Source organism: Scleropages formosus, chromosome 4 (genome assembly GCF_900964775.1).
Source record: "Scleropages formosus chromosome 4, fSclFor1.1, whole genome shotgun sequence".
NCBI classification, from domain to species: Eukaryota; Metazoa; Chordata; class Actinopteri; order Osteoglossiformes; family Osteoglossidae; genus Scleropages; species Scleropages formosus.
Genome location: NC_041809.1, coordinates 38,136,222 through 38,276,945, shown reverse-complemented (window position 1 = coordinate 38,276,945; position 140,724 = coordinate 38,136,222). Strand labels below are relative to the sequence as shown.

The 140,724-nt window shown below is 49.6% G+C and overlaps 7 protein-coding genes across 18 annotated transcripts in view; 5 read left to right on the top strand and 2 right to left on the bottom strand.

Moving 5' to 3' along the window:
• Positions 1 to 256, top strand: part of LOC108934420 (myotubularin-like) — a 13,154-nt gene extending 12,898 nt beyond the window's left edge. For all 5 annotated transcript variants that reach the window (XM_018752216.2, XM_018752218.2, XM_018752217.2 and 2 more), the window contains one exon: positions 1 to 256. This exon is cut by the window's left edge. The gene's annotated coding sequence lies outside the window, so the exon portion shown is untranslated.
• A 215-nt stretch (positions 257 to 471) lies between these two features.
• mtmr1b (myotubularin related protein 1b) lies at positions 472 to 13,307 on the top strand. Of its 7 annotated transcripts, none has more exons than XM_029250978.1 (17): positions 472 to 967; positions 1,726 to 1,864; positions 4,504 to 4,527; positions 5,542 to 5,607; positions 7,068 to 7,143; positions 7,455 to 7,549; positions 7,807 to 7,911; positions 8,050 to 8,148; positions 8,262 to 8,345; positions 9,219 to 9,368; positions 9,468 to 9,656; positions 9,841 to 10,026; positions 10,202 to 10,408; positions 10,753 to 10,845; positions 10,939 to 11,052; positions 11,417 to 11,593; positions 11,957 to 13,307. In XM_029250978.1, exons 1-17 carry the CDS (start codon positions 819 to 821, stop codon positions 12,122 to 12,124), a joined length of 2,121 nt encoding a protein of 706 aa, XP_029106811.1. In that variant the 5' UTR covers positions 472 to 818; the 3' UTR covers positions 12,125 to 13,307. The 7 variants fall into 7 exon arrangements, with proteins under 7 accessions (XP_029106811.1, XP_029106812.1, XP_018607584.2 ...); XM_029250979.1 differs by lacking the exon at positions 5,542 to 5,607 and adding an exon at positions 3,181 to 3,204; XM_018752068.2 differs by lacking the exon at positions 4,504 to 4,527.
• Positions 13,308 to 16,074: 2,767 nt separating this feature from the next.
• LOC108934091 (CD99 antigen-like protein 2) lies at positions 16,075 to 24,572 on the bottom strand. Its single transcript, XM_018751599.2, has 10 exons — positions 24,157 to 24,572; positions 22,726 to 22,782; positions 22,292 to 22,351; positions 21,711 to 21,803; positions 20,061 to 20,135; positions 19,243 to 19,314; positions 18,875 to 18,919; positions 17,606 to 17,725; positions 17,299 to 17,364; positions 16,075 to 17,014 (listed from the first exon to the last, which is right to left on the bottom strand). Exons 1-10 carry the CDS (start codon positions 24,215 to 24,217, stop codon positions 16,962 to 16,964), a joined length of 702 nt encoding a protein of 233 aa, XP_018607115.2. The 5' UTR covers positions 24,218 to 24,572; the 3' UTR covers positions 16,075 to 16,961.
• A 4,264-nt stretch (positions 24,573 to 28,836) lies between these two features.
• On the top strand, positions 28,837 to 34,233 carry hmgb3b (high mobility group box 3b). The gene is made up of 5 exons (XM_018751959.2): positions 28,837 to 28,922; positions 30,872 to 31,070; positions 32,026 to 32,165; positions 32,506 to 32,680; positions 32,949 to 34,233. The coding sequence occupies exons 2-5, from the start codon at positions 30,921 to 30,923 to the stop codon at positions 33,096 to 33,098; spliced, it is 615 nt and encodes a 204-aa protein (XP_018607475.1). The 5' UTR covers positions 28,837 to 28,922; positions 30,872 to 30,920; the 3' UTR covers positions 33,099 to 34,233.
• Positions 34,234 to 64,829: 30,596 nt separating this feature from the next.
• trpc5b (transient receptor potential cation channel, subfamily C, member 5b) lies at positions 64,830 to 105,541 on the top strand. Its single transcript, XM_018751957.2, has 11 exons — positions 64,830 to 65,396; positions 80,235 to 80,634; positions 82,667 to 83,188; positions 95,272 to 95,608; positions 96,008 to 96,147; positions 97,197 to 97,519; positions 99,515 to 99,710; positions 100,267 to 100,476; positions 101,456 to 101,497; positions 102,567 to 102,656; positions 103,103 to 105,541. The coding sequence occupies exons 2-11, from the start codon at positions 80,248 to 80,250 to the stop codon at positions 103,943 to 103,945; spliced, it is 3,090 nt and encodes a 1,029-aa protein (XP_018607473.1). The 5' UTR covers positions 64,830 to 65,396; positions 80,235 to 80,247; the 3' UTR covers positions 103,946 to 105,541.
• A 1,769-nt stretch (positions 105,542 to 107,310) lies between these two features.
• Positions 107,311 to 121,242, bottom strand: alg13 (ALG13 UDP-N-acetylglucosaminyltransferase subunit). 2 transcript variants are annotated; one of them, XM_029250793.1, is made up of 24 exons: positions 120,971 to 121,242; positions 120,452 to 120,535; positions 120,306 to 120,356; positions 120,143 to 120,189; positions 119,790 to 119,862; positions 118,889 to 118,970; positions 118,455 to 118,617; positions 117,195 to 117,261; positions 117,002 to 117,110; positions 115,933 to 115,997; positions 115,651 to 115,751; positions 115,400 to 115,515; positions 114,359 to 114,593; positions 112,835 to 112,924; positions 112,371 to 112,527; positions 111,395 to 111,530; positions 111,169 to 111,204; positions 110,896 to 110,951; positions 110,589 to 110,660; positions 110,278 to 110,461; positions 109,881 to 110,000; positions 109,709 to 109,749; positions 108,012 to 108,195; positions 107,311 to 107,794 (listed from the first exon to the last, which is right to left on the bottom strand). In XM_029250793.1, the coding sequence occupies exons 1-24, from the start codon at positions 121,088 to 121,090 to the stop codon at positions 107,523 to 107,525; spliced, it is 2,661 nt and encodes an 886-aa protein (XP_029106626.1). In that variant the 5' UTR covers positions 121,091 to 121,242; the 3' UTR covers positions 107,311 to 107,522. The 2 variants fall into 2 exon arrangements, with proteins under 2 accessions (XP_029106626.1, XP_029106627.1); XM_029250794.1 differs by lacking the exons at positions 119,790 to 119,862; positions 120,143 to 120,189; positions 120,306 to 120,356; positions 120,452 to 120,535; positions 120,971 to 121,242 and having other exon boundaries at positions 118,455 to 118,589; positions 118,889 to 118,947.
• A 2,300-nt stretch (positions 121,243 to 123,542) lies between these two features.
• Positions 123,543 to 127,924, top strand: LOC108934131 (protein canopy homolog 3-like). Its single transcript, XM_018751663.2, has 6 exons — positions 123,543 to 123,726; positions 124,383 to 124,509; positions 124,611 to 124,707; positions 124,895 to 125,017; positions 125,489 to 125,606; positions 126,639 to 127,924. Exons 1-6 carry the CDS (start codon positions 123,621 to 123,623, stop codon positions 126,887 to 126,889), a joined length of 822 nt encoding a protein of 273 aa, XP_018607179.1. The 5' UTR covers positions 123,543 to 123,620; the 3' UTR covers positions 126,890 to 127,924.
• Positions 127,925 to 140,724: the final 12,800 nt, after the last annotated feature.

Sequence of the window (140,724 nt, the reverse complement as noted above, 5' to 3'; positions counted from 1 at the left end):
TTATTAATTTATTAATTTTTTAAGAAAAAAAAACTGGTTGATAGGCAGCTTGAAGCATGTGTATGGATTTTCTTAGAGAGAAACGGGCAATGAGAGAAGGCGATTGATTCCGGCGACTTGCACTACTTTCTCTACCCCGAAACCACGTTTTCTCATTGAATACCCGAAGGAGACTTTTGTTAAAAGCAAAAAAGGTGTTTTGTTTTTGTTTTGTAATAAGGGAATAAAATCTTGCTAGATTAATGCAGACCTGTCACTCAGTTTGGTTTGTCACTTTTGCGCTATGCCGACTTCTTCGACTGCCAGCGAAAGCGTCGACCCAATAATAAACGCACCGACAGGGACACGAATCTGAAGGATCGCTGTGCGTCGGACGCGGCGGGACCCGCTTCTCACGGAAGGCTCCAGAAAACGGGGCGAGGGGGAGCTGACGACTCCTGCCGCTCTGCGCCCTTTAAAAGCTCGCGGCCGCACTTCGCTCTTCGTCCGCCGTGTGTCGCCGGTGAGTCCCACCGGAAGTGAGTGGCTCGCAGCGGCCGGGTTCGAGCGGAGCGGGACTGCGACGGACCGGGGGCGCAGAGCGGAGGCTGCAGAGCGGAGGCTGAGAGCGGGCCTGGGGCCGCGGACACCGTCCACCCTCCCCCGTCCCTCCGCCCCCCAGCCTGGGGACACACGCGAGGCGAAGACAAAACGAAACGGGACGATTTATTTTATCAGTGGAGGAGGAAGGCAGGCAGGCAGGCAGGCAGGAAGGAAGCGGCAAGCGCGCGCGACGCCGACAGTGACACACAGTCCCGGCAGCGGACGACTACATCATCATGGAGAAACATCCGAGTGCGGCCGCCTACGGCTACGGGCCGGAGAGCAGCGGCGCCGCGCCGAACCGAAAGCCCAGTCGCGGCGGCGGCGGTGGCGCCGCAGCCGGAGGGACCGGATCCCGGCAGCCGAGCGTCGAGACTCTGGACAGGTGAGGTGACTCTTCCGGTCCGGGGCGGAGTGAGAAGCAGAAAGGGCGGCCAGTGAGGGCGGCCAGTGAGGGCGGCCGCCGCCCGGCAGAGGAAGAACGACTCGGTGACGCCGGCGTAACGCAGTACGAAGCAGGCTGATGATTTAGTGCTGCAGTCAGTGTAACAGTAGCAGTAACAACATAACGATAATAAATATCGAATGTATTGACACTGAGTGTAGCAGCAGTAAATGAGCAATGAGCGTATTAATATTTAGCGGTGTAACTACGTAACTAAGAGCAGCAGCAGCAGCAGCATAGTTAGTGACAACACTGTTACTGTGACTCTGGTGTTCCGGTGTAACAGAGTAACGAGCAGTAACAGCATCAGCAATGAATGAATCATCATCATGTAACAAGAAGAGTGGAACAGTAACGATCGAACAGTTGTGTCAACCACATCATAACTTAAAGTAATATTATAACATAAGAGAGCAGCGATCTTACTGAGTGACTGAGTGAGTGAGCGTTCAGTATCGGCATGCCGCATGATCATTCATTTTGTAGCAGCAGTTTGGTCATAAGAAGAGACGTATAACTGCCAGCGGATTTGTGTTTCATGAACAGTACTGAAATATGGAGCGTAACCAGCTTTTGAGCGGGTTTACCGTTTGGAGGGACGTGTCGAATCATTATCATGACGGGCCGGCGGCGGAAGAAGAGCACTTGGGCCGTTTTGTTGACCCGCCGTGCCGCTCTCTCTTTCTTTGCCCCTCAAGCCCCACAGGGTCACACGTGGAGTGGTGTAAGCAGCTCATCGCCGCCACCATCTCCAGCCAGATCTCCGGATCCGTCCCGCCGCCGGCGACGCCGCCGCCGGACCCCGGACCCATGATCTGCATCTCTCGCGACTACAAGGTAGGGCTGCGTGCGTGTCAGTCGGGGTCTGAGCGCGGCTGAGCGCGGCTGAGCGCGGCGTTGCGCATCCATCTGTTCGTTTTTTTTTTTTTTTTTTTTTTTTTTTCCCATCCATCTGTTCGTTTTTTTTTTTTTTTTTTTTTTTTTTCCCCAAAAAAAAACTAAAAGCACCCGAGTCTCTGTGGATCTCGTTCCGTTGCCTCACGTGTCTTTTTTTTTTTTTTTTTTTTGAATTCCAGATGCGTTTGCCCCATTTCAGCAGTACTGTACACAGTGTGAGTATTTATTTACGCCGGGGACCGCGGAACGCTGCGCGCACCTAGGCTAGGTTCGGGTCGCACGCTGTGCGGACAGGTCGCGGTCGTGGTCGTGGTCGTGGTCGTGGCCGTGGCCGTGGCCGTGGTGAGATGCTGCCGTTCGTGCCGCCGCTTCTTGTCACGAGTCACGCTGACAGCAGGACGAAGGATGTTTGTTTATGCAGATGAGATCTCGGCGGGAGATCGGTTATATAACACGGTAACAACAGAGTAGAACGTGTTGCGAGCTCTTGATCTCCAAAAGGAAACAAACGTTTTCCGTTCTCTCTCGTTTTAATAGCATTTTCTTCACTGATCGCTTTTTTAAACTTTATTCCTGCCTGCGCTTCCACTGTCAACTCGCAGTAAAATTGACCCAGAAAGATGAGTGCGAGACCCTCGGTGTTCATTCGACTCCCTTGTTGGAGTTTTCATCTCTTGTGTCTGAAGTTCGTTAGTAAGCTTATGAATTTTGCACATTTATGAAATTAACGAGTGTTGAAAATCACTTTGCGGACGGAAGGTATTTTTATTTTCCTTCATTTTACATTAGTAAAATTATGAAATGAGCCTTAGCTTAGACTTAGGTTAGTGAGCCTTTTTTTTTTTTTTTAAATTGCAGCCTTAGGTAAGATTTTTACAGGATATAATGCACGACTAAATCAAGGGATGTCTGTGTAAATTGTATGTATTGAGTGTGACTTAGTAACGACATCACAAAGAGACCCAAATGGTCCCAACTGGTGAGGAGCCAGGGTCCCCCAATCGATGCTAAATCGTTATTTCTAAATCATTTCATGAACCGAAGGGTGCTTGAAAAAAAACAAACTGGGATATATTGTATCAGTTATTTGTAAATATATTTCACTACAAACTGTTAGAATTATGATTCCCTGGGATGCTGTATCTTTACATTGTATATACTGTACGCTGTACATGTTACGCTGTACACTCTAGAGTCTTCCAGTTGATGTGGAACAGGTGCCGTGCAGTAATATTTGTGCTGTTTCTCGCTGGCAGGTGGGAAGGAGGTCAGATCTGAGGGTAAGGAGCAGTGGCTCTCGGCGGCTCTCTGCACTCGCGTTGTCCGTCTCCGGTGGCGATCGCGCGCTCGCTGCCGCTTGACGCCGTGCGGCGCCGCGTTTGGGCGCTAAAGCGCGAGGGCCGCGGCAGGAAGTCGGCCAAACGCGAGCCGCGCGTGCCGTTCGCTTCCCGTGTGCTCCGTCTCGCTGTCGGCCCCCCCTGTAGCTGAGCTGCGTTCAGCGCTTTCGCTTTTCCTCTCGCCTCCGTCGTCGTCGTCTTCTTTTCTACATCTCCTCGTTCTAGTGCGCATTTTTAAATATGGTGCTTCTGGATATTGTCGTTTCGCTTGACGATTCCATTTTTACATTTTAGTTCCGACTTTTCCCCTTTGTCCGCATGGAGCGGGTGGAGCTTTTCGCGAAGATGTGATATAGCTACAGTGATTGATCTCTGTTGCTGGAGCTTATTTGTGATCATTGAATGATTCTTACATACGGTGTCAGTACAGAGTGAACCTGAGCACATTGTTATATTTCGAAAAGTTAGTGTCTCCTGGAAAGGGTTCTGTCGTGGCAAAGCAGGCAGTAGTAGGCGCCTCAGTGTGCGAACCTCACTTTGTGAGCATCTTTGGAGGAAGTAATCGGATAAGGAATAAGTAATAATTATGAGGAATTATAATTTAGTGGCGTTCTCGCTTTGGAGAAAAGTGTCTGCGAAATGAATACACGTGATTGTAAATGTCACTCGTACTGCATGACATCCACGGTGGAAAGGCGGGCAGCGTTATTCGGTTTTCCAAGTCCATCTGTGAGCGTTGAACAAGTGTTCTGCGAGACGCTTTCCTTCGCACGGCCACTTGCTCACGTGCTGCCCTGATATGCACAGTAGCTGCTGCCGTTGAGCCTTTAGGAAAAGACCGGAATGTCAGGGCTCAGCTGTCCGCTCTTTCGCACCTGGATACAGCTGAAGCTCAGCAACGACCCCTCGGTGTGTCAATCCGGCGCTGCAGCTCGTGTAGCAGGACGTGGCCTCGCGGCCTGAAGGTTGCTGGTTCGAGCCCCAGCCTTCGCTGCTCCAGTAGTACCCTTGAGTGGCGCTCTTTGAAATGTATGAACACTATGTAGCTGTAAGGGTGAGGAGTTTAAAAAAGAGCAGCAGCAGCAATAATAATAATAATGTAATAATAGTAATAATAATAATAATAATATAACTGTGCTAAAGGCAAGCGCTGTTGCTGCTTCGCTTTGCACCACATGTGTGTGAGCTCAGGGACCTGTGTGTCAGTGCTCTGCTCACCTCGTTTGTGTTTGTCACCTGCAGGTTTTCAAGAGGCCGGACCTGGGGGTAAGAGCGAGCAGGTGGAGCTCTGTGTTGTCCGTGTTGTCTGTGCCGCCCTGCGTCCAGCAGTGCCTCTTTGTGGATGTCTGGTGACCCGGCACTTTGGCGCTGCCGTCCCCGTGTACGATTCCCAGCTTCTCAAGTGACGAGTACAGGCAGTTCTTTACCCATTGCTGCCGTTTTTGTTTTTTTTTTTTTTTTTTCCCCCCCCTTTTCGGGGGGTGTCAGAATGTGTAATAAACATTGTTTTCGTCATTAGTGTTCTTCGGCTCACCTTGACCATGATGTGATACTATGTGCAGGGTTACACAGTCTTACTGGCTACATGGATCAACGCACGCACGCACGCACGCACGTGCACGCAGTGAGAGAATCTGTGTCTTGTCAGCCTGGCTGTGGTCACTGTGCTCTATGTTGCTGAGGCTACAAGGAGGCGCCGCTCTCTTGATGTCGATAAACTGACTGTTTTCAGTGTCACCGATGCTCCGTTATCGAGGTTTGTTTATCACTGAGTTTTTCTGCGGCGTGTGTGTGGGTTGCCTAGATTTGTAAGGAAGGTGCTGCGTAATGCACCCCTGCGGTGTTCGGGCAACGAGTTGACCCAGCGGGAGGGTCTTTCAGCACAGCCTCCAGTGTGATGTGAGCTGATCGCTGGGAAAAACGCAAGTGTCTCTTACCGTTTCTCTTACTGTCCCGCTCAAGTTTGTTCACTGTGGGCCGGTCGTCACCGAAGTCCTGTAACCCTGTACACGCGCCCTTTTTGGGAGGTTCCTACCCCCGGCTGCCCCGTCGTGGATTTCGCTTGCTGCTGGTGTCTTTCTTTTAGTGCTGGATCTGAAACTCGCCTGTGTCTCCGGCGCACAGCGACCTGCTGCATGAGCTTCGCGGCTCGGCTCGCCTCGGGTCGGGTCGGCTCCTTGCTTCATGCGCGCTCGCCAACTCGGGCTGATTTTCTCTCTTTCCCCCTGTGCGTCCTCCTCTCTCTCCCTCCCTCTTTGCTTCTTGCGCTGCGTGGCCCAGGACTCTGGCGACGACGCTAATGGCTATCGCTCGGACAGCGACGCTGAACGTGCTCCTCTCACCCTGGCAAGTCTCTCTCCTCCGTGTGTGTGTGTGTGTGTGTGTGTGTGTGTGTGTGCGCGCGCCAGCCCCCCTGTGCTGTCTTCTCCAGAGCATGACACACTCACGGCTCTGCCATGTCCTTCGTAGGGGACATGTGAGTGCGGTGGAGGGACCTAACGTGTGTGACACTTGGATGTGATTTTAAGGTGTAAGAGACTTACAGCTCCTATTAAATTCAGTTGTTAACAATACTTTTGTATTTAACTATGAATATAATATTTTGCACGTGTTGTTTTGTCCTTAGTTATTTTCTCACCCTGTTGGTATGTTTTGAATTCTTTTCGCTGATCCTCATCTGTGGGATCCAGCTTGGCCTCCCGGTTAGACTTGTGCTGCCAGGACCCTATGGTGACGTCAGATTGGGGCAGGTGTGGCTCTCCGCTAATGTCTCAGAGGCCCAGCTGAGGTCCACTCCCCACACACACACACACATCCTGTCCCCCATGGCAGCCAGTCTGGGACAGACCACAGTCGTTGCCTTGTTTTCTTCTGTCTCGCCTTGTCTTTTCATTCTATTTGCGACTCTTTTCAACCTTTGAAACAAACAAGTGAAATAGAAATGTGTGAAGAGACATTTGAATACAGCCTTTGGAAATTATAGTCTTCAAAATATTTCCGATGAATGATGGTCTTGAGGTCTCCAAGGAAGGCAAGCGTCCTCGTAAAAGGGTGCAAGCGTGTCATTTAGTGTGTGTGTGTGTGTGTGTGTGTGTGTCTGTGTCTGTCATTTTTGCCTCTACACTTGTGCCTATGGTGGACGTCGCCTATGCTTCTCCTGCCCGTCACACCAGTGCGCTGTTCTGCTCCTCACGTTGTCCCCTCTTGACCCCTCTGTCTCAGTGAATACGGTCCACCCTTGTGTGGCAGTTCCCCTTCGCCCGAGCTGTTCTGCGTTCGGTCCCGGACACGTCGGCCTTTCGTTCGCAGCGCACGCACCCTGGATAAGAGGAAAGGGTGACACCGTGCGCTGCCGTACAAACTCTGTTTTCCGTTTATTTGCTGCCGGTTCAGTTCCGACACGTGCAGTTTGCCTTCAGACTGAGGCACAAAGAGCCGAAACGTCGAGAAGCTCCGGTATCAGTTCCTGAGACGAATGTTATGAGAAAACAGCAGTCATCGCTGGACTGGTGTGTGAATTGGACAGGTTATTCATTTGAAAGTGTGTAAAAATGTGCCCTTTGAGAGGTGCAGCTCAGGGACCTTGGAGGAGCTTTTTTACTTTACCGAGTGAAGCTCTGAACTTGAATGAAACTCGTCCAGTTTTGCCTTCTTTCACACACGCGCACACACGCACACACACACGCACACACGCTGCAAGTCGTGCGTCTGATCCGTGTACACGACACTGCTCCCGCTAGTGGCACCGGCACCCCGGCGGGACGCCCCACTGGGAGGTGGCCGCTGACCTGGCGCTCTGTTGACAGGCGCTCAGAGATGGGAACAAACAGGCCCAAATGGAGGAGGCGCCGCGGGTCCCTGGAGAGACCATCAAAACCATCGGTGAGGGTTCCTTCGCTTGCTGCTCGTTTAGTCCGTCCTCCACCTTCCGAGTCCCACGGCTGTTTTCTGCCGGTTGGTGGAAGTTAGCGCACTTTCTTCTACGTTTCCATCGTTGCTCTTTCTCGCTCGCTGGGCTTCCGTTTCGAAGGTACATGTGAGTAAAGTCCAAAGTTTCCCGTGCCCTGAATTTGGCAAGTACTGCTCGAAGCCTGGGAGAGAAAGATGAGGGCTTTGGGTGTGAGTGAAGGTGTTTTCTACTTCTGTATTGTATTCCAGTGACGGTTCTTCTTCTTTACGTGCTCTTTGCTCAGCAAAAGACGTCATGTACATCTGCCCGTTCACGGGGGCTGTGAGCGGTACTCTGACTGTCACCGACTACAAACTGTACTTCAAGAGCCTGGAGCGGGTAGGTCTCTCCGCCACGTTTCTCTGCCCTTCTTCCTAGATGGGGAATCTTGGTGTCGGAGCCCCGTTCTCCACTCTTGCCTCATCTTTCATCAGGCAACTTACTTGAATCGATACAGTAAAATAGCCATTTATAAGAAACTTGGGTAACAGTTGCTTTGCGTAAAGCTTTAGCTGCTCTCGTGACCCAGCATGACTGTGCGTTTTTGTGAGGACGAGGACTGCTTAAATTTAACTATAATTTGACGGCCTGCCTAGGACCCGCCCTTTGTCTTAGATGTGAATCTGGGGGTGATCAGCCGCCTGGAGACCATCAGCCTGCAGATCGGCGAGAACAACCGGGGCATCGAGATTGTGTGCAAGGTGAGTGGAGTTCAGCACGGTAACCCTCTGAGGTAGGTGTGTGTGTGTGTGTGTGTGTGTGTGTGTGTGTGTGTGTGTGTGTGTGTGTGTGACCATCCTTCCTTCCCTCCCTCCCATCTTCTCTCGTTCCCCTTCCAGGACATGAGGAACCCCAGATTCGCCTACAAGGAGGAGCAGAGCAAGCTGGAGATCTTTGAGACCTTGACCAAGTACGCCTTCCCCCTCTCCAATGACCTGGTGGGTCCCGTCATCTGCACTGTGGAATCACTGACGGGCAGAGCAGTGTGGTGTTGTACAGTGGAAGTTTCTAGGGTTTTCTTGCATTTATTTGTCCCGTCGTTCCATTCCAGCCCCTATTTGCATTCCTGTACAAGGAGACCTTTCCGGAAGATGGCTGGAAGGTGTACGACCCTGTTGCAGAGTACAAGAGACAGGTAAATAGCTGCACGTGGAGGAGCTGGCTGAAGGGATAACCAAACCCGGCCGTGACTCTGCAGTACCGTCTTGATATGCGGTGTGGCAGCCGGTGAGTTTGGTGAAGGAGTCAGGGTGGTGTCACCTGGCGAAGGAAGCGGTTGTGTCACTTTCACTAGTCTGGGGAAGAAATGTTGTGCTCACTGGGCTACAGCCCATATACTCACTGGTTACACTGCTCACTTACATTTATGTGACATTGACATTCATTCATTGAGCTGACACTTTTCTTCAGAGTGACTTAGTTATTTACCTGTAATTCATACAGCTGGGCAACTTTACTGCAGCAATGTGGGGTAAGTACCTTGTTCAAGGGTAATAAGCTGGAAGTGGGATTCGAACCTGCGACTTTTGGGTCCAAAGGGTAGCACTTCTAACCAGTATGTTGCCAGCTATTCTCCCAGATGGCTTCACACACGAATACTTTAACTGCCACCACCTCCTGTTCTCTGGTTATCGTAGATTAATTTTCCATCGCTCCGTGGCTGTTTCCCAGCAGGCTTTGTCACCGGGGAACGATCAGGGGTCTCGCATTTCGAAAGGAGAGGAAAACAAGAAAGAAAATACCTTCGTATGTTTTTTGTGGAGAACGGGAGTCGTTTAATTTCAGGTGTCATACATGACAGATGAAGGAATTAAAAGTTTTTGCTTTGAACTTTTGTTTCTGCTGACAAACTTGACTTTATTTTTTGCTGTGCTTTAAAATGTCAGTTCACAGCAAAGGGGTCTTTCTTCAGCGGCTCTGGAATCGGTGGGAAAAAGCATTGCTATAAATTGCCTCTGCACCTTTGTGTGTGTGACTGTGTTGCCCCCCCCACGTTTGTCTTTTTCAGGGTCTGCCCAACGAGAGCTGGACCATCAGCAAGATCAACAGCAGCTACGAGGTTTGCGACACCTACCCTGCGCTGCTGGTCGTGCCCACGAGCATCAAGGACGAGGAGCTGAGGAAAGTGGCCTCCTTTCGGGCCAAGCACCGCATCCCTGTGAGTGGGACTCTTGTGTCTAGGAGATCATTGGTGCTGCGTCTACTGCTGCAGGAATACATGAATGGGCAGGAGATGCCCCCCCACTCTCTTTTGAAGGTGCTATCGTGGATCCACCCTGAAAGCCAGGCCACCATTGTGCGCTGCAGCCAGCCCCTGGTGGGTCCAACAGACCGCCGCTGCAAGGAGGATGAACGCTACCTGCAGACTATCCTGGATGCCAACGCCCAGTCCCACAAGCTCACCATCTTTGATGCGCGCCAAAACAGCGTGGCCGACACGAACAAGGTGGAGAGAGCTGGGCGCTGTTTAAGTAGCAAATTTAGCAGTACGTGCGGCTGCTCTTTGGTCAGGCTCTGCTTGCCACTTGGTCTAGTTATGCTGTACGGTTTAGTTGAGGCCAGAGCCGGGGGTGACGCAGCCCTCAAGGAATGTGGCCTCAAACGATTTTGTTCCCTTTTCTTCCTCTCAGGCTAAAGACGGGGGCTACGAGAGCGAGAGCTTCTATCCCAATGTGGAGCTCAACTTCCTGGACATCCCCAACATCCATGTGATGCGCGAGTCCCTGCGCAAGCTCAAGGAGGTGGTGTACCCCTCCATCGATGAAGCACGCTGGCTGTCGGCTGTCGACTCCACACACTGGCTGGAGTACATTCGGGTAAGGGGGATGGAGTGGAGATGTGCCAGCGCTGCACCGTTAAGGCTCCACGGCTTTTTTTTTTTTTTTCTCTTCAGGGTGCCCTGAAACCCTGCTGTACGGTGCGATGGCGTGAACATCGCACAGTATCCATCTCGCCGGTCCATTTGTTCTCCTCCTCGCACTTTCTGCACAGCTGCTGCTGGCTGGGGCGGTGCGCGTGGCAGACAAGCTCGAATCTGGGAAGACCTCTGTGGTGGTGCACTGCAGTGACGGGTGGGACCGCACGGCCCAGCTCACCTCCCTTGCCATGCTGATGTTGGACAGCTACTACCGCACGCTCAGGGGCTTCCAGGTGCTGCTGGAGAAGGAGTGGATCAGCTTCGGGCATCGTTTTGCTGCGGTGAGCGAGGAGGTGGAGTGAGGGATGAGGGGGAGAGAGCGCTAGAGGTTCTGCTATTGATCGTGCCGTTTGCACTTCGGGAATCGCAGGTGTGCACCTGTAGCTCCTCGTCTTGTTCGCTCCGAGTTCTATGTCGCTCTGCAGAATTGCAGGAATGAGGCTGAGAGAGAAAGTCTGGGACAAGGAAGTGGAGGAAAGAAGGGGGCGTTAAGTGGGTAGAGGAATGGTATGCAGCTCTTTCTTTCCTTCTGGGGAGAACATGAACTTCAGTTACTTTAGAGCACCAGCCCCATCTGCATGTGCTGAGAAACAACGGATGATGTGTGTGTGCTGTGTGCTCGCAGCGTGTGGGCCACGGGGATGAGAACCACGCCAACTCGGAACGTTCGCCCCTCTTCGTGCAGTTCGTGGACTGTGTGTGGCAGATGATGAGACAGGTAAGATCCTGAGACGCCTTGCTCTCAGGGGGTGTAACACGACTACCGCTGCTCAGGGAACTGAGTTTCTTTCTTTTTTTCCTGTTCTTACAGTTTCCTTCTGCTTTTGAGTTCAATGAGCTCTTCCTCATCACCATTCTGGATCATCTCTACAGCTGCCTCTTCGGGACCTTTCTGTACAACAGTGAGCAGGAGAGAGTGAACAAGGCACGAGTCCTGCCTAAAAGCAGGAGCAGAATCTGACTTTTCCGTCCCAGGACATGGAAAGGCCACTGTGGCCTGAGTGAAAGTATTTTATTTGATGAGAGATTTTTATACAGTACTTGTCAAGTTGGTACAGCGCTGGACAGAAGTGCACATACAGTTTGCACATTAAAAGAAATCTTGATTAAAAGAGCGGCGGTAGTTTGCTCATTTAATAATATAGACCATCCCTTCCGACAGCCGAGGAAAGGAAAACAAAACATTCCCAGACCAAGCAGCTGTGATACGTTATAAGGGAGCTGCAATTTGAATGATGAAGCAATCAAATTTAATTTGGCCGTTTTCTTTGTTTTTTCTGGTCTTTTAGGAGGTTCACGGCAAGACTGTGTCCCTTTGGTCGTATATGAACAGCCAGGTGGAGGACTTCACCAACCCCTTCTACGTGAACTATGAGAACCATGTCATTTATCCCGTGGCCAGCCTGAGGCACCTGGAGCTCTGGGTCAGCTACTATGTGCGCTGGAACCCCCGAATGAGGCCACAGGTAGGACATGGAAGGGCTGGGGGGGGGGGCTGCCAGGTGGGAGTCTATTGTACACTGATCTTCGCTAAAAGTTTACCTTAATTGCTGGTTGGGCGGTGACGTCATGTGGGGGAATGCTCCGTGGTTCTAGTCTCCTGCTGGGCTCCACTGTGCCCCCCCCCCCCCCCCAGGTTCTCTAGAACTCTTTGTGTGATTGTGGCCAGAACTGAAACTGAAGGTTCAGGGAAGCCGCTGCGTTCGCATCCCGGCACGTACAGCAGTCACTTGGAGCAGGATGAGACCCCTGCTGCACATCTGCAAACTTAGGGGAGACGCTGCCTGCGCCGGTATGTCGGAGTCACTCTGTCCGTACCCTTGTCTCAGATGCCGGTGCACCAGCACCTAAAGGAGCTGCTGGTACTGAGGACAGAGCTGCAGAAGAAGGTGGAAGAGCTGCAGCGAGACGTGGCCTCCTCTCGCTCCATCTCCTCGTCCTCTGAACACGGCCCTTCGCCTTCGCACACCAGCACGCCGCTCTACACCACTGTTTGAGTGCGCACGCGCACACACACACATGCTCGCAGTTCCTCATCTCCACCCTGCGTTGCTCTTTTTTAATAGTGCTGTGACAGCTCTTTGTAGTGTTTTAGCCTTTTTATCAAAGTGTCACTGACACGATGAGTTTTCATGGCTTTAGTGATTGATGCCTTTTTGGAGAAAACCACTTGACCACATCCTGAATCTTACCAAACATGGACAGATGGAACACCTTTGTACATACTTTACCCCCATTGCTTATGTGCAGAAGAATATCAATCATGATTTTGCAGAAAAGACTCATTTTAAACTAAAAGTATTACCTGCCTCTCCCTGGCAGCTCTTATATATTTATTTGACAGGTTTATGCAGCACATAGTAATGGTCTTTCTACAATGTTAAAATGAGAAGTAGTTCAGAAAAGTGACATTTGTTCAGTCTTTTATCACCCAAACGCCCTGGTTGTAGTTACCATTCATACACGTCGCAGTCGCTCTCACCACCTTTTCAATTCAATTTATTTTTATAGAGCGCTCTTCTCACGCAGTGACACAGCGCTTTAGCACAGGCATAAAGCAAGAAAAACAGATACAGAGACAACAGTCGACTAATGGCTACCATCATGAAGAACTTATTATAGAGCGATAAGTGTGCCTACTGGCCACCGGGGAAAGGAACAAAAACTCCCAACTGAAGGTTGAGGGAGAAAAAAAACCTCTGGGGGGCCACGGGCCAGTGGTTGCCCACCCCTCCTGGGCATTCTAGAAAGTAACAATTGTAAGCCAGTTTGTAACAAGTAATAATGTTATATGTTATATAATGTAATACTATATAATTTTCCTTTTCCGTTTCACTGTGTGTCACCTGCCTCTGCTCTGTGCTACTTGTCATTTTACACCTGGACAGAATATTTCTTTGGTTTCTTTGTGTTTTGTTTACATGTCCAGTGTTTAGCTGTGTGGTTTTGTACTCTTCTGCCGGGGGGGGAGTCTTAGGCCACGTTGTATGTGTTCGATATGTCAACGAATGGCAGCATCGTCATTTAAGAGGACAAGCCAGGTGATCATGTGTGCGTTTGCTCTCAAACGCCGTCACTCAGTCCTTCTAGTGTATCCATCTCGCCTAGTTGACTTTGCACATCACAATACATGCCTGGATGCTCCCCTACTGCCCACAATGGAGTGAAATGGACAGGTAACATTTTTATACTGCGATCTAGAGGTGAACATTTAGGGCCCCTAAGCTAACACTTCAGTGTCCATTTGTCAAGCTATATTTCTGAAGTATCAGAATCATATTGAAAATTAAACAGAGGAATTCAAAGTCTTCTATATGTATATTGCTAAAGTTTGTAATTTGTGATAATATGGCTGCGGGGAAGCATTGTGTTGATGGATTTTACACTCGGACATGGAAATCTGTCCATTTTAGTCGTTCACACTCTTTCTTAAATTAACTGGACCTTTTAAGTTGGTGTAAATGTCAGGTTTATTTTATATTGAGGTCAACAGTTTTTGAATTTTTTTTTTTTTTTTTTTGTCTGAGCTTGTTTGTTAGCCACCTCAACCCATCACATGTGCCATTTGTTTTGTGTTTTTAAAAACTTCAAACATTCCATAAATAAAAGCAGGAACATTTGATTTCACTGTTAGTTTTACATTCAGCTTCTTTCTTCTATTTTTGCCTTTGACACAGGCAGTAATGAGTGAAGACTCACCCTTTCATGCAATTTGGTATGAAACTGCAGTAGAAAAGGTACAGGATAGGCTCCAGCCCCCTGCGACCCTCACCAGCAGTTAAAAGTGATGGAGTGATTTACCATGTTTGGGTCCATGTGTAGGTGGGTCACATGAGTGATAATGTGACTGTGTTCCTGCTGAACCTTCTGTTCAGGGGGGTCGTAGCCTTGAAAATTTTCTCCTCTGTTGCCAATCCATCAGCCCACTGAGCCACTTAATGCAGCCATTAGCTTCCTCTTCTCTAATACACTACCACTAAAAATCTTAAGTGACTATAAAAAGCTACTTGCTACAAACAGGAAGATAATACATAAATAATGAAAATCAGCCTCAGATTAGTTTTTTTAATACAATCAATTTGAGATGTAACATCACCCTTCATAATTCCTTCAGAAATACAGGTCTGTGCCCAACTTTAGCAACAGCATGAGAAAAGCATCGCGCTACTTTTTCCTTCCATTTCAATGATGCTTTGGCATCTGAGGAGCAGCATGTCGCTGCTGTAAACATCAGAACTGTTTTAAGGCGTTTGCCGAGCTGCACAGCTCAGGCGGAAGACGAAGATGCATTTACCGCAGTTAATGTTCACACACAAGTGGATAGAAGCTCAAGTATTTGCCCTGATAAGTAAATTACTATTTAGCAACACGATGCGTAACACTGAAAGTGTTGAATGTCTTTCAAAAAATCTTTTCCCCCATTAGATGAACTGAAGCCCCGTAATATAATCCTTTCATTTACATTTTTTCACCAAAGCAGCACAAGTCAGAATATAAAGGAATATACTTTCCCTACTAGGGGTTGCACAGACTCGTCAACTAGTCGACTTTACCGCTCTGCTATGACGCTTTAAGCTTGACGTCGACTAGTTGCCGATCACTTGATCGTGACGCTAACAATCCGGACGCCTCCGAGAAGCAAACCAGCAGCGCTTCGGGTGTGTGGAAATACTCCACTAAAGATGGAGCCTGTGCTGCTGGCGCTTGCAAAATATGCAAATCCATCCTGAAGTACAACAAAAGTACAGCAACGTATTGCAATGTACACTCATGTGAAAAGGCATCCGCTAACACTACGGAGGAACGATCCAAATCGGCCCCTGTACGTTGCGTGCGTGCGTTCGTTCGTTCGTTTTGGGATTCGAAATTGAAAAACAAAACACACACACACACACACACACACACACACATTTCCCGAACCGCTTGTCCCATACGGGGTCGCGGGGAACCGGAGCCTACCCGGTAACACAGGGCGTAAGGCCGGAGGGGGAGGGGACACACCCAGGACGGGATGCCAGTCCGTCGCAAAAACATTTTTTTGTTTTAAAAATAACGTGAATTAACTAGCAGAAAAATTAGAAGGGCTTTTTATTGATTCTGAGCGAACACACCCTAGGAAAGCATGGACTTGTCTATTAATTTTCTCTTTTCGTTTAGTCATACAAAGTGTAGAAATCAAAATCTCACAATACCAAATATGATCAATGTCTTAAAGTGCCCAGTATTTCCAATCTAACGGCACGGTGGCACAGCGCCTGGGTGGTGCGAGAGGATGTGGGTTCGATCCGTTACGCTCCATACCGTATCGATCCATACGTTGTGTGGAGTTCGCGTGTTCTCCCCGTGTCTGTGGGGGTTTCCACTGGGTGCTCTGGTTTCCTCCCACAGTCAAGACATGCTGTTCAGGTGTGTAAGTGACAGAGTGTGTTCCACTGTGTGGATGAGTGACCCAGTGTAAGTAGTGTATCTAGCAGTGTAAGTCACCGCGGTGAATAAGGGGTGTGGGCTCATAACACTAGAGTTCAGTGAAAGTCGCTTTGGAGAAAAGTGTCTGATAAATTAATGTAAAAGTGAGCTTCACTGGCAGTCTTTTCTTTGGGAAAAAAAAATGTCCACTCTGGAGCCATCTGGACAAATGATAAATATGGCAGAAACTAGAGCAACATATTCAGAGATCGCAGACAATCTAGAACAACATGGTGCTGCGCGGGTTCTTCTACAATGAGTGTCTGAGGATTTTGTCCGCAGCACAACGGTGTAAGGAGAGGAAACTCTTGCTGCTTTTGAAAAGCATCCAGTGATCCATGTTAACTTATGATAAATAACTCAGAGCGAAGGCAGCAGGTTCGATGAAGCCACTGATGGATTATATGCAGGTTGATCAAGATACCACAAAACGAAATAACTCAAAGTCAAAAAACTAAAATATTTAAAATACACCTCATTTAAACAGTTAATATTTTAAAACAAAAAATGAAAAACGCCTTTTTTTTTTTTTTTAAACCTGGCTACGATGTCCCATCTTATGTTTCATATATACATATAGAGCCCATGTATGAGCTGTCTGTCAGCACAGATGCTCGGTTTGAGAATACAGATTGTCGGTTGTTGCAAAGCATTTCCTTCCGCGTTCATTCATGACGTCACCAGCGATTAGTCGACGTCGACTCGAAAGAAATCTCAAGTCGTGCAACCCCTATTCCCTACTGGCCATTTATGTTCCACGGACGTGTGTCACTCCAACAGTGACGTCGCTCAAGGTGAAAGAAGAACAAGCCATGGAACAAAAGTGACTGCGAGCAAGTGAATCTTTGACAGTTATGTGCCACTTTGTGAAAAAGAACTTCTCGAGGGAGCGCACGCGAGCAGAGAAAGTAAAGCGGTGCAGTCCGATAAATAAAAAGCATGCGGATTCCGACACGTCAGCAACTTCTGCTTTTAGAAAGTACTTAAAATACCACAAGAGGAAAGGAAACCGTTGAGCTCATGTATGAGCAGCTGCTGCGGAGAATCACGCGGCCTCAATACACCACGGTAAGAACGGAGTCAACGGGAAGCCCGCGTCCAGGGTCCGAGACGCCGATCCGGTTTCCCCGTCGCACGTCCGACCCGTATCGAATCCCAGTTCTCCTTCTCTCGTGGGGAAGCAGTCTAGCGCGAGCTCGACTCCCAAAAAAGAAATGTTTGGAAAAACCGGCAACACACAAGTGTGGTGTTGAGGTTGTGGCTCAAAAACAAATCCTTGGCGATTCTTTCAACAAATTACCTGCGAAGCTGCCACATACGTTTGGCTTGGGGGTGGGGGGTGGGATCAGGGATACTTCGTGCATCGCGTTATGGTTGGCTGGGGGGCTCCGCGCTGGGGGGCTGCAGCAGCGTCTGCTGAACTGAAGGAAGAAATGCGAGAGCTGTAAAGCGCTCAAGAATGATCCGGAATGCCTGCCCCCCCCCTTTCCAGATGCTTCCAATAAAGCCCGCTGTTCGGTACCATTTCCGACCACAATCCCGACCTGCGACAGCCACTAACTACGCGAAACCACACAAACAAACACTGACACACGGAACCCGTTTGCTTTCAACAGCTGAGCTGCGAGATGCATTTAGTCCCACCTTAGAAAGTAGCGAACCAACAAGGGGGTGGGATCGGGTGTTGGAATCGCGGCGCCGTTACCTGGGGGCTCCTGGGAGACCACGGACTCGGGACTCTCAGCCTTCACGTACTCCGCATTCAGGCTCTCTGCAGTCGGGACACAGCAAGGACACCATCAAGTGAAGCAAGGGGTGGCGGGACTGACAGACGGCGACGTGTGTGTGTGTGTGTGTGTGTGTGTGTGTGTGTGTGTCAGTCAGTCAGTCACACATCACTTGCTCTTTCTCGCCGGCTTCCACATCTCCAGCCATGACTCAATACTGCAGACAGCAAACATTCAGGAGGGGGACTGCGAGACATGCTGGTGGAAGGCGGAAGAAGGCCTTACGCTGAACACTAAAGCAGAACTTCTTCTTCTGGTAGGAAACGTAGCTGCCGACGGCGCCCATCAGAGCCATGAGCACAGCGCTGGCGATGCCCGCTACGGTGCCCGTTTCGGCCGTCGTGTCTGTCGGGAGACGGAGAGAGCGCGGGGGGTCAGACGCAGGCGGCGTGACGCGTCGCCTTCCATGCTCGCCAGCAGCCGCTCGGACGACACGCGTCCTCCTCCTCTCTGCCCCGAAGGTCCATCGCCGAGAAGGATGTTCCAAACGTTACTTTGGCGACGCTTCTCGACACCATCAAGTTTGCCTCCGAATGCGACGTGATGCAGGTGGCTCAGCGGGTAGCGCCGCTGCTTTCCTCTCCTGGGCCGTGGCTACAGATCCGGGTTCGAACCCGGCGGAGCCTCTATGGAGTTTGCGCGTTTTCCTCACGCAGCGCAAACGACGTGTGTTTCAGGTGAACTGGTCGCTTTGCGTTGCTTGTGAGAGAGAGAGCGAGCGAGCTACACTGTATGTTGTGCGGACGAGTAGACAGCTGTACACACCTAAGTGTAGCGTCCCTTGTGCTGTAAGGCACCTCTGACAAAGGTACCAAGATTCAAGAGTTCATTGTCATGTGTACAGTAAACAGTTTGTTACACCCTACAATGAGATTCTTACTCTGTGAATCCTCTCAGCAGCCTGCGACATAAATTCTAAGGACATAAGGAAAGAAAAACACAAGGAGAACAGAGGGCATAAACCACAAATTTACAAAAATTACTATTAGTGCAAAAATCCAAGAAACGAGGTTATATACGTATATAAAGTGTGCAGCGCGCAACGTAAACGTGAAAGTCGTACATGTGCAAAGTCCTGCAGAGGTAGATTGGGGGGGTGCATTTGCATACTCAAGGTATGCGGAGGTAGTCTGCGGTCTCTGAGGTTGTTGGCGTTGTGGATGTGTGTATGTGTGTAGGAAGGATGGGGTAGTTGACGCCTCTCAGGCTCAGGCTGCGTCTGCCGTGATGGGTGGAGAGGCAGCGGATGGGTGTCGTTCACAAGCCTCATGGCCTGTGGGTAAGAACTGTTTTTCAGCCTTGAGGTTCTGGCTTTAACACTCCTGTAAGCGTCTGCCTGATGGTAAGGGCGTGAAAAGGCTGTGCTGGGGGTGACTGTTGTCACAAATATGAATGAAGGGCAGTTAACTGCAGGCCCCTGGGACGTGCGCCCAACCACTAGTGACACGAGAACGACACCCCGGGGGCTGCACGGCATCGTTGTTTACCACATACCGTAGCTCCTATCGTCAGTTGAGTCCATCACAGAGCCTCGCCCACCTAGAGAGGAAACAAGGTCCACAATATATTGAGAAGAATGGCCAGAGGGGACATACCAGCCGATGGGCCCACCACTCACTAAGAGCATCGGCGTCCTTTCGACACGGAAAAAGAGCGCTAGTTTACGCTCTTTGAAAGATCACGTGGAAGTTAATCGGTAATTCACTCCTGTATGTAGAAGAGAAGCTGGGAAAGAACAGGAGAGAACGGGACGGAGGGGGTTCTGGGATATCTCACACGGACACAAGATGTAGCGCGGGGCCGTGCCGACATAACCACGCCAGTCAGAACGTTGTCTGGACGAGGCTCTGGAAGGACCTCACCTTTCCCTTTGTCAGGGCTGTAGTCACCAGTGTCAACGATGTCAAACAGGTCACTGTCACTGATCTGGCCACCTGGGAAACACAAGAAGCAGGAGGCGGCTCAGTGTGCGCCTGCCGTTTGTCCTCCGGTGCTACAGGGGGCGCCAGAGGGCAAACGTGATCATGCACGAACAGAGCGATCTGACCATCTAAAGGTCATTCGGTGAAACGCGAAACTAAGGAGTACAGCTCTTCGGACTCCTCCTCAAAGCGGTCATCGAATCCCGGTCCGAGCCTCCGAAGAGGACACGTCGGTGGGAAACGGTGGTGAAACTCCAGAAACGGTGTCGGCGAAATGCACGGAGACCACAGACGGCGTCCAGCCAAGCAGAGAAAGTGAGGAGGCTGGCAGATGGCACCTCCGTGATCTCCTTGTTCGTGGGGGGAGCAGGAACTGGGCCCGTCGAACAGCAAGCGCACCGTTTCTTCTCTCGGCGGGCGTCTGCAGAAGGATGCCGAAACACCGCCGCGCACCCGCTACCGAAAGCACGTCTCAAACGTGCCCCGTCCGGCAGCAGGGGGCACCACGGCTGCCGCATCGTCACGCGAACGGGGCGGCGCAAAGACTCGAACCCGAAGGAGGCGACCGGGAAAGTGCCTCCGAAGGACGACAATGGCGCGCCCGCACCTTAACCCGAGAGGAAATCCAAGACTCGCGGCGCCGTCTTCCAAATGTCACCGGAGAGCGAGACCCTGCACACGATGCGTTTCTGATTCGTAAAGCACTCGGCACCCAGCAGCTCAGGGATGCTGCTCAGAAAGCGGTACGTGGTGCTCACCTCCTTTCTTATTTCTCTCTTTTCTTATGTCGTTGTCTGGGTCCAAGGCATCGGAAAGGTCAAGGTCGTCAGCAGCTGCAAAGAGGTTGAGGAAAAAGGTCAGACCCCCATCTGTGACGCACACTGCCAGGTGCCCTGGACAAAGGTGCGAGCTCCATAAAGACATTATAAATAATAATTCGGTGTATTTTCACAGAGTGCTCAACAAAGGCAAAAGGGCAGAAGAACAGAATGTGTAAAACAGACATTTAACAACACCGTACATATTTTGTCAAACAGCCGTACTTTGGTTTCCAATCTTGTATCTTGTCATCGGCGGCTCACTGTCAATCTGTGTTCGACGAGCGCCCTGCTGTAACAATTTACAAAAATAACAAGTTTCCCGTTACGGGCAGCGCGAACGCGCTCGCTAATCCCCCAGAAGGCGCCTCGATCCCTCTTTTCTCAAGCAGCCGGACGCACGGCATTTCGCCAGGCTGCACGGAGAAGCAGCGGCGCGAAAGGAACGGTCTCTCGTCTGCTTGGCCGTGTCCCCATGAAGGTAACGCTCGTACCCGTTCCCTCGGGACAGAGCTTGTCCTCGTCCGGCGACTTGTGACTCGGGGTCTGTTCGTAACTCAATTTGTTTGTAACTCTACAGTTACACTTACTGCTCTGTCTGAATCCACGAAAAGCACATAATGCAGATGCCCCCCACATTATTTATGGATGAGGTTCTGTAAAAAAAAATCCCTGTAACACTTCTGCTCTTCCATTTCAAACAAGCGTTAGCGGAATGGAATGCAGGGCCCTGGTGGACGGAAGCCTATCCTGGAAACACGGGCCACAGAGCAGAGTACGATTTGGAGGAGATGCCAGATAATGAGAGTAACCTGTGATTTTACCGTTTTTCAATAAACTTTGCAAATCCATCTCCGGAACGTGCTGCCCAGTCCCGACTGCTGAGCAGCTTCTGGACACTTCCACAATTTATCATTTTCTTATTTCCGCACAATCAATAACAGCTTAATAATGAAGACGTCCCGAGACTTATGTGCACGTTTGTTTATTCGTGGGCTCGGTTCGCTAAAAATCTTACACGCAGCTATGATGAAGAAAAATACTTTGTAAGACTTTTCATTTTAAGAATGTGAAGCTACACTAAAAGTGCTTCGATGAAAATAAAAACTCCTTTGCTCGCTAAACGCCAAAGTACCGCTGACTGCTGACCGATTGGTCCCATAAGCACGCGCATCGTCGCTCCTCTACGTATCGATCGCACGCGGAAGAGCTCCGGACACGAGCCGCGAAGGCAGCGCCGCGCTCGTGTCCCGTTCCGTTGCGTTCTGTCCTCGACTGAAATTTTCAAATCACAAATGCTGCAGATTTGCAAACGCAAGAATGGGCCACAAGGGCAGCCAGCGCCGCGCCGCTCCGTCTCGTCGCGCGGTAACGGCATTTCCAGCCGTCATACGTTTCTAAATACGGGAAAATAAAACAAAATACATATAAACTACGTGCTTTGCTGGCAGAGAACAAGCAAACGCGCGGCACAGAAAGGCACAGGCAGAGACGCCGAACGCGGGTCCGCACGCAACGTCGCCGAGCTCCCGGAAGCGCACGCAGCCAAGTGGCCGAGAGCTCACGACCTCCGAGACGCGACCGCTCTACCTGGAGCGGGCTTTTCTGGCTTCGGCTTCTCCTTCGGCTTCGGCTTCCCTGGCACTTTCGTAGTGGCGTCAAAGAAGTCCGACAGGTCAAAGTCTGCAAGAGAAATTCACAGCGAGACAAACTTACTGCCCAGACCTTCAGTATTACGTGGTTCTATTCAAGACTGATACCAGGAGTTCTGTTTGCGTTGCTGGGTGAAATAACAAGCGAACGCACATATTTCACCGTAAAAGACGGAAACGTTACTGCCTTCTGAGCTCTGAAGCGGTGCTCAACGCGTTGGCTGCGGCTTAATGGACACAAAGCACGATCTCGACACGAGACGGACGACACGTCGCAGCACCGCAACATTTCGTTCGCTTGTACAGCGAGGGATAAAACAAAGGTTTCACGTAACAAAGAGGAATGGCATTTATATCGCCCCGGAAGGGGAACACGTTACATGCAGACATTAAACGATATCTAAGGGATTCGACGAAATCGGTACACGAGGCAGCATCGGCTCCGAGCGCCAAGGCCCTACGGACAGATTCTCTCGACGAAGCAGCACAAGAAAAAGGGGAACAAAATTCACGACTCACCTGCTCCTCCTTTCCCTCCGCCTGCTGGTGCAGGTTGGGGTTTCGCTTTGGGAGCAGCAGCTGCGGAGGAGAAACAAAGGTAACAAGTCATGACAACACACATTATATGCAGTATGGATGAGTTGAAATAAACTTGACAAATTTTCGATTCGCATTTCGCAGCAGCACGTGACACCCATCGTACGGGACAATAAATGAGTCCTCTACTTATTCTTAGGAGAGATCTCTTTTAAAGCTCACGCTTCTATTGGGAACAAAGCCAGCGCGACTGCTGGGCAAACGTTTAGAGGCGCGTTTCAGACGAGCGGGTGCGCGGCACGGCCGGAGGACGCCCCGTGCCGCTGATGCCCCTGCCGAGCCGCCGGCCGACTCCCTTCTCCGTCCCCCTGACGGCCTGCAAAGGTGCGCAAAGCGGAAGTGAAAATCTTACATACTCGGTTTGGGCGACGTTTCATCCAGGGCATCCAAAAGGCTTAAATCCTGAGCGAGAGCTGCGGAGCACAAAAACAAGGAGCGTTAATCATCACGGTTAGGACGAGAGTAACACGTTAAATCCTGGGCGTCAGGAGCCGTGCGGCACGAAAGCAACAGAAAGCGTGCGACTCCCTTCAACCCGAAATGACCTTTACGCAGCAAATCGGAGGGAATTGGGAGGAGGCCCAGTGACTGAGTCACTCGTGCTGGAGGTGAAAGAGGCGCAAATCAATGACACATAATATCAGAATTGTCTCGATGCACAGAAACGTCTTTTCTACGTCTATTCCTCTCTGTTGGACCGTAAAGAAAGAAATGGATGAGTCACATGAACTGGGAAAACTGTGTGTGAGAGAGAGAGAGAGAGAGAGAGAGAGAGCAAAGAGCCTGTCAGTCACACCACGCCTCACTGCGGTAAAGCAGGACAAGTGAACTCAGAGAAAGGAGTAAAGAGATGATGTGGGGTGACAACACCCCCCCCCCCCCCCAGGTTTACTCCTTTACTGCAGCATCATCAGGTAAACAGTGAAAAGGTCTCTCCGTCACCACGTACATGAATATTTATATTTACTAGACACTTTTCTCCGCATGAGACCATATCATATATGTAGAGTACAGTCCATGTGTCACATACCACGGTACACAGCAGTGTGTAGTACCAGAGCAGAGGCTTTTCAGTCACTAAACTTGTAAACACAAACAATGACACGTGTGTCGGACGGGGTGAAGGAGGACACGGGGACAGGGGTCAGTGGTCATTGGTCATTGAGAACGACGTTTATTGGAACAACAGCGGCACTCGGGAACTACCCCCCCAACAGGGTCACCCCCCCCCGGTCCCTCCAGCGGTTGAACACTCACATTTTCCCCATAATCCAACTATTTACAATAAACACATTTTCCGCTCAAACTCGCGGTCGTTACAATACTGTAGTATTACCATATTATTACCACGTAAGGGGAAAGTGAGGGCGGACCGGTCGCACGCAGAGGATTTTACCACGGTAAACGAGCCCAGCGGCGCGTCTCGGTCACCGTGTTATTCGCATAAATACTAAAAAAACGTTTTTATAAACTACAAAACTGTAGTTCGCCGCACCGAGTTACTTTGTAACATTCTGAAAGTAAGAAGTAAACATGTGAAACTTGAGCACGTGACGCTACTACACTGACTGAGTCTCGCGCTCCTTCGGACGAACAAAAGCCGGAATATATCGTCGGACAAAAAAAAAGCGACATTTCAATACTGTTTAAGTGCACGAACCACGATGGGGGTCCACACTACTACCAGCTTTTACCACCTTTTACCACCTTCTACCACATTCACCACGTTTTTTTTTACCCGCCGAGGGTCGCTCGGCCTGCCCGGGACACACGCGACGCGGACTTACCCTGCAGCAGAGTCAGCGCCGCGAACGCGACCAGCAAACACCACGTGCGGCGCGTGGCCATGATGATGGTGATGGTGGTGGTGGGTCACTTCGGGCTCCGAACCTCAACGTGATACCGGCGATGCGGTCGCTTTGACCCACTGACTTTCGCGGCTCCGATCCGCTTCTGGAGCTCCGGCGACGGGCAGGGAACTGGGGGATCATGGGCGGATCCCGACCGGCTGGGGGCGGCTGCGGGGGGCGGGGGGGTGTCAGACGAGCGAGAGATCACTAATCGACTTTCCCAGTGTGAATTCATACCGCGATGATCGATAAAGAGGACAGACGGAGTCTTCGGAGGAGCTGCAGTGCCTGCAGTTCAGGCGAAGAGCCGCAAAATTCTCTCCTGTCCGAACCGATCCGATCCGATCCGAACAGTTCCCGCCACGAGAAGAGCGCAGATCTGCCGTCACTTTCCAGAGGATACATGATGATCATGTCCATGTGTTCATGATTTATCAGACACGAGTTTTGTCCGAAGCGACCAGCGTCTCGTAGAAAATACAATGTATTCATTATTACGTGAGCAGGAAGAGACACTTGGATGGATCATAGAGACGCGCGTGACTCTTAAGTGCACTTTGTTTCTTCCTTTCCACCATCTGAAGCAACGTTCTGTTCATCACACGAGCAGCTGCACGAAACTCAGGCGGACGAACCCTGATCACCTTCCTACTAAAAACAGTTTTTTTATTTTAAAGATACACAAACATTTACATACTGTAACGACCCGCGTTACTGTTCTGAGCGGGAAATGTGTTTATTGTAATTCAATAATTGGTTAGACTTTGGTGACGCACGGGGAATATAAGGGGGTGTTTGTGTCTTTTGCGTCTGCGGGGGGCGAGCAGCGAGCCTGGCGGCGCTAAGCAGGCTGGGAAGGCTGGCTAGGCGCGCGGGTCCTGCAGGAAACGGGGTCCTCGGACCGAGACATTATTCCCCTGTGCGCAGGTGCTCTACTAAAGCGTTCGAGATGAACGCTCAGCTGCCTCTCTGCGTCCTTCTTCGACCCATCCAAACCCACGCGCTGCGCGACACGCTACAGTACAGCAGTAGCGGCTTATGTGGGCATGATCATAAAGTCACGGTGCATGAACATTTTCACCATACATCATGTTGGTGAGCGAGCTGGAGCGACGAGTTTTCAGACCCCACGTAGGCAGAGTTTCAGCAGTTCTGAGTGGCGGGGGGGACGGGGTCGTTCCGCCACAGTGGAGCCGGGACTGAGAACCTCTGCACTTTACCTTTCGTGACACAACACAGTGTTACACAGATGTTGCACAGACGTTACGCTGATGTTACGCATCACTTTACAGGGGGGACAACAGCAGCACGGAGGACAAATCGTTACACGTTATCACACAGAGGACATGTAGCGGAGGGGTTCTGGCCCTGGGGACTGGAGCTGGTTCTTTGAGCCCCAGGAGAGACCTTCCTGCAGTAGCTACCCTTGAGGGATGTACATTTACACTATTCATTTACCCTTAGTGGGGATGGCTGGTAGCCTAGGGGTTAACGCTGCTGCCTTGGGAACCAAAGATCACTGGCTTGAATCCTACCTCCAGCTGTAGCTCCCTTGAGCAAGGTACTTACCATGAAATTACCCAGCTGTATAGATGGGTAAACAACTGTTACCGCTGTATGTTGCTTTGGAGAAAAGTGTCAGTTAAAGGCGATGATGCTGAGTTCTGCCTCTGAAGAATAATATTAGAAACTTGTGTGTGTTGCCACTTGACTTTCCATGTTCATTAATCACTTGAACCCACCAGGCACAGGTGAGCGCTGGGTGTGTTTGAGTCCCCTGGCTGACAATGGTCAATGCCCTGTGTTTGTGGCTTTATGTAAATTCCGCTTTTGTCACTCCAGTGCAAGAACCTTGCGTTGGAGAAAACTAATAGTCCGGTCCAGAGCGGTTTGGGTTAGGGGTCAGAGGGAGAATTAAGGAAAACAAATAAAGATTTTGAAATGGTCATTTTTGCTTGAAATGATGGCTAGAAAGCCCTGTTGTTCCTTGTTGGCTTCTTCCAATCTGGGGTAACTTCTGCATTAATATTAATACTGTGTGCATATTTTTGTTTCTATAACATGTGTGCAGGATTGTTAAGGCAAGTTTTTAAGGTGTTCATGACTTATTTGTTCTTTTTTTTTAACAATTATATGCCTCAATAATGGCACATCAGGGCACTAATCTGAGTGATGATATCCCTATGATGTTTGTTGCTTCACATCGAATCATAGGCCGTAATGAATTTAGGGCCAACAAATAACACACACACACACACACACACACACACACACACACACACACACAGTTTCAGAACCGCTTGTCCCATACAGGGTCACGGGGAACCAGAGCCTACCCGGTAACACAGGGCGTAAGGCCGGAGGGGGAGGGGACACACCCAGGACGGGACGCCAGTCCGTCGCAAGGCGACCCAAGCGGGACTTGAACCCCGGACCCACCAGAGAGCAGGACCCTGGTCCAACCCACTGCGCCACCGCACCCCCTGTCCAAGGAATAACACACACACACACATTTTCAGAACCGCTCGTCCCGTACGGGGTCACGGGGAACCGGAGCCTACCCGGCAACACAGGGCGGAAGGCCTGAGGGGGAAGGGGACACACCCAGGACGGGACGCCAGTCCGTCGCAAGGTACCCCAAGCGGGACTCGAACCCCAGACCCACCGGACAGCAGGACTGCGGTCCAACCCACTGCGCCACCGCACCCCCTCAAGGAATAACAGTAAGTAATATTTCTGTTGTACATTTCGGGATGAATTTGAGTCTCTGGCCTTTTGACTCGGCGCCAGTAGCTACAATGTCTCCTAAGTGGAGCCATCGGTTACAGTGCTTGAGACAGAATTGCTCCAATAAAATACTGTATGTACCTCATTGTATTATAAGCATGTTAAGCAGTGAAGGAATGATTGTATGTCTCTCACTTTCGAAGTTACTGGCAGCAGAAGCTGCTGTTGAGTTGAGGGCAGAAAACACAGCCTCCAACTGCTTTCTAACATTTCAGCTGAATAGATGAGTGCAACGTCTATCTATTCTATGTTGCTGATGCTGCCTCGTTAGAATTATAGAAAATTACGGAATAACCTGCTTGTCCTTGACTTTTTTGTTATAAGATACAGATCAAAGGCAAACGAAAGAACAGTTTACGTAGAGTTTACAAAATTAGAATCAGAATGAGCTTTATGGCCAACTATGTTCACACATACAAGGAATTTGTCTTGGTGACAGAAACTTCCACAGCACAGACAGAATGACAGTGACAAGACACAGATGAGAAGATAGAATATGTGAATAAAGGATAAAAAAATATAAAGTACACAATATACAAAAAATAGTCACTAGACATTATATGTATGTTCTATACAAATGCAAGGGAATGTGAGTAAGACATATGATGTGATAAATAGATATAAATATAAACAGCGTTATGTATTGCACTGGTTTACTCTCTAGGGGGGATTTAGCTGTTCATGAGGTAGATGGCCTGAGGAAAGAAACTTTTCTTGTGCCTGCCTCTCCTGGTGCTCAGTGCTCTGTAGCGCCGGCCAGATGGCAAAGGTTCGAAGAGGAAGTGGCCTGGATGTGAGGGGTCTAGAATGATTTTGCTAGCCCTTTTACCGACTCTGGAGGAGTATAGTTTTTGGAGAGCTGGGGGGATGTGCCGATGATTCTTCCAGCGGTCCGAACTATCCGCTGTAACCTTCTGATGTCTGATTTCGTAGCTGAGCCGAACCAGACAGTTATAGAAGTGCAGAGGACAGACTCGATGACTGCAGAGTAGAATTGCATCAGTAGCTCCTGTGGCAGGTTGAACTTCCTCAGCTGGCGAAGGAAGTACAACCTCTGCTGGGCCTTCTTCACAATGGAGTCTATGTGGAACTCCCACTTTAGGTCCTGTGAGATGGTGGTGCCCAGGAACCTGAATGACTCCACTGTTGCCACAGTGCTGTTCATGATGGTGAGTGGGGTAATGCTGAGGTGTTTCTCCTGAAGTCTACGATGATCTCCACTTTTTTGAGCGTGTTCAGCTCCAGGTTGTTGTGACTGCACCAGACAGCCAGCTCTTGGACCTCCTGTCTGTAAGCAGACTCGTCACCATTCCGGATGAGGCCGATGAGTGTGGTGTCGTCTGCGAACTTCAGGAGTTTGACAGAGGGGTCTTTTGCGGTGCAGTCGTTGGTGTACAGGGAGAAGAGCAGTGGGGAGAGCACGCATCCCTGGGGGGCGCCAGCAGTACTGATTGTTTACAATTAGTGTCAACTGGCACTCTGCAATAACATCGTGTATAATCGACAGTTAGCCTTTATCTACGTCCGAAAATCTGGCAACATAGGTAAGAAAACGTGTTTAACTCATAGCAAAAGCAGTATTACACAAAGTCTGTGCGCTGCAAGAACTCCACGATCCCTTAAAACTCCCGCGCATATGCAGCACTTTTGTTTACGTTCCTCCAAAACTTTCTTCAGGCTTTTCCGTATTTTACGACAGGAATGACGTTAAGGTCAGTTAATCCAATCAAAAGCGTCAAATCGCGGGCGTTTGCAGCACAGCGTCCAATCAGTGGCTGCGGAGGTTGTTTTAAAACCCTGAGGGGAGCAGCCAATCAGGCCGGTCTCGTGGCGAGCTAGCGCGAGGCCGAGCGCGGAATGGCTTTTATAGAGGAGCGCTCGCGAGCTTCGTGACTCCATGTGGAGAAACGCTGCAGGTAGGTGTTAGTTATAGGAATAATGACAAAATAAATCTGCTTCATATTTATTTTACACAAGACCGAGTTCAATGCGGACGTTAATTTAAGAAAATGGCTTCCCTAACTTTATTTCATTTAAGTGAATTTAGTATTGCCAAATATTTCCATCGTCGTCACGAAAGTACCTCCGCTCACCTCGTCTCATGTGAAATAGGCGCAGTCTCTGGTATGTAGCATGTCGACAGACAGAGTGCGTACGTTTTTTTTTTTTTTTTTTTTTTTTTTTTTTTTTTTTATTTTTTTCCGCAACAAAAAAAAAAACTCCTGGCGAGTGTCGGTGTGTGGAAAACCAAATCGGTGGCTCATGTAGAGCTGTATTAAAGTTACGGCCTATTTTAATTCTTCTTTCTTGGACTCGTCAGCAATGTGAATGTCCGCTGAGCGCGCGCACCTGGCTTCGTTCGGTTGCTCCCCCCTTCAATAACCCTCTAGGTTTGTCTTTTTCCGGCTGTTTTCCACCTAATGTGGCAGTACAGTGAGTGAAAGTTAGTAAGAAAGCCATTTTAATTTCTGCCGCGTCTCTAAAGGACGCGGTGGTTGTGTATTAAAATGGCTGGCGAGTTAAGCGCCGATGATGCGCGAGCCGTGATCAGGCAGCGCTCGGTATTTTCTGACACGTTTCTTCTGGCTGCAAACAAACGGTCCGTTTTTAATGTCTCCCACGAATAGCTGTTTTCCTCTCTGCACAGACAGAACGGAATATTTCTTTTCGCTACTTTTAAAGTTCGTGTTCCCCTGCGCTACACAAGGCAAGCCAAGCGCTTGGGCCCATGCATGCGCGGCTCCGGGGAAACGAGCGGGCGGCCGGCCGGTCTTTCCGCTTCTACGTGGCCGTGGAGCAGCGCGAGTGGACGGGTCGTCGTGGTTGTAATAATCGGGCGAGGGCGTTTGGGGCTTCGTCTCCCTCCTCGAAGGAGCCATGATTTTAGTGAGATGAGGCGAGCGGACACTCAGTCAGTGGCGCGTGTTCGCAGCAGAGCGCCGGCTCGGGTCGGTCCCGGTCCCGTTCGGCTCCACCCTCACACCGCGGCGTCGCCTCTCCCAGCGAGCGCGTGGAAATCGAGAGACCTTTTTGTCTCGCGGGAACCCGCATCACTGGAGGGCCGTTAATTCGTTCGCACCTGGGACCCCTCGGTACCCGTCTGTTGCTCGGTCGGGCGCGGCGGTTCCCCCAGTCAGTGCTGCCATTAAGTACTTGTGCCACCTTGTTCTATGCTTCTAAATACCACCACGTGTGTGTTAAAAACATCTGTTAAAATCTCCTTATACTCAGTTGCATAAATTAAAACATTTTGAGCTCAAATTAAACTTATCCATTTACAGCCTTATTAAAACTCCTAGGCTTCCGCAGTTGCTGTCAGCTGACTGGGATGATGCTTCCAACAGGAGAAGCGAAATGTTGGAACCAGTGTCCCACACGGTGCGGTTTAATGCAGAAGTACAAGACTCCCAGTCATTTACAGCCCCTAATGGTACTGAAGTTGCAGTATTGGTGCTGAATGGGTGAAAGAAATCCTGACTTTCTCCAGAAATGAATCTTCTTACTTCTGGAGGCCATTCACTAGGTCAGGGTCTCGATCTTCCAGATCTTATCCTGGAAGTATAGGCCAATCCCCCCCATGTTCGTACATTACGCACAACTTGATTGCCAGCTGCAGCAAAGAAAATGACATGTGATGTAGTGGTTACAGCTGTAGTCTTGTATTTTGGAGGTTTTAAATTCAAATACCTGCTCTTGCTAATGCACTCTTTAGCAAAGCACCTTGAATTACTCTGGTAAATTATTCACTTTTATAAATGGGTAAATATAAGCTTACAACTCTATAAATTTTAGATTGCCTTGGATGAGAGCCAGGGATGAATACGCTAAATGTGGACATTAGCATTAACTTTGCTCCCTCTTTCAGGAACCGAATATAAACATAAAGGCTGAATTCATTACCCCTGTGGCCCAGAATGGCAAAAGGCAACACGAAGAAGCCCAAGGGCAAGATGTCTGCCTATGCCTACTTTGTGCAGACATGTCGGGAGGAGCACAAAAAGAAGAACCCAGATATTCCCATGAACTTTTCAGAGTTTTCTAAGAAATGCTCTGGCAGGTGGAAGGTAAGTTGTGCTTGATGGGCTGAATGAAATGTGATTCTTAATATGTTGGTGGACATCTTGATACATAAGGGCACCAACTGATGATCAGTATGAAAGGAACTGGTCACTGATGTGAACTTGCTAGAATGTAGTTGTGTGGGGGGGTTTTTTTTTTTTTTTTCCTCCTCCTCTCCCCCCTTTATAAAGGAAAAAATGACATGCCCTTGTAAGTGCGTAGTAGTTCAGTGTGGATCTACAACAGCATGTTGGTAGCACTCAGTACCTTATGTACTGCTTTGTATTGTCTTCCTGTATGATAACTTTACAAAGTGAGTAAATGGTAGAACAGAAATTTTCTAACTTGCAAGCTTTCCTTAATTTTGCTCATTAGATAGCCCTAAAATTAAGAAATGGTGCTGGTTCTTTTGGTTCAAGAACTGACATTTTACAGTATTTTGACTACCATCCAAAGAAAATTAAACTGACAATGTTAAATTGTCTCGTTGCACAACTGTTTTCGTTCTGTGAGTTATAGGTAAACTGCCTATGTGCAAAAAATTGCTCTTTTTGAAGTGCTGCTTAGTTTACATTTAAGGTTAGTCATTTACCTGTTTATCCAACTGGGTAATTTTACTGCAGAAATTTTAGGGTAAGTATCTTGCATAATGGTACTGTAGCCAGAGGTGGGGATCAAACATGCAACCTTTGGGTGCAAAGGATGTAGCTCTAACACCACTACAGTACTAGCTATCTCTGCTGGAAGTATAGCGTGCCCCCCCCCCCAACACACACATCTTCACAGTTTATACACCATGGGGAGAGTCCCTCTTTGCCAGTGGAAATTATGAATTTATTGGAATGTGATTGATCTGGTTATGTGACTGTCCTTTATGATGCAAACTTAAATATGAATCTCATGGGACCATTGGATGCTGGACCACTTAATACTGCCAATCTCTACTGCATTTCCTTGCAGATAATGTCAGGAAAGGAGAAAGCCAAGTTTGAAGATATGGCAAAGCAGGACAAGGCTCGGTATGATGAGGAGATGTTGTCATACTCTGACAAGAAAGGAAAGAAAAGCAAGAAGGACCCAAATGCCCCTAAAAGGCCACCGTATGTTCAAAATTCACATGATTTGAATGTATGGAATGTCAGTTACTTCTAAGATCTGTTAATGGCTCCACTCCTGTACCTTGTGTAAATTTAGGAATTCTCATGTGCGTTTACTGAACCCACTTGCTTACGTGGCTTTTATATGTCTGGAATGGACAAGACTAAAGGGTATTCTCAGACTGATAAAGCTTCTCTTTCTGAGAAAGCAGAATGTACCAATGGCTGTTGCCATATTAAATGGCACAGAAGCTGCAATGTGTAAATTGTCAGCCTTTTGTGGCTACAGTGATATGTGTTCTGGAACAATTATGAAATTTTTAAAACTGGTTTTTCTCAACAGTTCTGGGTTCTTCCTATTCTGCTCTGAACATCGACCCAAGATCAAGGCCCAAAATCCCAGTTTGGGCATTGGTGAAATAGCAAGGAAGCTGGGTGAGATGTGGAACAATTTGACAGATGCTAATAAGCAGCCCTACCTGGTCAAGGCTAACAAGCTGAAGGACAAGTATTTAAAGGTAACAGAATTGAGGCAACAAACTATTTTTCATTCATGGGGAAATTACTTTTTGGCCAAATAATGTAAGCTGAATTAGTTTTCTGCAGTACTTTAAATGGCTGGGGTGTGACTTATGGCTTAACTAACATTTCCCAGAATATCCATACTCTGTGTGGGTGCAAACTGAAGAAAGCCAGGATGGTGGCTCCTTGGCCTATAAAGGAATTTTTTAGTCTTTGCATCTGTTTTGCTAGAAGATGCTTCAAAATGGTGTCCTCTACTTGCAGGACATGGCAGACTACAAGGATAAAGATGGGATGGGAGCAGCAGAGCCCTCCAAACCTGTGACAAAGAAGTTGCGTGAGGAGGATGACGATGATGATGACGACGATGATGATGACGATGATGAGGAGGAAGATGAAGATGAGGATGATTAACTTTCATTTGCACATTTCTTTCCAGATCACTAGCTGTGAGGTTACATTAATGCAGGGGTTGCAATTGTAACTACTCTACTCTATACTGCTCATTTGGACTGCAAGTTTTCCTTCATTCTGTTGTGCTGAACCTGGAAATTTTATTTTCTTAGCCACTGAATACTGTTAGTAACTTATCATAACCTGTCTTCCTCATCCACTTAATTTTTTTTGCTGTCAGTATAATGGATTGCATAGAGGCAATAGCTTTGCATTTATAATTTTAAATTCAAAGGTGTTTTATGACTAAGGCTTTCATTTTGTTCAGTTTAATGTTGCACAGATTGGGCTATATGCCTTAGTGTGTAAAAGTATTGTGGCAGTGTGACCTGGCTTAACTCAGGGATCCTGCTGGTAAAGAAGGTAGTTAAGCAAGAAGTTCTTGTCAGACCACTGCTCTTGTATGTAGCACACTGTGATGCACTACAGTTTAATATTCCTGATGGTTATTTGGATTTTTTTTTTTTTTTTTAAGTTTAGATCTTAGGAAATGAAGCCATTGATGGACTTTATTTGCACAACAAATGAATTTTTTTTTTTTTCCTTTACATTTTAAGTTCTGCAGTGTTGAAATAATTCCCTTTATCACATGTCTTTGTAGCTATAACTTATATTCTTGCTAGTTGCATCTGGTCAAAATGACTAAATATATGGCTACATTGAGCCTTAAGTTTAAAATGACTGCGCAATGAAGGACTGTGGTGAGGAGTCCTGCCCCCCCATCATGTTTGTTGCTGAGGGTACTGTGAAATGGCTTTGCTCTTCCAGAGGTTGACTTTGTCCAAAAAAAAAAAAAAAAAAAAAAATTGGCTGCACATCATTCATTGGTATGGAAACTCATTAACAATTCACTAAACTGCCTACCAGTTTCAGTGACTGCATGGAATTTTTACTTTTGTCTTTTTCTCTTCTCTTCTCTTCCCCCCCCCCCCCTCCATTTCAGTTTGTTAAACTTGGACTGCCCTCAATCACTTCTCTCAATACACAAATTTCCTGTCAGTCTGCAAAAGTTTTACTGCCTGTACAGGATGTGGTTTGAATTTCAAAGTAATCCTGATTACATGAATAAACTCTTGTTCCACAACTTCATGCTGAAGCTAATGTCAACAAGGCCACTTATTTTGGATTCTGATTTTCAATATTGGAATTGAAGTCTTTGTCATTGTACACGCACCGTCTTAAACCGCTTGTCCCGTACGGGGTTGCGGGGAGCCGGAGCCTAATCTAGCAACACAGGTGAAAGGCTGGAAGGGGAGGGGACACACCCAGGATGGGACACTAGTCCATTGCAAGGCACCCTAGGTAGGACTCGGAACCCCAGACCCACTGGAGAGCAGGACCTGGTCCAGCCCACTGTGCCACTGCACCCCCTGGTCACCATACTGCTGTGCAATAGAATGAAATTACAGATTTAAGATTGTCTTCTGCTACATACATAGTTTAGAATAACTCTTGGTTGCTTACTTCAAGCTCTGATTCTAGTTAACATTTAAATTTCAGTTAATTTAACTGACACCTTCCTCTAGACTGACTTATTTATAGCAGGGTGTTTTGTATTATTTCAAGGCTAAGTACCTTTCTCAAGGGGACTATAGCCAGAGGGGATTTGAGTTTAGTTCAAATCCCGTTTGTGCTGTTGTCCTCTTGATCAAAATTATTCCAGTAAGAATACTATGCCCTAAGAATGGACAAGTAATTGTATGCTGCCTTCCATGAAGGCTGCAGCAAAATAAAGATTTATGTGATGAGAAGCTTTAGTTTGAAAATACTATAATACCTTCAACTGTCCTCGACAGGGACACCCTGTTGTAACCAGGAGGAGCATCTCACTCAGGGGCCACCATTGTACTAGTTTGTGGGCCCTTGTGCACAGAAGAAGAGCTAGTTGGATCAGGTGTAAGGTGTAAAGTGCAGCAATGTCCAGCTGGAGCTGTGCGCACTTGACTCTTTGTGGCCTAAATACAGATTAACATAGCTGGTGCTAAGTGGGTTCCAGAATCCTTACGTGACCTGCATACCCAGCGCAACGAGCAGAGGGCCCATCCGCCCAGAAGACAGTTCACGCAGCGGAATGGTTGAATGAACACTTGACAACAAGCACCGGATCCCAGGTGCCACAGTTGCAGCAGACATGTGTTAAGGAAGCGTGGTGTAAAAATAGCCCTGAGCTTGAATGGCTGCCATTACAGGATCTGACCGGACTTAGAACAAGCGTCACGTCTGTGCTGCGAAGGCGCTTGGCTGGGAGGCTCCGCTTCTCCTGGTGAGACGACGCAGCGAGTCAGTTCGGAGGACCTGCACCTGGTTGTTTGAAAAAGAGAAATCCTTCTGGTTTCCAATTAATACATGTCACTATTACTGTATTTCTTTTCTCCCAAATAACCTGTCATGTGAGGTTTGTGCGCTGTGCTGTACTAGCAGCGTTTACTCATATAGCATAGGTAAATTCTTTTATATGCAATTTAAGGTAAGTACCTCAAGGGTACCACAGCAGCAGGTATGAATCAAATCTGGGTCCTTTGCCTGCAAGGTGAGAGATATTGACAGCAGAATGCGGGGAGAGGGGGCAACGATGACTTCGGGTAGTTCAAGAGCCCAGTGTGCGGTGACCTTTGGGCTCCGTTGGGGACGTTGCTGGGAAAAGGACGCTACGTTGGTCCATCTTTGACAAGGATTCCCATCCTCTGTAATGAGCGCTCGCACTCTTGGGGTGGAACTGACCTGTTGTGCGCAGCTCTCAGTATGACTTTATTTGCTATTTGCTCATTATTATTCTATGCTGCAAATGAAATGGATTGTTTTGAAATCTCTGATATTGCGCTGACTGCCTCAGTTGCTCAGTCTGAGTCATTTGCTAAGAAAGGCTCCGGAGATAATTGTGTTGGTTTCTCTTCATTAGCAATCTATGCCTTAAAAAGGCACAGAAATATTCTCATAAAAGACAGTGCAATAATGACAACAATGCAAAGCGTTTTAAGAGTCAGATGTTTGTGAAGCGATGTGGTATCAGGTATGTTGTCTCTGTGGCACTTCTGCAGGTTTACATTTACATGTATTGATGTAGCAGATGCTTTCCTCCAAAATGACATACATCTCAGAAAGTAGTGAGTTCATTACAAGAGACATAGTTGCAGACGTGTGCTTTCTAAGTACGATCAGTTTCTTTCTACCATATGAACCGATGTTTACCACATGAGTAGCTACACAAATATCAGAATATTGATGATTCCTGCTCACCTTCTTACAATTTTTTTTTTTTTTGAGATGCACAAACATTTTACATTGCATCACAATAGTAACTGTGTATAGGTTTATAGGGGGATGATCTTAAAGTTATGGTGCATGAACATTTAAATCTTACATGAACTTAGCTAATGGGCAAAGTGAGTCTGGAAGAGATGAGTTCTCAGACCCTTTTTAAATGTGGACAAAGATTCAGCAGTTCTGAGTGAGAGGGGAAGGTCGTTCCACCACAACGGAACCAGAACCGAGAACCTCCGTGCTTTACCTTTCATGCTTGGGACTACCAAGCGGGCAGATGTGGAGGAGCAATCAGGTCTGGTTGGGGTGTAGCGGTTGATCAAGTCTTGTAGATATCGGGGAGCAGTTCTACTGATGTATTTGTACACAATAACCAGGGTCTTGGATTTGATCCGGGCAGCTATAGGAAGCCAGTGCAGAGAAACGAGTAGAGGAGATACGTGGGAACGCTTTGGCAAATCAACTCGTGCAGCAGCAGCTTTCTGTATCAGCTGTATAGGTTTAATGGCAATAGCGGGAAGGCCAGACAGGAGAGAGTTGCAGTATCCAGACGGGATGTCACCATGTCCTGGACAAGTAGTTGGGCAGAGTCAGTTGTGAGGTAAGGACGGATCCTGCGGATGTTATGCAGGATGTATCTGCAGGTCGGGGTTGTGGCTTCGATTTGCTGAGAGAAAGATAGACTTGAGTCAATTATCACTCCCAGACTCTTAGCCGAGGAGGTAGGCGAAATGAGCGAGTTGTCCAGTTTGATCGATAGATGGTGACAGGAGGACAGACCAGCTGGGAGGTGAAGAATCTCTGTTTTGGAGAGGGTGAGTTGGAGGTGGTGATCAGACATCCATGCAGAGATGTTGACAGGCAGGCAGGCAGCGATGTGTGCGGAAATGTCTGATGCTTCAGGTGGAAAGGAGAGGAAGAGCTGGGTATCGTCAGCGTAGCAGTGGTATTTGAACCCATGGTGGGCAATGACCGGCCTGAGGGAGGAGGTGTAGATCGAGGTTGTGTGATGTAGTCCCTTTAGTCCCAAATCCAGTCCCTGCAGTCCCAGTACCAATAGCAGCCAGTCCATGCTGATGGTGTCCCACCCCCCACTGAGCATTGCTTGAGAACCCTCAATTTTGTTGATTTTAAAAAAAGCAAAGTAAAAAAATTCAGAATCTCAGTGAAAAACAGCATAATTACGCCAGTCTTTAAAGAGGACTCCTGAAAAGGTAGCTTCGATTGTCTAACATCAGATGCAACTGGAGAAATACGAATGAGTTTTATATAAAACTTTTACCGCCGCCTCACAGTCAGACCATCGGAATTCAGCTCTGTCTGTGTGGAGTTTGCATGTTCTCCCTGCGTCTGTGTGGATTTGGCTCAGGTGCTCTCGTTTCCTCCCACACGCGTGCAGTTCGGGTGAACTGGCGGTTCTAGTGCGTGGATGGGTACGTGTGTGTGCGGCCGCCCTGCAACAGGTCTGGCGTTGTGTCAGAGGGGTACCCCCCCAAACCTTGCGCCCAGTGTTTACAGGATAGGTTCCGGACCGTCGTGACCCTGACTAGGACAAGCAGATAGTGGGACTACAACATGTGAGTGAAATGAATAAAGCTGAAAATGTTTGCGTTTGAAGATGAATACCTTGAATGATGGTGACACGAGGAGCCAGTGTCTTCCCCATCACAAAATCCACAACTACATTTACATTTATTCATTTGCAGACACTTTTCTCCAAAGCGACTTCCGATGAACTCTGTGTAGTTCTACTATGAGCCCGCACACCTTATTCACCGTGGTGACTTACACTGCTAGATACACTACTTACAATGGGTCACTCATCCGTACATCAGTGAAACACACACGCTCTCTGTGTCTCTCACGCACAAGTAATATGAACTACGAGCTGCAGTACCATGGTACAACCCCTGGAAGGGCAGCCATCCAGTGTACTGTAACTGTAAACTATAGAGTGGTGAAAAGTGAACTCGTGACTCCCTTTATAGATAGCCCACAGTATTACCTTTAATCTAAGCCTGTAATAGCATGTGTGCAATATATTTTTCGGAGATACTGGGTTTAACAAAGATGAGTGAAATGTTGTTTTTAAGATCTGTTCAAAGGGGTTTATTGGAAAGGCAGGAAAAATGAAAGAACCTTGATGTGGAAGACTGGTGTTCCTGAGAGCTGCTCTCAGTTTACTTACATTATTATTATTATTGTTGTTCTCATATAGCTGAATACCTTACTGCGGTAACTATGTTTCTCGCGGTCCTGCAGCTGCACTCCTGGGACTCTAAACATCACCGCACCTTCTGCTGCCGCATCTACCGCGGAGTCGTCTTTCCAGGGCGACCCGTCGGCCCTCGGATCGAACCGCCGTCAGGAACCTGCGGCTGGCGACTTCCAGGTGAACCGCTTCCTGTCATCCTCACACACACACACGCACACACACACACACACGCACGCACACACACACGCACGCACACACACACGCACGCACACACACACGCACACACACACGCACGCACGCACGCTGCGTGCTGAGTTGATGTCCAACGTATGACGTCGTCTTCGGCGCACAACATCATTACGGTATTGTACAATTAATATACATTTAGTGACCTAACATTATACGCTGTGATGGACAAAGATTTCAGGTAAAAAGGCTGAAATTGATGAGAATTACTTCCCATCAGCGATAAGACACATTCATAAGGTGGCACGTGCAGAATTATACATTGTTTGCCACCCTGCTATCGGAGCTAAGATGAAGCACCGTGATATCCTGCCATTCATCGCTGTCAGCAGTAGCACACTTTGTCATCCACTAAGAGCAAATTAAGTGTTTTTCCATTGTTGCAGCGCCATATAGATGAGAGAACTGTGATTTTCATATTTAAAACATCACGTGCTGGGAAGAAAGTCGAGCCGAGGGCCGTCGAGCGGGTCTCGGGGACACGCGTCCTAGGGGCCCGCCGAAGGCCCCGTCGGCGAGACGCTCGAACCCGGGAGGGAAACGCGACCTCTTCTTCGGCGCTGTGCTCGGGCCTTAACGCGTCATTGACTTTGCTTATGTTGCTGTCAGAGCTTAAGCTCATTATTCCAGATTCAGCCATGATTTGCTCTCATCTCTCGTCATTAATAATTCATCCGCTTGCGTAAGAGGCCACGTGCAGCGTTGGCTCTGCCCCACTAGATGGAGACAAGGAGCTTTACACCGTTTCACCACAGCGCACCGTCAGAGCAGGCCATCAACCCACAGGGAGCTGCGTCACCATAAGAAACAATATGAAACGAATTAGTATAACATTAATAAATATATAGTCTCGAGAGCAATCGCAGCCCTGTCAGACTAAAATGTCTAAGTGGAGGGAACATACAGCACATTTATTACGTGAACATGTATTGATTTAGCAGACACGTCTTCTCTCCAAAGCGACGTGTTTGATCAGGTGAGATGCGGCTAGAACTTAAGAAGGTGCTACGCTTCTTTTCCTAAGGGTTTATTAAATAGAGAAATGAAACGCTCTATTGCCCGTCTCCCTAACCAGTTCATTAAAGGCAACTAAATCCTTTTTCAAAAGCACATCTTGATGTCATTTTTCGGATTTCGGCACGTCCGTGCAAAAGCCCACACAGCTTGGTTTGGATGAGAAATATTTTTTCAGCGGGCAAGTACACTTGTTTGGCTGGATTGTTGAGTTGGCAGGAACGACCGTGCGCGGCGTGTTCCCGTCTTTGCCGCCAGCGTCTATGTGTTCGGCACCCGACGCACGTTCGCCCATCGCCCTCCCTCTGAGTCCATCCCCGGCTTCGCCGTATCGCTGAATTATCCTTCGGCTCCTTTTTGCCGATCGTGTGCGCGCGCAAGGGCAGAATGAGCTGCGTTACAGCTGAACGCCTGCTTACCATTAAGCTCCCAAGATGCACTGCTGCTGCTGCTGAGTAGCCCCTGTGCCCCCCCCAGGCCAGCGGGGGTCGTCCCGCTGCGATAAGTGTCTCTGAGAGACCCGGCCGGTGCGACCCGCTGGCGGCATCCGCGCGGCGTTCGGCTCAGTTTGCTCCTTATCGATCTTCTCCGCTTCTCCCACTTCGCACGTGGCGGAACACGGGATGCGTGCGTGTGTGTGCGTGCATGTGTGCGGTTTGCATGCTACTACATCACTCCTCCTTTCCCACTTATTCTCCTCTCCCTCATGTCCCCACTTGCAGGAGGTTTGCTGTGGTTGGTGGCCTCTGGTGCCACCGTGACTCTCCTTTTCACTGTCCTCTTGTCCTTCTCATTCTCTCTCTCCGTTTCCCTGCTTACTGCACGTTGCCTCACAGCTGCGATGGGGGCTATGAGCTCTACCCTCCTCACCTCACCTGCACCCCCCGTGTGTGTGTGTGTGCGAGACCCATTGGTGTCTTACATCAGGCCCATTGATTGTACACTGTTATTGCATTCTGCCGTCTGTCTCTGCATACATGTACGCTCGCGCACACGCACACGCACACACACACGCACACTGGTTTGGCCCACACCTGCTCTCTTCATGGGGAGACTGCGGGAAGCGTTTCCTGCCGTGTTCCTGTCCCCTCTGTTATTTGGCAAATGATTAATCGCAAGCAGGGATCGGATGCGCTGCTGGAGAAGAGGGAGCAGAAACAGTGGTTCTCAGTGGAAGAAGGTGAAGAACACGCTGCAGAAGGACACGCTGTCTCCTCCCTAGGGATGTAGGAGCTCGAGGCTCCTTCCCCCTCCTGTTCCAGGGCGCGTCCGTACACGTGTCCAATTCTCTTTGACGATGTCCATCGTGAGTCCGAACAACTTTCCGCGAAGACGCTTTCCCAGTCGAGACACAGGACACGCTGGCTCGTGTCCATCGAGAACAGAGAACGGTGGACACGGTGCAGACTTAGGAGTTCCCCTTTGCCGAGTTTCCTGCGGAGGAGTCTTATCACTACCGCGCTGGATCTGTGCCGTAGTTCTGGTGTTTTTTCGATACTGTTCCAGTCCCGTTTTCATCATTCCTTTGTCTAACGCAGGGTCGCGGTGGTCTGGACTCTGTCGCACGCTGGACACACAGCGAGAAAGGCTGGGAACACCCTGGATGGGACAGCAGTGCGGTAAAGGGCAGTCACACACACGTTGACCTGAAACACGCCCAGTTCCACGCGGAGCGACCGGGATTCAAACCCACAGCCAGACACGCAGCCCAGATGCTGTGAGACGGCATTGCGACCTGCTGCGCCGCTGTGCCGTTATTAATTGGTGAAGGAACTGTGGCTGGAGGTGTTACCTTTCATGCTGCCTTCGTACTTGCAATGTTGACGCGCAACGTGGTAAACGGAGGTGTCACGTGAATGGAGCCAATATGGTAACAAAAAACAAGGAAGGCTGAGCTCAGGCAGACGCTCTCGAGGTTTATGGTTTGATTTCGAGGCAAACGGCAAGGATTCATTCGATTTTAAAGTCTGTTCTTGAGCCGTGTCCTGGGCAACGCTTTCCACCGGACCGGACGGCACCGGGAGGGAAAAACCGAAGGTCTTCTGCCGCTTCTTCCGCGTTGGCCTTCGAGGAACGTCTGCCCAGTCCGAGCTCGGAGGTCAAACCCCTCTTGCGCACCGTCGTGAGTCATCAGGTCTCCAGGGCCAAACGTGCGAAGCAGCCGGAGCCTCCGTTACTCACAAGGGTTGGCCTGCAGGCGTGGAGATGCTGCGCACACACACACACACACACACACACACACACACACACACACACACACACACACACACACAGAGTGCGCTGATTCATGGATGGAGACACCATCCAGGGTCCCGCTGCGCTTGATTTACCTCAGTGGTCCCTCGCCAAAACCCTCCGTGACTCACAGCCTGCGAGGTGTCGTTTAAAGGAGAGCGCAGGGGACAGAGTGCAAATTCTTCTCCCGCAGGTCGCCGGAAGTCCGTCCATAGTCAGGCCGGAGGAGACAGGAGAAGAGGAAAGGACACACGCGCAGAAGCGAGAGGAAGAGCGAGAGGAAACGGGAGTCGCTGTACGTGAGAGGTTACTCTACTGGTTTACTGTACGGTACGGTACCGGGAATATTCCCCATGAATCGATAGCGCAGCTTTCCTGACTTAGAGTGGAAATGGACATTTTTTACATGGACTTTTCTCACTTTGAGGACTGTGCGTGTGTAGCGGGAGACGCGGCCCGCTCTCTCGGCACGTGGTCGGCGCAGCCTAGCGATGCGCTTACCGATCGGAACGGGGCCGACGGGTCGGACGAGGGCGTCGGCGCAGCGTCGCAACGATAATTTGTGCGTCCGCGGCGCCGTCGAGCCGAGAGACGAGTCCAAATGCGGCTCGATAGGAATTACCCGGAAGTCCCCATTTATCGTACTTTGGCGCATTCAGGGTGTGGCGCAACGCGGAGAGACGGCGGTTCTCAGAACAACGTTGAGTGCGACTCCAGAGCGCCAAGGAACCGCAGCCAAAGGAACCCAAAGGCATAAGAGGAGGATGAGCGCCTTTTGGTGAGGAGTTATTCATTTTTCTCTCGGAATCATAGGGTGCCGCACACACGCACACACGCACAGGCTGTGTCTCTGGCTCTGAGAACCGTCCAGGTTAATGAAGAATCTCAGCTGAAGACCCATAAGTGGCATAAGAGCACGATGCCCAACTGAGCATCTGGAGACCCCCCCCAGTAAAAAAGCCCAGGTTTGTGGACGGGGCCAAATAGAGGTGAGCTGAAGGTTCCGCCGGACGCTTCATACGTAGCAACGCCTCTCCTTGTCTCTCGCTACAGACACCATGAGACACGCACAGCAACGAGAGACAAGGCATCACTCGTCGTCCATTTATCTTCTTACTCCCCGAGTGGACTGTGACAGCTCATACCATGCTGAGAGGGAAAAAAATAGCAAGGTACGAGGGAGAAAATAATACTGCGGCACATGAAGTGAGATAAGGCGATAATGGGATGGGGCCGGGAGATCGGGAGAGACAAACACGCGATGCGAGAGGCTGCGGTGCTATTCCCTCTGGATCTGTGACGAGGCGTCCGCCCGTCAATCGCTGCTCCGTCGGCGCTCGCGTGCGTGTGTGTGTGTGTGTGTGTGTGTGTGTGTGTGTGTGTGTCAGTGGCTGGGTGTGTGTGTCGGGGTGAGGGGAGGGGCTCAACACAGCAGGGGTCTCCGGAGGAGAGCACTGACCATGAGCCTCATTTACAGAAGCTGTTAGGATCTTGTCAGCCACTGATGTGCGCACACACACGCACACACACACGCACACGTGGAGCAGCATGCTGTTAGCGTGTGACAAACGGCAAGGGTCACAAGGCTTTGAAAGAGACGCTACGGACAGAATGGCCGTTTACATAAACACGCTGTCGCCTCGCTCCTGTCTCCAACGTTTGACCGCGACGCCGCATCGCACTTGAACCGACTAACTTTGGTCTTAACCTCATGATGATCTGTTTCCAGGTGTAAATGCTGTCGCTGAAAGGAATAAAGTTTCGGTGCGACACGCGGACCGGCCAGCGAGGCCTTTCCGCACCGACTCCCTCGGGGCGATAACAGGAGCGCCGATCTTTACGGTATTTTTCTCAGGCCTAAGGCGGGTAAAATACGGGCGAAAGTTACGAGTAGTTTTTATTGTCCTTCCTCCGTACAGCTTGCGTAGAGCGGAACGAAATGTCGTTTCTTCGGAGAGCGCGGCGCGAGACGGAACGCGCCATAAGACAACGAATACAGAAATACGCGGGACAGGACGCGGGTACGGCTGGGAGCTGTAGGCAGTTACGGAGCAGTGCAGCGCCGAGCCAATCGGTCAACGGAGCCGGTCGAGCGTTGCGAGGTAGCTGGGTGTCGAGTAGGAGATATGATCCGCGCGCAGGCGTACGGAGGCCTCGCGCCATCAGCCCGGAGCTCCGCTCGCGTACGGAAGAAATCGCAGCGCCGCCGCTCTCGTGTCGGTGCGGTGCGCTTTTCTTTTCCTCCGCGTCGCCGGAGGTCTTCGGCCTGCAAGCGCTTTGTCACGCTTTGACACTCTTCGAGCTGTCGGGACATTAGGGTGGCTCCACGTTACGCCCGCCGCCGTGCGTAAGAAAGAAACGACACCGTCGTCGATTTCCACGCTGATGAACGAGAAGAAAGCGCCTCGTCTCGCCTGACCCGACGGCGCGGGTAGTCGCAGGAGGAGTTGCGCTCTTGCCCTTTGGTCTGACCCTCCTCGGTGGTGAGAAGTTTGGTTTTTGTCATGCAGATGTTGAAAAGAAGCCACCGTTTATTTGTATAATTGATGTCGGTAAATGTGCTTTGAAAGGGAAAACAAAAAGCCTGCGAAGTACCGGATGTGAATACTAATCGTCACGTCTGACTCCAGAGCGGTCGCGTCTCTTTTAGTGCTTCGAAAGGTGCCGCTCACCAACCGTCTTTTAGTTGTCTCGCGCTAGACGGGGGGTGTGGCTAATGGCCCAGGGGGCGTGGTCAGTGAGTCAGGGGTGTGGCACCTCGCACACTGAACGAAGGAGGTCTGCTTGAAAGCAAAGAAGTGGAAAGCAAAGCGAGATTTAAAAAAAAAAAAAGAATCCCACAGAAGGGAAATATATATCCTAGAATTTCCTAAAATGTGTCATATTTTCTGTCTTGCTCATATGCATATCAGAAAACACAGTGCTGTGAACCCTGCAGAGATGGTCATTGTTGTATAAAATATTCAGATCAACTTATAAAGTGACTATGTTTATGATTCTCAAAACCCGGTTGGCTTACTGACCTGGTTTAACCAATGCAGTTTGAGGTTCGCTTGTTTTTGCACCTGCACAACTAACGTGTTTCTACTACACACGTGATTTTCTCTAAAGCGACATATGGAATTGGTCATTAAACACCTGTAACGTTACATGAGAAATTCCTCATTAAAAAAAAAAAAAAATCTAGTGATAAAACCGAGGGACACCAGAGATTCACATGCTTTCAAAGAGCCCATGTATTTCCTCACTCTGGCCTGTTTTTGCAGGGGGACGGATTGAGTGGAGCAGTGAGTAGTGCTGCTGTCTCTTAGGTCCTGGGTGGTGCAAGAGGACATGGGTTCGATCCTCACTCATTTGCATTTATTCAGCTGACACTTTTCTCCAAAGTGACTTATAATGTTAAGGTTACAATTGTTTACCTATTTATACAGCAGGGTAATTTTACTGGAGCAATTTACAGTAAGTACCTTGCTCAAGGGTACTACAGCCTGAGGTGAGGCTCAAACCTGCAACCTTGGGGTCCAAAGGCAGCAGCTCTAACCACTACACAGCCAGCTATCCCATGTTATCCTTGGCTCTGTGTGGGTTTCTTCTGGGTGCTCTGGTTTCCTCCCACAGTCCAAAGACATGCTGTTCAGGTTCCCCCATGGTGTGTGTGTGTGTGAGAGAGAGAGAGAGAGAGAGAGAGAGAGAGAGTGTTCCGCTGATGTATGGATGAGTGACCTGTTGTAAGCAGTGTATCTAGCAGTGTAAATCACCGCGGTGAATAAGGTGTGTGGGCTGATAGTAACACTACGCAGAGTTCATTGGAAGTCGCTTTGGAGAAAAGCGTCCGTTAAACGAAGCAACGTAAAGTGACCGCAGGCACACGCTGCAGCGCTGCTCTCCATGGTGCTGCAATTTTTCCATGTCAGCTGGGAGCTGCAACAGAAGTCATCCAGCAACTGTGCTCACATGAGAGTTTCCTTCAAGGTTTTAATGCTTTGCAAACATAGAGCAGCTGTGAGAAAACATTTGTGAACCCTGGGGAATTCTCTGCATTCCTGCATTTCTGAATGGCTCCTAAAATGCGATCTGTTCTTCCCCGAAACAACAACAACAATAAGACACACACACACACACACACACACACACACACACACACACACTTTCAGAACCGCTCCTCCCATACAGGGTAACAGGGAACCGGAGCCTACCCGGTAACACAGGGCGTAAGGCCGGAGGGGGAGGGGACACACCCGGGACAGGACACCAGTCCGTCACAAGGTACCCCAAGCGGGACTCGAACCCCAGACCCACCAGACAGCAGGACTGTGGCCCAACCCACTGCACCACTGCACCCCCTAATAAGAAACAACTCGCACATTTCAAATTGCCATGTCGTTATTGGACCAATAGTTGAAGCGCTCAAGGTCACATAGACCCCGGGACCCTTACATTTAGCCGCTAGTGGAAATGAACTGAACCCAACTTGGCTTTCGGTAGCGGCAGACAGGAGGTGTTTATTACGGGATGTTTTCCTTGAGCAGCCTGCTTCAGATCACACCGCAGCGTCTGAACGGCGCCGAGGACAGGGTTCGGACTTGGCCGTTGTAAAATAGAGCGTTTGTTGCGGGAAGGGCAGGTAACGAAAACGGAGAAGTTTTCTCAACGTGGCCCAACGGCTCGAACCCACACCTGAGTTCACTGGAACACTGCTCTCCATTTACCCTCTTTTAAAAGTGTCATCATCCTACCTTCTTCATCAGTGACCTTCGCTGTTTCGGCCATTTGTTCAGCGAAGATACTGTATGGAGACGGAAAATGCTCCCTGTTAGTCTGACTTGGATGAAGATCAGACGGTCGTATGTCGACACAGCGAGCAGCGCTGCTGCTTCACAATGCCTGGGTGGGTGGTTCAACTCTCTTTGGCGTTTGCATGTTCTCGCTGTGTCTGCATGGCTTTCCTCTGGGTGCTCTGGTTTCCTCCCACAGCCCAAAGACACGCAGTTCAAGTGAACTGATGACTCTTAATTATCCACAGTGTGTGTGTGTGTTGCTACCCAGCGATGGACTGGTGTCCCATTTAGGCGGTATCCCTCCCTCCTTCAGCCCTGTAAACAATGCTTCCGCGATAGGCTCCGGATCATCGCGACCCTGTTCAGGGCAAATCGGGTGCTGAGATCGTGTTGAACTGAAGATCAGATCCCATTTCATGAGACATTGATACAGAAATCCAGATAAGTCCAAAGGTTTGCTAACTTTTTCCCTGCACCTGTACTGTACAAATATTAAAAGGGTGACGAAACATTCTGAGGTCGACTAATTTCTAGGACTGAAAAAGGAAGTCAGCAGCTTACGCGCCGTGTAGAGAATTTGAATTTCAGCCTGAAGGTTGTCAGTGTCAGATAGGGGAGTCCTGTCGTTCCATTGAACGTGGTAATTTACCGGAAAACTGAACCGAATGACGTGAAATGAACAAATGTGAATTTTTCTGACAGCACAACAGATGAAGAGAGTGTTTGACTGCTATACAGACTCACGGTCACAATTAAAGCATTGAAATCAGGAGGAGGCTGCTTTTCGCTGGATATCCCACATGGCCTGAGGAGGGGGGGTCGATGCGGAGAAGGGAAGAAAGCGGCTTGTTCATCGGCACGTTGGTCGGCCGCCCGCTGGGGTCCCTGTGGTTTAATCACCTGGGTAACTTACAGGCCGCCGAGAGAAGGACGCTTTCAACAGCTCCTTTTGTCCGGCGCCGCTTGACTTGCGCGTGGGGGCCGACGGCAACGCGCCCCTCCCGGCACCCCCAACCGGCCCGATTCCACGTGTCGCCTACGAGCTGCCGCTGTGCCGACTGCTTACGGAGAAGAAGGCGCCGAGACGCAAAACTCGGTTTTGGCGGAAACGGGAGCCCCTTTGTTCTGTGGGTACGAAGGCAGGGGAGGAGGGTCGGGGGGGGTGGGGGGGGCTAAAGGCCTGCAGCAGAAGAACGCAGTCGCGCGGTACGAGATGAAAGAGCGGCGCCGCCAGTGTGCGCGTGCAGGTGACGGAGCCTGCGAGCCCGGAGTCCTGCTGATCCACGAGGGCCGGGGGGCCCCCGGGGGCCGATGCCATTGTCCTTGATGTGCACAAGTGACGCAGATGCAGCACGACTCGCGGAACGGCTTCCGGAGGAGAAGCAGCTGGACGGATGGCAGAACGGAGGTGCGGTAGATGTGATCTGTGCTGTGAAGAAAAGAGGCGGAGGTGAGCGGGAGCCCTCCTGCTGGGTTTTGGGGTCGGAGCCCCTCCTCCTCCCCCCCCAGGCCTGGTCTCCAGCAGCGACACAGAGAGGTAGGAGAAGCCCTGCTGCCTCTCAGTGCAAAGGCTGTAAGTTCACGAAGGCACATCTTCACAACTTATTGTACGGAGGGAAAATGTAGAAAAGTGCGTCACCTGGAGTAGTAAAGGAGACGCGCGGGGGCTGCGGTGAAAGCAGTACGGTCTGAAGGGTGGCTCTATGCCGCTTCTCTGCCTTGTCCACGGCCTGCTCTTGATAGCAGTGTGGTCACACAGTGGTCACACAGTGGTCACATTTCACTACAAGGGTCCAGGCCCCATCTCACCCCGGAGCCATTCTTCTGTGTAAAGTACTAACCCTGAAATGCCTTGGCAAAAATTTACTCGCTGTATAAATGGGTAAATTGCTGTAAAGAAGGGGTGCGGTGGCGCAGTGGGTTGGACCGCAGTCCTGCTCTCCCGTGGGTCTGGGGTTCGAGTCCCGCTTGGGGTGCCTTGCGACGGACTGGCGTCCCGTCCTGGGTGTGTCCCCTCTCCCTCTGGCCTTACGCCCTGTGTTACCGGGTAGGCTCCGGTTCCCCGTGACCCCGTATGGGACAAGCGGTTCTGAAAATGTGTGTGTGTGTGTGAGCTGAAGGACATGAGTCGCGTTGGAGCAAAGCATCAGGAAAGTAAATAAATGAATAAATAAATAAATAGTGTGCGTCCAGCAGTGCAAACCCTGTTTTCTGACCAGGTCCACATGCTACTGGAAAAGAGTGTTTTCGTGGACACGGGGAGGGACAGACATCCTCCATTTAAACTTTATTGAATCAATATGTATTGGGGAGTGCAGGGCACTGATTTCCACCTCTTTTATCCACCAAAAAACGGAAGCTTCCTTCTTTAAGATGGTAAAAAATCCCGTTAAAAGCCAAGATAAAATACAAAGTGAAATATGTTTTTGCACAGCACAGTCGTAGATGCAGCGAAAGAAACGATGCCACTAAATACACTCGCTCACTCGCCCACTCTCTCTCCTTAACCCTTTGTCCAAGTCAGGGCGGCAGCAGTCCAGAGCCCCTCCCAGAAGCATACGCCCGTCACAGAACACGAGCCCATCGCAGGGCAGCCACCCGCGCGCCGTTTCACACGCTACAGGACATTTGGAGTCACCAGTTAACCCGAAAACATGCCTTTGGACTGTGGGAGGAAACCAGAGCGTCCAGAGGAAAGTCTGTCAGACACAGGGAGGACGTGCAAACTCCATACTGCCTGAGCTGGATCCAAACATGTGCCCAAACGGGTCCAGGTGCTGTGAAGCTGAGGTGCTCCCCGCTGCACCACTGTGCTGCCTGTTGCACAAGCAGAATCACTTCAGTGAAAAGACCCTGCTGTACAGATGGGTGCAGGACTTCGTCACCTGAGATAAACACATCAGCCAAGGAACACAGTATTAGTGTACTAAGCAAGTAATTATTACACTGCTAAGCAGGAAATTACTGCTCTGCTGGGGTACAAGGTGAAGGATATGAGAAGTTTGGCACCATTTTTATTCGGTTACGATTTTTCGCCGAGGCCTAATTTGCGGGCGGTTTGCGGACAGGGGCCGTTTCGCTGCGATTTCGTGATCGTGCAGGGCTCTGTCAGCTGTCTGCTGCCTGCGTCAAATGGCATCACGTCTGACATCCTCTCTGCGGCAGCGGCTACACCCCCACCCCGCACGGTACATTCAAGTGCGAATTAAACATGTTGCCTTCAGTTCATGTGCCTTCAATTAAAATTGGAATATGAATTTTTTATGACCCTGGAAAAAAAAAAGAACCTCTTTAATACGAAGGAAATCACGCATTAAACTTTCATATGTGGAAGAAAACGGCAGAACTATCGCAGTTTTTCTTCTAGAAGAACTCTGGCGCAATGACAGCGTTATTACGCTTTGTGTTTTGGGACCACAATTTAAGGCTCATTACGGCTCACGGTCTCCGGTAATTCATCACGGTGAAACGTGTGCAGGCCCAGTTAGCGGCTGCTGTCGCACTGCAGTGTTTTTTCTACCCAAACGCATGAAAGAGACTCTGTTTTATAATCCCTTCAAAAGCACAACGGAGCTCATTGCAGGGAGTCGGCAGCGGGGGCATTGGGGGGCACTGGGGGGCATTGGGGCCATTGGGGGCATTGGGGGCATGAGGAGTTGCTCGTAAAGGTGACGTCCTCTTAGCTTATTTGCCGTTTTCACCAGCGTTCCTTTGACAAGAAAACAACACACCTTCCGTGCATCACAAGAAGATGTTGCCTCAAGCGAGCGGATAATAAGGAGCGGACGGCAGCGCTAAAAACGGCTCGCTGGTCATTTCGAGGTTAACGCTCTTCCGTTATCCTCTATGACACCCGTGCAGCAGCAGCATCTGAGACACCGAGAAAAAGGCTCTTCGTTCGGCTCGGCTTATCGTCGGAGCCGCCCGGTCCCCCGGTCGACCGCGGCGAACCTGGGCGCCGACGAGGAGCGCGGCTTTTTCCTGGAGACGGATCGAGACGCGGCCGGCGGCGTCCTTTGGGCTCATCGCGTTACTTTGCGGAAAAACGGCGTTCGCTGTAGGCGCTGGGCGGAGCACTTCCGCAAACGCTGAGCGAGCGCAGAATTACCTGGACGTTTACGGAGCGGCCGTTCGACAGGAAGGTCGCGCTGCTACAGGTGCGCTCACGGGTACAGGTACAGGTACAGGTCCGTGGTGCTCCGCACTACACAGCAGGCGCACAAAGCGCTCCGCCTTTCTGTCCCTCAACGAATGAAGTCGGAATCCATCCGTTTTACCGGCAAAGCCGTTTTCGCTCTGACTTATGGGGCCGAAGGCCTCTGCTCATCACTTCAGTCGTTCCAATGTGTCGCTTTTCCACCGTTACTCCACTCGGCCCTTATTGGTGCATCACTGCAGCTGCGGCGTTACCTTCTATCCACTTTATCAAGACATCATTGTGTGAGGATGCTGTTTCCTCACCCATCAATGGTTTTATGGTCTCTTTGGGAAGGAATTGTCACAGGATCACTTCCTACACGGTGCTACATCCTTCTGCACGTGCATCAACGATCACCCTGTGTGTGCGTGTGTGTGTGCGTGCGTGTGTGCGTGCGTGTGTGCGTGCGTGTGTGCACGTGCATGGTGCAACATGCACCAATTTCACATCTTCTACAAGATGTTGTCCAGAACCCTCTGTCGATGAAGCCGTGTGCAGCGCCGCACCATGGCAGGAGTACGGTCTCTGTGCTCTAACACGGCCGTGCGGTGACGGTCACTGCGGTGCTCTGCTGCACCGCACATTTCCTGCCTTTGGCAAGAGCCTCTGTTAAGGTGGTCCAGCGGTGCAGTACTGTAGTTTCACAGCATTTGAGCGTTTTGCAGCGAAACACTGCAGCATTCTGGGTAAAAGCTGTATCGGAGACTACGGTAACATTCCAGCAACATACGGTAACTTAAACTTCAGATATTCCTCCCACACAGCGAGAGCCTTGCAATACCACGGTCGGGATACACAGCGCCTTCTGAACAATTACACACACATATATATATATATATTCTCAGAGTGCAAGGGGGTGCGGTGGTGCGGCGGCGCGGCGGGTTTGGCCGGGTCCTGCTCTCTGGTGGGTCTGGGGTTCGAGTCCCGCTTGGGGCGCCTTGCAATGGACTGGCGTCCCGTCCTGGGTGCGTCCCCTCCCCCTACGTCCTGTGTTGCCGGGTTAGGCTCCGGTTCCCCGTGACCCCGCTTGGGAGGAGTGGTTTCAGACAATGCGTGTGTTCTCACAGTTTCATACCGGTCTCATGACAACACCTGGCATTGGAAGTTTTCTGGATTTTTCCGGATTGCGGCCACCATTACAGTACAATTACAGCGCTGTTACAGTAGTATTACAGCAGAACATTTATTGCTGGGCATCTCAAAGCGAGAAGCTCTCTGGCCTGGTACACTTTGCCGCTTTTGCTCGCAGAAACAACACTTGTCTCTGTGACTTATCTGCAGCGCAGGAGGGGAGGGAGGCGAGTTCCACGCTTTTCCACTTTGTTCAGCTCCGGGGAAAGTCGAGTGCCTTCGGAAAGGATCGCCGGTCAAGGGCAGCAATGAACAACGAGGCCAATTGACACCAACGTCGCGTTTGAGAATTCGCACTTTGGCGTCGAGTGGCGTTTACCCACGTATCTCAGCTATAGCGCACAGCTCCCCGGGGCGTCGTAACGAGGGGCGTTCGCCGTCTGCGCGCCACAGCCGAGCGCGGGCGTGCGGTCTCGCTCCGTCCGAGGAGCGCGCCAAGGCCCGCGGCGCCTTCCGGGCGCCCCCTCCCAAAGCGTCTACGGAGCCGACGGTGAAGCGGCGCTCTGCCAGCCACGTTCGCACGTATACCGATGGGACGCCCCGGCACCTCATCTGCTTTACAGCGTCCTCGGCCTTAAAGGCAGAGCTACAGTGTGTTGCGCGATTAACAATGGTGCTTAAAGGTAAAAGCATAATTTACTTTTCAAAGCTTCTCCCCTAAAGCTATATGCATCTTCGCTGGGTGTCCTCCAGTCGCCGGGAAAGAAAGGTGACGTTGCAGATAATCGCATCATTTCGGAACCTCTCTTGGAAAGCCCGCAAACTCTGATTCAGGGACAGAAATAGAAAATAAAGCATCCGGTCTTGATACAGCCCCATTTGGCAGCAGAGGAAATCGAGTTCATTACTAATCCAACTAATACCATAAATGACAGCACATGATAGTGTTCTTAATAGCGCTAATATTGCCACTATGACACAATGATGTAACAAGTCCTGTGTTACGCAGTTGCTGTTCAAATGTTTCTCGCCCAGTCACCGGTGACAGTAAAACTTTCGGCACCTGAAACCGTTCTGTTTTTCTAAGCAGCTTTCTGTAGCAACGTGGCACTACGTAGAAGCGCAGACCGACCGTTCCGGATGTAAGGAAATGAATCTGCTCGGCGTCATCGCCGCAGCGGAGGTCCCATAAGGGACACGCATCCAGAATACACATATGAGGCATGTAAGGTTACAGCGGGTCTTACAACAGCAGTCCAACACTATAGCATAACTGAGAAGCAAATATTGGGTTTTTGAAATACTGATGTCAGTTTGAAAGTTAAAATACAGCTGGGTCCTCCAGACACAGGGAAAACATTTTGTGCAGGAGAGAAAGGGATGTGAAAGTGATCTCGGTGCAGCCGGCCGCCTACGTACTGCTACCGACACCGTTTTTGCAACAAGAGATACGTCACTTGTCCCAGAAAAGCTGCGAAAGGCACGTGCGCCACGGTCTCGGGCGGATGCGGCGCACCGTAAAGCTGCAAACCGGCGTTTTTACGTCGGAAATCCTCACGCTCACCTAGAACCTCCGCGTGGCTTGGCGCCTCTGTACATTTTTGACCTTCGCCAAGTCTCTTTCCCGCCTCTCAGTGTTCGTCCATCCCGAAGACGCCTGCTCTTCGGCCGCAACGTTCTCCCGCTACGCGTCCAAACTGTGGAAGATCGTCCAGCTTAAAGACGCATTAAATCTTTAAAAGGAGCTTCAGATAACAAATTTTAGTCTTCCTTTTTTCCTCTCTGTCACTTAGAATAGAATATACTTTATTGTCCCATTTCTGGGAAAAAAAAACTTGTTTTGCCGCTCATTTCAATTTAAACTAGACCGTTGTCTTTTGTTGGTTTTATTATCCTTTTTGTCATGTTAAGCTTTACTATTACGTAAGTGCTATATACTGTAAATGACGTTTGTTATTATTATTATTCCAATCCTTTGAGTTTATGATAATATTGAGCCTCAGTTTATATAGTGCCTTTAAAAACAGCATAACAGAAGGAACATTTACACTTATTCGTTTAGCTGATGCTTTTCTCTAAAGTGACTTATAATGTTAATCTACTTACAATTATTTACCCCTTTGCACAGCTGGGAAAGTGATCTATGGTAAGTACTTTGCTCGGAGGTACAACAGCTGGACTTGGGATCGGAACCCGGCTCCTTCGAGTCCAAAGGCCCCGGCTCCAATCGTTATCCGTCTGCCGTACTTTCTTGTTTTCATTGGCACGGCTGTCAGGGTCCATTATTGTCCCGAAGTGTGTGGCCAGATACACGCTGCAGCTTCTCCTTCTTGGCCCTCGGGCAGACGGCGCCGGTGTCGTCAGCAGAGCGGGATCCAGACATCGATGCTGTCGGAGGAGACGGACCTGCAGCAGCTGAATGGGATTAAGGACCATGCAGGCCCACTGCAGCACTGAAACGCCCCTCCCGCCCCATCTCCCGTCCCCCGCCGATGCCCTTGACTAAAACCGTCCCCCGTTATAACCGGCAAGTGCGTCAACAGGGGAGCCACTTGTTTTATGACAGAGGGCAGCTGCGGAGCGATATATGGGGACCGTTAGGGGTCGTTAGGGGTCACTAGGGCCCCTCCCAAATACCCAGGCGTTCTGTCATGGGACTCCCGTCTCCCCGCTGTTGTGCAAACAAAAAAAAAGAAGAAACACTGTGACGCATCACACTGAAATAGAGCCAATGTTTCCAGAGAGAGCGGAAGTGCCTCTGGAGACTCCGTGATTCCGAGATGAGCAGATCTGCCCCTGAGATGTTCCCACAGCTGGTAATTGGCTGCTGAGACCGGCCCTCCTCCGAGTCCTCCGGCGCTGGGTCTCCTGATGAGATCTCCACCTTCAGTCGGGATTTCTATCAAGTCCTCCTTTCATCTCATTGTGCCGTCCTGCACGGCTCCTGCGTCGCTCCTCCGGCACCGCTTCGGTTTACCCACACGGCCAACTCGCTCGTTGTAATTGGAATTACCGAAATGAAGTGCTTTGCCTTGTGGACGTCCTCATCCATCCTGGGTTTTTTCAAAATTCATAGGAGCTAGAGCCATCGCCTCCATAACTCAGCAGCTGACGAGAAAAATCCAGCCGACTTCATCTTCCGGCGACCATCGTTCATTTCCATAATTAGGAGGGGAAGGTAAACGGTGTTCGGTATGGGGAATGCCTCCGTTTTACACTGCTGCCAAGCAGCGTCTGCGAGGACTCTAACGGCCCTTTTCTTTTTCGTCCGCAGCGGAAGACTCTCCTTCCTCCTGGGAGATGAAGGAGAAAAGTGGACCGAGGGCAGCGTGTGCTCTCAGCTGGGAGGAGGGAGATGGGAGCCTCCGCTTTGCCTCTGCAGCTGCCTCGTGCTGCATCCTGGGGCGGCTCACTGAGCGTCTCCACGTTTCTCATTGGCATAAACTTGAAATAAACAAAAGTAGCAAAGCGCTGCAAAAATCCTGCATAGTTTACCGGATGCTCCTTTCCAAAGCGACACAGAAGTTGTGCTACAGGGTATTTAGCCGACACCTTCATCCAAGGCAGCTTCGAGAGTGAGCGACGCTTAGGTACGCGTAACTTTGCCTTACAGCCGTTCTCAGCCAGTTTAGGCTCCCGACTCACCCGCACCACGTGTCTTTGGACTGTGGGAGGAGAGCCATGGGAGCACAGAGAGGAGACACACACACACACACACACACACACACACACACACACACACTGCACAGAGCCCGGGAGCCCACCTGCTGCATCACTGTGCCACCCATTGTTACCTCATATATCCCACTGAGCACACAGACGACCGTACTGTGCCTGCGATGAACTTGTATTCAGGAGGTGGAGGGCTTCCGTGGCGCAGCGTAAGTGGAAGTGTTGAGCTTTGAGCTGCTTTTATTGCTCTTTTTGCGTGCGACAGGTGTGTGTGTGTGGGCGTGGCTCAGTCAAATACTTCCCTCCCGGAATGATGTTCTAAGAAACATCACTTACTGTACACATAGTGACGCAGTTTCAAACCATAATTTTTACTGTAAATATAATCATATTCTTCAAAATATTTGTTATCACTTCAGAAAAGCCGACACATTGTTTCCGATTTATTTCACACTGTACAAAGAGCCACTGATGAGAGGTACAACTGGGCTGTTACTGAATCAAAATCGAACGGTACTGTTGAAGACAAAGTCAAAATAAGAGGAGAACGAATGAAGGAAGAAGGAGACGCGAAGGAGAGCCAGTGAAGTGTGATGTGGCTCGAAGCCAACAGGTTTTTTTCTTTGTGTGTGTCAGTAAAACAGGTTCTCTTGTCTTCTGTACGGAGGAAATGCCACCTTCTCATGGTTTCTACACTGAACCCTGATTTGGTGTGTTGACCTGCAGCTGCGTTGTGCCGTAAGTGACAGCGTGACACAGCAGCAGGTGCCTCGGCTGCGTGAAGGTGTCTCCTGGAAGAGGAGAGGAGAAGAGAGGAGAGAGCAGCGCTCCACTGCGCTGCGCTGAACATCACCCTCATCCATCAACAGTCCACGCTGCACCCGCCAGCGAACAAGGAACTGGCTGAGGGCCCACGCTGTACGAAAAGATCTCAGATCTCACTGCAAAACCAACTGCGTCTCCACCTCTTACACACTGCAGTGTGTTTCACACGTTTTCACAAACGATTAACTGTTCAACTTGGTTAAGCTGCTCAACGTTTTCTTTTAAGGATCGAGTGCATCTTCCTTCGTCGAACGTAGAAAGACACGCAGCGACACTGACGAGTCCTCCCCTCCCAGCAGCCGGAATTTGAAAGACTTTTCAGGAATGGTCCTGCTTCAGTGTACAGGGCTCTTGTTCACACTTACGATGTTGGAACGTTTCCTTTGATTCATTTAGCAGTCGCTCGTCTCCAAAGAGCTCTACAGCGATTCTCGTGTCCGGGGACACTTGCAACGGTGGAAACGCGACACGAAACTCTCTGAAGTCACTGACCCGTTTGTGCAGCACAGCAGTGTGATACACAAACTCAGAGATCCATTTAGAGTCCCGTCCGGTCCAGTCTGCCTGGAACGCAAGACTGCGGGCTGCAGGAGGAACGTCACACAAACGCAGGGGAGAACATGCAAATTCCGCACAGACTGGACATAGGTCAGTTGTTCAGCTCTTCAGTCTCAGTGACCACGGCCCCCTCTTTGGACCATCTGGACAACGGGTGGTGCGCCGCTGTAGTGGACAGCACTTGGTGTCACCGGTGCCTGGATGGTGTCACTGGACATGGGTTCAGTCCCTGCTCATTCTGCGTGGAGTTTGCGTCTTAGTGTCGGTCTTCTCGCCCACCCTGAGCACACACTTCTTCACACATCTTCAGCTTAATTTGTGTGTGTTTGTACAGCTGTGGCCAAAAATATGGCTCCTTTGCACTGCTTGCAGAAAATACACAATCTTCTCCAAAAATAAGCTGAAATTGACCAAAGTATTTGGTCTCCACAATTATTTTTTTTGCTCTTAATATTGCAGAGATTTTACATTTACATTTACATTTATTCATTTAGCAGATGCTTTTGTTCAAAGCAACGTACATCTCAGCAAAAGTACAATTTATGCATTCCATTGAAAGAAGGAGACACAGGGGCAAACATGTAAGTCTCAAGCAAACCTAGTTTGTTCCCTACCACTTGTTACACCGAGGTTCATCGTTCAAGTAGGTGCATAAGACAGACAAATCCCGATACCCACACCAATTTTTTTTTTTTAAATTAAATAACATACACAAATGAGCAGTACAATACCAGAGTATTGGCTGAATAAAGGTTGTCTCTGGGGATGCTTCTGGAATTACAATGCATGAACTGTTACGCCATAGATGATCTGAAGAGATCTTGGGCAAAGTGGATCTGGAAAAGGTGGGTTTTCAGACCCTTCTTGAAAATAGACTGAGTTTCCGCAGTTCTGTGTGACAGGGAAAGGTAATTCCACCACAATGGATCCAGAACCGAGAATCTCCGAGCTCTGCCTTTCGTGCGTGGGACCACCAAGCGAGCAGAAGTAGATGAGTGAAGGGGCCTGGCTGGGGTGTACCGGTTGATCAAGTCCTGTGAATAGCCGGGAGCAGTTCTATTAATGCATTTGTACACAGTAACCAGGGTTTTGAATCTAATTCGGGCAGCTATAGGAAGCCAATGCAGAGAGATGAGTAGAGGAGATACATGGGAGCACTTTGGCAAATCAAACACAACTCGTGCAGCAGCATTCTGTAGAATCTGCAGAGGTTTGATGGCATTAGCAGGAAGGCCACACAGAAGAGAGTTGCAGTAGTCAAGACGGGAACTCACCATGGCCTGGACAAGTAGTTGGGCGGAGTCAGTAGTGAGGTAGGGGCGGATCCTATGAATATTATGCAGGATGTATCTGCAGGACTGGGTTGTGGCTTCGATATGTTGAGAGAATGACAGACTTGCATCAATCGTTACTCCCAGACTCTTAGCAGAGGAGCTAGGCGAAATGAGTGAGTTGTCCAGTTTGATCGAGAGGTGGTGACAGGAGGACAGGCCAGCTGGGAGGTGAAGAATTTCTGTTTTGGAGAAGTTGAGTTGGAGGTGGTGATCATACATCCATGAAGAGATGTCCGACAGGCAGGCAGCAATGCGTGCGGAGACGTCTGATGCACCAGGTGGAAAGGAGAGGAAGAGCTGGGTATCATCAGCATAGCAGTGGTATTTGAATCCATGGGAGGCTATGACCGGACCGAGGGAGAAGGTGTAGATGGAGAAAAGAAGAGGACCCAATACTGAGCCCTGCGGAACACCGGTTGAGAGAGGCAGAGGAGAAGAACGAGAGCTCCGCCAGACCACTTGATAGGATCTGTCAGAGAGGTAGGACTCAAACCATCTTAGTGCCGCACCTTTGATCCCAAGCTGGTTAAGAGAGGAGAGTAGAATCCGGTGATTTATAGTGTGAAATGCTGTAGACAGATTGAGAAGGATGAGGACCGAGGAGAGGGAGGCAGCTCTAGCAGCTTGGAGAGCGTCAGATACCTCCAGAAGGGCGGTCTCAGTGGAGTGACCAACTTTGAAACCAGACTGATAACCATCAAGGAGATGGTTCTGGGCAGTTGGAAATCGGACAGTTGATCACAGGCTGCCTGCTCAAGGGTTTTGGACAGGAAGGAGAGGAGAGAGACCGGTCTGTAATTTTCAATCAGATTGGGGTCCAGGGAGGATTTTTTTAACAGAGGTGAAATTAGAGCAGTTTTGAAGGCAGCTGGGAAACAGCCAGAGGAGAGTGAGGAGTTGATGATAGAAGACATGAAGGAGGAGAGTTGCAGGGAAATGTTCCGAAGGAGTGATGATGGGATCGGATCAAGCGAGCAGGTGGTGGCTCTGTGCAATATCAGGAGGTCAGCGACTTCAGATTCGGAGAGAGGCTTGAAGTTGGAAAGGATAGCTTTGCAGGGAGGTCAAGCGCGAATCGGGCAGGTTGATGCTGAGAATCTATCAGTGATCACTTTGACTTTGTCTCTAAAAAACAAAACAAAATCTTCAGCAGTGAGAGAAGAGGGAGGAGGAGGGGGCGGGGGACACAGAAGGGATGAGAAGGTGGAAAAGAGACTGTGTGATTTTTTGGGTGCAGACTGTATTTTGTTGTGGAAGAAGGAGGTTTTAGCTGAAGAGACAGCAGATTGAAAAGCAACTAAGAGTGACTGGTAAGCATCCACGTCCGATGGAGTTTTGGATTCACGCCATCTTTGCTCTGCAGTCCGCAGTTTGGTCCTGTTAGCACGTAACGTATCAGACAGCCATGGGGTAGCAATGGGGCAGCAATGGGATGTGCTGGTCTAGAAGACAGAGGACAGAGAGAGTCAAGGGAGGAAGATAAGGCAGAGAGGAAAGTGTTAGTGGCATCATCTGTAGATAGATCTGAGAATTGTGAAGCAGAAGGGAGAGCGGCCAGAGTAGCAGAGGCAAAGCAGGAAGGTGAGAGAGATTTTAAGTTGCGGCGAAAGGTGACAACGGGTGCAGGAAGAGACGAAGAGTTAGTGGTGAGGAAGGGTTGAAAGGAAATGAAGAAGTGGTCAGAGACATGCAGCGGCGTCACAGAGAACGGGACAGCCATGGTTGCGGGAAAATACAAGGTCAAGACAGTTGCCCGCTTTGTGAGTAGCAGGGGACTGGGGCAGGGAAAGATCGAAGGACTGTAGGAGCAACAGAAGGCCGCTTGCATGAATGTCATCGACATGCAGGTTGAAGTCACCCAGGAGACTCAGCGGAGAGTTGTCCCCTGGCAGAGAGCTCAACAAGATGTCAAGGTCATCCAGGAAGTGGCCAAGAGGACCAGGAGAGCGATAAAGGACAACCACAACAAGAGTGACTGGGGCAGTGATAGAGACAGCATGGCATTCAAATGAGGACAGATCATGCAGGTGAAGACGGAGAACAGAATATTCCCACCGGGGAGAGATGAGCAGGCCTGTGCCTCCACCTCTGCCAGAGGAACGAAAGGTTTGAGAGAAGGAGTAGAGAGTGACAGAACTGACAGAGAGTGCTGCAGGTGTGGCTGAGTTGTCTGGGGTGATCCAGGTTTCGGTTAGGGCCAGGAGGTCCAGTGAGAGATGGGAGGCATAGGCTGGTATGAAGTCAGCTTTTCTCACAGCAGACTGGCAGTTCCAGAGACCCATGGAGAAAGTAAAGCAAGATGGAAAGTTTGACATGTGAGGATAAACCAGATTGCTGTAGCAGCGAGAGCGCCCAGGTCTCCGGCGGTGGCGAAATCGCACGGCTCGCTTACCGTAGAAGACTTTGATGGCCGACATGCTGGACGCATTTAACGGTGGCCTTCCTCAGTGGACTCCCGCAGGTAGACTCCCTTGTTTTTGCACCCCGAGTCTTCGCACCAAGAGGCTGCCGCAACGGGTCACCAGCTGCTATTTAAACTGGGCTACTGTCTATCAGCTGACTTCCTAATCGAAACCGAAACTACACCAACAACGGCAACCAAAACAACCAACGAACCAGATGCGGTTAATCGAGCTCAGGGAGTCACGCCCACTCCCGCTACAGGACACAGAAATGATCCGGAGAACAGTCGTCTTAAACCACTAAATAGTACTTAAACAAAATAATTATAGTGCCACGCAACGCTACACAAACACATAACCGATTGTATCTATCAACCCGCACAGCTATACGACACGAATGCACGACGGGAAAAAGCGGTAGCAAAACAACCACACTTACCAGAAACACCACGAACAGCAGCGACACACTTCCAACGCAAAATATAAAGCACCATTTTCTTTTACTCATTTAGCTGATGCTTTTCTCTAAAGCAACTTCCAACTTGAAGGTACTTACAGCTATTTACCCCTTGGTACCGCTGGGTAGTTTTTTACTGGAGAAATTTAGGGTAAGTATTTTGCTCGAGGGTACTACAGCCAGAGCGGGGATCGAAGCTGCGATCTTTGGAGGCGAAGGTAGGAGCTCTAACCACTGCACTACCAGCTGTCCCTGTCTTCTGGATCAGAAGTCAAAATATCCTTTTACATAAAAATAAAAAGAAATGGCCCTGACAAAATTATTGACGCCTCGGACCGAGTATTTGCCAGCGCAGCCTTTAGTCGAAATAAGTTCACGAAAAAGCTGCGCTTCCCGCCACCGCGGTTCAACTGTGCTGAGTTACAGCTGTGACATCTGATCCATCCATAACACCCTGGCGCTTCTGCCATGTCCGGGTGGCGATGAACCGACAGCCTGCCGACCCTCGGAGTCAAAAATATGTGTCTCTAGCGGAAGATGGGTTTCCGCCCAAAGTGCTCTAGTCTCTAGTGTGTGTTCAATTACGGTCGCCTCCGCTGAGAAGTATGACTGCTGGCAACGCTCACACTTCTCTGAGCTCCATGTCAGCGAGCCAGCGCACCACCCTGGGCTGCTGCTGCTGCACCCAAAGCAGTTACTGGTTCGATGGAAAACCCACCTGAGGAGTGTCGCCATGACTGAGCAAAGGTGTCCGGACCGGAGAGCTGAGAGCTGAGAGCTGAACCAAAGGCACGACACACACAGTCAGCTCGGGGAGCCTTGGAATAAGTGGACTTGGCTTTCCTGCGACAGTCCGCTGGGCAAAGAGGCCATGTGACATAGAGCTCTACAGGTTCTGTAACCCTGGAATGATGTTGTGTACCTGCACATACCTGTGTGAGGTTTCGTCGCAGACCCAGCAAGCACCTTGGCAGCGAGAGCATAAAGCCAGAAGAAGTTTGTTTGAATCTCGTTATGAAGGAGGGCCGATTGATTCACCGTCTCCCCTGAGTTACCGCGCAGCCTTTCTTGGCCTTGTGGGGGTGAGGCTGGACCTATTGATTACTTTTTTCCTGCTTACTTTTTCTGCCTCTCTTGTTAAGATTTCTGTGAGCGCGAAACACATTGTCGAGATGCAGGGAGCCTGGGGGCTGAGCTCAGTCCGGCCCGAAGAGGCCGACGGCTGGAGAAATGCGCCGCAAATGTCAACTTCCGGAGACGGGAGGAGCTGCAGGAGCTACATGGACCCCGACTGTCAACCGCATCCGCTCCATCAGCAACACATCTCCACCCGAGGCATCGACTCCATCAGCTGCGTTACGGTTCCCTTCTCCGTCACCAGTCGTCCCACGTGTGCTGAGGCCCCCGGGCAGCTCGGCGGTGCTGTCCTGCAAGGGCTCCATCTCGCTGTCTAATTTTTGGACGTATTGGACGTGGAGCACCGAGCTGTTGCTCTCCTGCTGCTTACTGCTTCCAAGGACTAAGGCACAAGGGACGTCTAGCGGGTCCATGGGGACCAGTGTCATGCGTTTAGGTGTAATTAGTGCCCTGCATGCAAAAAGACATGCAGAGGACAAGGGTTCATTCGCAGTTCACCAGCAGCGCAGTTTCTTTGCTGGTCTCGCGTGTGTACTTGTACACGTAGAACACTGCAGGCACTGCTTCTTGTGTTTCATATAAAGTCCCTCACAGAGACCCCACGCAGAATTCAGGCTCAAAGATGAGAGAGGATAGAGAAGAGGCGCTCAGGTCCTCCGTACAGCGGCGCACGTGGTACAGCGTCACCGATCTGAAGCACAAAGCACGCGATTCGTGCACATCAACCCTACGAGTGTTCCTTATTCAGACATCTAGAGGAGCATAAATGACACACCACACAAGGAAGGACACTAAAACTTGGGCAAAGAGGCAGAGAAGCAGGACACACACACCTCCACATGGACACCGACAGCAGAGCTACTGCGGACCCTGCGGTGGCCCGGTCTCCGGTTGCCCCCCCAGCTACGCTTGTGTCACAGACGTGTAGCAGTGGCCCGACGTTGAGCCTTTCAGCTGACCAACACGTGGTGAGAGTCAGCAGCTGGTCGCCAACTTGCTCCCATCCAGCTTCTCCGTGTTCCTTGGCTGCCAGACTTGCTCCTCTTTTCCGTCCCGCTCCTTCCTCCGCGTTTCGGTTTTTGTGACCTCACGACGTGAGCGCAGGAGGCGCAGTCACGGAAGGCTTGGACGTGTAACGCGCAGCCTGTAGGTCCGCTCAGCAACGAATGCACCCTTGTGATACCCTTGCGATAAGTAAGGAACCGGAGCTTCTCCTGCAAGAACATGTGACTGCATGAAAGGGTAAATATGGGTAAATTTGTCATCTGGTTTTAATGAAAGTATGAACAACACTGTAGCACTGAGAATTTTAAGTGGGAACCTCCTACCTACTTTGTACAAGTCAAATATTATCTGTTGAGAGGCTACTGTCTAAAAAAGTGGAACTAAAAGGGAAGGTTGGCTGCTGTACAGCAATTTAAATCAAATAATTAATTCCGATCACATTAATGCTGAATTAAGTTCTTTTCTTCGCCATTTTACAGCCCAGCAGCCCAGCGAGTGATGAAGTGGAATTTGCCAAACAGCTCTGTTTTGTTTTGCCAGACATGTATTATTGCGCACAGAGTATGATAATTGTGACGCGGATATTGCAGCACTTCAGTGTAATTACTTTGTTGCAGAGCAGGCAGCACTTTTGTTCAAATGAGAGGGCAACGCAAAGCCGTGCGGTGAAGAGTCGTGTGAAATTCAGAAAAAGGTGCTGCGATAGACTTCCAGGGAGAGGGCAGGGACTGCAGAGCATCTGAACCTTCAGATCTGTCCCCCTCTTCCAGACCCTTCCTGCCTCTGGCAAACAGGCCTCCTGGACCGAAGGGGGGGAGCATCCCGGTGACTGATGATGAGCACCGAGAGGAGAAGACAAGGAGAACAAGGCCGGCACCAGATCTCGGCCTCCTCTGCCCCGTGCGGCCTTTTCGCGCGGCAGGATTTTTGCCCGAGCGGCTCGCCGGCGCCCACCCACGCACCCGCTCTCCTTCCCCGTGCGCCCAGCCCCCCCCGGTCCTCGATGACACCAGCGCACCTAAGGTGGAACTGATTTCGTTTCTCTTCCCACGCTGGACGCGTCCCTTCTCCCTTCCGAAAATGGCGAAAGCCGCGGGGGTGGGGGGCGCTGGCTGCTGGTCTGCGAGACCCAGGGGTCTCGAGAGCTGGGCAGGGCAGGATCACACAAAGTGTCGGTCTCGTCGCAGCCCCTGCTTCGCTGGGGAGCGCGGAATTCAGGCTGACAGCAACAGGAGCAAAACAAGCTCATGTTGGAGGAGCGGGGAGGGGAACTGGGGGGACTGGGCACCGGAGAGGAGGGGGGGTAACAGAGGGAGGGAACAGAGGAGAGGCTGAAGCAGGCGCAGTGCTCCAGCCCGGCGCGCACTGAGAGGACCGGTGGCAGCGCCGCTGAGCCGCCGCCACGGCGACCGCACTCCGTCCGACTCCATGACAACGGCTGTACGCGTTCGCAGCGCCACGCAGCTCTGCGCAGAGCGAGAGGACGCGGGCAGGGCCAAGAGACGGAACGTCCAGCGCACCTTGCGGACCCATCCTTCCTGGCTTCTAAAGTGAGAACCCATCGGCGTCGACCCCCCTCCCCCCCTCAGTTCGCCCTCCACCCCCAGCCTCCCCGACAGGCTCAGGTATTTCGATTTGTTCCCCGTGGGGAGAGCGAGGGGGGGAAGTGGAGATGCCGTGGCTACGGATGGAGAAACTGCGTGCGGCTTTGCGTCGGATGTGCCGTTCCGCGTGCGCCTCTCATCTGCCCTGCCAGCTGGGCGCCGCGTGACGCCCGAGAGAGCCACGCCACCGGAGGGACGCACATCTCTGCGCGCACTGGGACACGGAGCATGCAAACGGCCACTCCAGGTAAGGCTCGCGCTGCCTTCGTCTCCTCCCCTCCCCGAAAGGTTGTTTACCCTCCGAGGAGGATGTGCGGCAAGACACCCCGTATAGAAGCGAATCGCTTCCCTCACCTTCCCCCTTCCCTCTCTCCCCATGTTTCCCTTTGCTGGAAATCAGTCGATGGGGTTTAATGAGAAGCAGCCGTGTACCGTCTCCGAAGGGAAGAGCAAGTGGGAACAGAACAGATGCAGCATTAGGAGCGTCTGTGGAGCGCTGCTCGTTAAATCAATACTTCCAGAAAGAAATATGACAAAAGAATTATCGTCTTAATGACCTTTGTGATCACCGATGCGCACAGACACAGGTACAGGGTGCCGTATCGCATCGCGCCGCCGGACCCTTTCCGAACGATCTTCTCTGCTCATGAGGCCACCTCTGTTTTAGAGAGCGGAGGAAACGTCACTCGTAGCGAGTGTGACACTGAGGCAGGGTGCCGATGGCCTGGCGACGATAGTGTCGTACCGCTGCGGCGCCCCTTGTCCTCTGCCGTCAAACACACACTGACAAAATCGAGCGCTTCGCACACGCGATGTCCAAACAGAGCAGCTCTGAGGCCGTTGACTTCAAAGTTGATCTCAGATGAAACACGAAAAGACGGCGCGGTGCTCAGGAAGTCCATCTCCGTGGCTGGATTGTGTGCACTATACTGTGTGTGTGTGTGTGTGTGTGTGTGTGTGTGTGTGTGTGTGTATATACTCTATATACTGTGTATTATATTGTGTGCATATACACACGTTCCAGGAGATCATTGTTCTTCATATGGGTAAGAAAAACAATAAGCCTAATAAAAGGTGTGTATTGCAATCACTCTGACTCAGCCCTAAAGGCAAAGAATAAAGGCTCAAAAATCAGTAGGCTGGTAATTTACTGTAAGATCAGTCAAAAAACGACCCATAATAACGTGTGCTTCGGTTGGAGACGGGATGCGTGATTATTGAATAACGAAGATTTCCGACATATGGAAACATACGAAGAATAAATAAGACGCCTTCTTTTAGAATGAAGACAGCGTTTCCGTGTCTGCATGTGTTCACCGTGTAGGGTTGTGCAGAGGCTCCACACGTTTGGACCTTGAGTGCTCTGTAGCTCATGCAGAAGCACACATCTCATCATTTTTCTGTTTTTCATGCACCTTGAGCAAAGCACTGGTCAGTTCTGAGCGTCTCCCACAGTTTTGCTTCCGATTCTCACCTTGTTTGCTGCATACAGTATATACAGTATATATATTAGTCTGTTTGTTGGGGGGTGTTAGAGAAAAACGCTGAGCGCTCAGACAGGGGAACATGCACAACAACGGCAGTGTTTCTCACTCTTTTTCTCACACACACGCACACACACACACTGGCAGGTGCTCAGGGCAATTTGAAACTCCAGCTGTGAAGCAGGAATTATGGAAAGTGCAATCTTGAGGGACTCCCAGCGTTTTCGGAAGAACGGTCCTCGTCAATTTAGGTGACTGGGAAAAAAATGTAATTATTGCATCATGCCGTATGTTACTTTAGCAGAAGGCGGGTGGCTGTGGAGAACGTGCGCTTCACCTCGTGCTGCTGGCATTAGAGAAGGAGCAAAAATGAACAAATGAGGTGAAAGAAGCGCCGGGGTCTCCGCTCGCGGCACGTGTGGCCGTGGCTCCGGTCCCAGGTGCCCCCCGCAGTGCCACGAACGCGGAGGCGCGGCGACCCAAACGCGCGTCCGCATGAGCGGGGCCGCGACGGCGCGTTTCCCGGGCCGAGTGTTTGTTTGCATTGTGCCGGAGCTCCCGGAACGGGAGTTACGATCCAATGCAAATAATTACGGAAAACACACCTCACAGAGGAACATACTGATGGACTCGTTCTTACGCTCGCTCCCGTGAGCATTTTAAGAAAATGTCTTGCTTTTCGTTGCATCGCTGCATATGTCTGAATATTGTGGAAAACGGGAATATGCTAGAAAAAAACAACGTGGAGCAGAAGCGTCACTTTTGTCCGAAAGCAGCAGCCATTGGCTCAGGTGACCGGCGAGGGCTCCTCGCCCCGAGGCTTTCGGGGGTGGGCTCCACGAGCCCTTCGCCGGTTCCGTCCAGGACCGCGGCTCCGTCCTCCACAGGCCGCGGTGCAGCTCGGCCGCTTGGGGGGGGGCGACAGCCACGGAGAAGGAAACACACGGCGCTGCGTTACTTTCTGAGGAGGCGCTCCTAGTCCCTCCATTTTCGAGCAGGTCATTAAATTGCTCGTCAGGTGTGTGAATGGAGAGACGTGTGCGATCGGGGAGGGGTGTGTCGGGGGGGCAGGAGGCGATGCTGTGCACTTGCTTCGTTCTTGGTCCCCTTACTGGAGGCGACTAAGCCTCCCTTGGGCTGCCTAATGGCAGCTTTAGACTGATGCAATTTATTGCCTCCGAACGGTTGCTTAATGAAATGTATTCCAGCTCCCCCTAACGGAACCCCATCCCCCCCCGCCGCTCGGCTGCTGCTGAGCATCGCTCAAATCCCCGAGGACGCAGTAAAACCCAGAGACTCAACACATTTCATTCGCCGTGCTCCTTCCGATCCTGCGGGAATACAATCGGGGGGAAAGAACAGCCAAAGTTTTTGCAGCTCCATTCATCACATTATGTAAAAAGTGTTTATTTCTTGAGTCGCCTTGTAATAAGGATGTGCGTTTGGGACAGTCGGGAGCTCTCAGGTCTCACCGGCGCCTCTCGGATACCTTCTTTGCCCGTCACTTGGGAGGCCGCCAGGGACGGCGCAGGAAGCAGCGGCAAGTGGTCCGTCGCGCTGTCGCTCCACCGGGCTGCTGCTTTAACGGCGGACAGGAGACCCCCCGCTGTGTCCACCTGGGTACTATTACAGCGTTAGCAATGCATATGTTATCTACATCTGTCTGTATTAGACTTTTTACGATACGATGTTAACAAGAGGTCAGAAGACTCAGGTTTGCAATGTTCACTTTATACAGTAATTTGTTTCTACAGTGAAGTTGTACTTTATTGTACTTATACTGTAAACGTAGCGAGTGGTTCAGGGTCAGGACCTCGCTAAAGTGCCCTACGCACCGCAGCAGACGGGGATTCACGCTGCGCTACCTGCGTCCCCAGCAACTTAGCCTGAAACTCACGAAATGTATGATTTTTAAAAAAATGTTACCCAACTCTTGAATGGAGCTTGCAGCCGCGTCGCCCCTCAGGGCAGCGCCCGCATCCCTCCGTTCAAGCGGAGGCGGGGGCCGCTCGCTCAAACGGACCCCTCCGGCCGTCCGCGGACACCTGGCGGCGCGCCAGCGTCGGGCACCGTGCCTCGAGATCGATGGCTTCCTTCGGCGCTGCTTTGTCTCCGGGCAGCGTCACGAGCCGCGTTCCTGATGGGTTTGCACAATGAAGCAATAAATAAGATTAAAAACAAGGGGGGCATTGCGCTAACATCATCATTTTTGCGCTCTCACATTGGCAGGCTCAGCGGAGTCTCACACTTTCTTTTAATACTTCATAAAGCCCCGCCATCCCAACAACTACCTACTCCCCTCACCAGCTTGGACACCCACCCGCACCAATGTAATTTTCCGTTTTGTTGACTTCAGCAGTATCGACTGCCAGGTTCGTTCCTCTGGGGTAGGCAGGCGACAAGCAGAGTCGCCCCGGGGTCAGTGAATGGCAGACACACACACACACACACACACACACACACACGCACACACACACACAGTGGTGTGGGTCTTGGCATGAAGACTAGGGCACACAGGGAAGCAACAGCACGGAGCTGGTTCCACCCCACCCCACCCAGACCACCAACTTCTCCAGCAGAACATACCAGGGCCCCAAAAGAATTCCTGTGACAAACAGAGGACCTTCGCAGCCAGAGTCCTTACAAGAGCAGGAATCGGACGAATCGCGGCGCTGCAACCTGGTGCCCCGGTTCCTTTTGTCTCGTGCTGAACTCGGCACATCCCCTCGTCTCCTGCCAAACACAAGAGCGTTTCGCAGCCGTTCTTCCCTCCTCTTACCCAGGAGCACTTTGCAGAGGGTACAGGGAGGCCTGGTATCTTCAGCCGCTGCACAACGCAGAAGGGGAATGAGCCGGCAGACGGTGACAGAGGCACCGAATCCCTGCCTTATTTATTCTATCTCAGCGGCTCTCCCTGCGTTCGGCGTACGAGAGCACAGCAGGAGGACGAAGGGGGAACTGAGCGCAGCCCTCCGTACGGAGCTTGTCGAACATCTCGAGGTGCTCCGCCAGCTGTTCTTTGGCCTGTCTCAGCAGTGCGCGATGCACAAAGGACAGTTAGGTTTCTCCCGTAGCGCCACGGTGACAATAAAGGCAGCTCGTGTCATCCAGGGTATCCGCCACACGTTGCTCCGAACCGTGTCGAGAAGCACAGCGTGCTGGAAGAAGATTGTGAAAGTGGATTCCTGTCTTGGTCTGAACTCACCTCTCGAACTCCCGGTGGGCTTTTCTGCTCCTAGACTCACCTTGTCCTGCGTTCACTGTAAGGTTTTAGCACAATGAGGGCGGAATAACGCAGAGAGGATTTAGCGAAGGTCATTCCCCTCCTGGATTCATTTGTAGAAGCGCCGCAACATCACTTTCAATACAATCACTGCTCACGAAATGTCAAAAAAAGTCTCCAAAATCCATCAGCTGTGACAGGCAGTACATGGGGGCAAAGACCGCAGGTTCGTAATCTGAAGCTCGATACCTTATGAAGCAGGAAACCGTGAGTCATTTTGACGAAAGCGTCGGCTAACCAACAAAATAATGAGCATAAAATGGCTTTTCCATTTGCGCCTCTGTGGCAGTACAACAGTGCGTCACAAAAGGACTCTTTTATTTCCATTGTTTGTTCCCAAACCAACACTTCCGTTGCAAGAAAGTCACCGTTTTCACCGCGGCGATTCGGTTCAGGTGCCTTCATGGAAAGTTCGGCAGCTGAGCAGGTCTATTGCCCTACAGGCAGCACAACCCACACACGGCATCGGTGTTTGCACCGGTTTACCAGGGTGCTGGAGCGGCTCCCTACCCAGCGGAAGCACAACTCAGGCTCTCGCTTCCATTCCCTGCGTTCGGAGATACATCTTTCTGTAACAAAAATATTTAAAAAATTTGTCTTCATTTAAAAATGTCATTTTTAATTATCTTTTTTTTTTAATCTTTAAAATGATCCTTATACTTCAGGCTGTTTACCACAGTACTTCAGCGTAACCAGTTACGCAAAAAGTAAGCACTACACCAGGACAAGAGTGTCAAACAGCCCCTGTTCCAGTCCGATATGTGAAACCGCAGTGTTACTCGCGCAGAGCTTTGTACGCAGGCCATTACCGAGCGTCTAAATATTTCACTAGTTCTCCGCTCTGCCCCTCGTGTGAAAACTTGTTTTGGTGCCTGACAACTTGGGAAAGGTGCGGACTGGCAGTTGTCGACCTTCTTCCGGCTAAAGGCTTGGGAAATTGTCATTTCCCTCAGGGCACAACCTGGGGTATCGCCCTTTACGATGGAACGAGCTCAGCTGAAATGACACTTTCACCCCTTTCCTGCATTCGCTATTTGGAAGGATTAGACCGTGGTACCGTGGTACCGTGCTAGTGAGGAGGAATGTTTGGTGCCCGTTTTGCCACGTGCTCCGCTGGCTCACGCCCGGCTTTGGACGAGGTTGCTGAGCCCCACAGGGACGTCATCTGACGGGAGACAGGAGGGTAGCGATGGGACTGCGGCCGGGTACGCCGAGAGTTTACCCTGCACCGTAGGGCTCTGCAAGGGTTCGAACGCCATCGTATTGGTCGATCGATTGTTGCCAAGGGTGGGGATGTTAAAATGCTTCTTACAAACATTCACTTTTCGCACTCTGTTCATTTCAAGTGTCCATATTTGCTCTTTTCGTGGCTTTTCTGGAAGCGGAACTGCCCGTTTGTATTCTTGCACATGTTGTTCAGCTCAGTATCTGTGCAGCGACTGATGACAGTAGTTGCCATCAGAAAATATTAACATGTAATGCATCATACCTGCGCCAATGCCAAAAGTTACAAATCTTTTAGACATAATGTAATTATTTTATCTTCGTAAAATGAAGTTTCATATTTCTGCCAGGGAGTGCAATGGCGTAGCGGGTTTGACCGGGTCCTGCTCTCTGGGAGGTCTGGGGTTCGAGTCCCGCTTGGGGTGCCTTGCGATGGACTGGCGTCCCGTCCTGGGTGTGTCCCCTCCTCCTCCAGCCCTATGCCCTGTGTTGCCGCGTTAGGCTCTGGCTCCCTGTGACCCCGTATGGGACAAGCGGTTCAGAAAATGTGTGTGTGTGTGTATATTTCTGCCATGTGGAAATAAAACAAATTTAGTACAATAATATGCTGCTCTCTCTTTGTAATTAATGAAAGTTCTGGAAGTATTTTCAGCACGATAGAGTATCTGGAAAGAGTGTTTTCAAATTGAAATGCTTCAGGCTGCGGGTTTAAGCTTCTTCAGCAACGGCTTTCGCAGAGTCGGAGAGTTACAGGAACCCTCTACACACATTTGTTACTTTGCACCCTAAGTGCGAGGTTACAAATGAAAAGATTTTGCCGAAACGACGGAAAACGTTGTCAATTGTAATTTTAGTTGTAATTAAAATAATAACAGCTTCTAGTGTCGCATCGGTTCCGTAGATTCCTCAGCGAGTCCGTGCTGTTAGCGGCGCTCTGTAGCCACCTGTGAAGCGAACGACGACTCTTGAGGTTCCGGGTGCGAGTCGTTACATCGGGGCTGTGCAGCACGTCAGCCTCGTATCCTGGCGTCCGCCGTAGGGCTACGGAGTGTGTCCGTAGTCTGTCGTTCACGAAATTCCCGCAAGAAACATTGTTCTCACATATTGAATTATTAACGCCACTGCACTATAAAATAAACATCACTTATGGGAAAGCAAAGTACTTTATGTGTCTGTCAGCTTTCATTTTGTTACAGTTTTTAATGGCTTCATAAAATACATGATTGGCTTAATTATTTAAGGGGCTGCCTCTGGCTGCTCGTTCAAGTGACACATTGAAGAAATGCCGTAAAAGCAGCTCTGGGTACATCCAACATTCGCGTTTACCGCAGCTCACCTTCCGAGACACATGGTCCTCTACCGCGGTGCGAGATGAGCAGGAGTGCGTGGATGAGAATGTGAGAGATGGTCTCGCTTCGAATAAGCGAGATGAAGAGAGTGAGCACAAGTCAAAAAAAGAGTCACTAATAAGGTCTTTTGCTATTACTCTCAATTCTGTTAAAGAGTCTGATCTTTGTAAAGAGACATTTGCTGTGCATTTACATCTGTGTCTCTGCGAGAAGAGGCGTACAAGGCATTTAGGGTAGAGAAGCGCAGCAGGATGAGCGAGAAAATCGCTAATTCAATTACTGTAGAGCCAGAAAGGCGCAGCTGCAGGTGAGCAGAGCTGCTCTGGACCAGAGCCACGTCCACACACCTCCGTCCTTTTTCTCTGTCCCCCACATGAGCCAGTCCAGAGCTGTCTGTGGCTATTAACCATCGGGCCGCACGTGAGATGCGTCGTTAAAGCGGGAGAGAGCTTCCTTCGCCGGGGAAGGTGTGCTGCACCTGTGGAAGGAGCCCTTCCTCCCCACGACACTCCGCACGTAAAGCGTGCGCGATGAGGAATCCGTACGGGGTCGTCTTCGGCCCGAGCGCCGGCCTCTCGTAGTACGTCTTTCTGCAAAGGACGTGCGCCGAGAGTGCGGCGGTGCCCAAGACATTGACACCCTCCCCCCCTTCCCCTGCAAGAACTGCTATGAATATGGATGCGCCTCCCTGCTCGCGTTCAAGCTGCGCTCCGAGCCCAGGGAGGGCGCAGGCGCCGGGTTCCGTGCGCAGGGAGGTAATGAGGGAGCGGGAGGCAGCATATGGGCCCCGCACGGGTCCGCCACCTGGCCGACCTCTTCCGTTCTCTGCACGTGCGTCTCGGAGCGGACCCGCCCGCTTGCCGACATCAAACAGGCGCCTCCATCAAACGCTTACCGTTTCCGAGCCGCTCGGGGTCCGGGGCGCTTTCGACGGATCGCGCCGGACAAGCTCGCCTTCTGCACTGGCGGCGCTCCGATCGAGCACGTTAACATCCCTCATATCCCTGTTCTTTGCGGGAAAGGCAAATGGTGAGGAATGCATGCAGACGTACAGTTGCTGGGCACTGCCGGTCACCGAGGCAGTAAGTCGCGAGTGAACTTTGCGCTGCGCACGTTTTCCACGACGAGGGCAGCTGACGCCACGCGGCTTTTTAGTAACGAATAGTCGAGGGCAGCGGGTGGTAAACAGCAATTGGGAAATCCCAGGTTGTCCTTCACTCCTTCGGTGACAAAGCAACTGCGAATTGCAAATCAAGCGTAAACAAAACATTCTTGGCGTATTAAAGAGATTGATGAGGTCGCAGGACATGACGGAAAAGTTTTCAATAGCATAAAATGGTATATTTTGCCATCCTAAACATCCTGTAGCGAGAAAGTGTGTCGCACACTTATTTATGTGCTACGTATCGTACGTGCCCAGTAATGTTTTAGTGTCTTTATTTTGTTTTGGGTAGATTTAGGCCACGAGTCAAAGCAATTAACTAATTAATGCATATTTCGTAATTAATGTTTTCAGCCGCTAATGTTACTCTCTGTACCGGAGATGAATTAATCGCTTGAGGAAATACACCAGGGGTAGCATGAGGATGTTATTTTTAGCCAAAATGTTTGTTACTCCTGTTATTTTTCAAATGCCAACTGCAAGGCCATAAAGTGAGGAAACATATTTGTACCATCTTAAAGAGCAGCACTTTTAATTTGGGGTTCTCTAATCAAATTTTACGCTTCATGAAACAATGAACATACAACAACAAGAAAAATAATTCCCTTGAAACCTGACAGACGCCATTAAAGCATAACAGTGCATTGAGAAATTGTTCCAAATATGGTTTAAATTAAAATGTCTCAATTGTCATTTGGAATGTATGAGTCAATATCCACACACCTGCTTGCAAAGGCTGGAAGAGTGAATCCGTATTTAATTCACCGAGGGATGATTATTTTATACGTTAAGCTGCGAGCTAAATCCAAGCCCTTCAGGCAAAGGACAAATGAGAGAGCAGCCAAGAGAATTTCCCTTCATTTTCTGTCTCCGCTCTCACGCTAACTCCTTCAAAGTCTTCCCATCTGACAGAATGATAAAATATTTCCTCACATGCCTCAAAAAGTCTGTAATAGAAAATCTACCTGCTTCTCAGTTCTCGATCGCACGTTCTTCCCGGTTTTAAGCTTCTACCAAGGCTCCTCGCGTCAGCACTAACAGCCTGATTGTTTGCGCTCGCTGACAGGCGATGGTGGCAGAAAGGGGATTTTCGCAATGAAATTAGGGTGATGCGCAGCACTGGGTCACAGAAACATACAGGCAGTATGAGAGTAACACAGAGAAATGTGAAAGGCGTCCCCCGCGCTCAGGCCATCGGCTGAAGGCCAAAAGCCAGCGACACTTTCCAGGTATGAGCAGGTAACGCTGTCCAGTAGGGGCCACAAGGGTGTCGGGGCAGGAATTCGACAACTCACTTCAATTCAATGTATTTTTATAGAGCGCTCTTCTCACACAGTGACACGGGGTGCCGAACTACAGGCATAAGGCAAAATCCTTTCATTCCTTATGCAGACGGAGCGTTAATATTTCAAGCAGCAGAGACGAACGCACTTCACGAAGGGCAGTTCAATTCCTTCACCGTGTAGGACCTTGTAGACGTTCGACGACTTATAACAACGTCTGCATTTTAAGGACATCCCCGTCGTACAAGTGTCGCCACTGTATGCCGGTTGTAGTAATATGAGGACTACGGTTTCACATTAGCACTGTTGCAAAGGAAAACTTCACTACATAATGAACATTTTGAAACGGAAACGGGGCATAGCTCTATTCTCACGAGTCCAGCCCCAGAACGGCTGCGAACAGCATTTTCAGTGATTCCCAATGAAAATGATGAACTCATATTAATATCAGTGCTGACCAATCATTTTGAGTAAAACATAACGGAGAAGTGCCTTTAAGGGCTTGTGTAAGTATTGAAATAAACGCCCCTCTATATAAGAAAGGCTCAGTGGAGGGAACTGCTATGAACATTATTGTGTTTAATTAAACTGCTGCATCAATATGGTCTGCAGCTTCATTCATTTCATTTTACACCAGTAAATTATTTCTGTTCCCAGTACGTTGCTGAGCCGTAAAATTCCGCTTCCTGAACTAACTCATAATAACTTCCTGCCGTAAATTAACTTCCTCTCAGAATAAAAATGCAAAGGTAAATAAATGTGAAACCCAACACCCTGCCAACAGCAGCCGCCGCCTTTAAAGTTAATTGTATTCAAATTTGAAATTCTGATATGATGGGTCGCAATACGTTTTTGAGCCACATGCATATAGAACGATCCAACTTGTCATTTTGATGATGTAGCAGATTGTTTTTCGAAAGTCCTCCCATCTTTCTTCCAAACAAAATTTCAGTGAATCACATCCATGACTGTTTATTTTTACACAATTTTACATATAAATGAACACCATACTTCTCAACGGAATAACGGTATTTCACAGAGTTCGCAGCAAAAAGGCAAACATTGAACACTGGGTTGAAAAGTAAAAGAAAAAGTATCATTTACCAAGTACGTTTAAAAATACAACGCACGTATTAAGGAAGACATTACATTTAACATACGCCAGAAACAGAGATAATGTGAAATGATTCAGACCAACTTGATTACATCTATTGACATTTGCTCTTTTGTTCACAAGTCAAAGGTCATATATCCAGTAAGTAACAGTAAAAAAGGTAAAATGGAAAACTGAACCCGAGTGAAATGTTTAAACTCCATAAAAGAAAACTGAAAAACCTCAGGATGTGTAACCAAATAATGTGCGGTACTGTACGCGGTGTCGCTGACTCGTCGTTGCTGACGGCCAGGTGCGAGTGACCCAAAGTACCTCTGACAGCGACCGCTACCGTGGTAACTGGTGAGACGTTCTTCTTTGCTTAGCTTTCGGCATTTAATTGTAACAGATTTTCAGCAAGAACATTTTTCGTTGTCACACAACACATGATACCAGGCCAGGGTAACGGCACAACGTTACATGTCATTCTAAGCGTAGTCTTTCTGTGGGCAACTTTGGGCAACTTGGGGCAACTTGAAATGTGACGGTGGGGGGTTGACCTCCACCTCCCTCGGAAGGAGGAAGGAAGAAAGAAAAGAAAAGAAAAGAAAAGAAAAAAGAAAAGAAATGAATGGTGCTCATGTGTAAGAAAGTGCTGCACCTGGCAGGATGTGGGTGTCACACAGGTACCCATCGCCAATGTGCTCGTGTCACGTCTTGACCGATCGCTGACCAAATCGAGACCAGTTATTGGTCTCTTGGTGTAAAATGTACCTAATAATAGTGTGTGGGTGTCACATTTGACCAGTCATTAACCAATAATAGTTGTGGGTGTGAAATGGGGACCAATCATAGCAGCGCGTGTATCAAATGGGGACCAATCGTAGCGGAGTGTGTATCAAATGGGGACCAATCGTAGAGGAGCGTGTATCAAATGGGGACCAATCGTAGCGGAGTGTGTATCAAATGGGGACCAATCGTAGAGGAGCGTGTATCAAATGGGGACCAATCATGGGTGTGTGAACGTGAAATGGCACTTGCTGGCTTGTTTGGTTGAGGTTTTACCAAGTGTGTGCGCTGTGCAGGCGTCCACGTCCACGTCCACGTCCACGTCCACCAGCAGAGGCGCGCAAAAGGTGCGGCTCTCCGATCCACGGCCGGCCGCCTTTTCCACACCTGTTTCTGAAGTTGAAACACAGCTAAAAGCTACGCTGTGAAAGAAAACAGTTGTGGAAAATGTCACGTCTTGCTGCAGGGTTTCCCCAAGACTGAACATTTGCGGAAATCATGTGCCCGTTTTGATGAGTAATAATTAGATGTATTGAAATGCTTATTAGGCTTTTTGTTGCAGGTGCGGCGCACATCGCAGCGACCGAGGGCCTCGACACAAAATGGATAGTTTGAGGGAGCCGCTCCCGTTTCCTCTCACCGCAGCTGGAAACCGACGTGAACAGGATCAGATACCGTACCTGCGCCGAGTGATGCGCATTTAGCAGTGACGCGTATAGAACTAGTGCAGGTTCAACACACCAGCTTCAGCATTTTAATTTTACTTGCGGTTTTAGTGGATTTTCATTCCACTGTGGCCATGATGGTGCAGCGACACATTCGACCCCCCGTAACAACATTGTAGCTTTGAGCGACATAAATGTACGTAATGGTGTGGCACGGTGGCACAGCGGGTAGCGCTGCGGATTCACAGTCCCCACAGCCTGTTCAAGTGTAGGTTTGCGTTCGGCTCAGTCTGGAGCTCAGTGCAGTTTGCACGCTCTCTCTGTGTTTGAATGGGTTTCCTCCAGGTGCTCTGGTTTCCTCCCATATGGCAAAGATAGCTGAATTAGTTTAGGTGAATTGGCAGTGCTGCATTGCCCATAGCGTGTGTGTGGCTACCCTGCGATGGACTAGCGTCCTATCCTGAGTTTACCCCCTAACCTTATACCCAGCGGTTCCAGGATAAGCTCCGGACCACCGTGACCCTGAGCAGGACAAGCAGTTAGCGAGTGAGTGAGTGAGAAATGCATTACTTTATTGAGCAGTTCGGTGTTAACTAAACACAGGTAATTGTTGCATTTATCCTTCTTATTGCCTTTCATAATTCAATAGTGCAAATAACGGTCTCTGGTATGACGGCTCAGCACGCAGCCAGGGGCTATGTGTTTGGTGCACTTCTGAGATATGGAACACAAAACAACTTTTGCCTGGTGTTTTCCATTATGAATTACTCTTCTAATAACATTTGGGACAACAATGTAACAGTGAGTCTCAAACTAATCTGCTTCTTAGTTATCACTATCATTTATAAAACACATTTACAAACACACGTGTGCCTATATTTGCCACGTATAGCGGGGGGGCGGGTTTGGCCGGGTCCTGCTCTCTGGTGGGTCTGGGGTTCGAGTCCCGCTTGGGGTGCCTTGCGACAGACTGGCATCCCGTCCTGGGTGCGTTCCCTCCCCCTCCAGCCCTACGCTCCGCGTCGCCGGGTTAGGCTCCGGCTCACCGTGACCCCGCTTGGGACAAGCGGTTTCAGACAATGTGTGTGCGATATATACATATATATATGTATACTGTATATACACCTGTCAAATTTGATCTGTTTTCTGTCTTTTAATCAAATGTGTTAAGAAAGGGTTTATCTACAATTGTATTTATGTAATGTATTTTTTACTGCAAAGGGTCATAATCCTTTCTTGTGCTCTTTGTACCGATTAGCTATGATTCACCTGCCTAAAGTTAGAAATGTGTGCTTTCAGAGCAGGAATGGAGCCAGAGAAAATCCACAGAGATGGCGCTGCTTTCGCTGCGTTCAAATTAGAAACGGATTGGAAAGGTACCTTTCGGTGGCGTGCCCTCGTCTTATAAACTGTTTTCTCTTTCCGTGCTGGTTTTGTGTGTAAATGTGGGGCTCTCTAGTCTACGGGTGTCAGAGAGCCTCTGCTAGGCAGTAACTCAACAGCCTCTGTGTCGACGCGAGGTTCGTGCGGCTCTGCCGTTGCCATGGATACGGTCTATGCCTTCAGTCAAGACGAAGCGCCGTCAGATAAATCCGGAGCTGAAGCAAGAGGGAGAAGACGATGGTGCGAGACATGCAAGAGGGGCCCATTGAATGCAGGATTTATCCATCTCAACTTGTTGTTTTCCCTGTCATCACCTCCATATGTGTTGGCAATTAAATTGCCGAGCATCGCAAAAACACTGTAATTGCCCTATTTTTCACGTCACCATTTCCATCCTTCATTTGTCAGCTCTCTCATTTGGGCCTGGTGCCGCAACAGGTAAATGGAGCGCAGAGTCACGTCGATTGGATCCAGCAATAATGCGGCTGCAGCCTTACAGCGTGAATATTCACATCTTTCAAAGTGCGACGAGGTCAATGAGAAAGCTTCACGCTGCGAAACAAATTGAATTAATGTTCATATCACAACGGCCTCTGCTCCAATTGGGTGTGACACGGACGGCGCCGAAGGCAGACGAGCGGTCGCGTTCGTGTCAAGGATGCGACGCGGCGAGACGGCGTTCGCCGAGCACATTTCGGCTCCTTCGCGCCACGCGCTCCCGACGACGTCCTCGCTTCGGCACTTGCGCCACGAGTCGCCTGCGCTCCTACGTGCACTTGACGGAAATGTGGCCCACAGGGACGCGGGGCAGCGCTGCTCTACAGGAAGAGTGCAGTTAATAATGAATGTGTTTCCAGCACTTCCACAGAGGCGCTCGCCCTTCGCTCCCTGTCGCTGGAACACACTCGATTGCACATGCGGCATTTCCAACGCGCAGCAGTGCAGATTTGTTGCGGGGGCAGCGAAAGCTGCGCTGCGCACTTGCGGGAAGTCGGGTCTCGAACCGAGCTCCGAGTGGCGCCGTGAAAGGAGCTGTTAGGAGACACACGACACGATCACGACGCAGCAGTTCATGGTCCTGGTCGACTAATCGCACCGCGGACAAGAGGCCCGGCCGCTTTTCCCTCTGTAGCAGTAGCCAGTGCATTGTTCACTCCCGCAATTTGTTCATCGTCGGTAACCTCAGGAAATCCTTTACTGCGCTACACTGACATTTAGAAGATGCTTTTCTTATGAATGTTGTAAAAGACAGTAAGAGACGGTTCGTTCGCTACAGTATTTTCCATCATTTGCGATGACACTGTTTGTTTACGCTGGGCTCATGTTTTCCTCTCTCCTTCCCGCTCTTTCCGTTCCCCCGCTCCTGCCAGTGGCCTCGCACACATGAATCCAATGGCGCAGCTCTACTACAAGAAGGTGAACTACTCGCCGTACCGCGACCGCATCCCGCTGCAGATTGTGAGGGCGGAAGCGGAGCTTTCGCCCGAGGAGAAGGCCTACCTGACGGCGGTGGAGAAAGGAGACTATGCCGGGGTCAAGCATGCCCTGCAGGAGGCAGAGATCTACTACAACATCAACATCAACTGCATGGACCCGCTGGGGCGCAGCGCGCTGCTCATCGCCATCGAGAACGAGAACCTGGAGGTTATGGAGCTCCTGCTCAACCATGGCGTCTACGTGGGAGACGCGCTCCTCTATGCCATCCGCAAGGAGGTGGTGGGGGCCGTGGAGCTGCTCCTGTCCCACCGCCGGCCCAGCGGGGAGAAGCAGGTAGGGCTCTCGGTTCCCCTCCGCGACACAGGGCTCCGCCACCATTCTGAGTGCAGCAGAAATCAGGCCCTGGTTCAAGCCGCGCCATCGGCAGACGGGCGCGAAAGTGATTGGTGGCAGGAGGGAGGGGTTTAATTGCTCTCGAATCAATGCCAGCTCTCCCGCGTGGTGCCATGTGACCTGTAGCGTGTAAAAAATTAATTGGCTTGGCTGGGAGCGCCACGACCCGCCTTGGAGCGTCGGAGCGCGGCTGAGATAACGCGGCCGAGCGCCGCCGGTTACTGCCACGGCTGCGGAAGTGCAGCTTGCTCGGCGCGGAGCCTTAGCTCGGACTCGGAGCGCGTTAAGAGCGAGGGGCCTCAGCCCAGGCTCCGCGAGAACGCCTCCGCTAACCGGGCCGTTGGACCTCGGCGTTTGCAAGCCGAACGTAATTCTCCGCGGAGACAAACGTTCGCTGACGCTGTGCCACGAGGCCGAGGAAAACATGGTGATGCGCTATGAAAAGTCAGATATGGCCAAACGCAAGGAGAAAAGCAGCATCAACACAAGACAAACGTGTTCTTTGGGACGAGTATGGTACTTGATGCTATTGGGATAGTTTACTTTTTTACTTGTTCTAGCAGGTTATCATATAAATATAATACCGTAAGAGGTGCGAAATGAATCGATTTTACTGCGAGGTTTAGGTTTCTGCAGCGCTCTCTATTTTACGTGTCGATTTCTTAGCTTCAGAACAGCTTATCTGTGTAATCCTTTCTCATAATATTAAAATAAATCTTAATAATTTGTTTATTTGCCGTATGTAAAATTTTCTGTCTATATTTCTTCAGGATACAGAAGATTAAATGCGAGAAAAAGCCCATCCCAGATTGCCTGCTGATATTGTAGCCTCCTTGCCAGTTCTCTCACACAACACATAACGGCTATTTTCTCTCCTCTTTTACATAATGTAAATGCAAATAGATGGTGTGTGTGTGTGTGTGTGAGAGAGAGAAACGCATATCTGAGAAACGGAGCTACTCATGTGGTCTTCTGATACCAGTTTGGGTTCAGCTGGAAGACCGGCCGTTCGCACCGTGCGCCAAACACACCCTGCAAACCTGCTCATCTGCTCCTTTTCGGAGGCCGTGAAACACTTGTTCTCCTGGAAGTGCTGAGATCCAGCAGTTACCACAGTAAAAGCCACTTGCGGGACTACAATATGTCGCAGTTCTGGCGTTCGAGTGGGGGAAAAAAACACAAACGCGATTGTGCGTGTCGCCTGGTTCCGTGCTTCGGCGTACCGCGGTAAGGCTGCGAGGCACCTGGGTCCTGAGGCGTCTCCTCGGTTGGAACTCCATCAGACGGCGATGGTTAGATCCATCCTGCTACACTGTGCGCTGTGGGGAGAAGGAGGATTTCACACCCCTCCTGCTTTTTCGTCACAAATAAAGGCTTCACTGCAGGGAACTGAATACACTTTTAACAGAAAAACACAGTCCATGGTAAAGTGATGGTAAAGTATGTGAGACTGGACCCTTGGCAAAGGCGCTTCAATGAACTTCTTCGATCAGGTTGTGTGAACAAAAGCACTTTGGAATTAATTCAAATGAAAAGAAATATTTGGACCAGAATGTGAGTCTGATACTCTTAAAATAATTGTACATAAAAACCTCTCTTGTCCAACAAGCATTTGCATCTGGCCAGTGCAACTCCCAGCTCTTTATGCACTGACAGCTAGGTCATCTTTAATGGAGCAACTTTGGGGTGAACATGGTGCTTAAAGGAGGGTGGGATTTGAACCAGCAAGCTAGAGATGCAAAGGCGGCAGCTCGAACCACTACACTTATCCGCTGCACCTCCTGAAGCTGAGCTTTGATTTTCTGTGCAGTGACTCAATTTTACATGGAACAGCATTACCAGCTCAGATCTTTTTAGTAAGTAGTATGAAAATGATAAAGTTTAACCAGTCCACTCTGATCTAAATTTGTGTTTACTTCTTGCCCCCCCGCCGCCTCGTCTCCCCTCCACTCCTTGGCGATGACCCCTCGAGGTCCCTTCACTGATGATGGACAGCCAGTTCTCGGAGTTCACGCCCGACATCACACCCATCATGCTGGCGGCCCACACCAACAACTACGAGATCATCAAGCTTCTGGTGCAGCGCAAGGTGACCATTCCACGGCCGCACCAGATCCGCTGCGACTGCGTCGAGTGCGTCTCCAGCTCCGAGGTGGACAGCCTGCGTCACTCCCGCTCTCGCCTCAACATCTACAAAACACTGGCCAGCCCCTCGCTCATCGCTCTCTCCAGCGAGGACCCCATCCTCACATCCTTCCGCTTGGGCTGGGAGCTGAAGGAGCTCAGCAAGGTGGAGAACGAGTTCAAGCAGGAGTACGAGGAGCTGTCGCAGCAGTGCAAGCGCTTCGCCAAGGACCTCCTGGACCAGGCGCGCAGCTCCCGCGAGCTGGAGATCATCCTCAACCACCGCGATGACCACAGCGATGAACTTGACCCACAGGAATGCCACGACCTGGCCAAGCTCAAGCTGGCCATCAAATACCACCAGAAGGAGGTGGGTGCCGTGGTTGTCTCTGCTGCCGGTGTTACCATGGCAATGGACGGAGACGGGGATGGGAATGGGGGGCGGTGGCTTTAACATGATCAGCACTCGGTTCCTGGCATTATTTGCTAAAACCACTGAAAATGTAAAAGTTGTTTGCCGAAGGATCATAATCCGTGTTTAGACAGGAGAGTTAATAAGTAAAACGTAACCATTTATCATTTTCATGAGCTGCCTTGTCTGCAGTAGGAGATGCGGTTCATCGGCAGCATTTTTCCAACGAATGGCTGGTCTTTTCAATGAATGCTGCGTCAACATTGTTTTCAAGATTACATGGATTCACACCCCCCACCCCCACCCCCTGCAGGGCCTGGCTGAGGCTGATACCCTCCCTTCCAGCCTCCCAAAGCAATAAAGGAATTTCAGAGTCAGTTGCGACAGCAGATCCGTGCAGCGAAGGTGCTCTCGGTAGGCAGAAGGTTTCAATTTTTTAAGTTTGCTCAAGAGCAGTGCAGCGAGCGGACGCATGTGGGCGCGAAGCTGGTGAGGCGTGAGGTTCGTACGCCTTTCATTGCATATTAATCGAAGGGCTCAATGATTCGGAACAAAGGTAAAAAGTGATCTTTGTAGCTCTGTAAAAGCACAAGCAAACACCCTGCTTACCGAATGCTGCAGTGTACAGGAGCTCCCCGCGTGTGTGACGCTTCACTGCTGGGCTTCGTATTCTTCCAGTTCCAAAGATTTATTACAGCGCAAACAATCGAGCTCATATCGTTTTGTGGCTTTCGATTCAGTTCCTGGGGCTGATAAAATTGTAACTGCGTGAAAACACGTTTTCTGTACAAAAATGGTCCGCTGTTCATTGTCAACGGCTGTATTTAGTAGTCCAGTGTGGCTCAAGGATACATAGTAGCACTTATCATTCAACAACAACAACATCGGTAATAATAATAATAACAGTAGCATTGCTAGTTTTCCCTTTTGTTGCAGAAGAAATCTGATGCCCATGCTGATTGTAGGAGCTCGGGGCTCTCAGCGGTGCAGGAACTGTACTTGATGTACACAGTTGCGGACGCGGTTCTCCAGTGACGTGCCCTTGAAATGGGATGTTCGTCATCACCTTCACCTTGTTATCCATAAAAGAATCCGACCCTAAAAAAATCCATTTAGAAACAGAATGTTTTACAGATGGAATATTTAGATGAAGAGAAGAAAGAATTCATTACACTGAATAGACGCACTAAGTTTTTTCGGGAGACGAATATGATGGAAATGGTATCAGTTCATAAGCAGAAGAGCTCAGCTTCTGATGTCGTTGTGGCATGAAATACACAAACTGCCCTTGGTCTCCAGTGGAAGGAAATGTAGAAAATTATATTCAACAAATACGGAAAGAAGAGAACATGAGTTGCAATTATATATAAGGAAGGAAAATAAAGATATCCCTTGGATATTCTATAGAGAGAAATAGAAGAGGCCACTTGGAAGTGAGATGCTGCATATGAAATCAGAGCATCGACAATGTCACAAGAGGGAGATTTAACAAAACTCTTCAGTGTTTCTCTGAAATGAAGATTGTTTTCTCTTTTGGATGCAGATGCAGATATGCAAGAAAACTGTGCCTAAGATGAGGTTAGTTTGATCTCCATGTACCAGGCTTCCAGGGTCAGCAATATATCATATGATGTTATATCGTGAGGTTCTGCACCTAATGTATCAAAGAGAAGCCTGAGGAGAAGAGAGAACAAAGTCAGAATGATGGATACCTGATGCAGCTTCATGGGGACAAACAAAGATGCAAAAAACTGGTGTAGACTGAAAACTTCCCAAAACCCAACTCTGGGACAGTAGGTGACGTAGAGGTTACAGCCATTGCCTTCTAACCTAATGCTTCCCAGTGTGAATCCTGACACTGGTACTTACTCTGAATGGTTGCAGTAAAATTACTGCATTGCAGTGTAAATAGGGAAATAACTCTAATCTGCTCTTCATGAAGGTGTCGGTGAAATAGTGACACATTATTGTCCATTTTCAGTGGATACACATATTTTTCCCAACTGGGGCGTAGGGCTGATTCTCTTCAGAGGGGAGTGAATCTTTTTCACTCATCCTTCCAGTGTTGCAGTCATGCGGTGTGCTTCTGGAGGAATATGCGAGACGAACACGTCGCCTATCGTACAAGATTCATGGCTCACGTGGCCACGTTAATATTAGCTGACTTCCGAACAACCGCTAATACGTTTGAAATCGTAATTTTCCTCCCGGAAAGACAGACCGGTTCGTGTCGGGGCTGCGATTAAACAGGTTTAAGTCCCTGTGAAGCTCCTCTGCCCCTCGTTACTGAGTTATGGTGCGGATGAGAAACGTTGCTTAGTGGAAGAAACGCAGTCGGGGTGAGAGCTGGATTAACAACCTTTATTTATACAGCAGTGCAGTGTTTCTTAGGGTCGAACCCTGGATTTATTGTGCTCAGCAAATGTAAGTGTTTGGTACCGCACTCCGATAAGCTGTGTGACCACTGAGACGGGACGCTGCTGATGGGGTTGGGGTTGGGGGCGGTGCTCCTGCCGTCGAGCCAGCGAGAGCTGCTCTCTGTACAGGGTTGAGGGGGCTCTCCGAAGGGCACCGTGCTACACCCCCCTCCCCTTCTCCCTCGGCCTCGTGCCCTTTGCCGTGTTACCTTGGGGGGAAACGGGCTCTTTCGCTCTACATCACGAGGGTTTTTTCAGCTTAATTCATTGCCCCTTCCCCGTCGAGCCATTTTTTTACATTTAAAAATGGTGTTGCACGGCATCGCTTAAACAAGCGAGCGAAAAAGTGCACAGAAACTCGTGGCGTGATGTTTAGCAGCATTTATTACTGAGATTCATGGTGTCTCTACCTCCACTGACTCACGTCCAAGTCGCACATTTGCTGGATGGTGGCCGTCGCTCGCAGAATCATGCCTTCGGCGAAGCAAAGGGTGGGGTTTTGGGCTTGGGATGAATAGCAGTTATAAAGCGTGAAGCAAAATAATGATGTTTATTTTAAAAAAATCAAGCAGAACACAATATTCTGAAATAATATGCAGCAGCTGGTTGAGCTGAAGAGGATAATGAGCCCAGCCAGACATCAATGGCTCCAATTAGAGCCTGATTACAGGTGAAGCAGAGCGACGGCGCCCTCCGCCACACGCCGGCAGCACTGCGAGCAGCGATCTTGGGGCATCGTTCGCATCGGCAGTCGCTAAACCTGTCCGCTCTTCGCTGATGCTCTGTAGCGCCGAGGTTCGTATTGCCCCCTATATTCCCGCAAGCGCGCGCTGGGGGGGGGGGTCATGTAGTCGCCAGGTCGGTAGGTCGGGGCTCGCAGCGGGGCCGGGGCTCCGAGGGCAGCGGCTGGAGCAGGAGACGTAGCGTGAAACGGGTGGATGCCGCTGGGCAGCGCCGTCTCTGAAAAGGCCGAGCGAGGAACGTCAGACGAAGGAACGTTCCCGTACACGGTACTGTACCGCGCTTTCACGGTACACCCATGCGGTACCTTGGATACACTGTCCACCTGGCAGCATCACTTATGTGTTTCTGCGTGTATTTATTTATTCCTTTAGCACATGCTTTTCGCCAACGTCTCCTGTACCTCTAGTCTGCAACGAGTATTTGGCTGAAGCCAGTTTACAGCGGTACATGTGCTGTACCAGGGTACTTAGAGCCGTACCCCCGTCCACACAGCAGCGCTATTCAACACACTCATTCGCTCCGAGTGAAACGCACACCGAGGGCAATTTGGAGACACCGCTTCACGTGCAGCACGTCAGCGGTGTGGCAGGAGGCGTACGAACACCAGGAGACCGTGGAAACCCTGCGTAGACTGAACCCGAAGCCCGGGAGCTGCGAGGCACCAGCGCTACCCGCTGTGCTATCGGGTCCTAACACGTACCCGGAGCGACTTGTCTACAGGTGCGCACCTTCTGCGTGGCCCCGTTCACACAGTATTGATGGAAAGCATCTGCAGGAAATGGACGCGGCGCTGCTTTGGCAGCCGGAAGACGTTCCGCCGCATTGGCCCAAATTCTGCCGGGCTCCCTTTCCCATTGCAACGAAAGCGCCGGAGCAGTTTGAGCTCTTATCTCGGCATTTCGCCCTGGAAATTCACTTCGGCCTCGACCCCGGGGCAGCCCTCCGCGTGTCATCGACGTCCGGAGCTAGAAACGTCTGCCGGCCGAGCGCCGCGCTGCGCAGCAGCTCCGGATCCAAGCGCCCATCCCGCTGGCGCTCTCCCCCCGCCCCAACCTCGCGCCGACGGACCTCCTGCGGCGCACAAAAGAGCACCGTCCTTGATCTGTTCCTTAGCTTTCTTTTTTAAATCTTCAAAGCGCCACCCCCCCGTGAGTCGCCGGCGCTGTCCGGGCCCATCGGGTGCGCCGACCGCGGGGCCTCCGGGGCAGAGTGGAGACGCGGTCACATCGGCAGGAAGCGCGGCCCGTTTTCTCGGGGGGGTTCTGCTCGCGACGCCGCACTTCCGACCTTCGTCCTGCAGGCTTTGCTTTTCCGTCATCGTTGAGCAGCGCGAAGTTAGTCCGGCGCGAGCTTTGCTGCGACACACTCATCCTTGGCAGAGAACTGGAATAATACGCACGTTTCATATCGCTGGCCAGCAATGTCACATTGATGTCACCAAAAGATCATTTTTCCTGCAGCAACTGAAACAAGAGGCTGTTACAGTAATGGGCGGAACACGGCAGCCATATAGGATCGTGGTAACTGGTTTCCAGTTCAGCGCATGAAAATATTACATGGAAACATGGAAATATTCTCCTTTCTGCTGTAACAGATACATTTACTTGATGGCTTTATGTAAGTGAGGGAAAAAAGGGATTTTAAAGGACAGTGTAGGTGTCCAGTGCACAGCGGTAGTGATAACAGGAACAATAATGGTCATTTTGAAGCTTTCGGAAGCTGCGCTGTGACTACGCAGCAGTGCGGTCTTTCGCCCCGTCCTTTATTGTGTATTTCTGACATCGCTGCGTGTGGCTTCCTGTAAATGTGCAGGTGGGACAAACTGCAATGTGTTCGCATTTCGATAATAAGAGCAGAAGCGTACGCCTCTCTTTTTTTTACGTCTCTCACGTTGTTCTCCCGAAAAAGACACAGTCGCTGTAGAAATAAATGATATTTTCATGCCGGAATCGATCGGTTTCAGTTAGCTGCCATTGCCTCGATATTGTAACCGTGTGCTTACTCGATCCCTTGATCCACAAGGCACGTTTTCGATTTTTTCGATGACGGCTTTGACGGTGCATCTAAGTGTGGGCCAGCAGGTGGCGTAGTGGTTAGAGTCACTACTTTAAGTTCGAAGGGCCTGGGTTCACGCCTCTCATTCTGCTCTAGTGCCCGTGAGAAAGGTACGTACCCTAAAGCGTTGCGGTGAATAGTACTCGTACAAGGCCGGACGCCTGGAGCTCATAGAGTCAAAACGTGCAAATTCCCATTAACGCTCTCGCGTGCCGTGTTCTCCGGAACTCGCCTTCGCCTCACTTTTCTCCAGAACTGTCCCAAACGAGGGGTTCGGAGATCTCGCCCTGCGGCAGCTGTGGGCCAAAGGGCGCCGGTCCAAACGCACAATGGCAGCGCGACACCTGTCGTGACGAAAACTCGACGTGTTTGCGAGCAGCTGAACGCTGGGAGTCGCTTTGGGGAAAAGTGTCGGATCACTCATTAATATTCGGCACTTTCTCATAAGAACGACAACGGCGCCGTGGATTTAAACACGACACGTGACGAGCGGCACTCGGAGCCTTTCCTTCCTTCCGTAGCGAGCACTTTGACTCGTTCCGGTTTACCGCACCTCTTCGTACATTTGCCCCAACGACGTAAGGAATGCTCCATTTTCCCGCTCCGATCGCAAGGCACTTATCAAACCCTTCGCCGTCACTCCCTGAAGTCAGGAGCTGCTGTTGATCTCCGTGGTGGTCTCTGCTAAACTCGGTGTTCCCGGATGACCTTAGCGTTCCGACCTAACGTGGACCGGCGCCTTCGTCGCCGGACGGCCGAACGTGAAACCGCGAGCGCCGGAGGGTCCGGCCGAAGCCCCGCTGCTCTGTTGCAGAGAGGTTATCGCTTCTTCCTCTTCCGGGAACTCGCGTCCTTATAAATGCAGGGACCTTGTTCCTGCACTCGCACCCATAGTCAGAGCTTCGCTTCTGGCACATTGCGCAGTGTTAGAGGAAACCTGCCAGCATCGCCTTCACATCTGTCTCCACTTTGTAGCTGGGATTTGCTTCCTTTGCTTGCGTCTCGAGCGAAGACTTTATATCGCCGGAGTCCCTCCGGAAGATGACTAACGCATTCACGCGTACCCGAGGCGACGGCTTGACGTGATGCTCGGAGGGGACCCGGTGGCCCGGAGCTCAGGCGAAAGCTGCCACCGACACTTGCGGTCGAGGACTTCGGACCGGGAGCGCGGAGCCACGTGGCGATCGCAGCGGCTCTGTGGGTTTTGTCGGCCCACGGGACGGAGGGTGCGGCACGCCGCGGCAGAAGGGAACATTTGGCCGGAGCTTTAAGGGGGACAGATGTGAGACCGGGAAAAAGGCACACGATAGGCAGAGAAACGCTGGGGAGACTTTGCCGCTCATGAGCCTGGGACCGTGACAAAACGGTTGCCAATTCAGCTGCGAGTTATGCAAGTTAATTTATATAACAACGTCTGCTGTCCGTCAAAATGGAAAAGATGAGACGTGACCGGAAATGAGCAGATATAAAGTGGGTAAATAATCGTAACAGTAATAACAGTAACAATGATTATACTGAATTGATCCTTTGCACTGGACAACTTCCAATACGAGCACCGATGCAACACATTAGTGCTTCTCGGAGTACAGGGCAGCGGTGACATGACAACATTTCCGTGAGCACAGTACCGTAGCGAACAACCCGTCAGCAACCCGTTAGACACGATTCAAGAAAATAAACCAGCAGGGTCAAGATTAACACAAACTATTCAATGAAGCTGCATCACAGTATCATAAAATGCCACGAACGCTGAGGGTGAGCTGATGGCGCAGTGGTCAGAGCTCTTGCCTTTGGATCCAAAGATGATGCGGGTTTGAATCCGCCCTCCAGCTGTAGTAGTGCTGCGCAAGGTCCTTACCCCCAATTGCTCCAGTAAAATTATCCAGCTGTATAAAAGGGTAAATAATTGGACAGTACTATGCAAAAGTTTTAGGCACTTGGTTGGGGAAAAAAGGCTGTAAAGTGGGAATTATTCCAAAAATAATTCTCTTAATTAATAAACTTCCTACAAAGCTTAGTAACCATCCATCGTCAGCAACCGCTTGTCCCGAGTGGGGTCGCGGCGGGTTTGGCCGAGTCCCGCTCGAGTTCTAGCTCGAGTCCTGCTTGGGGTGCCATGTGACGGACTGAGGTCCCGTCCCGTCCCGTCCCGGGTGCGTCCCCTCCACCTCCAGCCTTGCGCCCTGTGTTGCTGTGAGACCCCGCTCAGGACAAAAGGTCTCAAATAGTGCGTGCGTGCGTGCGTGCGTGTGTGTGTGTACTTTCTTTTACTGTAATACTGTAATTTTTTGCAAAAGGAACACTCGGAAATGTAAAATATGCTCTTTCCCACTGACACTAATGCAGAACATTAAATAACCATCTAAAACAAATACTTTCACAGTAAATTTCACAAATGTTCTTTGAAACATCTAAGTGCCTAAGACTTTTTCACAGTTCTGTAAGTGTGTGTATATATATATTTACACTGTACATGTTTAGTAGAACGTGACAACAGACATAGAGTTATGTGTACAGTTGTGTGCTGGAAAAGTGTGTCCCTTCCCCCTTACGCCCCGTGCGTCTTCGGGTAGGCTCCGGTTCCCCCCGTATGGGACAAGCGGTTCAGAAAATGTGTGTGTGATCCGTTTCATTATTGTACTGGTTTCACTGTTTTTTACGCCAAAATAGTTTGTAGTTAATTGCCGCCAATTTGCCGTTCGGCAGATGCCTGTGTTTAAAGGAACTTAAGGGACGAAATCCGGTGATACGTGTGGATGTTTACACCGGTGCGGTCAGGGATAAGTACTTTACTCAAGGGTACGAGAGCAGGTTCTGGGAATTTAGACAGGCAGCAGAGCTCTTCGGCGTAGAGCCTCTTGAGCCTCTTGTGCAGCAGTACAACGGCATCGCTCCTCCTGGGACTCCAAGTGGTTCAGAGGTGGTGTCCTTAACCACTTTGCTACCTTTACACCCGTTGCAGAAACTGTTACAGGTTGCGTTTCGCAATAATATCGACAGTTTGTTCTGACCGCCCTCCATATCACCGAGAGAGAGAACGGGCCCCGAGAGCCGGGTGCTCGGCCCACCCTCCGCACTGCTTCTTCACGGCTATTTTTGTCAGAGCGGCAAAGATGGCCGCGACAGCGTGGCCGAGCAACGGCGTATCGCGGAGCAGCCACGCAGCACGGCACGATCCATGCGTCTCGTGGCTCGTTCGACAAGGGCAACAAGGGGGGAGTGTCAGCAAGGCCTTAATAGCGTGCTCGCTCGAGGAACAATCGGTGCGTTATCCTTCCCGCCAGGATCAAGCAACGTCCCCATTGGCAGATCCCCCCCCTCCCTTGCGTTTCTTTCCACGCCCCCCGGCGCACGTCTACCTGCACGGCTCCCGAAAACAACAGCAGAATCAGGTCGTGCGTCTGGCACACGTGAACGCTGATAGAAGCGACGACGCCGGGAAGGGAGCAAGTGTCGGGGGGGGGGGGCTCCTGCTCCTTACACCGTACACACCGAGGGTGCCGGGGGGGGACGGAACGCGTGGGGGTCTGTGTTCTCGGCTCGTCGGCACCCTCGGAGCGAAGTGTCCGAAAGGCGACGCGTCATCCCGCTCCTCGTGTTCCCACTGACAGACGCTTCCGGGTCGTTTCTGCACCGTGACGCCAGCAACGGCCACGCCGGCCTGAATTATTCCGACCCGTTTCCTTGGGAAGGAGCTGGAGGACAAACGGTATTTGGAAAAACATTCTCGGAAAAGAAGAGGGTCCAATTTCGGCAGCGCCGTCAAACGTGGTGCGAGGGGCAGAGGCGTGGTGAAAACACGGCGCTCCTGGGCTCCCCCACCACGTCTCTGATGGGTCTGAGTCACATAAGGGACGTAGAGACCGAGCAGAGAAAGAGGAAGATGACTTTGAATAAACGGCCGTGTTCCTGAGCGTCGCGAAGGCGAACGAACGAGGCCGTGAAAGTACCTGCGATGTTTACAATATGTTTGCACAAAGCGAAATGAAATGTTTAATATTTACGTTTACGGTTATCCGGCCCGCAGACAGTTGGAGAGAAGAGGTGTATCTGTGCGCTAAGAATCGGTGTCCTGTTGCTTTAGTTGCACCTTGCAGTGATTTACTGTAAGAGTTATAATTCTGGAGGGATCAGCACAGCGAAATACAGCGCAAACGTGCACAAGCATGAGTTGCGTAGTTTCCCTTGACTACGCTTTTGTAATTTGGTCGGATAAGAACCGCCAATACGTTAGTGCTGGGGAGAGATAGAAAGTGCAGAAGGGTGACTGTGAAAAGAAAGAAATAAGTGAAAGAAGGCAGTGCTGACAGTACAGTACATTCCACACAAAGTCCAATTTCCTTTAACATCAACAAGCAGACGTTTAATGCTTTCCGTGCACAACGCTAATTATACACTGTTTAATGGCTTTTAATATTGACGTTTACTCTCTTCTACACACCTGAGAGTCATGTCAAACACTTGGTTATTTTGGTGCCCTACAGCCACAATTGAGAGTATTATAAACAAAGTCATCATTAAAAGGTGTCTGATAATATAAAAAATCAGGGAAGCGGTGAAGAAGCGGAACGACACCATCACTAAAACGTAGCTTTAACATTTAGTTTAAAAGTTCGTATAGCAAAAGCTTGAAATAGTCTCAAGTTTGCCGCATCACTCGGAGTTTGTAAAACTGGACCGCTTTTCTTTACATTAGATTTGTTTAAAAAAATTACACTAGTATTTGTCACATTTATAGAAGAATTTAAAATGTCTGTCTGGGAAATAATGACTGTACTGTATTTTTTTGCGGAGCTTTAAACCGTACAGTTAGAACTCCCTTTAAAATCCCACACTGATAAACTGAGTGGAAAAAAAACACCAAAGTAACATATTTTACACGTGTTCATAGCTTTTTCTGATTCGCGGTGTCAGCATACAGTGCCGTAACCCCGGAGACGAGAGCACGGCAGATGCCCTGTTTGCGCCGCTGGCGCACTCCGATTTGTACACTTTTACCCCACGTGTCACACTGCGGTCGTACGCGCGTGTGTGTCGTCGCTGCTCCGGCCCGGAAAGGGACACCCGTGCGGATTCTGGGATGCGTTTCAGGAATTCACACAGGAGGTCGTTTCTGAGCGTCGCTTCGCAGCAGCGGCACCAATCTGGCCTCTTCGCCCTCTTCTCATCCTTTCCACATCAAAGTGCAAACTCGACGTGCGTGGAGAGCACGAAGCCAAGCGGTGCACACACTGCGCACGTCTCACTGCACGTCTCACTGCACGTCTCACTGCACACGTCTCATTGCGAGGACCCCCCCCGTGTTCCTCTCCAGGTGTGAGGCTGCGGAAGCTCCCAGAGTTCATGCATTTGTTTAGCGGAAAAGGGAAGCATGAAATAGTGATGAGGCTCCGGTCCGGAGTCTTGCAGCAGTTGAAACGGCGAGGCCTCTGTGGGACGCATCCTGCATCGGGAAAACTGAGCGATTACATCACTTTGGTGCGTGGGGCCATTTCGATATTCGCACGCTCTCGCTGCTCTGAACAGCTTCTCGCGTCGCAGCCGCTTCCCCGTCGTTCCGAAGGCGCATCCGTCGGCCTGTCGGGACTCGCGCGTCCTCTGCGGAACGGGAGGGCGGACGTTTCGGGGCCCGCGTGCCTACAGCGTAGCCTCCTGCAGCCGTGCGCCACTCTCACTGGAACATGACGCTCTAGCGCTACCGCAGTTACTCTACAGGACGAGCGAAAGAGTCGAGCTCTGCGGGACTCGCCCAGGAGCTCGTGCGGAAGGTGGCGCCTGGAAGCACATTTCTAGGCTCCCGGAAAGCGTGCGTTTGCTCTGCCCTCCGCAATGCTGTCGTCTTGTTGGGACAAGTTAACATCTTTCAGTTGATGACCCTGGAGCTGCCGTGGAGGAGTCCGCACGTCCGCTTAGTGTCCAATGGACTCGAGGAAGACAAACCACAGACTTCCCTGCCTCTAAGCCATGAGGGAAACTACGGACCCCGGCGACACGTTGTTTCCTAGCAACAGCTACATCCGTGAACTTAGCAGCCGTGTCGCGGCGGAATCGTCTGTGTTTCACCTGATGGGACGGGGGCGGGATTCCGCGCCACTGACCGTCGCTGTGGATTTGTAGCCACGTCGCCAGGCAAGAACCACGACTTACGATGAGCGAACCCGACACGCCCTGCTCCATATCGCTCCCAACCGAGCGTCCCACCGTTTTCTCACTATATACTTTCGACATCCTTTCCTTTTCCTCACGTCCACACCTTATCGTGAGCAACAGCCGCATTCAGCCAGCAATATGATATGTAACTGATAATCCACTTGGTTACCATGTATTCCAGCGTAGCATAATTATAATGATTGTTAATAATCATCACTTGTTTTACGTTTGTAGTTCTTGCTGAAGCAACGTCTTCGGTTCTCTCTTTTCTGGAAGTTGTGACTCCTCCATTAACGAAGGACGGCAACATTGCAAAGTGATCGTGGGGAGGATGATTGATATCCCTACGAACAGCCTTTTCTTCCCCCAAAGGGGGTGGGGGGGCAGCATGGATGGTTATGTCGAGATACTGTTTGAACTGTCATTTGAACAAACGTCAGGCTGGATGATGAATGCTGAATGATACCACCTTATAAATAAATAAGTACCCAAGGTTTGCTATTAATCATCGTAGTTTTTGCAAGTAAAATTTATTCTTTATTGCTTTTTGAACAAACTTACACAGGGACGAGACTCACCGCTATTAATCATCCTTGTCTTTGTCATGACGTATTTTGCTATTTTCCGGATTCCTGTTCCGGACGACCTTTCGTCTGCTGTCTTCCGCCCCCACAGTTCGTGGCCCAGCCCAACTGCCAGCAGCTCCTGGCCACCTTGTGGTACGATGGTTTCCCCGGCTGGCGGCGGCGCCACTGGGCCGTCAAGCTGGTCATGTGCTTCATCATCGGCCTGCTCTTCCCCGTCTTCTCGCTGGTCTACCTGTTAGCCCCCAAGAGCTCGCTGGGCCTCTTCATTAAGAAGCCCTTCATCAAGTTCATCTGCCACACGGCCTCGTACCTGACCTTCCTCTTCCTCCTGCTGCTGGCTTCCCAGCACATCGTGCGCACCAACCTGCACATGCAGGGTCCGCCGCCCACTGTGGTCGAGTGGATGATCCTGCCCTGGGTGCTAGGTGAGTTCACGGTAGAACCGTAACCCAAGCGCTGCTGCATGGCAGAGATCGTTGATCACCGCTCAGTACTGGCTCAGTCGCTACTGGGAGGGATTTCGAATTTCTGGTTAATAGACGCCGAGCTAATAGATGATGCCACAGGTTTTAAGCCTCGCGCTGTTATGTTTTCTCCGAGTGTGCCTGGGAGCACGAGTGTGTCAATACTGGAGAGAAGGTGAATGTCCAAGGTCGCTGAAGTACAGATGAGTTGCCAGAGCAACAAGCCTTAACACAACAAGCGCATGAAAACAATGCTGATATACGTAGAGCAACAAACAAGCCCGAAAAGATGCGGGTGTTTAAATAAGACATTTAAACAGTTGCTCCTCACGACTCTCTCGTACGTGTCTCCCATTCCAGGCTTCATCTGGGCGGAAATTAAAGAAATGTGGGACGGAGGCTTCACGGAGTACGTGCACGACTGGTGGAACCTGATGGACTTTGCCATGAACTCGCTGTACCTGGCCACGATTTCCCTCAAAATTGTGGCGTACATAAAGGTGAGCTAAGCTCGGGGGCTGCTGATTAATCGGCGAATTAATTGCTCGCTCCTCGAACTAAAAACAATAGCGCGGTGTCGTGCTCAATGAGCGTTGTTGAAGAACGCCGTCCTGCAGGCTGGGAACGACACCAGGATCCGGGCCGCTGTTTATCGCGCCACGTCTGCGATGCGCCGAGAGCCGTACCTAGAAATTAAATGCGGGATTTAGACGGAACGGCGGGGCCGATTTCTGCCTCAACTCCACACCCCGGCTGCTCCAGACTGCACGGCCACCTGTCGCCGACTGAGTCACCCTCCGGCAGAGCGGGACCCGCCTGCCCGCCTGCCCGCCTGCCCGCCTGCTCCAGAACGCAGCATACGCGAGCCTGTGCAGTGCTTGGAGAGCTGTGCGTGTTACTCCGCAGGGCAGCGCGTGGGCGGCGTGTGTGTGTGTCACTCCAGCGGGTGGTGTGCGTGCTGCTCCAGAGAGCCGCGCGTGTGTCACTCTAGAGAGCAGTGTGTGTTACTCAAGTATACGTTACTTCTCAAGTAAGCACACGTGTTACACTTGTGCTGGAGCCCGTCGCCCTCCAGGCTTCCTGCTGGGAATTTGTGCCTTAGCGCTTGGGTACAGCTCAGCGAGACTGGCGCAAAAACAAAAGCATCGTGGTCACGCTCAGATGCTTCGCACGACATACATGAACCTGTTTTCCATGCAGAGCGATTCTCCTGTATATATAAAGGCTCTTTATAAGTGTGTTCACAGCACGAGAAACTGACAGCGCACTATGAGTTACATTAATGTACGAAAACGGGTTACGCCGCATTATTTTCGTTCGCGGAAACTAAGCAGTCGAGACGACGAGGAGGCGCCGTGTCGGCGCTCGCACGCACTACTGACGTACAGCATCGTTTTCTGCCCTCGGTTGCTGTGCCGTATTTCCGCCGGGGGAGCTCAGCCGAACAGCCGCTCATGAATTTAGCGACGGGTCTGCCCCCCCGGCCCGAGTGCGGTTTCCAGCAACGAGGCCTGTGTGACCGGCGCTTCTCCCCCACTGTGCTCCGCAGTACAACAGCTCGCGGCCGCGAGAAGAGTGGGAAATGTGGCACCCGACTTTGATCGCCGAGGCCCTCTTCGCCATCGCCAACATCTTCAGCTCGCTGCGGCTCATCTCGCTTTTCACAGCCAACTCGCACCTGGGCCCTCTGCAGATCTCGCTGGGCCGCATGCTGCTCGACATCCTCAAGTTTCTCTTCATCTACTGCTTGGTGTTGCTGGCGTTCGCCAACGGCCTCAACCAGCTCTACTTCTATTATGAGACGAAGGCCTCCGACGAGCCCAACAACTGCAAGGGCATCCGCTGCGAGAAGCAGAACAACGCATTCTCCACGTGAGTCGTGCGGCACGGCGCCCGCCTGCCGTCATCTGTCCGTCGGTGCTCCGCTCGGCCGGAGTAGGTCCGACAACGCAAAGCGCGACACAACCGCGTGCTAAATGCACGGGCGAAAAGTCCTACGGGACGTGTGAAAATGTGGCCGTTCCAAAGCTCGTCGCAGCAGGCGTCACGCACCTGCCGGGATTCGGAAAAACGGCACAGGTCCGGTACTGAGCCCGTTCTCCTTCCACAGATTCACTGTAGCCTTGAGAGTTGAGCTCTTTTCCCACGACTGGCAGAGACAGACTTTCTGCACACTCTTCCCAGAAGCAGCTCGGGACCCTCTGCTCCTCAGCCTTGTATCTGTGGTTAATCAAAGGCTGTTCTGAACGGGATTGTTTCGGGCAAGTGAGCTAAATTCCATGCGGTCAAGTATAAATTCGCGGCGATGGCTTCCTCCGGCAGCCTCCACTCCAGACGCACCATTAACGAAATGAGACGAACTGATTTAATGTGCATGACGTATTTTCATCCAGGACCACTATTGCGAATATGTAGCAGGTCCACAATTAGATCATGTTCGGATAGAAGCTACTGAAGCAATTACCTAAAAATTAACTGCAGATGAATTAAAGAGAAAATGGCACCTATTCGGTAATAGATAGTCAAGTGTCTCCACATTTCGCCTCCTCTTGCTTGTGCAGGCAAGACATGTTTCCACATCCTTCCGTGTCCCTCAATAACACGTCACCTCCGAGCACATCGTGCCTGTCTGTGTCATATTCAAATCCTTGTAGGTTTTTTCCCTGTCTAATGCGCCAGCGATACCACGGTATTGTAAAGGCGGATGCCAGCCTCCTTTTTTCTTATTTCCCCGTTTCTTTATTCTTTCTGAAATGCCATTTTCCATGACACTGATGTGGGCTTGCAGGTTTTTGTTTAATATTTCATGGAACATAAAGGGAAATCTGCCCTGAAGGGAGGCATGCGCACGAGTCTAGCCAGAGCTGAGCCACACATCGTGTCATTACGTTTCCTCTCGCCCAGCGCGTTTACATATTTATATCTGCTTTATGAGTGGTATTATCATTTACAGCAGGACCACTGTGCTGAGCGTTATGGGGTCTCACTGCCAGTTGCAGCCTCTTCGAACCTTCACCAGCCTGCAGCTATTGGACTGGGGAAACTGTCCAACGGCAATTAGATTAAATTTAAAGGGCGTTTGCTCTCTTTTGCCAGGATCTTTACTTATTGCACACATATCATCTCTTTTTAGGTTCGTCTTCAATGGAGATGCAGGAAACACTTGTTCTTTCCCTTTCGGGGAGTTCACTTTAGCCCTCGAACAATCACTGCATACACTCTACACTGAGATGTACAAGAGCCCACTGGCTCCTCACCTCACAAACACAACTGGACCCGGTCGGTTCTTCATTAAGTCTCTTTATTATATATATTATATAAGATCTTCATATACAGACGAAGCTCAGTTTATCTATTCTGCTAAGTGCTGTAAAAAACTGAATATCGCTATTATCGATAAGAAGTGCTTGTAGGACTTTTTAAGAAAACGCATTTATTGACTATTTTACAACGACTGAAAATAAAAACACCTCGTTTCCACGAGCTCTTGCTCACCGGGCCGATACGCTGCACCCCGGAACACCACACACGACCCGTACTCTCGCAGCCCTGCTCCGTCCCAGTGCGTTTTACCGCCTATTGACCCCTCAACAGAGAAACGCAGGTCATCCCATTGCAACAGGCAGAAATGTTCGGAAGTAATTCAGTGAAGGAAATGTCATTTGAAATACATAAATAGAACGTAAATAAACAAACAGTAAAATGTACCTTTGAAAGTCCATCATGAATGTTCATAATATTAGGCGGCAGTGCACCTGCAGTGAATTCATCAAAAAAGATGCACTGCGGCCAGAAGTAAACCGCAGTGAAACCATAGCGAAATACTCAACAGTCACTTGACATCACTTCCTGTGTCCCCCCCCCCAGGCTGTTCGAGACACTGCAGTCTTTGTTCTGGTCGGTGTTTGGCCTGCTCAACCTGTACGTGACCAATGTGAAGGCGCGCCACGAGTTCACAGAATTTGTAGGGGCCACTATGTTTGGGACCTACAACGTCATCTCCTTGGTGGTGCTGCTCAACATGCTCATTGCCATGATGAACAACTCCTACCAGCTCATCGCTGTGAGTCACAGTGGACACGCGCCAGTCGCCGTGGCAGCGAACGATGCCAGTGTGTCTGTGCTCCTCCCTGGTCCTTCCATGTGCGCCGTGCGTGAGGTTCGCCGTGCGGCCCACAGCTCTCCCGCGGCACGGTTTGGCCGCGCTGCACGATCTCGTGTTCCTGTCGCCGTTGTTTTCGGCCCAAACCTGTCCGGGCGAGCTTTGCGTAAAGCCCGCGTTCCGGGAGCTCGTCTGTCCACAGGAGGCATGTCATTTCCCACAGGGAAATGTTTTGGCTCATGAGACATTATTGTTCCTGACGCCAGGGTCAGGTCTGATCACCTCACCCGAGCCTCTCAAAAAGTTTAAATCATGAGTGAAAAAGCAGAGAATTGAGAAAAATCTGAGCGAAACTGCCAGTTAGCAATAGTGCATGATGTCCCGGTGTTTCGTACCTAAGCGACTTTCAGCTGATTGATTCCGTCACGTCTTGTCAAGGGCCAGTGATGAAGGTCTTAAACAAAGCGCATCTCTTCCTTGCTGGACGCTGACCCATGACCGTGTGTCTCCTGCGCAGGACCACGCCGACATCGAGTGGAAGTTCGCCCGCACCAAGCTGTGGATGAGCTACTTTGATGAGGGCGGCACCCTCCCCCCGCCCTTCAACATCATCCCCAGCCCCAAGTCGGTGTGGTACCTGCTCGTGTGGCTCCACAGGAAGCTGTGCAGGAAGGGCCCCCCGCAGGCCGATGACCAGAGGAAGCACGAGAACCTGAAGGAGTTCACGGTATGAAGGCCGCGGCGCGAGTTTGGGTGCGCAGCACAGGGTGCCTCGTCCTCGGCGAGATCTACAAAAAGCAGCGTCGTAAGGACACTCGCGCACACACGTACTGGCCAGAGCACCGCATCCGTTCTCCGTTCGCAAGGACCTTCGACCCCGAAGGGCTCCTGCGAACATCCTCTTCTCTCCTCGTACACTGGGCTGCAAGAGAGCAGAGAACCTCGTTCTCTTTGTTTGTTTGCGCTCTGCTGTACAATATAGGCGTCAAAACCGTTCTTCGCATCTTCACACCTCTCAAGGATACACTGGCAATGTGTCTTGTTTCGCTGAAAGTGCCACATTAATGATGTCGCTCTCGCTGACAATGCAGCGCTGTGCTGTGATGCTCCACAGCGCACTATAGGCGCACCTTGTTACTCACCCACGGCGCGCAGGTGTGCTCTTGATCCTTGACACGGCCCAAGCCGGAGCTCATTCGCAGACATTTTCGGTCTCCGCTGGTTTTCGTCTCGATGCTGCTGGATCGGATCGGGCTGTTCAGCGTCGCTCTCGTCGTCCAGCGTCACCTCCCTTCCCCGAGGAGGAGAAGAGCGCGCGGCCTCCTGCTGCCCGTCTCCGCGCAACCCCGTTCCGCGCTCCAAACTCGCCACCCCTCCCCCCAGAGCAGCCGAACCCTTGGCGTGCTCCTCCGCTGGTCCGCGGCACCTGTCGGAGCACGCACTCCCACAGAGGCGCGGGCGCGAGCAGCGCCACGCACCCACACGCATGCAGCATGTTGCGGAAGAACCCCGGCGGCGTTACATAATGCAGCCCACTTTCCTTTCTGAAACGAGGACGATCGAGGTAACGGCAGAACAATAAAATGGCAGAGTTCTCGCCGTTCTTCACGGAGCCCGTGTGCGCCGCGCACTTTAGCCACGAAGGAGGCCGCAAACCGTAAACAACGGTCGTTCTCATGTTTTCCCCCTTTTGTGTTTGACTGCAGGAGCGCCACGCTGACAACCTCATCCAGAACCAGCATTACCAGGTAAGAGAGCTGCTGGGATCACAGCTTGCGAACAGGTGAATCGGTGCACAAAGGCCCCTCGGGAAAGGAGTGCGGCTGCCCCTGTTCCTTTTCCTATTCAGCCTGAGTCAGTGGACATCATTTAATCAATACATTATGTAACTGAAATATTACACAATGGCTGCGTGTGAGATGAGCGCTCCCGTGTGGCTCCAAGTCGGCCGGCGGCGTTGCTGTCATGTGGACAAGTAGGGAGCAGAAGGCGCTTCTGCACGCTGGACATACGCTTGTTTGCCTGCTGGCTTTTGCACGGCGGTAATTGCGGGGAGCTCGAGCGGGACCTGTCCCCTTGCCGCTCGGGCTCCCTGGGGGGTGGGTGCCAGGTGAGGTCGGAGGGGTAGTCGAGACTCCAGCTGCCGGGCTCGGCACAGGCTGCGCCGTATAACGAACGGCTCGTAGGACAAGGTACAACTGTTCCCTTTCCAAATAAACAGAACCGGGGTATCGGCCTGGTGCTGCCGGCACCCGGCGCTGCGGGGCCGTGGCCGATGGTGCGATGGCGGTATGCGTCGCTCGCGGTGACGCCGGGGAAACGGGCGGCGCTCGCAGCAGGCCGAGGGGTCGGAGCGTTCATTTTGTACGCGCAGCGCACATGTGCCCGTGCAAATGACAGTTACGTGTTTTCCCAGCTCTCACCCCTTGTAAATACGAGTTCCTGTCGCTAGTGCTGTCCTTCCTTCTTTATGCATGCAAATGTATGCAAATGTATGCAAGTCCTGATTTTCACCTCCAGCTAATACACGTGTTTTGAGTTTGTGGGAAACAAGTTTCATTTACTGAACTTAAAATGCTGACTTGTGCATGCAAACATATCCCCGCAAATATCAGATCATCCCCTCCTAAGGGACATGTAAGCATCCAAAAATGACCTATGAGGAGCAGCATGTTTGCTGCAAGAGTGCAGCTACTTCTTGACACACGTCACCTTTGCAATAGGGAACGGGCTGATTTTACAGAACGTTGCCGATGTGTAGAAGAGGAAATGTCAGCGATCATGGTGCTCACGTGCTGTTCGCGCTCACTCTCTCAGGAGGTGATCCGAAACCTGGTGAAGAGATACGTGGCTGCCATGATCCGCAGCGCCAAGACAAATGAGGGTCTGACAGAGGAGAACTTCAAGGTAAAGGTCTCGTTGGCGCGCAAGGGTAACGGGAACATCCATCCAGCACATCCGCTGGCGTCCACACGTGTAACGAGTTAAACCGTTTATTATGCCATTACGTTCTGAGTGTTTGAGGTCACTCTTAATCAGGTCCATGACACTGATATCACTTTATCAGCCCATTCTGTTACTCATGTAAAACTGTGGATGACGGGTTTCACAAAAGCTCACACTCATGGTACATTATTGATTTCATCTGCCAGCATAAATCTTTTTTTTTTTTTTTTTTTTTTAAAAAGTCGGCATTCTCCCCAGCACACCGCCAGTATTAATTTCAGTTCGCCGAGAGACAGACGCTTCAGCACTATGGCCGTTGAGACCGTTTCCGTAGCTGGCTCTCTGCGGCCACCTGCGGTCATGCTGGAAACTGGAACGCTGTGGGTCTCTTTTCTTCAACCCCGCAGGAACTGAAACAGGACATCTCTAGCTTCCGCTACGAGGTCCTCGACCTGCTGGGGAACAGGAAGCCGCCAAGGAGAACGTACTCCTCCAGCAGCGAGGCCACCCTGAAGGACGAGGCCAACGAAAACGAGGACGGACGGAGAGGGCCGTCGGGCGACGGAGCAGACGGAGACGGAGACGGAGACGGAGGCAAAGCGAAGAGCGTGTCCTTCAGCCTGTCGTCGGCGGAGCGGAGGAGCCAGGAATCGGCGTTCAGCGTCTCTGCCCTCTTCAAGTCCATGTCAGGGATGGACATAGCGGCAGAGGAGAAACCAAAGAGCAACGGGCTGAAGAAGTCTTCCTCCTCCTGCTCGTCCTCCTCCTCCTCCTCCGCGTTCCGCAACGGGAGCCGCCTGCAGCGCCTCTCCAGCTCCAAGAAAGACTCCATCAAGCGACTGGGCCTGCTTTTCTCCCGCATGAACGGTCACGTCCCGGAAGCCCGGGAGCAGCCCATGTACAGCATCTCGGACGGCCTGCTGCGGCCGCCCAGCACCTGGCAGGACCTCAAGTTCAGCTCTGAGCAGCAGGTGACGCGCAGCGAGGTCAACCTGAGCCAGCTGGGCGTGGGGCAGAGCCAGCCGGGTGCTCCCCAGCCACAGCGGGCCAACGGGCGGGACAGCTTGACGCTTCGGACCCCTGGCTGCGCCCCCGCCTCCTTGCGCTGTTCTTCCGGCTTCGCTGCCTCCAGCTCCCGACTGCTGGACTCCAGCGAGGATGTGTTTGAGGGCTGGGTGGGGCCCTGCGATAGGTTGGACTCCTCCCCTTGGGGGGCAGACCAGGAAGACTCGGTGACGACAAAGCTGTAGAGCGAGACGTGCGGCCGCACCCGGAGACGCCGAAGCAGCCGACGGAACCGCGATGATCCGTGCGCTTCATATGAGCTCATCGTGGACTGTGTGCGCAGCGCTGCAGCACGGTGGAAAAGCAAAAAGAGACAAGCAGGAATCGGGGCTTGTGGAGAAACACTTACCTAATACCCAGGGCTCCTTTATTACAAACTATTATTAGCTTAGAGGGAAAAAGTGGAAAATGAAAAAATAAATAAGAGCTTAGTTATTGCAATAGTAGTACATATTAACACGGCTGAATCCCTGTGCGAAGGGGTTTCGTCTTTCTGCTGCCTGCAAATCTTTCTGTAACTCACCGTTTTCCATCAAAAAACCGAACCGCGTCAAACCCCCAAAGGCTGTCACCTTTTCCATTCCCCTGCAAAGCCACCGCTGGGCCACGTGCCAGGAGGCAAGAAGCTCGAGACGGCGTCTCCAGGAGCCTGTTGGGCGTGCTTGCGATGCGCAGCCGTGCCAGGGGCGTGCCAGGGGTGTGCCGGGGGTGTCCCGGGGTTCGGGGCCCAGAGAACCCGGGCCCGCCTCCCAGAGGCGCTCGTGGCTCGAGACGCGGGAAGGGGTGCCAGATGGACGCGAGATGCACGTGAGGGAGCAGCGGGAGATCAGCAGAAGATTACATCAAGAGCGACGGATCTTATTTAAAGACAACCTCCAAACAAGCTGTGTCAGAGACTTAAATTATTCAAAGTGCTGTTTTCTGCCTACACTTTTTTTTTTAAGTTATTATTATTATTATTATTATTATTAGGAAAAAAAAAATCTGCCCAAGCCTCTTATCCAGCCTGGCAACACAGGAGCCCCATTCTCCAGCTGTGCCAAAGCATCCTGGCTAATCACACGTGTCGTCGTGCCCCCTGCATGGCCTTAGGGTTCCGGAGCGGGAGGGGAAAGCGCTCCGTTCGTCACGTTTTAGCGGAACTCGTCCCAGTGGCGCAACGCAGCCGAAACTCGCGCGGTCCAGGCTCCGCATCAGTTTCTCGCTTCGCGGCGCCTGAACAGAATATTCAAACAGCAGTGAGCATCACGCAAGAAAGTGGATCAGGACTATCGCGTTGCTATCAAAGCACCATCTCTGTTGGTTTAGTAATAAGAAAATGAAACTCGTTTTGTTCAACCTCGTCACTGTGTTAGTTCTTCTCATAAATTAGTCCAACCTAACGAATACCAATTTTCCTAACATTTCAACAAATGGCATCTCAACCTCACACCCCAGCCTTTTTCCCCCCCCCCTCCAAAAATATAAGGATGTTTGTTGGATGGTATTGTGTCATTGCCTCTGACTGCCAAAGGGGCTTCGAAGGTTTCGATGGAAATTTTTTTGGTTTTACAATCTTTTATATTTGTCTCAAAAACGCCATTTTCTTCTGCACCACAGAACATGTTGGATTAACCTTTTTTGCCCTTTTTTCAAATGTGAAATATGACAATTTTTAAGTCTTTTTTTAAAAATGGGACCACCATCTTATGGGGAAAAAACAGTAATGAGGCACAAAGCTTCCACACATTTCCTAAAGCTGTACCAAACGAGCTAATTTTACATCTTTTTTATTTGATAAACAGCAGTGTTGACCAAAAAAATACATTGAATAAAAAGTTTCATTTTATCTCACTGGCTTTTTAATTGTACTACTGGCTCCCACCTACTAGTGATTCTGCTCGTAGAGGTTTCAGAATCTGTCCTTACAAGGCCGCGCGTGTGTGTGTGTGCGTGTTGACCATTTCCATTGACTAAACCTGCTGAATCATGTGCCATTTATACCTTTGCATGTCCTCAAGTGTCAAAATTATCTGGTGTGGAGACAAAGAACCGCAATCGACACTTCACTATAGGAAAAGACTAAAATTAATCGTGTTTCACAGTTGCTGGAGCAAAAATCATTCATAGCCTGAGTTTAGAATATCTGGGCTTGGTTTTCCATATCAGCTACAGCGTAAGCGCCTTTGTGTACTTTACACACACACACACACACACACACACACACACACACACACACACACACACACACCCACCCTTTGTTCTTCACCACCCCCCTCTCCCTGTTTGTTCATAGAACTACACCCACCCACGAGGTGAGGGACGCAAGAGAAAGGGTGAAGTTGACCTGGAGGAGCCTCCCCTCCCTCTCCGCCTCATTCAGCCTCCCCCATTCAAAGTCTTTTAATCGCATTTGGATTTCTGGCACAGGGTGGTGCAGTTCTCTCTTTTCTTACCTACGGCACTTATCGATCCGCGCAGGACGAGGCAAAGTCCTCGCTGCGATTCCGAAGCTGCGCAGGCGGAGTCGGGACGCTTAGGAGAAACCAGATGAGTGCGGACGTGAAGGGAAGGAAGCACGTTTTATAACATTTCGCGGTGCGTGTGCGGGGTCGGCTGACGGCGCACCGACAAACAGGGTGTCGCCGAGCCGAAGTCCAGCGACATCTTCCACGGAGAAGACGACTGGGGGTTTTTAAGCGCACAAAGTAACGGAAGCGTCACCGGCGTCATTCCCCTCCATCGGTACGCGTTTAAGTGGACTGTGTGTCCCAACAACTTGTCACCTCTAACATGCCAACTTCCTCGAAGGCGGCGGCACCTGCGTTACGCATCAGTTAAGCGGCGCTCCCGCACCAGCTGCCAAGGTGCCCGTTCGCTTGACGAAGGGGACCGAGTCCTCACCCGAACGCCCTCGAGCCGTCGTTACGCGTCTCGCGAGGCCCCTCCGGCCCACGTGCGCCCGGCCGAGTCCCAAGCGCCCGAGGACCCCTCTTCGGCAGGACCGCGGCTGCGAGCAAAGTCAAACTTAAAGGCAGCCGGGGGACGAGAGCCCTCGGCTGCGCAGCATCAACACCTTCCGCGCTTCGACTCCTTATAAATTCAAGGACTGCCGGCGCTTTACACATTTCAGCAGCGTTGCAGCCACTTACGCAACACCGTTACTGAAGCCGAGCAACAGTTCTGCAGAAACTCAAACGCGTTCCGTTTTGCGAGGCGTGAAAAACGTGGCCCCAACTGGAGCGGAGAGCCGCTGCCTTTGGAGGCACAGGTTGCAGGTTCAAATCCCACCTCCATAAACAGGTAAATAAGTATCTTGACATTGCAATCGCTTCACGGAAAAGCATTGACAAATAAGCGGCCCGAGTGTGGACACCTCACATTTGGTCCCAGTCCAGCCCCTGCCTGCCCCCCCAGTTTGAACTGCCACACTGTTTTCCCCAGAGCTGGAAAACAGACAGACACACACAAGGTAGTTTCAGAAAATACAGGCAACTACAGGGAAAAACATAACTTTATTAATGCAAAAATAATGTACAAAAACACACCAGTCCAAAACAAAAATAATTCAACCCCGAAAAGGTGCAACGAAAGGAAAACGAACAGGTCTGCAGTTTGGCCGAGGGCAGCGCAGGGCTAAAACTGCTGCCACTTCTCACGGCCCAGATGGACAGACCCACGACAAGCGGTGACAAACGCTGTGAATGGGAGGGGGGGAAAAAAACCTGTGAGAAACAAAAACTCCTTAAGGCACGAGATAGCGGTGCGGGAGCAGCGGGTCCTTTACACGCTGGGGGGAACAAAGTGCCCGTGGTGGGCGGGCGCGGTGACGTAGCCGATCGGATGGGAGGAGGTGGGGCAGAAGGAGGCGTGCAGGCGGGGCTGTGCAGGGCTCGGGGTCCAGGGCGTGAGGTAGTGGTAGGTGGCGGGCAGCACCGGGACGTAAGGCTCGTAGGTGTGGAGAGGGGGTTGACCGCACTGCTCCTGCACCAGGGGGTAGAACACCGTGGCGGGGGCAGCTGCAGATGGGGGCGTGTCCAAGGGCAAGGGGGTGCCTGAGCAGAAGGGGTCAAGATGGAGGAGGGGAAAAAAGAAATCAAAAAGAAAAATCAAGGCTAAAATCGCGAGAAAAAGACGACATCAGGACTGACGACAAAGAGCCCAATAAAACACCCTGTCGCAAAACGGTCACGTTTACTCCTATGCCGACATTCCCCTTCAAACTGCCGAACGGGAGCGGCCCGTAGCGATAAGCACGCGTGCGGCTCTGACCATTAGCGACGACGTCCACGGGGCCGTCGGGCGCCGCTCTTCCCGTTTCCGGGTACGGCTGCGGCACGGAGGGGTCGGCGGCCGGGGAGCTACCGGGGTACTGCTGGAACGACTGCTCCGCTCCGGGATGCTGGTAAACCTGCTGCACCTGAGCCATCGGCTGCCAGTAGGTCTGCTGGTACCACTAGAGGGACAGAAGGCACACGGTGTTGCACCGACCCCAATGCCACCACTCCTGGATTTTCTCCTGGACTTAAGGCAAATCAAAGTGGGAAACACCTCCTTGTGCTTCTTACCCACATTATACTGGAATGTGGGATACTCGCCTCTTTCCATCAAATGCTGCTGTCCAATGTGGGCACTTGGGCTGAAGGCGAATTGGGACCGTTTCACAGCGGAAGCCGGTGACCAGAACTTTACCTTACGGAGGACGGTCTCTTGGCCAAAATTACATCATGTTGCGTACAGTTAGAAATTACTGCTACCAGCAAAATAAATGTGAAAGTTTGTTCATTTAGTTGATGCTTTTCTCCAAAGTAACTTACAATGTTTAGCTTAAGTGTCCTACCAATTTACACTTTTTTTTGGTTAAGTACTTCGCCCAAAGATACTACAGCTGGGATTCGAACCACGATGCCAACAGCTGCACCAGGTCATTCCAGGTTACTACATTCCCGAGCAAAATGTGTGAACTGGTTCATTAAAGTCTACCAAAAAATGGGCAAAATTAAGACATCCAAAAAAGTCAAATTTAAGCAAAGGAAATTTGGAGGAAAATGTATACATGACTGACTGGTCCTGTATTTGAGTGGAACAGCAGTTTAAATTACACTTCATTTACCAAATGAGAATCAGTGCAGACACTGCACAGCTGCAAGAAAATAGACATTTAAAGATGCATTATACACAAATATCATGTAAGTATTGCAAAGTTTGACTCTTGAAACACCTGTAACAAAACAATCTTGCTTTTAAACTCAAATGCAACCTGTCATTGCTTCGCTATAAGAATTTTAAAAAGTAACGTAAAAACTAATTCGGAAAACACTTAAGCAGTTGGAATAAAGGCTTTGATCAAACCAGTGCGACTATTTACATTTTCAGAATTTCTCACAGAAACAAAATGTCAGCGCTGAAGTCTATTCACATTAGAGTGTCGGCACTTTCCATATACTTGGAAAATGTGTTCTGCTTTAACACACCGGCTCAAAGTCTGCCCGCATGGCACTTCACCACATATGAGGAGGCGGTGAGCAGCAGCTGAATTTGTCAAGCAACTGGGGAGCCAGAATACACCATCTGTACGCCCAGGAGACCACAGCGCAAACCCAGTAGCTCTCCAGCTCTGGGGGGTGGGGTGGGGTGTGGGGGTGGTGGTCAGCAGTAAACTGGGTTCTTGTAATGGAATGAATCATTATCTCATGTACAGCAGTAAATTCAGAAATCAGAAGTTCAATGTAGTTCTCATTTCAGCAAGAAATGGACACTGAGCCAATAGCATTTCTCATTATACTGAAAATATAAGGGGGGGGTCTAAAGCTTAAGTTCCAGCTACATCCACTTGCTAGAAATAGCTGTCAGTTTCTGCACGCGCGCGCACGCACACAGTTAACAAATATGCCTTCTGAAGGGCTACAAAAGAGCTGACAACTATCTAGCCATTAAAAATAGTCACTTCAAAGTAGTCAGTCACTTACTTGAACTCCCAAATTGAAGTAATACTGGAGCACTTTGCAGTCTGGAGGAGGGCAGAGGGGTGGAAGAGAAGGAGAGAAATGAAAATCACTGCATCCTACAGTGGAAAAGCCAGATTTCATATTATGAAACCAATTCACAGAACTGCATGTAAATGAATGCTTGTACTCTGACCTTGTGGCAGGTCGTTACCATTCGGGTCATAGGAGTAGGGTGGCGGGGGGGCCATGCTCACCGTCTCCCCCATCTCATTTATAAACCAGGGAGGGGTGGGAGGGTACGGCACAGAGAAGGCTGCAGCGGGAGGACGAACAGACAGCTGTCTGAGCAGCACTTCACAAAAACAGTAGCTATTTTTTATATAAAAGCGGTTCCAGGATGTGAACACTTGGCCTTCAGATTACAAGTGTACATCGTGCTTGTCACTGAGGGAGCTCAGCTCAGTAGATACACCCGCCAATCGACCATTATCAAGCACATCTCAGACGCACCCTGGCAAGGATGCATGTCGACGTGGAGTGCGAAATGCTACTCCAGCCCCCCTTCCCCCCCCACAATTTCAAAGGAGTACCTGGCTTTCCCATAGAGTGAGGGGGTTGGAGAGCGGGCTGGGCCAGGCTCGAAGGGGGCAGCGATGCCGGGGGGTTCTGGGAGCTGCCCGAGGAGGAAGAGGACGACGAGTTGGAGGTGAAGATGGCCGCAGGGGCAGCGTTCACTACAGGAGAGGAGGAGATGACGGCCGACTTCACCACCACCTAGACACGAAGCAACCGAAACACCAGATGAACACTGTTCCTTGCAGGACCTTAAAAAGCCCCGAGCGGAGCTGAAGGGTCACAAGCAACGAGAGCGAGGAGCTGGATGCACAAGGCGAGCGAATACCTGCTGCGAGTAGCTGTAGGTGGCAACTCCCTCTGGTGGAGATCCAGAGCGAGAAGCTCCTTCCTGAATAGTCTGCAAAAGGAAGCCATTGTACGTGTGCACACTGAACACAACTTCCAACCTCCCCCAACTAACTCAAAACAGGCTTTACTTTTTTTTCCCCCCCCCCCTAAATATTGGCAAGCATCTACAACTGAGGGGAAATGTGTGAAGAGTTTTTGCTTCCCTTCACACTCTTCCTGTAGCCATGACCCTCAAGGCCCAGGGTACCGGAGGGGTGAGGAGATACCCCAAGGCGGCCGCGTACCAGGTTGGCAGTAGACTCTGCAGCCGTGTACACAGAGGGGCTCTGATAACTGGGCTCTAGGAAGAGGAAAAGACTCGGTGGGTCTCGAGTATCAAAACTCGAGTCAGTTTCTAGCAATTGCATCACTCAGACTGGTGCACATTTTCCCCAATCTGGACACATCTGGAGCTTTAATTTGTTAAGACAAGACCAGGAATTGGGCAACGTATGACGACAGGAAGCTGGGAGTTCACTTTCGCTCCGAGTTTGACGCGGGGAGTGGTGGGCGCTCACCAGCTGGTGTGTAGATGTACTCCTCTGAATATTCACCTGGAAGAAGCAACATGACATTTTTATTGTTCATCATCATAGGATCCACATAAAGGGGGGGGGAAGGGAAAAAAAAAAAAAAAAAAAAAAAAAAAAAAAACCCTCTTATGCACAGTGGACGCAGGAGCTGCATCAGAGCACTATACCCAACTGGTGAAGACCGACTGATGGGTCCCGCTACCCCGCTCACCACTGTTGCTCCTCTCATCAGGGTCCTCCTCAGAGGAGGTCATGGCCTGCTTGCCTGCAGCTGGAATGGGACTGTGTCCCCTCTGGACCCAGAAGGTGGTAGGTGCTGGCACCATGGGGTTGGGGACAGCTTGGCCCTGTACACAGCAGAGATGTCAGAGCGTTTCCTTGCCTGCTGGCCGGACAGGTTCTCCTCACTTCCCCGCGCGTTTGGCTCCGAACATCTCACGCACACCCTCCCAACAAAGCGGCGATAATCACTTCGACACCAATTGGTCTGCCCACCCCTTCTCAAAACCACAGGTCCATTATCTTACCAATTACCTACATTAATTTCCCCCAAGGTTCTTGCATGCAAAGTAGTGATCTCACATTCATTTGACAGGATGGAGCCTCTTGCAGCCAAAGTAACTCATTTTGCAGCCGATTGGAAGAACACACATAAATTCTGCATAATCAAAGTTAACCTCATTACTACTTTGAGGGCAATTCTCTCTCCACAGTTCTACTTCTCCAAGGTGGTGCATTTAGGACAAAATTTATTCATTGTTATTAGCATTACTCATCGTCATGTTTTGCGCAGTATTTCCATTTCCCCCCCTACAGTCTGTGGAGAAGCATTCAAGAAGAATTCCATGATACTTGTACCTATGACAAACTTGAATTCACAACACATGCAAAAATCACATCTGCCACGCATGTGATGGGAGCCTGCAGCGATAAGATCAACATCGCTACGGAGAACTCCTTAACAGACTTACTATTGTATGACTTTTTGAACTTCCTTTAACTACATCCATAGAGAATTTAATGTCTCAGACATTCATAAAGTCTCCTATGACCAACTTTCAGAGTGATTTGATGCTTCAACAGGGGCTGCCTTACAAAACTCACTGGAAAACAAACATTTCACATAAGTTAAGCAGTCAGGTCATCGCACCAGGCCGTACGGGGGCAGCGTAGACAAGCCAACGCACCGGCAGCGGGGGGAAGGTGGGCTCGTCCCCTTCCTGGATTTCGTAGAAGGTGATCGTTCCTTCCATGTCTGGAGGATCTTCGCTGGCCTCGGGAACGAAGCTGAACTGACATTCCTTGTTGACGGAATGCATCTGGCGCCGACTTCTGCTGCAGGAGCTGAGATACAAACAACGCAGTTCAGCGATACAAAGGAGCTCAGCTGGAGTTAAAGGTCTTCAGAGTATCGAGTCCACTGTACTGCACCAAGAGTTCAGTTCGTTCCCCCTCAGAGTTCAAATCAATGTCATCCAGCCGACGAAAATTAGATATAGTTAGAAACGCATGCGCTGAACCTCGTCGTCCTGTCCACAGGTTCCATTTCAGTGACACTTTGGAAGACAAGTGTTTGGGGGAGGGAAAAGACAGCACTAGTGTTACAGTGTTGTTAAAATGAACAGACGGGATTTAAAAGCTGGTTACTTACCGTGACCTGTAGGAGTAGTTATCGTAACTCTGGTAGCATCGCTTTCCTGGGTTCGAACAGTATGCAACATCCGGTCCCATGAGGTGGTGCCTGTTCAAGAAATGGGCCAAGCTTCTCACCAGAACCCAGAGGCGTGATGGGATAACAAACCAAAAAACCAAAGATGAGGGAAAACAGAAGACTCCTTCAACGCCAGAAAGGGAACCGAGAACGTAAACTAAAGAGAAATTGGGCCAAGTTTGCTTAAAGTCTTAAGGAGACTTTAAAATTCCAGCACAGACTCAAACTCATCCTATGCTGCCCCAGGAATCAAAAGGATGACCTCATCGGTAATGACTTAAATGTCAGGCTGTTGCCTTGAGAGCACCTGCGACAGATGCCTATTGACTCACCTGTGGAATTGAATCAAGACACCCCCCAATACAAGAAAATATTAAAAGCAGAATGTGATTTACAGATAAACAACAGACAGGTGCACTCGAGGCAGAGAACTTGGTTTAAAACCACCTACTGGAAGATTTGAGAGCAGCAATTCAGAATAGCAGACTAGACATGAACTTGGAACTGATGTTCATTAAGGAACAACGTACATTCCGGATTTCTGTTCATTTTTCTAGAGACGCGATGAAAAGCATATTCCTTTCGTAACACGGACTGTTGAGAAACATCCACAATGTTTAAAAACTCTTTATAATGTAGGCGGCAGTAGCAGCCACCCGCACGAGACAGAGCAGCTCTGCATCCAAGACGCCGAGACACCAGTTCTTACCGCTCCCGTTAACCGTCGGTGCGGTACGCAGTACGTTTATCGTTAACACGGCTGAACCCCTTGCCGGACGCACTCAAGCAGAGCGGCGTTCTACCCGTTTTCTCTGGACCGAAGGATATCGGGACTACGGATCCGTTGTCGACTTTCAGCAAGGTACCAAACGTCCGACTCTGAGGAAAGACGCAAGGACTACGGGACTGCCGATGCCGACAACACTAAACGTTCCTCCGACGTGCTTCTTGCAGTCAGGCACGTGACCATTGAGGTCGCAGCCCCTCGACAACCGCGGACGAGTCGGCAAGGGCGACTGGTACAACAGCCTTGGTTTTCGCCACCGACCCGCCTTGCCACTCAGCCAGAAGTCTGTCCAGCGCTACACTGATAGCGTCGTTTTAAAATGAAAAAGCCTATGGAACCATGTGGAAAATTATGCTGAACTAAACTATTTTGCGAATCATTTCTAGAAATATATTGAATACCTTTGAATTACCCTCATAGCATTAATTCAGTTCATCGGATCTTCATGGAGAAAGACTACAGCAAGAGCAAAAGTCAAAGACTAACATTTGAACGGTAAGAAAGTTGTTGACTACAAAACAGTTGACGCATAAAGCTTCCGGTCACAACGATAAAGACAGAGCGAAGAGTTGCGCGAAGTGCTTGTCAACCAATACACTAGTCCATTTTGGGGGCGGGGGGTGTTCGCATTCTCACAAAGCGGGCGTCCGTCGCACGGACGCGTGCCGGACACTGACCTGGCGGCTCCGTAGCCGCGGGGCGGGCGGGGGGCCGGGTGCGAGCGGTAGTGGTCGTAGGGCAGGCCGGGAGCCGGGTGGCCGTGGGCGGCGGCCGAGCGACCCGAAGCGACGCCGGCGGGGCTCGGCTGAAGGCGGGGAGGCAGACCGGGCTGGGAGCGACTGTAAGACACCGCCAGCAGCATCTCTTTTCCGCGGGCTTTCTTGAAGAAGCGACGCTTCCCTCTCTCCGAGTCTGGCCGGGACGAGACGCACAAGCAGAGCGCGTCACGTGGCTTTCGACGCAACTTGCGTTACGCGGCGTCGAAGTGCGCCTTAGCATTAAAAACACAAGCCGGCTGAGGTTTGAGAAATGAGAAAAGCCTTTTGTGGTCCGGCTTTAAAACGTCACGTTTGACACGACAGATAAATACCTATAAAACAGCAGTCGTGTCGCAAAAATATCACGAGTGTACGGGGAGTTGTTAAAAAGGAGGGTCCCGAATTAGAACGACGCTGCAGCTCGGTACTAAAATTCGTTTTCGGAAACGCCACTAAACGTCCTCTTAATCTCACACTCACACACACACACGGCACCTGGCGGGAATAAGATGGTAAATGAGAACCAACCGCAATAGCATTTGGTCCAGTTTGTTACACTTTCCCCACAAACTGAGTGCAGAGCAAAAATTTTGTTGCCGGCATGAATCCCTGTGCCTTTTCCAGCAGAACGGAGCAAAGCAAAGCAAGTTACACAAGTTGTGAAAGTGCAACAGCTGCACGTCAACAAAACGTGTACCAGTGTTCCTCCCACTGAACGTGCCGAAACTGTCCAGACACGACTTTCGGTGTAAATTCAACTGTGTGGATAAATTACTTTTTTTAACAAAAAAAATTATACTACATACACACATATATATACACATATACACACACACACACATAAACAAACACACACAATCTTGTGCAAAATGTCAGCTGGCAAAGTCGAGTAACCCAGGGGCAGTAACCAGAGGGGAGAAGAACGCCAATTCAGCGATGAGGGACGACGACGACACACACCAAGCTCGGCTTGGTACTGGCCAGAACGGCTGAAGGAGGCTCCCTTGCGGCCCGACGAGACGTTCCAGGCAGGAACGGGGTTGACGGGTTTCAGGTTGGTCAGGGACACCAGGTGTCTGACCAGAGGAGCAGAAGGACAGGTTGTGAGGTCACGAAAGATGTTGCTTCCAGACATTAAGTGCAACTCGAAGCCACCGCTGACAACACCAAGTGCAGAGAAGTGTGTGAGTGTGCGTGTGCGCGCATCTCACTTCTCGCCAAGCTCTTCGATGAAGACGGTTACGGCACTGGAATGGGTGCCCACTTCTTGTATGAAGGCATTGTAGTACTTCCCCTTGGGCTCCAGGCGCACCTGCGGACGAGCAGTTCAGTCAGAAGGGTGGAACGTGGGCCCGTACGCTGGATTTAAAGCGGTGCCCTTCCATTCTACGAAGGGCCATAAATCTTAAAGATTCAAATTTCTACGCCTAGGGGTGCAGCTCCATATAAAACTTAGTTCACACGAAGAGAAATAAATTAAAGTGAATCCATACCTGACATTTGTCCCCCAAGTAGTAATGCCTGCCTGCGAATACCATATAATCCGTTTTCTGCAGTTCTACCCCAAAGAGCAAGAGAACAGACGTTATGAAACCCTGCAAACTTACCATCTAAAGTAATTAACCCTGCAACCCACCCCTCCCAACACACACACACACACACACACACACACCTTGAGCTGAAATGAGCACCACACTTTGACCTTGTTCAGAGACCCAAGGTGCTTTTGTGCATCCCTGCAGCACACTAATCATCCCGTACTAAAATACAGCCAGCGTTTCCTTCATTAAACCTGCCATTACATTTCATTTTCATCTATTGTCTGTGCTTTTATGTAAAAAGCCAATAAAATGTGCTACATTTGTCACACCCCCTATAAATGGTTGTCATGGGTGGTCTGTATTAAATCCCTCAGCTATAAAAAAAAAGTCTACATGGTAGCTGGTAAGACATAACTGGTGACCATTTAATAGGTTTACAGAACATTTCATGAGATTTAAAAGAATCAGAAGACTAAATTGAAACAGAAAACCTTAAAGTAATTAAAATATTGGACACGTTAACAAGCTAAAACGCTTTTCCAGACAAAACAGTGCGCACTACAGACACTAAAGGTATTCTGCCATTGTGATGACAGCTGTCACCTTCTGTGGTGTTTTTACCCCCCCCCCAAAACACACACACACACACACACACACACACACAAAACCCCAGCTATAGCTGAACTGTGTGTCACTGCAGACGGAGACACAGCAACTGATGTCAGAGAAGGGAAGGAGATACGAAGAGGCGGAAAAAAACGGCAGTTTTCAACGAACGTGAACAGTTTGATTTTTGCTGCAGTTGAACCTTGACTGACCGCGATAAACTAAAGCGTTAAGGACAACTAGTCTTTACGTTCAAAATACGACGACATCTACGAAACGGCTGCCACACCACTAAAACAACGGAATGCACGAATCAGCATTTCGCTTAGTTACCACTATAATTACACACATTCCGTTGTTGAAACAATGGAAAAATAAAGAAACAAAGGCTGCGATTAAGCCGGATATTTCATACCTTTCCGACCATCATGCCAGACATCGAACTCCACGTTGCGGTACAGCTCGGGGTCCAGAGACTTGAGCACCTTGTAAGGGAAAGAAAGCTTCGCAGGACCATCTGGAACCTGAAGAGAGGAAAACGCGCGACTCCGAGGTGAACTCCAATAGGGCCTTACAGGAATTAATACGCGAAACTTCGATCCTCTGACCTTTGGTTCTTCCGCGAGTTTAGTTTTATCCTCCGACCGATTGAGAGTGTTCGGCTCCCAGTCCTCCCTGCAGCGAATTCCACAAAGTGAGACAGATTGAATGTATTAAAGATTTTGGGTAGAGAATACGGAACCGGACTGAAGATATTTCCTACTGGATTTAAACAAGTTCAATAACGGCTGCATTATAGGAAGGATTCTGGTTTGTGCCTCTAAAAGTGTTACTCTTGTAATATCAGCTGTTCAACAAAACACCTCCATAAACACTTGACATCTTTGTTGACACACAAAAAAAAAAAAAAAAAGTTGCTGACATGAAAAGTTCTGCTCCAGCAGCCCAACAGTTTGAATTTGCCTCCATCGCTTGCAAAAACAGTAACTCTCAAACTTCCTCAGGCTCCAAGCCTGAAAAAATTTGAATAATTATTCTATTTACAAATACATATTACTGAGACCCTTATGTTGGTTGTATAAGGAAGACAGATGCCCTTAAACAGTTTGGATGGGAAATAAACATTTCAACTTAGATCCTCCCCCCCAATGAGCAATTTGTCACTTGTTAAAGGACAGAAATTAACAGCACAGTACTTTGACTCCTCTTGCACTAAAAATAAAAGTTGAGAACATCTAAATTGTTCTGTTCACAATTCTATCGTTAGCCAGCAGATAATGTGCACAGTGCTGTAAATAAATGACACCTACTTAGTCATACAACGTAGTCCAACACCACAAGACTGAGCTGCTAAAACTCACAGGTATGAAGCACATTCCAAAACTGCCCACTTAAAATGTTTGGCCAGTGGTTTAAGATGTTTGAAAGATAAGAAAAAACTGAAATTTGGTTATTGCACATTCTTTGCTATAATACGTGAAATAAGAACAGCTCTTATGCCAATCGTACATGATGTTCTGACAACTAAAATTACCAAAAACATGGCAGTACTTTTAAAGAGGTGGGAGGGGAGAGAGAAGGAAAAAAAAAACCACACACAAACACTTGTTCTTATGGGAATGCAGTTTTTACACAACCACATCAGAACCGCAACAACTTCATGTTGTGTTTCCTCAAAGTCAGCTTTAGTGTACATGTAATCAACTGGAAACATTATGCAGCGATAGGCTAAGTCAGTCAGTCTCCACCAAGCGGCGAGTAGGAGTAAGAGCACCACCCTAGGTCTGAGGTCGGACTCATGACACACGCTACTTGTGTTCGCAGGGGGACCATATCGGTAAGACCACGGTCCTCGAGGGCCCACTGACCTCTGACTCCTGTCGTCAGGCGTGTCGTAACCGGCATCCTCGCTGCACATGGACGCGCTGTTCCGATAGCGACGGCCCCCACAACGGAAGCTCTCCAGGGCGCTGTGCACCTCCCCCTCCTCAACCCCCATCACTCTGCAGTACAGCAGCTCATAAACTAGTGCTGTAGCAAGTACAAATACCGTGTACGGTCACTCAAATTTCATGGTAAAACTCGAACACACACTCCACTCATTTTCAGATTATTTGAAGCCGATCTGCATTACAAATTTTTCCCCCCAAATTAAGCCTTACAATTACTTTAACGCTGGATGCGTAAACAATTCAAAGGCCGAAAGGCTACATTCAATGAGAAATCAGACTGACTATGCAACATGGTCACCGTGAACGTTCAAGGTGGGTGCTTCAAGTGCTGAAACAATTTTAGCACTTACCCTGGCACAGAGCTGCAACCACCGGAAAGGTCCGAGGATAGACAATATCATAATGCCCATTATTGGAACAACACAGTAATATCTGGAATGTGAAACAGTATAACTCTTATGAGGGGGGTCAACACTAAACCTCCAAAACCATACCATCTCTTCACATCAAGTTGTCATCAACCACAAAAAAGTAGAAGTTTAGCTCTCAGGAGACTAATATGTTCATGTCTCTAAAAACAAGCATTACATTTATTCACTTAGCAGGTGCTTTTCTCCAAAGCGGCTTACAATGGATACTATGTAGCGTTACGAGCCCACAAACCTTATTCACCACGGTGACTTACACTGGGTCACTCACCCATACATCAGCGGAACACACACACACACACACACACACACACACACACACAAAATGGGGGAATCTGAACAGCATGTCTTTGAACTATAGGAGGAAACCAGAGCACCCAGAGGAAACCCACACAGACATGGATGGGACAAACATGCAAATACCACACAGACTGAGTGGGGATCGAACCCATATCCTCTCGCACCACCCAGGCGCTGTGAGACAGAGCTACTCGCTGTGCCACTGCGCCACCCAGCTAAGGGGCTGCTGCTTGGGGCTTTTGGTTTGCAGCGCGATGGTGGCGGTGACGGCAGCTCAAACCCCGGCGCCGCCGTTACGCCCTTAATCAAGGTACTTGACCGCGCACTGACACAGCAGGAACTCCCCCAGTGGAAACGCGTCACTATCGGGCGGCCGGTTCAGTAACATCGTGAGCCGCTTTGGGGGAAAGATGAGCTTAAGCGCAGCAATGTTACACAAAGTAGCCTTTAGGGCTCTGGCTCCATCTCGTGGACACGAGCGGTAGTGCGGGAGGCAACGGGCATCGCGCGCTCCGCTCCACACCTTCTCCGGGTAGCGCTCCTCCGCGATCTCCGTGGGCTGTTTGCCGGGGTATCTGTAAATGACGAAGACCCGCCTGCACAAAATTATATCGCGTTAACTACTGTACAGCATCCCAATAGCTACTCTTACCGTACACACACAAAAAGCGCAAAAAAAAAAGCTGCCTCTTTTCCCTCAAGTGCCTAATATTTACAGTAGGCATTTCGGAGGAAATGCTCTGTCTGTTAAGAGACGTACATCTCAGAAAGATACCAGACTAAGGACATTTGTGCTCATTCAGAAGAGGCACTGCTCGAGTTGTATTTATGCGACGCGACAGGTGTTACGGTTACTAGAAGTGTTGCTCAAGTTACCTGTATAACAAAGAGAGCGCTTTGATCTCCACTTGTCCGGCCGTCTCCTGAAGTAACACCGCACACGTGTTAAGCAGCGCAACAACGGATTCTATTAAGACAGAAGGAAGGGCAGGAAAGGGGAAAAAGAAGAGAAATTTAAAGAGACGCGCGCGCAACATACCGTTGGGTCCTCCAAGCGCTCCAGGTACTTCTCAAAGGAGCCTTCAACAAACTGGCAATAAGAACGAGAAAGAAAGAAAAATAAATAAATAAAATGAAGGGGTGTAGGTCGGTCAGCAGCAGTTTGCATCGCGAGTCGAGACTCACGGGCTCGAAGTTGCACCTGTTGGCCCTCATGAAGGTCACGCAGTCCTGGCGAACCTTGTGGTGGAAGCGCTGCGAGCGGTAGAGCTGCGGGAGAGATGAAAAGCGCAGCGCGCGCCACGCCGTCACCACCACGGCTCACCGAGTGTCGCGAGGGCGGCCAAACGCACACAGTTCAGGTGTACGGCGTCCCGCGCGCGCTCGAGGTGAGGACCTAGTCGCGGCGTTACACTTTTAACAGTGACGGGGCACATCAGCTCGAAATGGCAGCGCATGATTTAAAAAACAGAAGAAAAAAATAAGTTTAGAAAACCCCAACAACAAACACCGGCGAAACTGGACACGTTCACCCCGCAACTGCGACAGTAAATCCGAGGCCGAGCAGAGACCCGCAGCACCCGCCCCACCTGCAGCCCGCGATACTCAAGAGATACAGAAACGTGTCGCGACGATGTGTGCGCGGTACACGCGTGTCGAGGGTTTGCCCGCGTTTCCTCCTCCGCCGCCGCCGCCGCCCGTTACCTGCTCCGAAACGGCTCTGAATAAGCAGGACGCGTCGCGAGCCGTCATTTTCCTGTAAAGGCCGATGGTGCCCAGATACTCATCCATGCTGCTGAAGTACTTCTTCAAGGCCTTCTGCATTTTCAGCAACGTGAGTCGCACATAAAAGTCACACGAGGACAAACACGCTACGCTTCATCACTCCGAGCGGAGGGCAGAAAGAGGCTCGAGCTCAGGTCGAAGGTGTCATCGCGCACGTGCTACAAATGGGCTCTGATTAGCGCGCGCGCCCGCCTCGAGGACGGGCTGCTCCGAATGCGCGCACGTTCGGGGGCGCGAGCGTCCAAATCATCATCGTTTAACTCTTTCAAAGGAAGAGTCTCGCTGCGGCTCCGTGGGGGGTGGGGGAGTCGCAACATTGTGTTACTTCCAGGGTGGAGCAGAAAAGAGGCTAAATGTGAACGTTTACCTGTTCTTTACCCTGCTGCTGCGTGCTTAGTGTAAATGTAATTTGTGGCAAACAATACAAAATTACCTGAACATTTGGGTCATACTGATGCTAATTACTCTCTAAGCTGTGAATGAGGAACTCGAGGAGATACGTTGCAGAAGTGATGTGTGTTTGAAAAGCCAACGTCTAGCCCATGATGAGGGCATTTAAACCACACGTTTTCCTCAAACTAGTCTATTTAGGAACAGCTCGCAGAGAGTCATTCATCGGAACCACTTGTGCAGTGACTAAAAAGACTTTAAGACCTCGAGAGGCTGAAAACCTCAAATTCCACGAAGCCATCGGTCCTCGGGGTACCAGTAGTTTGGAGCTCATTCTGGGAACAGAGGGTTTCAGGCAGGACACACCTTGGAGTGGATGGGATACCATTCCATCATAGTGCAATCACACACACGCTCTACAAGCCGTTCTGAATCACCAATCACCCGAAACAAGTGTTTTTGGACCATGTGAGGAAACCCACATGAATACAGAGACATTAAAAACTACACAGACTGAACCCCATTTGAACCGGCATCCATTTATGTTTATTTATTAATTTGTATTTATCCAAACACAGCACAGGCTCCAGCATATTTTAATTACTACTTGACTCCACCTGCATGAGGTGAAGTGACTTATTTTTCAAACAATCACTTATATGAAGCAATTAGACACCGAACTGAGTAAAAAGCAGCTCTTGACAAGGTTCACAAGGACTGAAATGGCCCTTCCCTAGTACAATTACCAGTAATGCTCAATTGAAATGGCCTTACCAGTAATGCTCAGTTGAAATGGCCTTTTATATATTAAAGATATACAACTGTGGGAAAAATTAAAAAGTGACTAGAAGAAAACAAAGTAAACATTAAAGATAATGCAGAAATAGAGATCTCCATCTACTTGAAAGCCACACATGTATCTGTTTCCATTGGAAGACAGAATTTAATTAGGTTTATTGCATGTTTAACTGAGGGCAGGATTTCCTAAATCTTCCTTCGCGAAGCCAAGCCATGATGAATTGAGGGCATCATACGCCATAGGTTAATCTTAAGCATCATGATATACATTTTTGAAAACATTGCCAAAAACTGCAGTCTTCATATTTACATTATGATCTTAAAAGAATCATCAGACAAATAACCAAGCAGATTCTGTTAATAAGGGATGAAACAAGAGTAACACCCTGCAGTTTGTCAGGAACTGAGTGCCACACACCCTGCGAAGGACAACTACCCCCTTCAGACTGTAGCCCCACTGTGAGATGAGTATCATCATTTCTTTTTACTGGAAACTATGAGGTCCACTCCGATCACCACAATGGCAATTAATCAATCAATTAATCAATCAAGTCTGAGCAATGATAAACTGGATGGAACACTAGTAAAGATTAAGAACTTATATTGTTAACATCAGAAGGGGTAAGTTGGGAGTACTACGGTAGACAAAGTCACCCATTCCTTCACTAACTAAACACTGCAGTTACAAAAGTTCAAAGCACAGAAAAAAACATCCCTGTGTGTGATGTGAGGTTTCTGAGAGGATGTGTTTTTCTTTCGCCTATTGTTTTGCCCAACAACACCTGCCGTAATAAAAACTGCTGGGGCACATTTAGTTTGAGTCTCCTTTGGATTATAATTTATGTGGCTACTTCTGGCCTTATCATGTGTGTCAGCAAACCAGTACAGTATATTTATCCTTAACAGTCAGTCAATGAATGAGATCATCAAGCGCTACAACTTGAACTTGCAGCACGACCCTGGATTCCTGTGGCAACTAAGTGCGCCGAGTGCGCGGATCGCTCCCTTTTTCCACGCGTCCTCAATGTCTACGCGCGGGAAGGGGAACGCGCATTTTGACACGAACAACACACTCCCGCCTCGCACAAGCTTTACGCTCCACGTAGGCGAACGAGCCGCACCGCAGCGCAGCGCAGCGCAACGTAACGTTTACGCCTCGAAACGCTCGTCCGGCTTTCATCCATCGCGCGTGCTTCCTCGCCCTCATCCCATTGGTGGAGAGCCCCGCACACGCGCTTTCCCATTGGCCCGGCCACATGTCAGCAGAACATCTCGTCATGGCGGATGCGTGAGCTCGAGGAGCGCGGCCGGTGGACGTCGCGCGGAGCACTTGGAGCCGCTCGGCTGCTCGAGCCTCTTCCGTCGTCGCCGTTCCGTTGGCATGAAGGTGGCGCTGGTTCTCGTCCCGGTCGCCCTGTGCCTGTTTTCCGAAGCCAATAAAAAGGGCGACGGCGACGAATGGGTTCATTTGCCGAATAAATGCGAAGGTAGGAGTCGCTTAGTTTATTATTGTAACAGCCAGTCAGTCGTCAGTCAGTCGTCACGTCGTCAGTCCCCAAATAAAACGACGAGTCTTTCGGCCAGCTGCCTGGTCATGATGATCATGTGCACAGCTGTCCTCTCCTCTTTCATTATTATTTATATCTTTACACATGATGTGTGTCTGTTCTTTTATATATTTGTGTATGTCAGGAAAAATATGTTTAATATAAAATTATATGCAATAGATACTAGATACGCGTAACGAAGCAAGGAGATCATTAACGCTATATTATTATTTTGGCATGATCGTGTGTCCACCACAGTCTGACGTGTAACTATTGCGAGTAACTTGTGAGCACAATCGAATCACTAATCTTTTTGGTCTCCCGCCTAATCTAATGGCTGAGAAGTACGCAGCTCCGGCACGCCTACAGCTACACTTCATTTACTCTTCCGTTTAAACTTGACCCAACCAGCCTCTTCTCTTCACTCTTGAGCATAAAAACACAGCAGCAGCAGGTGTCTTCCACAAGTTCACACATCTCATCCGTTGTTCTCAAAGAACATAATAGTGTAAACTCATGTGCAGGCTTGGATTTTGAGTGTACTTGTTATATCCAGCACAAGCCCTTGCTTTAATCTTAACTGTCTTCCTTATTAGTGTGCAAATTGCTGAGTATTGAAATGAAATCAGCGTTTGACGAAACTGGGAAGACCAAGCAAGTCATCGACAGGAACTACAGGTTCCTCGATGGCAACGGTGCGGCGCCAATCAAATACGTCAAATCGTAAGTGTCGAACGTTGCCTGGAACGGAACGTCACTCCCTCCTGCAAAAGTACAGGCAACCAGTTAAGATCATTTTCTGGGTTTGTCTCCATGTGTAACAGGGATATTCGTTTCATCGAGGTGATCGAAAATGTATGTCAGAGGCTGCAGCGGTATAATTTGCACAAAGAGAGACCAGGGAGCAACCGCTTTGCAAAGGTGAGCGAGTGCGTGAACAGCGGAAGCGAGCGTCTCGTGCAGAATCGGCAGCTCGCGTGAGAGAATCCAGAATGCTGGTAAATAACGTACCCGGTTGCAGACACCACTTCCCTGCAGTTGATCCCACAGCTATTCTTTCATCGTCCTATTTCCATCGACTTGACATGTTGTTTGCTGGTCCCCTCAGGGTATGTCCGAAACGTTCGCCACGCTCCACAACCTGGTCCACAAGGGGGTGAAGGTTGTGATGGACATTCCTTACGAGCTCTGGAATGAGACGTCTGCTGAGGTGGCTGACCTGAAAAAGCAGGTGAGACCACTGTTACTTGTGCTGCAAAACTGGCACAATAGGGAGGTGGTCGCTGCCTCACTGGCTGCTCTGTAAGCTAGCACCGTTTGGCCAGAACATCAGGTTGACGTGTTATCTTAGATGCTTTTTGTTGGTACGTCTGTTTCGTACAAGGCCAAAGACATGCACGTTGCTCTGTCGTCATGACTTGTATTTCTGTACGCTCCCCAGCACCACCAAGAAACTGCTAGAATTACCAGCAATATTGAATGGGTTTGATAAGTTGGTGGAGCTATAGAAACTATCAAAATAAACGCTCTATACGTTCTGAAGACAAAAAACATGAAAGGAGCAGTAATGAGTCATTTGTCATTTTGAAGGGAATGGCAGAGCGTGATAACGGAGTTCTATTGTTTCCTTGTTCAGAGCGACCCTTGAATAGGACAGCTGTCAGAACCTTTCTGCAATGTTATTTATTTATTTATTTTTCAGTGTGATGTCATGGTGGAACAGTATGAAGATGTCATTGAAGAGTGGTACAAAGGTCAACAGGAGGAGGATCTCACCACATACCTGTGCGAGAAGCATGTCCTTAAGGGCCAGGACACAGGTGCTGTTCAATACTGCTGGACACAAAAACTACCAGCCTGACTCTTGCCATCCACTCGCATGGTTTTCTAGGCTAAAGATGATTGGAAGTGGCCAGTGGATGTCTGTGAGCTACAAACGCACACAGCTGGACTTGAACTCATGCCCACTGAGCAGTTCAGGAGCTGTGAGGCACCAGCTGTAGCCACTTTGTCCCTAGATCAGCTTGGTACATCTAGTCTTAACTAAAGTGCTGCAAAATTGCCTCTGTGGCAGACCACCACTAATATCAGTGTGGGTGTGGTCTAGTGGTTCAGATCCACACCTTGTGTCAGAGAAGTGTGTGGCCCAAGTCTTTAGAGGGGCAGCTGCTAGCATACTGATTAGGGTGTGAAGGTTGCAAGTTTGAATCCCACCTCCAGCTGTGGTACCCTTGAGCAAGGCACTTGCCTTAAATTGCTCCTGTAAAATTACCCAGCTGTATAAATAGGTAAATAATGTAAATAGAGGGGCATGGTGGCGCAGTGGGTTGGACTGGGTCCTGCTCTCTGGTGGGTCTGGGGTTCGAGTCCCGCTTGGGGTGCCTTGCGACGGACTGGCGTCCCGTCCTGGGTGTGTCCCCTCCCCCTCCGGCCTTACGCCCTGTGTTGCTGGGTTAGGCTCTGGCTCCCCATGACCTCGTTTGGGACAAGCGGTTTGGAAAGTGTGTGTGTGTGTGTGTGTGTGTGTGTGTGTGTAATGTAAATAGCTTAACATTCTGTCACTTTTGAGAAATGCACCAGCTGAATGACTAAAAATAAAGCTGACAATCATGTTAACTGAAATGCAAGGTAAATGTAAAAGTAGCCTATTTATATTTCTCCTTGATGAGATCATTGTAGCCTGTCATAGCCAAACACTTTTGATTTAGTGGTATCCATTGTCCCTAACCTGCTGACAGTACGTATATTTATTTATTCATTAAAATTATTACAGCAATTTGCAATATTGAGCTTATTAACACTTGGGAGTTGTTAAAAATATAACAAAGTGTAACGTGGGGATTTTTCCACAGCTTGCTTGAATGAGGAATGGCATGGAAGAAAACTAATTCCTGAAGACAAAAAGAAGAAGAAGAGCAGTAAAAAGAGTAAGGAGGGAGCTAGTGGTGGTCAAACAGGTACAACTAAGCAAAAGCAGAAGAAAAAGAAAAGCAGGAACAGCCAGCCAAAAGAAGATGCAGAGGGGAAGGAGAGTGAAGATGGCCTACCGTTAGGAGGAGATCTTAAGGCAGCTACCGTGCCCAAGGAGAAGGCTGAGCTCTGAGTATGTGGAAGGAGCCTGGCAGCAGCACACAGGAGCACCAGCACTTCTTTGCATAGCTGTCATCTGCCCTTCAACCAACATCTGTCCCTTTCCATATTTAGCCTTTTTTCTCATTTCTTCTCAGTCTCCCTTGTTTCTCACTGCCCACCACATATCTCTTAAGCAGCTCCATATTTTACTCGTCCTTCCACTTTTACTGCCATCTGCTTTGCTCTGTCAAACCATAACTTTCACTTTTCTTCAGCAAACACTGAACACTAGAAGCACATAAAGTTCCCTACCAGGATGCTCTTGTTAAAGCAACATGGCACAAGCCTGATTCTACTTATTTTTTCACGTGTGATTAACAACCTAAAAGAATGTCATTTTGTCGGGTGAAAAAATTCCTGTGTATCTGCCAAACCAATTCACATTAGTGCAAATGATGTGTCTCTCTGAGGGTTTCTTTCTGTTTTGGATACTCAGTCTGTACTGTGTGAATTGAACTATTTAGCCTAATAAAACCACATGTTGCACTGTTAGCAGTTGGATGAATTTACCTACTAATAATAGTTTATTTTCCAGAAAAAACATGACCAAAAAGCCTCAGTGGGTCCCATTTGACTTGTATTTTCATATTTTTAAATAACTTTTTCTTAAATGTCTGAATATTATACTGGTTGGTTGAAACTTTTGTGACTTTATCATGTGCTATGATCATTATTTGGTAGGCCATATTTCATGTTAAGTGCTTTGAGTGCGCAGATGGTCTTGAATAAGTAATTCTTTACGTAACCATTTGAACATGTACTGTAAGTGATTATCAGTTTAGTAATGCTGTTATTTTACAGAAGCCTGAAAACTGGATCAGTTTGTGTTATTGAAACTGTAGAATTTTGAAATTGCTGCAGTTGAATGGATTTTTAATTTCAGGATGGGCTCGCAACTGTCATGAACATGACAGGGACAATTGGTTTGCAAAAGTGTGATTTTGACACCATTTATTCATTTAGCTGACTCTTTTCTCCAAAGGAACTTACAATGTTAAGGATACAATTATTTACCCATTTATACAGCTGGGTAATTTTACTGGAGGAATTCAGGGTGAAGTACCTTGCTCAAGGGTACTACAGCTGGAGGTGAGGCTTAAACCTGTGACCTTTGGGTCCAAAGGCATTCCCACTAACCACTATGCTACCAGCTGTCCCCAAATTAAAGGGGTTTAATTTGTTCTATGAAATCAAATTAATCAAACTGTGAATTGTGAGAGGGGTGCGGTGGCGTAGTGGGTTGGACCACAGTCCTGCTCTCTGGTGGGTCTGGGGTTCGAGTCCCGCTTGGGGTGCCTTGCGATGGACTGGTGTCCTGTCCTGGGTGTGTCCCCTCCCCCTCCGGCCTTATGCCCTGTGTTGCCGAGTAGGCTCCGGTTCCCCGCAACCCCATCTGGGACAAGCGGTTCTGAAAGTGTGTGTGATCCCTTAAAAAACCTTCCATTGGCTGAAATAACAGGACAGCAAAGGCAATCTGCATTCCTATATGACCACTTTTTACCCTACTCTGGGAGTAAAAGGGCCAACGTACTAAATACTAAGTGTCGTTGTATTGAAAAGGGTAGGTATTTTCATAAGTCCTTGTGGGCCTTTTCCATTGTGTATTCCTTGTTCTGTGAGGACTGAGTGCATCAGTTTAAGGCAAAATGTTACAAAATTGATTGTGTTGTTATTGAAAGTGGTATTTGATAAATTCAGCTGATGTGATTTTACAATGAGTGAAAATATATAATTAATTTTTTTAAGCACAATGTCCTATTTTTGCACTGATACATTTCAGACAGTCACTACTGTAAGTAGTCTGGGTAAGTAATTTAGCAAAATGCATAATAAATGTAAGTTATTGGTTTGAAAATAATGCTGAAATTATTAATTAGAAATGCTTAAAAATATTCAGATACAGCTTTGTAAATTGACTTGGTTTTCCTGAAGCAAATTTACAGAAGAACTTATAAAACTAAGATTTCCTCTGAATATCACTAGTTATTTAAACGTATGTGTTTATGAAGTATTTTCTTAAGTTGCTCAATAAATAGGTGTCACTACATTTGTATCAAACTGTGAAATTACATTTATTACACTAATTTCTTCAAATTATTTAAAATTGTGTCCCATTATATCTTTACTGTCCACCTCAGAAAAGTTGTTTTCAGCTCTTCTTGGTTGTTGCTGTCACAGCATAGCAGATTGTAGTAAATATAGTACATGTCATACTGCTAGATTAATATGCTTTCTCCAGGCTCTTGAAACTGTTCATCAGATCTTACACGCTTGGTATTCAATGGAAATCGTGGCTCAATCGGTGCATGTGCTCCTTCTTGGATGATGGCAAGCCTTGCACTCAGGTTATAAGTTCCACAGTGGTGGAAAGTTGGCGTTGTTGGTCCATAAATGGTTCTCTCTGTGTAAAATATCCATAAAATACCTTCCAGAGGTGTGAACTGGAGCACTCCTGGCAACAATGTGAATGTTTCTGAATACTAAACCTGATGTGTATATATGTGTGTGTGTCGGAAATACTTTATTTGTTCATATACAGTATAAAGGATTAACACTGTGTGGAACGTAAAGCATTGGAAATGCGACTGTAAATAAAAGCTGCACAGACGTCTCTCTGCAAACTACTGTGTAATTTGTCACATGTGCACTACACATTTATTCCTTTAGCAGATGCTTTTTTTTTTCCTAAAGCAATGCGCAGTGAACACTACTAGTATTTACTGTAGTTGACATTTTTTATCCAAAATGACTAGCAGTGCTAGATACTCTGCACTGAATTCCTTACAAATTCACCCATCTACACACCAGAGCAGGTGCAGCGAGTAGCGCTGTCACCCCCCAGTGCCTGGGCTGTTTGGATGTGGGTTCAGATCTGGCTCAGCCTGTGTGGAATTTGTATGTCCTTCCCATGTCTGCATGGGTTTCCTTTGGGTGCTCTGGTTTCCTCCCACAGTCCAAAGACATGCGGTTCAGGTAAACTGGCAACTCTAAATTGCCTGTAGTGTGTGAATTGGTAACTGAGTGTGTGGTTACCCTGCAAGGGACTATCCAGGGTGTACCCCCCTCAGCTTTGCACTCAGTCATTCCAGGACAGGCTCTAGACCCCTGCAACCCAAACCAAAACAAATGGTTATTGCATTTACATACATTTATTTATCAGACGCTTTTCTCCAAAGCAACTTACATTGGATACTATGTAGTGTTATCAGCCTACACACCTTATTCACTGTGGTCACTTACACTGCTAGATACACTACTTACACTGGGTCACTCATCCATACATTAGTGGAACACACACACACACACACACTCTCTCTGTCACTCACACACTGTGGGAGAAATTGAACGGCATGTCTTTGGACTGTGGGAGGAAACCAGAGCAAATCCATGCAGACACAGGGGAAACCTGCAAACTCCACACAGACTGAGCAGAGATCGAACCCACGTTCTCTCGCACCACCCTGGCGCTGTGAGACAGCAGCACGCACGCTAGCGCAACGTAACACACTCACACCCCATAGTCACTTTACAGCTCCCGGGTTGTGGTTTCAGTGTGGCTCAATCTATGCGGAGTTTGCAGGGGTTTCCTCCGGATGCTGTGGTTTCCGCATACAATCCAAAGACACGCATTTCCCGCAAACCGCTAATGATAAAATGAGTGTGTTGTGTGTATGCATGAATGACTGTGTGTTTGATTGCTCTGTGAAGAACCGGGGTCCCAGCCGGGGTTACTCTGCCTCATGCTATGTGCTTTCACGAGAGCTCTGGACCACCGTGGCCCTGCAGTGGACGAGCTGTTATTGACAGAGTATTGATGGGTGAAGTCTGGAGTAACTGTTTACTTGATCTGTTCACAGCCTCTGGATCGCAATACTTAACCGGATGTGTTTGCCTTAATTACTGGAAGTATTGTGTAAAAGATGTGCACAGCTGGGAAGAGAAAAAATATGTTACACTTTGGGTTTCAGAGAGGATGCTTCGTTCTTCTGTCCCAGAGACACAGAAAACCCTGGATGGAGAGCCAGTCCATCATCAGGCCCTCATACCTGAAGTGCAGCTCATGTCGACAGGTTGTTGGAGTCTTGGAGCGAAACAGGAGACTGAAGGAACGCTGGAGTCTGACTTCACTGAAGTATCTCCTTCATTTCCTCCCACTATCATCAAAGTTTGATTACCTAACAAACAAGTGAAATATGTGCTAAAAAACAGAACTCCAAATCAAACCAATTTGCATAATAAATCAAGTACTAATTTGAGCCCTGGTATTATACTTAGCAACCCAAAGAAGTTACGGAGATGCTCATTAAAGATCAAACGTGTTTTTTAAGGTTTTGACAAGAACAGTTTGTAATTATTGTGTTTATTATGTGGAAGAGACACTGTACACCAATTTATTGTGCTATCATGAATTTACTTTACATAAGTTATTAAGAGCTCAAAGCCTTATTATAAGATCCTCACTGATTAAAGGTAAAAGGCTGACTTGAATTCAAAGGAAGGTAGAGCCTTTACTCTGTTTTTTAACATGAACTTTTCCCACACCAGTCCAAATTCACTACTTGCATCCTGTAGTGACTTGGGGGGGCGGCGGGGGTCGGACTGAACGGCTTTTTACACCATCGAGGTCATTGCAGAGCACGGAATGAGGCAGAGTAACTCAGAACGTACCTTTACTACGGTTCTACTCTGTTCACGTGGAAGACAAATTAAAAAGAGTCCCTTAGATGGCAGCAAAGGGCAGTAAATCGCGGTACGGACCTTCAGGACACGAGTCAGTCAGTGTGTGAACTGACCGAGCGCTCGTTCGCTTCTCAAAGTCCTCATGGAGTCTTTCTCCGCACAGCGGCACGTGCTTTCATATAGATACATACTATACTGTCCCTCTGATCTGTCCCTTTGATCTGTCCTTCTGAGCTGGTCCTTTTCTTTCTTTCTTTCTTTCTTTCTTTCTTTCTTTCTTTCTTTCTTTCTTCCTTCCTTCCTTCCTTCCTTCCTTCCTTCCTTCCTTCCTTCCTTCCTTCCTTCCTTCCTTCAGTTGTTCTCGATGGAGAAATTGGGGCTCCTGATAATAATTCCACACGGACACAATTTTCTCAGACTCGGAACTCGATTCTTGTGCGGCTTCGCTCTTAAACCTCTTGATACACTTTTAAACTTGCGCACGCGCTCGGGATCATGGACAGTAAAACGTGTAGTTGTAATAATAATGTGCTCCGATTCGTTGCGACACAATCTTTCAATAAACTCTCACCCGAGAAGCTCCGATTTTGCTGCACCTTTAAGTTAAAGCAGAATTTATTCGACACATGCAGAGTCGGTACTGTGTGTACTCTGGTAAATACATGTACTGTACAGGATTTCGAAGGAGTCTCTCGTGAGAAGTAAAAAAAAGAGAAGCTGAGCTGCACACTAACTTAGCGGCAAATATCAATACTGTGAGGTCCGTGTGTTGTATCACCCTTTTTACCTCGTTTTTACACTGACATTCCCCTGCGCAGCCGATACTGTACTGTACAGACTGTACTGTAAATACTGCACTTACTTCGTCTTTACCCGCATCATGAACATCTGGCAACAAGGTGTTTAAAGCTAAGAAGGAAGAAGCGGAGGGAAAAAACAAGTCAATAAAAGTTATGCCCCTTATTTTTTATGACTTGGATGTCCAGGCCCCCCCACCCCCACCCCCGCGCTGACCTAATGCACTATTTGAAATGTTTCCATGATGTTTCCCAAAACTGAACATTTGTAGACTCATAAATACAGTGAAGTTTCTCTGAGACGCGGAGCGGAACATTTTCGTGTTTATGAAACAATTCGTTTACTTAATTAAAACGCTGCGCTTTGATCTCGAGGTAAAAGGTTTAATCGTTCTGCTTATTAGCCTAAATGGACTTTTTTTAATTCAATTGTGTCAAGATGCTCTGTACAGTTCCGTCACCTCCTCTCACACAGGACTCCTTGCTTGGTAACTTAGCAAGTAACATTAACTAAGTTAGGGGAAAATGTACAGTACTCTCAACTCGGCTGTGTTTACTTTCATCTCCCTAAACGGGCTGACTGGAAGAATTATTCACATTATTATTTTATTCACATAAAGCATTTTTCTCTTTTATCTGACTGATAGGGACTGAAGAGTTTTTAGCCGCTGTTTGTTAACACGCTGATAATAATGTGTCCGCCTGTTCCTAGTAGTTCAGCCAAACATCACGGTGTGGCATTGTACATAAATCACAGCTTTTCTCTCCACACACACGCGCACGCACGCACACACACACACACACACACACACACACACACACACACACATGTCACCGCAGCTTCTGATGCAGAAAAATTACACAGGAGCTGCGGTAACTACAGGCAGCCAGAAATTAGCCGTAAATTTAAAACGTTACGTTTTGCTTTCAATGAATGAATGAATGAATAGACAGGTCGAAAAAAAGGGAAAACTACTTTGTGACAAATTCATAAAAATCAGACACACCTGATTATGAAGAAAATATAATGTAGGCCTATTTATTTGCGTCAGTATTTTTACTCTCGGATAAAAAAATTTCGAATTTGTACAAAAGCCTCGATTTTTTCCTTTTCTCAATGAAGAGAAACGCTTTGGAACATATTAAACTGCTAAAACATTCAGCGCCAGAGACGTTACAGTATATGAATTACTCTGTTGATAATTATTGTATTTAATACTCCACACGCCGACAATGTTCAAACGCACCTCTGCTGCTGTTTTATCAGCACCGGGGCATTATGGGGGCGGGGGGTTTGGGGGGGTGTTGTCCCGTCCGCAGTTTTAAAAGTTGCGCCATAACAACATAACTACGATTGTTTGTGGAAGTGAAGAAAATCGCAGCTGTATAAGGTTTGAGGATCAAAGCAGGGAACTGAATTATTTCTGGCACGTGCCGCATATCTAACACTGTATGGCACGTGCTCCTTCTGCTGTCATTCAACTGATGTTCGCGATATTGTGTATTTGCCTAAAAGCCGCGTCCGACAGCGCAGCGCCCCCCCCCCCCCGCCCCCCTTTACCTAATGGATGGTGTAACACTCCAATCCTTCTAATGAAAATACTGCATTCGTTTATTTTCGGATGTTTCATTGTCATTCCAAATATGTTTTTTTTTTTTTGTTTTTTTTTTATGTGCCGAGAGCTGCGACACAAGAAGAACTTCGTCACTGAAAAACAGTTTTCTTCTTCCTCCTGCAACGATCGAGTCACCTTTTATTGTACCGTACAGCCGCTGTTTATTCGCATTATTTAATGTGTTTAAGGGCACATGTTAAGTATAATGGGGGACGCGCCGTGTGGCGGGTTGGGGGTTCGAGTCCTACTTGGGTGCCTTGCGGCGGACCGGCGTCCCATCCAGCGCGTGTCCCCTCCCCCCTCGGGATAGGCTCCGGCTCGCCGCGACTCGCTTGGGACAAGCGGTTGTAGACACATTGCCGAAAAAAACAGTATATATAATACAGATGTATATATGAAATGGAAGAGAGAAAAGAAGAAGAAACCACGAAGAAAAAGCGAAAATTAATCTTTCATAAATTAAATGTATTAAACGGCCCTTTTCCGGCGCGTTGGAGCTCGAGCTGCAGGAAAATCTCTTTTTGTACAGACTTTGCTTTTCATTTTATCTGTCATGCTCCCCCAAAATGGGCCTTTCGGGTCATTATAATATTGATATAATTAACCGAAGGTGTCTTCTCGAAAAAAGCGAGGCGTGTGTAAAAGTTGCTCCATCGCTCCAATGTAAGAGACATGATAAAGGAGGAGTTTGCAGCATCTCTTTCACGTTGAGGCCTTTTTGAAAGCACGGAGACAAACATTACAGACTGTTTTCATACATGTACAGAGAGTGAGGATGACGGTGAGAAATTGTTCCCTAAACGTGTCAAGTCCACCAGCGCTGAAGGGCCACGAGCCGTTTCAGCCTTTTGCGCTGCTCACTAGTGCTTTTACTGTATGTACTCCCTTTATTTACCCCACCAGAGAGACGCTGTCCCCTGTGGACCGTGGACGCTTACCTGACTGTGTAGGCCTTTCGTCTTCTCATGAAACAGGGAACCCAGACTGGAGCCGCTCACTCTTAAGAAGCAAGGCTTGTCGTTCTTGGACTGATGTGAGAAGATGCAAAAAGACAAACGTGCTGTTAGATTCCAAATACAAAGTAAACATGAGTAAACGCAGACGTAATGTAAACTGTTTTAAAGTGAATTTTATAGACACACACACACACACGTTTTTATAAGCACTGCAGAGACTCTAAATGGGCCAAAGAAAGATGACACTGTGATGACTGACACAGAAAGACCATGATAGTGGTAATTATGTCTGATGCAGTGTAGAGGTGACTAACTCTCTCTCTCTATATATATAAATTTACTGTACTTTTGGGGTTTTGAAATAATATTTCATATCGTCGATAGCATACACAAGTGACAGTAGCCCAAGGGTGGCAACCTAACAACCTGCCTATAAATTGCTGAGCATGTGTTAAAAATTGCTCCTCTGTGAATTATCATATGCAAAAAGTATAAAAGACAAAGAAGCAGCATAAATAATTTTATACATACGGTACCACTTATCGGGCTGTTCCACAAAAGCGGCCTTTAAACGTGTAGCTGCTTTGAGCGTCATCGGATTTCTTCTTAGCACGACTGAGATAAAGAGATGTCAAGGGGAAAATGTTGGGAGGTCGGTGTGAAAATTAGTCACACAAAAGTGCCTGTAATCGCTGATCCAATACCTTTTTACACACACCCTACCAGTAACCTCAACCTCTGTGCACTGCAGAGCAAACAGAATTCACTTTCAGTGTCCAGGAGCAATTTCTGCCTTTATCCCGGTTTGCGACACACCTTGTATTTCTCGAGCAAGTCGCTCTCCGAGCTGATTGTTAGTGCAATCTGTATTATTTACCATTCGACATTGGAACCTCCAGCTATTCCCTTGCACAAACGGATCCCGATGAATAATTTAGAAAACAAACATCCATCGGCCGGGGTGAAAACCTTGATTCACTTCTCAGAAGGGATGGCGAGGGATTTTATCATATCTGAAGGCTCATCATTTATTTTCTTTGTAGACAAAGAAAATGGAGAATTTGATGCCTGTAATCTCTTTGAATAAAAGTGTGGTCAAAAGCAAAATATTGATCTAGCGGCGCACTCCTCATCCGCCCTCGTTTCCTCCGCTCATGCGGAGAATGCAAGGTCGGGTCAGGGAAACTTCGGGGAGCCTCACGTGTCTCCCCTTCATTTTGAAATGACCCCCTCTGCGTCCCGTGATTTCTACTTTTCGATGAAACGATTAATGGCGAAGCAACCGGCCAAGTATTTGGCAAAAGGAGCACGCCGCGCGCGGCTCCCGGTGTCATCGGCCGATACGTGCTGCGTGTGGCCTGTTTCGCCTGCGTGATCCGATTGCTGAAATCGCCAGCGTGCCAGCAGCGGCGAAGCGAAACGTTTCACGAGACCGTTACAGTGCGGTTCCGGCTTCTGCGGAAGAGTCGCGCTCGCTCGGCGTCGTGCTCGACTCGCGAAACGCGGGCCTGCCTTCCCGACGGCAGCGATCCTCGCGCTTGCAGAGTTAAATATCTCCGTGAGTTTCATCGCCTCTGAGAATGGATGAAGAAAGGGATGCGAGGCAGAGTCAGGAGGCAGAAGCCCGTTGGGTTTGATAGCATTTTTCACAGAGCAAATGAGCGACGCGGAGAGAACAAACTGTCTCCGAGGAGGAGAAATTTGCGCACCTTTAGAGAACAAAAGAGAAAGCGCCGGAGCCCAGTACACTTAAACACCCCGCACATTTAAATAATTTAGTCAAACAAGCAGCGCTTCTTCACGTTTGCTGCTCCGTATTTATTTGTTTTAGCGCGGCAGCCCCGTCGCGCTGTGACGTCTGCATCCGGACGGGCTGCTCCAAAGCCGTACAAATAACTTATTTAAGACGGACTCATCATTGCCATTAGGATTTTGCCCCTTCTTTCCGCACGCTGCAGTGACATCTGCTCATATTGCTTTTATCTTGTCCCCAACCCGGTGCTGAACAGACACTTTTTGCTTTTCCAACTGGTGAATTTTTTAAGACGCTGCGCTCGCGCTCGCGCTCGCGCTCTCGCTCTCGGCGCTCAAGTCCCGAGATGTGCCGTGAAGGAGCGAGCCGTTTGGAGACGAAAGCAGAGAAGCGGAACGACGCGGCCTTCGAGAGCACGCTACGAAAAGACGATACGGTGGTCTGAGCGGCGGCGCCGGGTACGCTACATCCAGGGCAGGAACATCCGTTCGCACCTTGTCCTGCCTGCAATCCGCAAACGTTTCACGAGCACGTTCGTGCATTCCATGATTCCGCTTACAGTGTGCCCGTTCATTTCGGTTCCCTGTGACCCTTTGCCCAATGCTGAGTTGTGCCAAACACGAATACAGGTTCATTTCTTGCCGGTGACACAGGAAGAGAAAAGGAGAGAGACCGGAGGCACATTTCTTGCCGGTGATGGAGGGCGAGCATCGCTAGCGGCAGGACAGCTTGCGGGAACAGGTTCTCGGAGAGAGTTTGACTGGAGCGCAGGCTCTGACCGATGGGCTGCCTGCTGGATTTACGTGGAGAAACAGGCGATCGACACAGGGCTCGCACACCTAATACTACGTCAAAAGACACTTTAAAAGGCCATTTTTCCGGGCCGGTGTGGTGCGCAGGTGTGTTAAGAACTGCACGAATTCGTTCTACGAGGTTATTTCAGAAAAGCTGCTGCCCACAGAGCTCACGCACCCGTGTGGCCCTAAGAGCTTGTCCAGTCACGTAGCGTTTTGTCATGCAGCAGGATTGTCAGTTCGCTGCAAGTGCGTTTTTGCTCTTTACCTCGTCATTCAGCCTCCATAAGTGTGCTTTGCACGATCCTGGAAAAGCAAGAGCTAGTACAACCACGCACACACACACACACACACACACACACACACGCGCCTTACACTAGTGTGAAAAAAGCCTTAATCTCATGAACAAATCCAAGACCGTCTACTGCTAAACACTTGCTGGTACCAGCGCGCGGTGCCTCCAACAGCGTACTGTTCGGAATGACGCACGCGCACAGCGCTTTGAGAGCTTTGCTTCTTTGCGCAATAAATATCTGTGAGGTACGTTATGAAAATATTGCCCTCCGTGGTTCCGCGTACCTCGTCTCACAACCTGCGCTCATGAGGCGGACTCCAGACCGCCGCCACCTTCTCTTAGGCATCAGGCACTGAGAATGAATGAAGGAACGAACGAATCAAGGAACGAAGAGTAATATTGAAAGCAAAGGTGGGACAAATATTTCTTGTTACAGATATCATGCAGTATGTTGGTTTTGTAGTCTCCGTGCATAAACGTACCCTTCGGTGTGATTTTTAACATAATTTTTGTGAAAGAACAGGCTCCGTTTCTTGGCAAGTCATCGCTTGTGGTCGTTAAAGAGTGGATGGGGCATCATGGGTAATTAGAAGAAAAGACAAAAGAGCAGGTCGGTGAGCCGTAGCTTAATGTGTTGTTGGGTCCGTGAAGTGCGCGTGCCCCACAGCTCTCGTCCTATCCCATTATTAATGGATGACCTTTGCAGATTTTAGTGGTTATGGAGTGAAATTAATGTCTCCGATCATTTGTTAGTGTCACGTTCTCTAATGCTGCGAGAGGTCAAAGGTCTGATGAGAATTTCTGCAGGGGCAACACTTTCTCCATCTACAAACTGCAGCGACAATCGGAGTCGTCGTCATTTGCGAAGCGGGTCCGTGTACAGCTGGGCGGAAACGTGGCCGAGCTTCGGGCGGGAGCGTTTGGCTCGCCGCTACCGACCCGCTACCCGCGATCCCCCGCTCGGCCAACAGGGCGATCCTCGGCGAGATACGTGCGGCTGCGGAGCGAGGCGGGAAAGCGAGTCCGGCGTGGCGGCACGGCTCGCCGCGAAAGAAACGGGTAGCGAAGGAGGCCGAACGGCCCGTCCGGGGGCCCTCGACAAGGGCGATGAGGGACACCGCCGCTCGGGTGCCGCTTCAAAGGGACGAAAGTGAAAAAAGAGAAAAGTGCCGAGACTTTCCTGCAGAGCCTTGTTAAGCGAATGAGTACAGTAAAAAAGTACTGTAAAAAGATCACTTCAAAGAGGCTCGCTGCCGACTGTCTCGAAAGCGGCGTGATCCTCCGCACTTTTATTGCCCTGTTTAGGATATTAATCCTCACTGCACCTCCTCGCTGCATCTTAATTAGTCTCGTGCTACAAAAACAAGACAAGACCACAAGGGCAATCTCATCAAAATCATGTAAATATCTCCTCTGTGTGTGTGTGTGTGTGTGTGTGTGTGTGTGTGTGTGTGTGTGTGTGTGTGTGTGTGTGTGAGCGCGCGTGTGTTGCACAGCACTGGTTCTCTTACTTCAGTGGGAAGGAAGAAAAAAATTGCGCCGGCTGTTGGCGCTCTGATGTTTGGGTTCGGAAAATGGAAAATCACAATTTATTCTTGACGACATTCAGAAAAAACATGACAAGTGTTTACATGTGTACTGTAAGTGAAATGGAAAATTGAGAGCTTGTAACCCCCCCTCCTAAAAATAGTCACTAGTAGTGCAGGGTTGTTTGAACATCTGCAGTTTCATCATGGAATTTATGCCACGACTTAAAAGCAGCTGCTTAAAACAGTTGTGCTGCAGAAGAAGATGGAACAAAAGGAGTTCATCTCCCCTCTTTGGCATCTTTTCTATGAATAAACCCTCAGAAAGAACACGTTTCGCTGAGATTCGGTCTTGTGTGATTATAGGAATCTAAAGGACTTTCCATCGGGTTTGGCACACAACTCGCTTCTTATTTTTGGGTTCCCTTTATAAAATCTGAGGTCATAACATGACATTTTTAATCTTGATTTATATCAAGCCATTTCCGATTTGTGCTCTTTTTAGAAAGCGCTGTTTTCGCTTCGCGTTTCATACAGCAGTGTGCAGGTCTTTGAGAAACAGGCATGAAGTGACTTGGGTGCTGAACACAGAAATGCTCAAAGTTGGGAACGTTGTTGGGATTCCCTGCTGACCGCTGGGTGTGGGGGACACAAGGGGCTTGTGGGTTGCTGCCCATCTCCATCTCCACATCCATCTCCAGCTCCATCTTCATCTCCACGTCCATCTCCACGTCTATCTACATCTCCATCTCCACGCCCATCTCCAGCTCCATCTTCATCTCCACGTCCATCTCCATCTCCACGTCTATCTACATCTCCATCTCCACATCCATCTCCACATCTATCTACATCTCCATCTCCATCTCCACGTCCATCTCCAGCTCCATCTCCATCTCCACGTCCATCTCCATCTCCACGTCTATCTCCATCTCCATCTCCACGTCCATCTCCATCTCCATCTCCACGTCCGTCTACATCTCCATGTCCATCGTGTGGCTCGTGCTTTGAACGATTTCACCAGCACCGCCCTGTTCCTGCCCTGCTCTCCTGGGACAGCACAGCAGTGACATTGAGAGCCAGACTGGAATCTGGAACTGTGTTGTTTACAGAGCTTTTTAAATATCTATCTTGAAATTTATATTTATATATTTGGAACGGTTTTGCATAAAGCCATTTAATACGCCTCCAGAGAGGAACTGCTTTTCAAATTCGGACCAAATAAGCACACTTAAAATGTTCAACTTTTCTGCATGTCGTGAGAAAGCAGCCAGAATGTTCTAATGCATTTTCCATCATTACCTTCATGGGGGAAACGTCCTTCGAATGGGAGCCCTTGGATCCGAGCTGTGGATTTCAGATTAGTGCTGGAGACAAGTGCGTAAACATCTC

Coding starts and splice junctions, on each gene's coding strand:
- mtmr1b (XM_029250978.1), top strand. CDS start 819: ATGGAGAAACATCCGAGTGCGGCCGCCTACGGCTACGGGCCGGAGAGC. Junction 4,528..5,541: donor TCAAGAGGCCGGACCTGGGG/GTAAGAGCGAGC, acceptor TGCGTGGCCCAG/GACTCTGGCGACGACGCTAA. Junction 8,346..9,218: donor TTGCAGAGTACAAGAGACAG/GTAAATAGCTGC, acceptor TGTCTTTTTCAG/GGTCTGCCCAACGAGAGCTG.
- hmgb3b (XM_018751959.2), top strand. CDS start 30,921: ATGGCAAAAGGCAACACGAAGAAGCCCAAGGGCAAGATGTCTGCCTAT. Junction 31,071..32,025: donor AATGCTCTGGCAGGTGGAAG/GTAAGTTGTGCT, acceptor ATTTCCTTGCAG/ATAATGTCAGGAAAGGAGAA. Junction 32,681..32,948: donor TGAAGGACAAGTATTTAAAG/GTAACAGAATTG, acceptor CTCTACTTGCAG/GACATGGCAGACTACAAGGA.
- LOC108934131 (XM_018751663.2), top strand. CDS start 123,621: ATGAAGGTGGCGCTGGTTCTCGTCCCGGTCGCCCTGTGCCTGTTTTCC. Junction 124,510..124,610: donor CCAATCAAATACGTCAAATC/GTAAGTGTCGAA, acceptor CATGTGTAACAG/GGATATTCGTTTCATCGAGG. Junction 125,607..126,638: donor CCTTAAGGGCCAGGACACAG/GTGCTGTTCAAT, acceptor ATTTTTCCACAG/CTTGCTTGAATGAGGAATGG.
- alg13 (XM_029250793.1), bottom strand. CDS start 121,090: ATGCAGAAGGCCTTGAAGAAGTACTTCAGCAGCATGGATGAGTATCTG. Junction 114,594..115,399: donor CCAGTACCAAGCCGAGCTTG/GTGTGTGTCGTC, acceptor CGTCCCGGCCAG/ACTCGGAGAGAGGGAAGCGT. Junction 110,462..110,588: donor CCTACAGCTACTCGCAGCAG/GTATTCGCTCGC, acceptor CTTCGTGTCTAG/GTGGTGGTGAAGTCGGCCGT.
- LOC108934091 (XM_018751599.2), bottom strand. CDS start 24,217: ATGGCCACGCGCCGCACGTGGTGTTTGCTGGTCGCGTTCGCGGCGCTG. Junction 17,726..18,874: donor AACTGACGATAGGAGCTACG/GTATGTGGTAAA, acceptor GTCTCCCGACAG/ACACGACGGCCGAAACGGGC. Junction 17,015..17,298: donor GGTCTCCCAGGAGCCCCCAG/GTAACGGCGCCG, acceptor TTCTTCCTTCAG/TTCAGCAGACGCTGCTGCAG.
- trpc5b (XM_018751957.2), top strand. CDS start 80,248: ATGAATCCAATGGCGCAGCTCTACTACAAGAAGGTGAACTACTCGCCG. Junction 83,189..95,271: donor TCAAATACCACCAGAAGGAG/GTGGGTGCCGTG, acceptor CCGCCCCCACAG/TTCGTGGCCCAGCCCAACTG. Junction 96,148..97,196: donor AAATTGTGGCGTACATAAAG/GTGAGCTAAGCT, acceptor TGTGCTCCGCAG/TACAACAGCTCGCGGCCGCG.